This window comes from Hibiscus syriacus, unplaced genomic scaffold, assembly GCF_006381635.1.
Source record: "Hibiscus syriacus cultivar Baekdansim isolate YM2019G1 unplaced genomic scaffold, ASM638163v2 tig00112285_pilon, whole genome shotgun sequence".
Lineage (NCBI taxonomy): Eukaryota > Viridiplantae > Streptophyta > Magnoliopsida > Malvales > Malvaceae > Hibiscus > Hibiscus syriacus.
In genome coordinates, this window is record NW_024063293.1 from 1,285,481 (window position 1) to 1,429,659 (window position 144,179).

General features: G+C 33.2%; 4 protein-coding genes and 3 pseudogenes across 5 annotated transcripts; 3 read left to right on the forward strand and 4 right to left on the reverse strand.

Annotated features, from left to right (window-relative positions):
- LOC120177194 overlaps nucleotides 1–294 on the forward strand; it is a 2,076-nt pseudogene extending 1,782 nt beyond the window's left edge.
- An 11,996-nt stretch (nucleotides 295–12,290) lies between these two features.
- LOC120177239 lies at nucleotides 12,291–13,274 on the forward strand. Its single transcript, XM_039183460.1, has 2 exons — nucleotides 12,291–12,480; nucleotides 12,564–13,274. The coding sequence occupies exons 1-2, from the start codon at nucleotides 12,473–12,475 to the stop codon at nucleotides 13,132–13,134; spliced, it is 579 nt and encodes a 192-aa protein (XP_039039391.1). The 5' UTR covers nucleotides 12,291–12,472; the 3' UTR covers nucleotides 13,135–13,274.
- Nucleotides 13,275–52,399: 39,125 nt separating this feature from the next.
- Nucleotides 52,400–54,268, forward strand: LOC120177136 (protein FAR1-RELATED SEQUENCE 5-like). Its single transcript, XM_039183366.1, has 3 exons — nucleotides 52,400–52,506; nucleotides 53,033–53,692; nucleotides 53,941–54,268. The coding sequence occupies exons 2-3, from the start codon at nucleotides 53,138–53,140 to the stop codon at nucleotides 54,010–54,012; spliced, it is 627 nt and encodes a 208-aa protein (XP_039039297.1). The 5' UTR covers nucleotides 52,400–52,506; nucleotides 53,033–53,137; the 3' UTR covers nucleotides 54,013–54,268.
- Nucleotides 54,269–54,988: 720 nt separating this feature from the next.
- LOC120177257 lies at nucleotides 54,989–56,381 on the reverse strand (annotated as a pseudogene).
- Nucleotides 56,382–73,102: 16,721 nt separating this feature from the next.
- Nucleotides 73,103–75,950, reverse strand: LOC120177227 (glycine oxidase-like). Its single transcript, XM_039183448.1, has 9 exons — nucleotides 75,561–75,950; nucleotides 75,322–75,471; nucleotides 75,010–75,224; nucleotides 74,837–74,907; nucleotides 74,568–74,727; nucleotides 74,193–74,367; nucleotides 73,670–73,828; nucleotides 73,447–73,535; nucleotides 73,103–73,338 (listed from the first exon to the last, which is right to left on the reverse strand). Exons 1-9 carry the CDS (start codon nucleotides 75,919–75,921, stop codon nucleotides 73,243–73,245), a joined length of 1,476 nt encoding a protein of 491 aa, XP_039039379.1. The 5' UTR covers nucleotides 75,922–75,950; the 3' UTR covers nucleotides 73,103–73,242.
- An 18,994-nt stretch (nucleotides 75,951–94,944) lies between these two features.
- On the reverse strand, nucleotides 94,945–99,621 carry LOC120177280 (annotated as a pseudogene).
- Nucleotides 99,622–111,774: 12,153 nt separating this feature from the next.
- LOC120177195 (transcription factor IBH1-like) lies at nucleotides 111,775–127,503 on the reverse strand. Of its 2 annotated transcripts, none has more exons than XM_039183417.1 (2): nucleotides 127,497–127,503; nucleotides 111,775–112,523 (listed from the first exon to the last, which is right to left on the reverse strand). In XM_039183417.1, the coding sequence occupies exon 2, from the start codon at nucleotides 112,517–112,519 to the stop codon at nucleotides 112,013–112,015; it is 507 nt and encodes a 168-aa protein (XP_039039348.1). In that variant the 5' UTR covers nucleotides 112,520–112,523; nucleotides 127,497–127,503; the 3' UTR covers nucleotides 111,775–112,012. The 2 variants fall into 2 exon arrangements, with proteins under 2 accessions (XP_039039348.1, XP_039039347.1); XM_039183416.1 differs by lacking the exon at nucleotides 127,497–127,503 and having other exon boundaries at nucleotides 111,775–111,970; nucleotides 112,006–112,877.
- Nucleotides 127,504–144,179: the final 16,676 nt, after the last annotated feature.

The following is a 144,179-nucleotide window of genomic DNA, read 5'->3' on the forward strand; positions in this document are numbered from 1 at the left end:
TGTGATGATTGCCACTCAATGATCAAGCTCATTGCTAAGATTACTGGAAGAAAAATTGTGGTGAGGGATCGCAAAAGATTCCACCACTTTGAGAACGGGAAATGCTCTTGCGGAGATTACTAGTGATTAAAAATGGGGGGAAAAAGAAAAGAATCTTTTACATAGAGGTCTACGAGCAACTCTATTGCAGTAAAAAAGAAGACCCCGGCATGAAGGTTGAGTAAAGCTACAGTCTAGCCACCATTGTTTGTAACATTCATGTCTCGACTAAATGGCAAAACTTTCGTTGTTATTCCTCTAGTAACTCTTTTGAACAGTGTAAGCCTAATCATGTATACAAGTAATCTGTAAATAAGGCTTATGTTGAAAGTTCTGTTGGAAAGGATGTTTGCTTAGGGTGAAAGTGGAGTAATGCTTGACTTCTACAATGGAAAACGGTCAAAAAATCAAGTAGATGACAATTTCAAATCTCATAATGGTATCAGATATGAATCTGAGGAGTCTGGTTCAATGCATTCGCCAAGCATACTTTCAGTCTTAGATGACAATTTCAAATCTCATAATTGGTAATGTTCTTGATTCAAATCTTGATTGTTCAGTAATCAGTCTTAGATTGCTTTGTAACAAGGATTAAGTAAATAGTACGTAGATAAAACCCTTGAAGGAGGAAGCCAATGGAGATTTGGTGGCCCATGATTACGGTGAGGAGGTATATATCAGGGAAATGAATTGTTACAGAACATGAAGCGAAACAATCTCTCTTTAGGAAGAATACTCTCAGTCCCAGAAACAGGTTAGTCATAAAACCATGTGAAGCCGGCAATTGTCTTCTAGTTTCTTCTCATTGTTGGTTTGCATTGGCTTTAGCATAGATGCAATGTTAAAACCCTTTGATTCCTACTAGAAAATACCAAACAAGGTTCTTTCATGTGTATGACTAAGCAGTGAAATACACTTGTTTAGAACTCTGTGTTCTATTTTTTTACCCCATGCAGATACACTTGGTATATTTGTTTAGAACTCAATTCGAGTATTTGTTCTATTTTTTGGCCCCATGCAGATACTCTTGTTTTTGGATGAATGATTCATTCGCTAATTTAGTTCTTTATAGTTATTCATTTTCTTTAAGCATAAAGTGAAAGAAAAGAAGACCAAAAATAGTAGAAAGGAAGGTGAAGGTATTAAAAAGAAGATAATATGTGTGTGTGTGTGTAACATAGAATTCTTTGTGCTTTCCAATATGGCTTTATCATATCACATCAGATTTCTACAAACCCAATCATTATAACGAAAAAATAATTCATCATGAAAGAGCTTTTGGATCGTACAAGTTTCTCATTGCCCCTTTATTTCATAACTTTTTTCCTTAACAAACTCGAACACTCCACTTTTTATTATTGGACTCGATTTACTCATTTGCATATCCATATGCCTCCAATTTATATCATCATACTTTTGTTAGTTTTATCTTTGAATTATGTAATTTAGATTTTTAAATTTTTATTTATATTATGTGTTATGAAAGTTTAAAATTTAAAATTTTTTCATTTGATTTTTTTAAAAGGTCATATTATTCTAAAAATAATAACATAAATATGGAGTACCCAAGTTTTACAAGACCCGACTTATTGGTACTCGAAAAACTAGGTATCCAACATATTGAATACCAAGCATGTAGGTTTCGGAAAATAAACACCTCTAGTATATATAAACTTTGTTTAGAAAGTCTCTACCTCAATTATACAAAAAGTTTTTTTTAATCAAATTTCCATAAAATCTTTTAAATAGTCGATTCACTTCATCTTGACATTTTCTATTGATCATTAATGCTAACACGCTATTATAAAACTAAATAACATATAAATCCATTTAATTATTTTGTCCTTTTACTTTTACAATCGATCTTTTAATTTTGTCAATCAGACCACTTAACTATTTAATGGTTAATCAAGCCACTTGCCGTTAACAGTTGACAGAAGTGCTGACGTGGTAGTTAAAAATTTGGCATAATTATACATTTAGTCCTCAATACTTATATATTGTATCAATTTGTTCATAATTTTAAGAGCTATTTGGATCATACGTCCCCAATCTATGACCCTTATTTCAAATTAGTCCCTAAACTTTTGAACATTTTAATTTTATCCTTAAACTATGATTATCATTCTAAATTAGTCCTCAAACTTTTGAATATATCATTTTCATCCCCAAACTATATAATCTTCATTCTAAATTAGTCCCTAAACTTTTTAAATATTTCAATTTTATCCCAAATTATATGTATATACTAATCACATCACTTGTTAATAAAATTATTAGGCCAAGTTATATTATTATATGTTTGAAAAAAATAAAATTTAGGTTAAACTATGGTTGAAATGGATTACATATTTGGATGAATTCATGGATTAAATTGGAAGATTCAAAAGTTTAGCGACCAATTTAGAATGAGACTCATAGTTTGAGGATGAAATGTAATGCCTCAATTTTTGGGTTAATAGTTTCGGTCAACTCGAAATCAGATATTAGAGCCTATTAGATTAAATAGAGCCATTTTAGACCAATTATAAAGGGCATTGGGCCTAAGGTAGGCCCGAGAGTTAAGTTTAGTGATAGTTTTAAATTAAATAATAAATGAGAAGGACCTAGATAACAATTTACCCCTAGCTGATTTTAAGGTTATAAACCTCTTCATTCTTCAGAAAATTCCACGCAAAAATCTCCTCTTCATTTTCTCTTCCATTTTCTTCTCTCGTTTCCTTCTCATTAATAAACCAAGGTGAGATTTCAAGCTAGATTGAAGAAACTATGTAATTTTCTTATTCTCTATTCTCTTGGCATCAATTAGAGCATTAACTTCTAGTTTTGGTTAAGTTTTTATAAATGGGTTTATAGAAATCCAGTGTTTTAAGTTATTTTAGGATAATGTTTCAGTTGTAAGGAGTGCATCTAAGCTTTATCCAACACCTAGTTAAGTAAGTAATCCATTTTTATACCTTGATTAGTTAAAGAGGTTGAAGAGAGAGTTCAAGCCAAGGGAAAAGGAAGAGTGAATCCCTAGTTGATTCAAGAAGTGTTCTAGCATCCGAAGAATCCAGGTAACACACTATTAGCTTTTCCATACCAATTGTAGGATCATTAGAAAAAAGTTTAACTTGAAAGTTGAGTATGAGCATATTTATTAGCCTTACATGGTAGATCTTATTTTTTATGTTTTTAGTATATTTCTAAGCCTTATTTGTAACACCCCCAACCCGTACCCGACCCGGATACGAGTATGAGATGTCACATTACCTTTTTAAAGCATTATTCTTAACAAAATAACAAAACATTTGAATTATATTAAGAAAATATGATAATCTACATATATATATATATATATATATAGGTTTATACAAGGTTCACAAAAATACTCAGAGCATACACAACTTAACCTTCTATTACATGCCGACACTGATTTACATAACAAAATGACATACTATTAAGTTGCTTTTGATCTGATAGTTGCAGGAGTAGTATTGTCCAGCTGCTTAACCTCGATCGTCTACTTTATCGAATCCTACGTGTGCAACACTCACACGCTAAGTCATCAACTTAGTGAGGCAATATAATAATAACCATAAAATATAAAGAAATTGCCAAAATTAGATGGGTTGCAATGATAATATGAATGTAATCAATGCAATAACCATAACCATATTCTTACACATAGACTTATCAAATTTCACATTCATAAGTTCACATTATTAAGTTCATTAGCCCATGATACCATACTGAGAACCTAAGGTATGTGAGTATTGTGAGGTTGTGCACTATGTTGTCACCACATCTCGTATAATTGCACCGAAGTGACACATAGAATTGCACCGAAGTGCCGCGTAGAATTGCACCGTAGTGCCATATAATAATGTCCATAAGGACCACATATCATTCCTTAAGAATCATATACATATACTAGGGATCAAGTGTGTGTCTCACAAGACTTCACACATGTTCCAAAGAATATATATATATCCCGAAGGACCGCGTAGACCCTCTACCCTTGGCATGCCAACTATACCTATAGTTCTCATCTACATAACATGGGCTTTCACAATTCATATAATTTGTATCACGTAGACATAATATTTTCATACCTTTATCACATAGACATATCATTTCCTGCATATTCATGTCACATAATGCATATGGTATAAACTCATATCATGTTTCATAATATGGAATGTAATCATGTATCAAAATATTGAATCTAGACTTATCATAAGTCTAGAACTGATTATAATACTATATTCATGCTATGCATATACACTCACCTAGATTTCTTTGTCTTTCCCTCGATCGATCCTACTTGTCGATTGTTCCAGAACTCGATTAGGCTCAATATCTACATAAGCATAATTTTCAAGATGATTATCAGATGACTAAGTCTTGAAATTAACCTCTAATAGCCTAAACAATTTAAGGAATTGATAGTTTTTTTATGGGGGAATCGGTTCCCCCCTGTGGTGGTATCGATTCCCCTCTAGCATTCTGGAAATTCATATTCGTTTGAGGGGGAATCGATTCCCCTTGAATGGGTACCGATTCCCCTAGCCCAAAAATCCCATTTTGAGCTCGAAAATCACCTTATTTCAGCTCAAACCTTCTTATTTTACTCCCTTTAATATTCCTAACTTTAATACACATACTTAAACTCATTTATACTCCATAATCACTTCTTTAAACTCCAAATCTAGTCATTCCTATGTAATTGCAAAAATTATACTAGTTTTGCAACATGTTCAAATTCCTATTCTAACACTTCCTATCCCTTAATTAACTTGATGACAAGTCAAATCTTACTTCCAATTCTTATTATGAACTCTAATCCAAGATTTCACTTTTCTACTTCCTTTCTTTAATTCTTCATATTATTCTCATCTTGAGGTTTTAAAACAAATTAAACTTCCTTTAAGCTTAACTATTGCCTAATGGTCATAAATCAACCATAAATTCATCAAGAAATTCACTAACAAGAGATCTTACCTTAAGCTTGGGTCTCACGTATGAAGAAGAAGAAAGAAGAAGAGAACTCTGGAAGCTTGTTTTGATTTCCTATACTTCCATGTGGTTAATATAATATTAACCCCAAATAATTATATTGCTATAAAAAGACCATTTTGTCCTTCTAATCCTCATTCTTTATAATTTAATCCTACACAAAATAACTCAAATAAGTCATTGAACTTTTCCATCATTCTACTTTAATCACCAAATTCTGAAACTTTACAATTTAATCACTAACTCGGTATGGAGGATGTTACAAATCTCCCCCTTAAGAAAATTCATCCTCGAATTTTTAATAAGAAAAGATATGGGGATATTGATTCCTCATATCCTCCTCACGCTCCCATGTTGCTTCCTCTACTTTGTGATTCTTCCATAAAACTTTAACCAATGGGATAGTATTGTTCCTCAATTGCTTAACCTCATGAGCTAAAATTTGAATCAGTTCTTCCTCATAATTCAAATTCGGTTGTACCTCGATCTCTTATGGGGTTACGATATGGGAGGGATCCGATCGATATCTCCGAAGCATTGAGACATAGAATACATTGTGAATCTTTTCCATTTCTGGTGGTAAAGTCAATTGATATGCTACTGGTCCCACTCTTTTTACAATCTCATATGATCCAATAAACCGAGGACTTAACTTAACTTTCCTTTCCGACCAAACCTCAACACATTCTTCCATGGAGATACCTTTAAAAACACTTTATCCCCAACTTCAAATTCAATCTCCTTTCTTTTAAGGTCAGAATAGGACTTTTGCCGATCAAATGTCACTTTTAAGTTATGTTGAATTTCCTGAACTTTCTCTTTCACATCTTGAATCAAATCTGGACCAAGAACACTTCGATCTTTGAGCTCATACCAGTTTAATGGCATACGACATTTCCTCCCATATAACGCCTCATAAGGTGCCATATTGATACTAGACTGGTAACTATTGTTATAAGCGAACTCTGTCAGTGATAAATATTTCTACCACGATCCTTTAAACTCAATGACACATGCTTGTAACATATCTTCCAATATTTGAATAGTTCTTTCTGATTGTCCGTCTGTTTGGGGATGAAAGGCAGCACTAAAGTTTAAGCGAGTCCTCAACGCTCCATGCAAGGATTTCCAGAATCTTGAAGTTAATCTCGATTAGAAACTATAGAAACAGGCACCCCAAGCAGTCTAATAATTTCTCTAATATACAGTTCCACATATTTTTCTATAGAGAAATCTGTTCTGACAGGAAGGAAATGTGCTGACTTGGTCAATCGATCAACAATTACCCAAATTGAGTCTATTTTGTTTGGAGTCAGGGGTAACCCCGAAACAAAATCCATCATTACATTTTCCCACTTCCACTGTGGAATGGAAAGTGGTTGCAATAATCCAGACGGAACTTGATGTTCGGCTTTGACTTGCTGACATGTTAGCACTTGGACACAAATTCAGTAATGCTTCGCTTCATCCCTGGCCACCAATACCGATCTTTTAAATCCATATACATCTTGGTTACACCCGGGTGCATTGTCAATGGATTGCAATGAGCCTCTGCCAATAAATCTTTCTTCAGCTCTTCATCGTCTGGTATCACAATTCTTTCTTTATAATACAATTTCCCATCAAACTTCACCTCAAAATCCTTAATCTCTTTATTCTTTACTTGCTCTATTTTTTTCAAACATATTTCATCTTGGCTTTGCAATTCTCCTATTCGATCCAACCATGCTGGTTTAAGTTTTAACTCTGCACATAGACCACCATCTCCAGTTAAAGATAATCCTCCATCCATAGCTCGTATGGCTACAAACGTTTTCCTTCTCAAGACCACGTTAGCCTTTCCAGGATGATAGTCAATTATCACATCATAATCTTTTAAGAACTCTACCCATCTACGTTTCCTCAAATTCAACTCTTTTTGAGTCATCAGATACTTCAGGCTCTTATGATCCGTATATAAGTAACAACGCTCCCCATAAAGATAATGACGCCAAATCTTGAGAGCGAATACTACAACAGCCATTTCTAAATCATGAGTGGGGTAATTCTTTTCATGTGGTTTCAACTGTCTCGATGCATACGCTACCACTTTCCCTTCTTACATTAATACACAACCCAAACCATTATGAGATACGTCACTGAATACTACAAAATTCTTGCCAGATTCCGGTTGAACCAAAATAGGAGCTTCTGTCAAAATTTTCTTTAAAGCTTCAAAGCTATCTTGACATTCAGGAGTTCAAACAAACGGTACGTTCTTTCTCATCAACTTCGTTAAGGGTAGCACTATCATCGAAAATTCTTAACGAATCTTCGATAATAACCGGCAAGTCCAAGGAAACTCCGAACTTCAGATACATTCTTTGGAACTTCTCATTCTATTATAGCTTTTATCTTTTGAGGGTCCACCCGAATCCCATTAACAGAGATCACATGCCCTAAGAAAATTACTTCCCTTAGCAGAATTCACATTTGGACAGTTTGGCATAAAGCTTCTTATCTCTAAGAATTTGCAAAACTGTTTGTAAATGTGCGCTATGCTCTTCCATGGACTTCGAGTAAACCAGTATGTCATCAATAAAGACAACAACAAACTGGTCCAAATAGAGCTGAAAAATCCTGTTCATGAGATTCATGAAAGCAGCAGGTGCATTCGTTACTCCGAATGGCATTACGATGAATTCATAATGACCATATCTCATTCTGAAAGTCGTCTTTGGAATGTCCTTCTCCTGAATCTTTACTTGGTGAAAACCCGAACGTAGATCGATCTTCGAAAATACCGAAGCTCCTTTTAACTGATCAAACAAATCATCAATGCGCGGGAAGGGATACTTATTTTTTATTGTCACCTTATTAAGCTGTCGATAATCAATGCAGAGACGCATTGACCCATCTTTCTTCTTAACAAATAACACCGTAGCTCCCCAAGGAGACACACTTGGTCGAATAAATTCCTTCTCTAACAGCTCTTGCAATTGATTCTTTAACTCTTGTAATTCTTTCGGAGCCATCCGATAAGGTGTCATTGCAATTGGACCGGTTCCCGGCATTACTTCAATTTGAAATTCTACCTCTCTATCTGGAGGTAATCCTGGCAACTCAGCAGAGAAAACATCAGAGAATTCCCAAACTATTGGAATCTCATTTAATCCTTTCTCTTTAGTTCTGGCATCTATCACATTAACAAGAAAACCTTGTCATCATTGCAACAGTAGCTTCTTGGCAGACATCACTGATATTACATTTGCAAAAAGATTAAGCCTTTCACTGATCACACTTATTTCTGTTCCTCCTGGACTCTTCAGGGTACCTTTTTCAATCTACAATTAACATCTCCATAGTAACGGAATAACCAATCCATTCCCAAAATTACTTCAAACTCGTCAAAGGGTAATTCCATCAGATTAGCAGGGAATTCAATTCCCTGAATCTTTATGGGACACCCCTTACAGACTTTGTTCACCCGAGCACTATGGCCTAAAGGATTAGTTACTATAATCTCATTACTCGTAGCATCTAAGGGGATCCTCAATTCCTTTACTAACTTACTTATAATGTAAGAATAATTAGAACCCGGATCAATCAGTACCAATACTAATTTATCATACAGCTGAAAAGTACCTGCTATAATATCAGGTTCATCCCGATCTTCACTTGTCTTCAAACTGTATACCCGAGCGGTTGAGCAAACTTCATGTTGCGCAGAGGATTCAGACTGGTTCCTTCCTATGCCTCTTCCTCATCCTCTCTGCGAGGCAGAGCCAACTCTCTCAGATGTTGCAGGCTCACCAAATAAAGTATTAATACAAATAAAGTGTTGATGAATTTTAAGATTTTATATTCAATTTCAAAAAAAATATTCGATCCAATTAATCGAATATCACATATATTACTCAAAGTTTTCAAATGTCAATTTTACTCCTTACTTAAATGAAAAATTGTGTTTCAATCTTAAAAAAGTTTTGGAACAATTTTTACAAAGTATTTCGAACAATAATCAAGAAAAAATGAGTTTTAATTAGGGAGGTACCGATACCCCTCAAACTTTGAATGAAAAAAGGGTACGGATACCCCATAGGGTACCGATACCCCTATGTAAAGAGGTACCGATACATATCCCAAAGGTATCGATACCCATTATGTTGATTTTGGCTCCGAGAAAAACAGAATGCCAAATGGGTACCGATACCCCTAAGAGGTACTGATACCCTTGGTCTTATAACGGTCGAAATATTTGAATTTTATACATGATGTATCGATACCCTTTGAAGGTGTACCGATACCCCTACACTCCCAACAGCTTTTTGAAGTTGAAAAACATACAACAACGACTCTATTGACTTCACCAAGGCTCCCAACGGATAGAACTCATCCAAGGTGTATTTAAACAAGTTCTTGAAGTCATTGATGATGAAGAATTATCAAGAAAAGCTAGAGAAACAAGAGAGAAAACATCAAAAATCAAGTTTGAGCATTTCAAGCCAAATTCCTTTCAATATTCATTTTTCTTTCAAGAACACACTTTGTGCTTAATTGTATTTTTCTTTGAGTGTTATTTCCTTGTTCTAGAATTGTGCAAACAATCTACCTTGTGAGGTTTTTCTGTAAAGTTTGCAAAATTTGTACATTTCTCTTTGGGAGAGAGTGTTCTCAAGAATTTGTGGTATAATTCTTGAGGGAGTTGTAAGGTTACTCTTTGTCCTCAAAAGAAAGACAAATTAGTGAATTTATGTAAAATCCTTAGTGTGGATAGCTAAAGTAGTGGACCTAGAATTTGATTGAGAAAGTCGAACCACTCTAAATTGCTGTGCAAATCCTTTCAATTTTCTGTCAAAGCTTCCACCAAAATTTTTAATTGCCAATTCACCCCCTCTTGGCCGATTCATCCATTCGATTAACTCAACAACTCCCGTCAACTATTAACGACAGGTGGCTTGATTGACAACAATCAAATAGTTAAGTGGTATGGTTGATAAAATTGAAAGATCGATGGTAAAAATAACATGACTAAATAGTTAAGTGGTCAATTATATAGTTTACCCTATTTTTTAATAGTTATATGTATAATTATTTTTAATTAAATTTTATATTTTATAGTATGCGAAAAAGCATAAGAAACCCTTGAACTTTTGAAAAAAATTAATGTGGCCCTCCAACTCAAAAAAAAAACCCCAATGTGACCATTTGACCAACATTTCTCGTCATTTATCATTACAGTGCATATATGGTGGTTCATGATGTTGATATGATGACTCAGAGTGTTGAAGTGGGGGCCCAATATGGCTGATGACATGGCGAAGGACATGATAGATGGGCCAAATTGATTTTTTGTTTTTTTTCTAGAAAAAATTATTATTTTTTAAGTTCAATTGCTTATTTAATTTTTTAAAAAATAAAAATGTTTACATTTTAAAATATAAAAAATACAAAAAAAATAAAAAAACTAAAAATAAAAATTAAATTATTAAAAAATAAATAAATATTTTAAAATACTAAAACTAATATTAAAAAATTAAAAAAAACTAAATTTATATCATAAACTATAAAATGATAACTTATAAATTATTAAATTTTTAAAGAGATATATTATACATAATATATACATGAAACATATATGATCAACACTTATATAAAATATTTTTATTGGTTTAGTCGAGATTTACAAATTATGTATTTAAATATGATTAAAAAATATTTTTTGTATCAATACACATATTTAATCATACTTCAAAAAAAATCTAAGGACTATTCATAAACCCTTGCACATCGTCTAATAAGTTAGTATATAAAGTGTCGCTTAAAAATTATCTGAAATATGATTAGATTTGTGTATTGATGCGAGTAACTTACAATGTTTCCTAGTTATAATTAAATACAAAAATAATAAGTCTCGACTAGTCACGCAAAATTCTTTGTATAAGTGTTGATATATGAAAATATGTTAGATGTATGTATTATGCATAATATATATTTTTAAAAATACTTTGATTTTTAAATAATTTTTTTTATCATTTTATAACTTATGATATTTTTTAAAAATTTTAAATAATATTTTTTAGTATTTTTAAAATATATTTTTAATTTTTAGTAATTTAATATTAATTTTTAGTATTTTTATTTTTAATTTTTTTAATATTTAAATATTTCATATTTTAAATTTTAAAAATATTTTAAAAAAATAAGTAGCCTCTTAACTCTTTTTAAAAAATCAATTTTTTCATCAAACAAGACCAAAAATCTAATTTAACTCATTTATCATATTATACACCACATCATTAGTCATAGTGGAACATCATATCAACACTATAAACCACCACGTTAGCACTGTGAACCACCACATTTGCATTGTAACACTCAACGACTGAAAACGTTAGTCATAAGGTCACATAGGGTATGTTTTCTGAGTTGGGGTCACATGGGTTAAAAAAAATTCGAGGACCACATTAATTTTTCCAAAAAATACAAGGGCTTCTTATGCTTTTTTCCCTTTATAGTATGAACCACTAGATCTGAATATAATGATAAAATATATTACTCAAATAATAAAATTATAAATAATACTAATAATAGAAAAACATACATGTTCATGATTAATTGAAAACATCTAAGTTTGATATAACTCGTGTTAAAGAGTGTAACCAAGTAGGAATCACGATGAATGATGAAGAACAAATAATTTTGGAGAAGAATAAAGATTAAATTGATAAAATTTTAAATATAAATGATTAAATTATTTTAAATTAGTTTTATATTGATAGAATATATAATAGGACTAAATTCATATCAAGTCACTTAACTATTATGTTTAATATTTAACAGTCCACTGGCATATTTGTAACACTATTAAATTAAATGATTAAATCATAATGTTAAAAAAAATGATTCATTTGTAATTTGATTAATAGTTGAGTGACTTAAAATATAGCTTACGGAAGCAATTTAAAACATTTAACAAATATTCACATGGCCCCTTTTTAAAAAAGGATAAAAAAAATACTATGTAACATACTCTCAATAGAAACGATATATTAGAAATATTCCTGATTCATGCATAGCTGCATATATACAAATTCCAGGAAATTGAAGTAATTTGCTTTAGGACAACACTTTTGGGTACCCAAAATTAGGTCTTAATAAACATGAAACAAAAAGCAATAACAGTAGGGGTCTTATTGTCATTCCACTTCATCCTCCAAGACAATGATTCGATCTTTGAAAAAGTTGAAGCGAACTAACATTCTTCAAAGTTTCAAACTTTATTTGGAACAAAGAATTTCCTAAACCAATCCGAAAATAGAAATGCCAAACATTTTCTATATAAAATCTGAACATAAACCCGACAATCCAGTAAGCTGCCCTAACTTTCCTCTTCTGTTCCAGGAAGCAGAGTCATTCAAAAAACACGATCGTAGCTTGCAGGATTTCAATAATGGAAGAGTAAAGTTTTTTTTTCTTAATTAAAAGTTTTGGATTGATTGTTTTAACGTCTCCCACATTGAAAAATTCCGTTTGTTTATCAGATCTGAGCAATACCCAAAGGACTATCACACCGGCAACCTCAGGAGACTGCCTTCATCTTCTTCATCGACGACAAGCGTTCACGTCATCGCCTTGGATGGTCTCGTCAACGTGAATTCTCTCTTCACCATCGCCGTCTTCGTGGGCCTTTCTTTGACCACTCCGGACCAGCACAGTCTCGAGAATCGAGCTCCCTGCGACGCCGGCATTGGCGTGGCGAAAAAGCTCTTGGTATTCGAGGTCGTCTCCTTCAGCTTCTTCCTTTTCTCCTCCCTGGTGGCGCAGGGCTTGAAGCTCGCCATCAATTTGTTGAACAGCAAAGACGTGGATGAAGCTTTCAGGGCCCACATTAACCTCAAGGTTCTGAGGTTCGGGATGATGGGGTCCGCCGTGGGATCCGTCATGGGGTGCTTGTTTTTGATGCTGTCGATGGTGAACGTGATCGAGATACGGCTGGGGATGTTGTCTTGCGGCAGTAAGTCCGCCATCCATGCGGTGGGGGCTTTGGTCATCCTGGTTTCTTCCGCTCTCTTGGTTTACATTTCCACTGCGGTTTATGCTTTCTTGCATTGAATTCTAACCAACTTCAGCTTTGGTAAACAAATATTGTAAATCAAAATCGTGGGTTGCTTATGTTTTGTCGGCCTAAATTGAGATTTCTAAGTACCCAATATACATTTAATTTCAATGATGATAGTTTGTTGTTGCTTCCTAATGATTTGACCAACTTTACCATTACAATCTGGTATTTCTATACTATATAAGATGGCTGTAGAAGCTTACTTGAAATTCCCAGGGACTTGTTTATATTCAAAACCCGTAATTATTTTATAAACTCTTGGGTATTAGAATGAAAGTCTTGTTTGAGGTTGATTAATTGATGAACTCTTAGCTTTGCAGTTGCTGCCTTGTGAATTGTAGTCTATATCACTGTGGTAAGGATTGTGAATAAGGTTGAGCAAAACACGACGCAAAACAAAATATTTTGTAGGGTGAAATCAGTGAAGGGTGATTTTGGCCTTGTGGGTTTAAGAAAAATAGAAAATGATATATCTTGTAAGGAATGCTTTCCTTGCCTTATCAACTACTCCACTTGCAACTTGCAAATTGTAATGTCTTCCTTACTGTATATATGTGTGTGTAAATGTTGACATATCCAAGTGACCCAAATTTTGGATGATATGTGACTGAAAAAGTGAGAAAAAGTTTTTACAACGATTTTCATGTTGGAGATTTATTAAAATAAAAAAAGCCACTTGTTATTTCAATCAAAATTTAAAATTCCATTGAAATCCTATGTCTGACGTGGTCAAAAGATGTTGATCACTCAAACTCATTGCATGAGTTCAAACCAAAACATTTCGTCCATTTGTGATAATTTGCTATACGTAATGTAAGGTTGAGATCTTTGTAGCTTTTGTTTGAAATTGCTCTTTGCAAATTCAGATGCATGTTGTAAAAGTTGGATTGGAAATTAAATGATATATCACGTATGCAAATTCAAAATGATAAATTTAAGTTTTTAATTTAAGTAATGTTTTTTATAAACGTGGCATATGTTAATTAACATATTTTGAACGGTCGTTATCACGCAGGCACTTAAATGATAACGTTGGTAAAGTTTTTAATTTAAATAAATTTTTTTTTTACAAACGTGGCATATGTTAGCATATGTTAATTAACATATGCCACGTTTATAAAAAAAATAAAATTTATTTAAATTAAAAGCTTAAATTTATTTTTTTTAATTAAAAGCTTTTGTTTGTAAATTAACATATCACGTATGCAAATTCAAATGATATATCACGTACGCACTTAAATACTATATTTTGAACGGTCGTTATCACGTAGGCACTTAAATGATAAACGTGGCATATGTTAATTAACATATATTTAAATTGCCTACGTGATAACGACCGTTCAAAATATGTTAATTAACATATGCCACGTTTGTAAAAAAAATAAAATTTATTTAAATTAAAAACTTAATTTTTTTAACTTATACTTTTAAATCTCAAAACTTTAAAAAATTTAATTCCAATCCCCTCTACTCACACCAACTGTTATTGTAACGGGTTATCTAGGTCACCACTACTATAGTCGTCGATCACCCACACACCTATCATCGATCACCCTTGACTGATCGTCATCCCAATTCCTTAACTTTTTTAAAATCTTCCGTATTAAGTAAAAATACAAGAAAACTTGTTTACACTTGATGCCTGTTTTACACTTTATATAAGTTGAACGTTTAAAATTCCCTAAAGAAATAACTTCTGAATCACCTTGGTTTTCACATGTTAATATCTTAATCTCCATGACCATGTGCTATATATTGAGTAGTGATAGTTTCTTCTCCTCTCACCATTGATCTATTTATTCTACACAACTGTAAAACTTCAATCCACATTTTCTCTGGATAACAACAATCAGAGGAAACGCAATCTCTCATCTAATAAATCATACCACATAATGCATTTATCATCAACATTCAAATCTTTGCTAAATATGTTGTTTTTTCTTGGTGGTTCCTTGACGTCGGTAACCCTGCATTTTCACTGAATATTAGAGATTTTAGAGAATTTAAGGAATTGAGGTGATGGTCGGTCAGGATGACAGATGGTGAGTTTGTAAGTGATTGGTAACTGTGGCGATGACTTAGATACTGACAACAGTTCTATATATCTTCTAAAAAACGTAAGTGACAAAACAAGTTTTTACTCTCTGTGTCAAGAAAGAGTATCGTTCCGAAAATTAATAAAAAAGATGTTAATTTAAAAATAATTTTAATTATGATATTTAAGTATCAATATCTTGAGGGTAAATTACAAATTTACTTACTGAACTATACTCTCTCTCTCTCTCTCCTATGTTACTCATTGTATTTTTTATTTTTTTATTTTACTCAATGAACTTTATACATTGAGTTTTTTGTCACTTTACCATTAAATAATTAATTGTGTTACGACGTGAAAACTTATACCGAAATGACATAATTTTGAACCTCTAAAAACTTAATCAAAAGGATGTCATTTTAGTTTAAATAAAAAATTTTTATTTCTTTTCTTTATTTTATCTCTTTTCTTTGTTGCTTCTTTGTTTCTCCTCCTTCCATTTCTCTTCATTTTCTCTCTTGTAAAAGTTGAGGAGAAACATGTAATGGATTAGACTGATGCCAGATCTGACGAAGAAGAAGGAAACGACATGCAAGAAAATCATATAGAGGTGAAAATTCAACATAAAAAATCGAAGCATTGTTAACATTGAGTAACTCATCATATTGATACATATTATCAAGTCAGATCGCTCTTTCTTCCCGCCCATTATTTTTTTAACCTCAACAAACCATCAAAATCTGACCAATTTTCTACGTTTCCGCCATTTGAGTGTAGATTTTCATCAAACGTCTCTTATTGTTGTTATTTTACATCTTTTATGATAAAAAAATCTTCCTTTTCTTAATTTAAAAATATAATAAAAAATAAATATATTATTATGTAGAGAGAATAGTTAGTGAAATGATAAGATTTGTCTCTCTTCCGTGTAAGTGTAGATGGAAGAAAATACCAAATACTGTATCTAATTAAGGAAGCAAAAGAGTGAAAATTAATTTTGGTATTTTTCTCTTTCGTTTTAGTATTTTCATTTTGGATTTTAGAGAGATCACGCACACAATTCATTGCGAATTTTTGGTTCTTGGAACATGTTTATAAGATTTTTATTGGAGTTGCTTGTGGACTTTCATAACCGTTTGATTAATTTGCTGACTCCTTTAAACAGTAGGATTTATGAGTTTAGGGTTTGATATATAATTTTGGATGTAAATTTAAATTCATAATTTCTAAAAATTAATTTTTATTTTATTAAATATAAATATGATGCGACATCTTATGCGGTTGAATTTTAATATTAAAATAAGCTATGTTATAACACTGTTATAAAATTAACAGTGGAGTGAAAAAACCTGGATGTATAAAATTTAGAGAGTGAGATCTTTTAATTTTAATGTAATTGATTATATGGAAAATAAATTATAATTTCTAGAAAGTATTTTCTGGTGTTTGGATAATATTATGTAATTCATTTTCCTCTTTTCGATAATATTTAGTGAAAATATTTTATGAAATTTGTTTCATTGTATTTTTTAGATTTATTTTTGGTTGAATTATTTTTATTACTATAAAATTACTTTTATAAAATTTTGAATATATTATAATATTTTATTTTTATAAGTACATCAAATTAAAATTTAACATTATTCGTTTTTATAAATATAGATAATATGAAAAACCTATTTCAATAGTATTATAAATACATTATTTTGAATTTCTTCAAATTAAAAGCTTGACCCTATTTCAATTGTATTATAAATACATTATAGAAACATTTATTTGAAGTATTTGTCACAGACAGTCTTTAAGTCTACATTTTCTGGAAGAACAAAACAATAACATTTCTAAGGGAATGGTCCTCTAAAATAAATGGTGATTTACAAGAAAACTTAAAGCGAATCAGTATATAAAAAATTACACATGATGAATTAGAGTGACGAGATAGGTGATTTCCATCAAGGTAAAATATTACAAAGATAGAAGACATACACCATAGACCGTAACTAAAAGTTTATCGAAACCTGTTAGATTTTTCACATCTCAGAATTCAAGAAGTTGTCTTCTCTTGAAAAATATTTTTTCTCATTATTAGAAAATATTCTTTTGCTCCCTTAATTTTTATAGTGATAGTCGAAGGCAAGGAAAGTTCGTGATCTCTATTGTTGTGCTACTGTGACTAATCATCAAGTTGTTGTATCCTGGGAAACAGACGACCAAAAGATCTCAGGCACCAATGAGTGGCCGAAAATATGTCTTAAGGAAATTGTGTAGCAGCATACCTCAACTGATTCTAAATTCTAATAACAAGATCAAATACAATAAGAGTATTTTATTTCCTTTTATAATTATGTTTTATTTTAAAGTATTTAATTTCTTCTTTTTAATTTTTCTTAGGTTTCAATTTAGTCTCGGATTGTTACTTCGGTCAACAATCTTAAGACATATTCTTATCTTATACCTTTCTTGATCCGAGATAATTCAAAATTGTGGGAAAACTGAGTAAACAAATTTGTTTCGGGATTTATCCTACAGTCTTAACAAGTTTACTAGAATCTAAAATGGACAAATATGTATAACAGAAATTGTCGTGAAAGTAACTACAATTACTGATTTTGTTTTATAATTTTGAATAAGTCCGATAACAAATTTGAAAATAAACGAGAATTAATTTTTTGTTTATTGGAAACTTTGATTTCATATTTGAAATCAATTGAGATTTTAATTCTGTCGCGTAGCAGAATTATTAGATTTCTATTAATAGAAATCGTGGGAAGTAACAACTCTGTTACTGGTTTGTTTTAGAATTTTAGTTCATGACTAAATTTTGTTGATTGAAAAAATCAAAATCTAATTTGGTTTATTGTTGGAATTATTTCGCGTTAAACAAAATAATTGTTAATATTAGTGATTCACATAATTCGTGATTTGGAACGTTGGTTCCTACTCAAACTTTGAATTAAAATTCAACGATGTTGATGGTTGTAAACCATAACGAGAAACTTGTAAAATTCTATAGATAGAATTTCAAGATATGACAACATAAGATGTTTTGTTTGGTCATGTTGAATTTGATCAAATAACGAATGATTCTCTTATCATTAGAGAGGATCAGGTAAACATTGTTACCACATTAAAATGCGTAAACATTAATCATGACATTTTAATATAGACTATTAAATATGGCATGAATAAAGAATACCATTTGGCATTTATAATTATTTTAAGCTATTATAATAATTATGACTTGTGTTTGGAAACACAATATTATTAATTTTTTTTTTGAGAAATTTTATAGATACAAACAGATTCAGAGTTTAATCAAAGGCTCTTGAATATTGGATTGTCAAAGTTAAAGAATCAATTTCTTTTATTTCTGGTTGTAAATCAGAATCGGGTTGCCTTGATATATCTGTTTCGGAAGATATAACATTGGAAAGAGAAATAATTTTTTGAATTTATTTCACCTTGGAATCTTGCGTTAATTCTAACTTTGAAAAGGAATTAAATCGTTAAATTTATTTTCATATGAATCTTCTATGATTATGTTCGGTAAAAGAAAATAAAACGTCAAATTTATTTTCTTGGAAATCTTAATCGATTTCATCTTATAGAAGAAAATAAATAGTTAAATTTATTTTCATAGAATCTTGTATGATTATGTTTATAAAAGAAAATAAATCGTCAGATTTATTTCTTGAGAATCATGTATAATTCTATCTTGTAAAAAGAAATAAATTGTTGAATTTATTCCTTTAAAGTCTCGAATCAAAGCTTGGAAAACGTGGTTTTCTAAGATGTTATCACATTCTCAAAGCCTTATCTGATATATGTTATGAAGTGTACAATGTTTAAAATGGATAAAGAATTATGGATGATATTGAACCACAAATACGATAGGGAAGATACTAGCACTAAAGTAGTGACCTAGTTATCAAATTCGTAATAATGGCAATAAATATTTTATTTCCTCCAGTGATGATAGAAAACGTATTGCTATGTGTGTTTGCTAAAAGAGAAAAAGCGATGTTATAGAGAAATTTGTTTTCTATTAACATGAAGTTGAAAACCAACTTAATAAATAGATTAAGATGGTAAGAAGTGATCGTGGTGGTGATAAGTTCAACCATTCGGTGAAATTTATTCACAACATGGTATTATCCACGAAGTAACACCACCATATTCTACTCAATAAAATGAATTAGCCTAGAGGAAAAATCAGACTCTGAAAGAAATGATGAATGCTTTGTTAGGAAGTTCTGGATTATCAAAGAACGTATGGGGGAAGCTGTCCTTTCAGCTAATTATATTTTAAATAAGGTACTCCGAAAGGAAAAGGACAAGACAACGTACATATTATGGAAAGGTCGGAAACCTTCCTACAAACGTTTGAAAACGTGGGGGTGTCTTGCTAAGGTAATGACCCCATTACCAAAGCAAATAAAAATAGGTCCTAAAACCTTGGATTGTATTTTCATAGGCTATGCAGAACATAACAATGCATATTGATTTCTTGTATATGAATCAAAGAATCCTAAGATTCACAAGAACACGATAATGGAATCAAAGAATGCATTATTCTTTGAAAATATTTTCCCTTATAAATCTAAAGAGGTTTATTAAGGTCCAATAAAATAAACTTTATAGACTAATAATGAGGATATTATAGATGATCAACAAGAGGCTGAATTGAGATAGAGCCAAGAAGGAGTAAACGAGCAAGGGTTGAAAAATCCTTTAGGCCAAGCTTTCTAACCTTTATGTTGGAGGTTTAACCTCAAACATATAGTGAAGCTATACGATCCTCTGAAGGAACCTTATGAAATGGAGCCATTAAGAGTGAAATAGATTTCATCATGTAAAATCAGACGTGAGAATTAGTGGATATTCATTCGGGGATTAAACCACTAAATTCTAAATGGATTTTTAAATGGAAAATGAAAGCATATAAAACAATTGATAAATACAAGGCTAGATTGGTTAAAAAGATATTATCAAAAAGAAGGCCTTGACTAGTTTGATACATATTCTCGTGTATCAAGGATAACATCCATAACAATGATACTTACTATTACCGCTTTGCAAAATCTAGAAGTACATCAAATGGATGTTAAAACAGTTTTCCCAAATGGGGACTTTGATGAAGAAATTTACATGGAACAACATGGGGTCATGTAGTTTTAAGTCAAGAAAGGAAAGCCTGTAGGTTGGTGAATTCTTTGTATGGACTTAAACAAGTAACAAAATAATGACATAAGAAGTTCGATAGTGTCATGATGACAAACGACTTCAAGATAAATGTGTGTGACAAGTGTGTATATGTCAAAACTACTAACATAGGATATATTATTCTATACTTGTATGTTGATGACATACTCGTTGTTGGGAGTAACAATAAAATGGTAAAACATACCAAATGCATGTTAAATTTGAGTTTTGACATGAATGGCATGGGATTGATTGATACGATTTTGGCATCCAAATTAAAAAGTCATCTGAAGGCCTTATTCTAACACAATCACATTATGTGGACAAGATCCTTGAAAAATTTAACAATGATGATTTTGGTATAACCATAACTCCAATAGTCACTTGTTCACATTTGTCTAAAAATCAAGGTGAAATTGTTCACCAGGTGGAATATGTAATGTCATAGGCAACTTAATGTATCTCATGAGCTGTATGAGACCAGACATCACTTTTAATGTGAATACTCTAAGCAAATACACGAGTAATCCAAGAGAAAATTACTAGAAAGAGATAACAAGTATACTGAGATATCTTAGATATACTCGAGATTATGGTTTACATTATACCAGAGTTCATGTTGTCTTAGAAGGATACTTTGATGCTAGTTGGATATCTTATATTCAAGATACCAAAGGTACTAGTGGATATGTATTCAATTTAGGATGAGGAGTCATGTCTTGGAAATCCTTAAGACAAACGATTATAACTATATCGACAATGGAATATGTGTTTGTAGCTGTAGACAAATCTGGAGAAGAAGCATAATAGCTTCGGAATTTTCTTACTGAATGGCCGAAACATGTGCCCACAGTATGTATATACTGTGATAACCAAGAAAAAATTATTAGGTCACAAAATGTTATGTATAATGGTAAATTGAGACATATGCGTCTCTGACATATTACCATTAGACAATTGATCTAAAATGGAGTTATCTCTATTGATTATGTAAAATCCAAGAATAACATCGTGGATACATTAACCAAAGGGTTAAATTGAGACATGTTTAAGAAAACATCTAAAGGAATAATACTAAAGCCCATAAAATTTAAAGGAGGCGTTGTGTGAATGAAAATCCTACCTTGTTGATTGGAGATCCCAAGATATAGGTTCAAAGGGACAACCTAATTGCATAAACTGTGTACGGTTACTGTGGGGTATCTTATCCTAAGGTTGTTCCTATGATGTAAATAGTGATCAAAATGGTATAGGCTAAGCTAAGCTTTTAATGACCATTGTGTATTGCAGTGAGCCAAGAAACATAAGTCACTTATGTGAGAGTGAAGTAGGGTCACTTTAAGGAGACTATTGGATATAGTTCTTTCAAACTCTTAGAGAACCAAACGGATGTCCATGGCTTTAGGGACATACCCATGAGAACTAAATTCTTGTCAAAGGGTAGTTGTGTGATGTATGTCATCGTTTACACAAACGACAGAACAGTTCAAGGACATCGTGTCTACTGTTTAACCAGTAAAGTAAATATACTGTCACAAGGAAAGGTTTAAAAAAGGACACCCACATATCCTATACAACTATCGATCATAGAGGCTATCACCACATCGTGTCAAAATGTTTTTTTATTAAATCATCATTTTCATTCATGTGGGGGATTGTTGGAAAAATAAAGGGTAAATTACTTTGATGGATTTAATATTTATATTAAAAATTCAAAGTCCTTTTAATTATTGCAAATTAAAAGATATTATTTAATTTGAATATTAGTAGGATAATTACTCTTTGAATATGTCAATTTAAAAAGGTATGTGGTATCTTTTAAATTTTGAATATTAAATATAATTATATACTTTTGTATATTTCAAATTAAGATAATATTTATTTAATTTGAATAATAAAAGAAGTGTATATCCGTTTAATCTTTTAAATTTAAAATATATTATTTTCTGTTTAAATTTAGATATTAAAAGATGTTCTGTTGGAGTAAAACACTCTTGAAAATCCCCTATAAATAATGAGCAAACCTGTTAGGTTTTTCACATCTCATAATTCAAGAATTTTTATTCTCTTGAAAAATATTTTCTCTCATTCTTATAAAATATTATTTTTCTCCCTTAATTTTTTCTGTGATAATTGAAGGCAAGAAAAGTTCGTGATCTCTACTGTTGTGCTACTGTAGATGATCATCAAATTGTTGTATATTGGGAAAAAGATGATCACAAGATCTCGAGCACCAAGGAATGGTTGAAATTTTATCTTCAGGAAATTGTGTAGCGACAGGTCTCAACTGATTCCGATCACAAGATCAAATACAATAAGAGTATTTTATTTCTTTTTATAATTATATTTTTTTAAAAGTATTTGATTTATTCTTTTAAAAATTTTCAGGTTCCAATTTAGTCTCGGATTGTTACTTCAATCAACATATGATTACAAATCAAATTAGAATTAGGCACAAAGGCACATTCCAAAGTTCTCACTCCACCTTATTTATATCTTTAGATCATCCGAAGTTAGTTCATGTGCTTTGAAATTCAACAACTTCATTTTCTACATATCATGACAAATATAAATTTAGTGGAGTAAAAATCATCTACCAAATAAAAATGAGAATATTTTAAGTTTGAAAATAGAAATGTTTTTGTATATTATAGGCAGTTAGTTATTGGCAATGATAATTAGTTGACCTACAAAAAATCAAATAAAATTTTATCATCTTCCAATTTCAAAACAAATGTACTACATTATAAATTAGACATTAGTAATTGGGGGAAACTGATAACATAAAAATTAACTAAAAATATCCTAGCTCCTTTGTTCAAGTTAAACACTTTCTAACTAAAAATCGAAAAACAATTCATTCAACTTCAATTTACCATATGTATTTCAAGAAATACCATTTCAAAGACACTAATAAATTATTTCCATTAAATTACTTAATTTTTCTTTAGTATTTTCAACCTAAATTTGATGAGTTCTACATGTTTTTCAAGGAAAAATTGAAAGTTTTCAATATTTGAATAGCATAAGTTTTCCATCTTTGAATCTGGGTAAATTTTTTAAAACAAACCATAAAATGCTTCCGAACCCATAAAAATGTCATAAAGATTTAAAGGAAAAACCAATAAATCTATATTGAAGAAGATCAAGAACTCATTTTTCAAAAGAAAAAATAATAAATGAAAGTGCTTATCTCTAGTGAAGACGTCAGAGTGATAGAAAAAAGAATCGATAAAAAAAAAGAGCTGATGAAGAGAAGAATCAATAAGAAGTGAAGATTGATGATTAGAGTGATGGTGGTGACTGATAAGTTGTGTATCTTTAGAGAAAATAGTTTGGAGAAACAAGGAGAATCCGTGAGAAGTTTTCAGGAAAATGACTTACCTAAAAAATTTCGGTAAGTCATTTTACTGTGTTTTAGTTCTTTCTTTTATTTGACCGTAATTAATTTTCTCCAGCCAAACACCTGAAAAAGGAAAAATGTTTTTAGGAAAAGCAATTCATACAAACAAACAAACCCTAAAATTAAATATTAAAAAAATAAAAAAAGGCATAACACAAAAATAAGTGCCTGAACTTTGTCTCGAAGTATATTTTAGTGCATAAAGAATGTAACACCCTTAACTCATATCCGACCCGAATACAAGTCTGAGGTGTCACATTGACTTTTCAAAACCTTGACTCTTATAGAAAATCCCGGGAATTTTTAAAATTTTCATTAAAACGAAATACTTTAATTTACATAAGACCATAAAATACAAAATCGATCAGAGTATTCGTAATTAATACTTATTACATGCCAACACTCTATACATAACCAAGTACATGCTTTGTCAATTACTTCTGATCTGATCTCTTAGTAGTATTGATGTCCGTGCTACTTCTATTTCCACTTTTCCTGATTTTTGGTACCTACGTGTAAATCACTTACACGCTAAGTCATAGACTTAGTGAGGCAATAAATGAATATGCAACAATAAACTTATGAATGTTCATACTTACAATTGGATCATGACATTTCAATATGCATGTATCTATCGCACGATAACATATAATGCATATACGAAACTTACCTTCTTGTATCACTTTCACTGTAAATCGGTATTTCAATTGCATAGCCCATGTATATTATTGAGAATAGAGGTATGTGAGTGCATTGAGGTTGTGCACTAATGTTGTCACCACAGCTCGTATCTATTACCTCATGGGGCACCGAACCTTAGTTCAGTATTCGTCCTGTAGGACTCCTACATCCCGAAGGACTACGTCCCGAATGACTATTATACCCTCGACTCTTGGCATGCCAATTACACCTATAATTCTCATATCGTAAACTATGGGCATTATTCTTATATTTCATATGTTCATGTACTCATATCATTTCTCTTGTGATCATGTAGCTCATGTCATTTCTCTTGTGATCATGTAGCTCATGTCACTTCATATCATGTTCTCATATCACATGTCATATCACATATCATATCACATGAACATATATATGTCTTATGCTTGTATCACAACAATTATCATGTATGCATGTTCACAACTATTATATTATAAAAATCAACATAGGGATTAGACTTATCACAAGTCTTATTCCATTATAATATACATATAGTATGCACTTACCTTAGCTTTGCTTTGATTCGATTCTAATCCTTTGATCGTTCCGGAATAAGCTTACTTTTTGTATCTACATAATCACACATGGATCTATATCAGTATTATAACTAATATACTCTAATGGTTCACTCTTTAGACTAAGAGAAAAGTCAATTTCATCTTTTAATGAAGGTATGCATCGATGCACTACTGATTCATCGGTGCATAAAAGGTATTCGATGTAGTATTATTGTTGGGATGCATCGATGCACTCCTTATGCATCGATGCACCGATTGCATTTGATGTTTCACTATTAATGGGATGCATCGATGCACTACTTATGCATCGATGCACGAATTGCATTCGATGTCTTTATTTTAAAAGAGTGCATCGATGCACTACCAATGCATCGATGCACATTCAAACAATTTCTGGGTTTTAACCTTGATGCATCGATGCACTATGAATGTGCATCGATGCACTCTGCCCAGAACCTCTTTTTGGAACCCGAAAATCTATTCAGTTTGGATTAAATCCTTCATTTTTAATCCTCTCTTTCACTCTTAACTCTAGTGCACATCCTTAAACCAATTTATACTCATTTATTTCATCTTTAACCTTCAAATCTTATCCTTCATATGAAATTCAAGAATTACATCAATAATCCAACATGTTTGAATTCCACTTTTAACACTTCATATATCTTAACTAGATTGATGACAAGTCAAATTTAACTTTCAATTCTGGTTATGAACTCTATTCCAAGATTTCATTTAAGAACTTCAAATCTTAAATCTCTCCTAACTCCATCATCCTTTGATGTTAAGATAACTTAAGCTTTCCTGAAGCTTAGTTATCATCTAATAATCAAAACCCAATATTAAATTTAACAAGAAACTCAATAATCAGAAATCTTACCTTTGCTTTGGTTCAAACGCACAAGGAAGAAAGAAGAAGAAGATAACTATGGAAGGCTTTGGTGTTCTCTTCTTTTCATCCCACTTGTACTCATATATATCCTTATCCCTTCTTTAATTAATTTTCCTTGCAAATGACTCTTTTTCCCTTCTATTCCTTCTTCCTTTCAATTCAATCCTACACAATCATTTACATATAAATCTTTATACTATTCATTCATTCTATTTTTAATCACCAAAATCTGAAACTTTCCAATTTAGTCACTAACCCCGGTATTGAGGATGTTACAACTCTCCCCCTTAAGAAAATTCATCCTCGAATTTTCATTATGCAAAGAGGTAGGGGTACTTAATCCTCATGTCATCTTCACGTTCCCATGTTGCTTCCTCTACTTTGTGATTCCTCCACAAGACCTTAACCAATGGAATAGTCTTGTTCCTTAGTTGTTTAACTTCGTGAGCTAATATTTGAACAGGTTCTTCCTCATAAGTTAAATCTGGTCGGACTTCAATTTCTTCAGGAGTCACAATGTGAGATGGATCAGATCGATATTTCCTAAGCATTGAGACATGAAAGACATTGTGTATCTTTTCTATTTCAGGTGGTAAAACTAGCTGATATGCTATTGATAAGGTCCTACCCTCTTAGTAATCTCATAAGGTCCAATGAACCGAGGACTCAACTTTCCTTTACGTCCAAACCTCAATACTTTCTTCCACGGAGACACTTTCAAGAACACTTTATCTCCGACTTGAAATTCAATTTCTTTCCTTTTTAAATCAGCATACGATTTCTGTCTATCAGTTGTAGATTTCTGTCTATCAGCTGCAGCTTTCAGATTATTCTGAATTACTTGAACTTTCTTTTCCGTATTCTTAATCAACTCAGGACCAATAACTTCTCAATCCTTAAGTTCATACCAGTTCAAGGGCGTACGGCATCTTCTTCCATATAGAGCTTCATAGGGAGCCATTTTGATGCTTGACTGATAACTATTGTTGTACGCAAATTCAGCAAGTGGTAAATACCTTTCCCACGATCCTTTGAATTCAATGACACAAGCTCTTAGCATATCCTCCAGAATTTGAATAGTTCGCTTGGATTGACCATTGGTTTGAGGATGAAACGCTGTACTGAAGTTTAACCGAGTTCCCAATGCTCTATGTAATGACTTCCAAAACCGTGATGTGAATCTAGGATCCCGATCAGAAACTATGGAAATAGGTACACCATGCAAACGTATAATCTCTCTAATATACAGTTCAACATACTTATCCATGGAGAAATCAGTTCGTACTGGAATAAAATGGGCTGACTTAGTCAATCTATCCACGATTACCCAGATTGAATCCTTTTTATTCAGAGTTAAAGGCAAACCCGTCACAAAATCCATCGTTATGTTTTCCCATTTCCATTGAGGAATTGAAATTGGTTGTAACAATCCTGACAGAACTTGATGTTCAGCTTTGACTTGTTGACAAGTCAAACACTTTGATACAAATTCCGAAATGTCTTTCTTCATTCCCGGCCACCAATATCGACTCTTAAGATCCATATACATTTTGTTCCCTCCCGGATGCATTGTCAATGGACTACAATGAGCTTCCGTTAATAAATCATTCTTTAATTCATCATCATCCAGAATTACTAATCTTTCTTGATAATACAAGTTCTCATCAGACTTAATCTCATAATCCGTACCCTCTCCATTCTTTATCTGTTGTATCCTCTTTAAACACTTTTCATCTTTAACTTGCAATTCTTTAATTAGATTTAGCCAAACGGGCTTGACTGTCAATTCTGCACAAATTGCACCATCTTCTCTTAATGATAATCTAGCATCAAGAGTTCGCAAAGCTGCAAACGTCTTTCGACTTAAGGCATCAGCTACCACATTTGCCTTTCCAGGATGGAAATCAATCACCACATCATAATCCTTGAGAAATTCAACCCATCTTCTTTGTCTTAAATTCAACTCTTTCTGAGTCATCAAGTATTTTAAGCTCTTATGATCCGTATACAAGTAGCACTTTTCACCATACAAGTAGTGACGCCAGATCTTTAAAGCAAACACTACTGCCGCCATCTCTAGGTCGTGTGTTGGATAATTTTTCTCGTACGGTTTTAGTTGTCTCGAAGCATAGGGTACCACTTTGCCTTCTTGCATTAATAAGCATCCCAAACCACTATGAGACGCATCACTATACACTATAAAGTTCTTTCCAGACTCGGGTTGAACTAACACTGGAGCTTCTGTAAGAATCTTCTTTAACTTTTCAAAACTCTCTTGACATTCTTGAGTCCAAACAAATTTTACTTCCTTTTTCAATAGTTTAGTCATGGGTAATGCTATAATCGAAAAGTTTTTAACAAATCTTCGATAATAACCAGCTAACCCCAGAAAACTTCTATCTTCCGATACATTCTTTGGAACTTTCCACTCCAGAATAGCTTTAATCTTTTGGGGATCCACTCAAACTCCTTCTGCAGAAATTACATGCCCAAGGAATGCCACTTCATTTAACCAGAATTCACACTTACAGAATTTAGCATAAAGCTTCTTGTCTCGTAAAATCTGTAAAACAATCTGTAAGTATGAACTATGCTCTTCTTCTGAATTTGAATATATTAAAATATCATCAATAAACACCACAACAAACTGATCCAAATACGGTTGGAAAAATCTGTTCATTAAATCCATAAAAGCAACTGGTGCATTCGTAACTCCAAACGGCATCCCGATAAATTCATAATGACCATATCTTGTTCTAAACGCCGTTTTCAAAATGTCTTTTTCTTGAATCTTTAATTGATGATAACCCGAACGTAGATCAATTTTTGAGAATACTGAAGCTTCCTTTAATTGATCAAATAAATCATCGATTCGGGGAAGTGGATACTTGTTCTTGATGGTCACTTTATTGAGTTGTCTGTAATCGATACAAAGACGCATTGATCCATCTTTCTTCTTAACAAATAGAACTGGAGCTCCCCAAGGTGATACACTTGGTCTAATAAACCCTTTGTCCAATAACTCCTTTAATTGAATCTTTAATTCTAGTAATTCCTTTGGAGCAATTCTGTATGGTGCCATTGCAATGGGCGTTGTTCCTGGTATTATCTCAATCTGGAATTCTACATCTCTGTCAGGAGGTAAACCTGGCAACTCTGCAGGAAATACATCGAGAAACTCTCTGACTATAGGAATCTCTTCAATCCCTTTCTCCTTGGTTCTAACATCCAGTACATTAGCAATAAACCCTTGACATCCCTGTAGCAGTAACTTCTTTGCAGTCATCACTGAAATCACATTTGCTAATGGATTCCATCTTTCACTAAATACAATAACTTCTATTCCTTCGAAACTTCTCAACGTCACTCTTTTCAATCTACAATCGACATTAGCGTAATAATGATATAACCAATCCATCCCCAGTATCACTTCAAATTCGTCAAAAGGTAATTTCATCAGATTAGCAGGAAATTCAATTCCCTGAATCCGTATGGGACACCCTCGGCTCACCATATTTACCTGAGCACTGTGCCCTAGTGGATTTATCACTATTACTTCATTACTAGTAGTTTCTAAAGGAATGTTCAATTCTCTTACTAACGTACTAGTAATATATGAATATGTAGATCCCGGATCAATCAATACAATAACACCTTTGTCAAACAATAGAAAGGTACCTGTTATAATATCTGGGTCATCACAATCTTCATTGGTCTTGAGGTTGTACACTCGAGCAGTGGAGTGTATCTCCTGTTGAGTAGAGGACTCTGACTGACCTCTTCATCTGCCTCTACCTCTTCCCCTCTGGGCTACAGAAATAGACCTCTCTGGCTGTACAGATTCACTGTTTGACATTGGACAATCTCGAACGAAATGTCTGGCATCCCCACATCTAAAGCAGACTCCAGAAATCATCCGACATATCCCTAAATGATTCTTTCCACAATGTTGGCATTGTCTGGCTTGACTCTGATTAGTTCTCCCAGCTCCAGATCCCACTGACTGAGTTTGTCTACCCCTCACTTGATTTGATCCTTTAGCGGAGGATGCCACTGATTTTGATCTAACCTGGGGTCGAACACTAGCATCTTTGCCCCTTTTTGATGGTGCGGAACTCGAAGAAGCACCCGATCTTTTGACTGTCTGAGCTCTCGAATTTTCAAATCTCTCGTTCTGAGCTCTTTCCAGAGCCTTGGCACGATTAACTACTTCTTGAAATGATGATAAATTCAAGACAATCAACATTTCCTTTAACCGAGGACGTAAACCCTCTACGAACCACTCACAAGCATCCTTTTCAGTAGGAACTAGCTCGGCAGCAAAGCGGCTCAATTTATTGAATTCACACTCGTACTCATATACAGTGTGATTTCATTGCTTCAGATTCATGAACTCTTGCTTCATTTGACGAACAAATTGATCTCCAATGTACTTATAGTTGAATTCTTCTAAAAATAAAGACCAAGTTACTTGGGCGTTAGACATTCTCAATGTAACATTGGTCCACCAGATCCTTGCTTGTCCTCTCAATAATGAAATTATCCCATCCAACTTTTTAGCATCGGAACAATGAAGTCCCGTAAGCATGACTTTCATGTCATTAAGCCAAAGGTCAACAATAACAGGACCTTCATTTCCTCTTTAAACTCTGGAGCTCCCAATCCCTTCAACTCTTTCGTAACATTCATTTTTTGGAGTTGAAGTAACAGGAGGTTGGAAACGCGTCAATACCGCGTCTAACGTTCTAAAGAATATATCTTGATCATTTACAGGCATTCCAGAGGATGTCTGTTCTTCACTCTGCCTGGCCATGGCAGGTGAATTACTGCTTTCAGCGGGTCTATCGTCTCCCGCTTCATTTCTAGATCTACTTTCTCCGGACATCTATAAAAATACAACCATATAGTTCTATTAGCAAAACAACATACTTACTATTCCAGCATATCAGAAGTTTCCACTATTTTGTTGGCATGTATACCTTATAAGATACTCTAGACTTTGGTTTATGCCGAGAATCGACTAAACCGTAGCTCTGATACCATTAAATGTAACACCCTTAACTCATATCCGACCCGAATACAAGTTTGAGGTGTCACATTGACTTTTCAAAACCTTGACTCTTATAGAAAATCCCGGGAATTTTTTAAAACTTTCATTAAAATGAAATACTTTAATTTACATAAGACCATAAAATACAAAATCGATCAGAGTATTCGTAATTAACACTTATTACATTCCAACACTCTATACATAACCAAGTACATACTTTGTCAATTACTTCTGATCTGATCTCTTAGTAGTATTGCTGTCCGTGCTACTTCTATTTCCACTTTTCCTGATTCTTGGTACCTACGTGTAAATCACTTATACGCTAAGTCATAGACTTAGTGAGGCAATAAATGAATATGGAACAATAAACTTATGAATGTTCATACTTACAATTGGATCATGACATTTCAATATGCATGTATCTATCGCACGATAACATATAATGCATATACGAAACTTACCTTCTTGTATCACTTTCACTGTAAATCGGTATTTCAATTGCATAGCCCATATATATTATTGAGAATAGAGGTATGTGAGTGCATTGAGGTTGTACACTAATGCTGTCACCACAGCTCGTATCTATTACCTCATGGGGCACCGAACCTTAGTTCAGTATTCGTCTCGTAGGACTCCTACATCCCGAAGGACTACGTCCCGAAGGACTATTATACCCTCGACTCTTGGCATGCCAATTACACCTATAATTCTCATATCGTATACTATGGGCATTATTCTTATATTTCATATGTTCATGTACTCATATCATTTCTCTTGTGATCATTTAGCTCATGTCACTTCATATCATGTTCTCATATCACATGTCATATCACATATCATATATATGTCTTATGCATGTATCACAACAATTATCATGTATGCATGTTCACAACTATTATATTATAAAAATCAACATAGGGATTAGACTTATCACAAGTCTTATTCCATTATAATATACATATAGTATGCACTTACCTTAGCTTTGCTTTGATTCGATTCTAATCCTTTGATCGTTCCGAAATAAGCTTACTTTTTGTATCTACATAATCACACATGGATCTATATCAGTATTATAACTAATATACTCTAATGGTTCACTCTTTAGACTAAGAGAAAAGTCAATTTCATCTTTTAATGAAGGTATGCATCGAGCACTACTGATTCATCGGTGCATAAAAGGTATTGTAGTATTATTGCTGGGATGCATCGATGCACTCCTTATGCATCGATGCACCGATTGTATTCAATGTTTCACTATTAATGGGATGCATCGATGCACTACTTATGCATCGATGCACGAATTGCATTCGATGTCTTTATTTTAAAAGAGTGCATCGATGCACTACCAATGCATCGGTGCACATTCAAACAATTTCTGGGTTTTAACCTTGATGCATCGATGAACTATGAATGTGCATCGATGCACTCTGCCCAGAACCTCTTTTTGGAACCCGAAAATCCATTCATTTTAGATTAAATCTTTCATGTTTAATCCCCTCTTTCACTCTTAACTCTAGTACACATCCTTAAACCAATTTATACTCATTTATTTCATCTTTAACCTTCAAATCCTATCCTTCAAATGAAATTCAAGAATTACATCAATAATCCAACATGTTTGAATTCCACTTTTAACACTTCATATATCTAAACTAGATTGATGACAAGTCAAATTTAACTTTCAATTCTAGTTATGAACTATATTCCAAGATTTCATTTAAGAACTTCAAATCTTAAATATCTCCTAACTCCATCATCCTTTGATGTTAAGATAACTTAAGCTTTCCTGAAGCTTAGTTATCATCTAATAATCAAAACCCAATATTAAATTTAACAAGAAACTCAATAATCAGAAATCTTACCTTTGCTTTGGTTCAAACGCACAAGGAAGAAAGAAGAAGAAGATAACTATGGAAGGCTTTGGTGTTCTCTTCTTTTCATCCCACTTGTACTCATATATCCTTATCCCTTCTTTAATTAATTTTCCTTGCAAATGACTCTTTTGCCCTTCCATTCCTTCTTCCTTTCAATTTAATCCTACACAATCATTTACATATAAATCTTTATACTATTCATTCATTCTATTTTAATCACCAAAATCTGAAACTTTCCAATTTAGTCACTAACCCGGTATTGAGGATGTTACATTTTTACTGAAAAATGTGCCTAAAGTTCCTACGTTCACTTTTAAGTTTCCGGTTCTAATTGTCGTTGAAAAAAGATAATATCCAATTAAAATGCGACATGTCTAATTTTTTTACTAATAATTTCTTTTAAATTCAAATATAAAATAACAGAAAATAAAAAAATAACATTTAATTTTTTTATTTCTCATTTACTTTTAACCCTAAAGGCAAAAAAACTAAAAAAACTATTGTCAATTCCTCTCATCGCCCTCGCTCTAAAATTGTTCATCTCTTCCTCACCATTTTCACACTCGATTTTCCTCCTTCAGTGTAATGATTTTGTTAGTGTAAGGTTTGTGTCATCTAAAAGGGTTTCGGTTGTCTCAAAGGGTTTATAATATTCCCTATTTTCTTCTTTAGTAGCATATTTCGAACAAACCTTAATTTAGACCCAAAAATTTGACTTTTTTTTTCAAAAAAAAACCCATAAAGGATTTAGGGTTTAAATTACATAGAAAAAAATTAAAGAAGCTCCTAGGATTAAAAAAAACTCATAAACGAGAAACCTTAACTGCAAAAAAGAGAGAACTTTTGAGCCATTTTTTTCAGAGGTAATGTTTACTTATTTACATTGCTTGAGTTGTCAATTTTTTGTCTTTATAACCTAATTCAGAATCTAATGCTTGATTTGGACATGTTAGTGTGGATTCAAGATAGAAAGTTAAAGTGAGTCTTCTGCTGTTGGGGAATATTTTAACCAGGATCTAAGGTACATATATTTTTAGAGAATATAAATATAGATTTATGGTTTGTTCTTTGGATATAAGTGTCGTAGATATTTGTGTTGGTGATTAAATTATTAACAAATTAATGTTGATTATTAAACTATTAATAAAATGTGAATATAACTGATGTGTTGATTACTGTTAATTAGTGTTGATGAATATATGGATATAAGTTCTCTGTTGATTAGTTTAAACTCTTAAACTATAAACATTTGTGTGGACATTATGTGGATATTCATATTGGTGATACAATTTAACTTTAACTTTGGTGATACTAATAAAGTAATAAAACTTTGACTGTTTCATGAAAAACAATATACTTTAATACAATTTAACTTTGTTTTGCTTTTATTTCAGAAAATGAATGTTGTCAGTGGGTCAAATGGTGATAGTAGACGTAATGTTGGCAGTGGTCCTAAAATAGTAGTTAATGAGATCATTTATGAATACTTAAATGATATTGATGGAAATAGTAGTGGGTCATATTGGCTAAATGGAAATAATTTATTATCTGATGATGAGGAGAAGGAGATAGTTGCAATTAAAAGTAAGTTCAGAATAGTCCAAAGGAAAATAAAAAAAAGAATTTTTCAGTATAGAAGACTTAGGAGTTGATGAGGAATAGAGAATTGGTGTTGAAGAGGAGGAGGGTGTTGATGTTGAACAGGAGGAGAATATATGTTTCTGTCGAGGAAAATGAAGAAGCTTTAGTGGAGAGGAAAATGATTATTTCAGATGTTGGTAGTTTTAGACTGAGTTAGATAGTGATGTTGTTTGTGAGAAGAGGGGTAAGGTTTTTTTGATGCTTTAACTATTGAAACTAGCTTCTAGGTGGGAATGATATTTGAAATTTAACAACAATTTAAAGATGCTCTTTATGCTTATGCAATAGCTAATAGTTTTTATTTTAGGTTTGTTTCAAACATAAAAGAGAACCTAGCTTCCAGGTGGACATGATTTTTTCAACATATTCAAAATGACTTGGACTTGGGAGATGGTTCTCAACTCACTTTGATTAGTGATATGCACAAGGTATAATTTTATCGATATAATGTTTTTTCAACCATTTCAAAATTTACAAAGATTCTTGTGCTTAGGTCTAATTCTTATGTTGATTTGTTTTTCTGTGATTGTGAATTGGCTACTTGAAGAGGTTATTGAATGTTTACCAAACGTTAAACACATATTTTATGCTAGGTATATATACGCCAATTGGAAGAAACTGCACAAAGATGGTGGCCTTCAATAGATGTTTTGGTCATGTTGTAAGGCTACAACTCATCATCAAGAATTGGACGGTTGAAAAAGAGTGCATTTGATGACCTAATGGAAAATGACCCACATCATTGGTTCAAAACCCTCTTCTCTACTAGTTTAAGTTTGAACATTTGACAATAATTTTTTAGAGGCTTTTAGTTTGATCATTCTAGAGGTTAGGCTTAAGTCTATCATCTTGATGTTTGAGGACATTAGACATTATGTCATGTTTAGGTTAGTTCAGCACAAGAAAAACACTTAACTAGAAAGGTGGGTTATGCCCTAGGATTGAAAAAAACTAGAAATTCAAAAGGGTAGTAGTGCATATTGTCATGTAATTTAGAATAAGGTTATGTGTATAACCCCCTCAGACCGATGCGGGTGACCTGATCTGATCTGGAGTGTCACATTAGGGCCACCGAAGCGACCTACCGTAAAAATATCAGAATATTAAACTTTTTGTTAAAACGCTTAAATCAAAAACAAGTTATAAATACAAAAGTAAATTATCAATATTCAAAAATAAAACAAATAAATGACTCAGATATAAAAACAAAATACAAGCTACATGCCCCCTAATCACATGCACCGTACTCCGCAAGAAACGTTGGTGAAACTCCCTACTGACGTCTATAATTACACTGGTTCAATTCTCTTAACCTGAAAATGTGAGTAACAGAGTAAGCTTTAGAAAGCTCAGTAACAGAATTGCCAGATGATGCTGAAGAACATATAGATAACAGATAAATTGTTTCCTTATTGCTTCAGACATCTACAGACTTTTGGGCTGAGCTGAGGTCCCACTGATATCTCATGTAGTAACAGACAGTAAGCTTTCAGTTCAGAGGGAACTATTTCAGATGTCTGGGTTTAGGAGATCAGAATAGGTTATCTAGTGTGTTCCTACAAAACTAGTGAAAATGTATGGATCATTTTTAAAACAGTAGCAGTTTAAAACGTATCTTTAAAATCATAGTGAACCCTCCAATTGAACCTGTAAGAGATAGGAATTACCAGTCGGTGCTGGACCTATACAAGGAATTACTAGCAATGACTGAACCTGCCAGAGTCTTCATACTAGATCCCAGAGTACCCCAATTAAAAACATTTTCAGTCAGTAAACATATATATAAGAAATCAGAGCAAAGATTAGAACAAAAATCAAAGAAAACATCCATGTAAACAGAGAACACACTAGAGTTTACATATATTATTCGGAGGTACTAGATAATCTTATCGGGCAGGGAAACACGGATCTTCAGTATACCAATAGAATGCCATAAATTATAATCACTATCGGAATAGTTCATTAGCTGATGGGATCATTAGTTATTTCGAACGTAATTTATCAGGGTCATATAGTATTGGGACATTTTTCGGAGGCACTAAATAATCATAAAGGTATTCAGAATCCTTTTCATTTGAGTTACTTGTGTTTTCATATATAACCAGAGTGATTCTATTATTCAGGAAAATCAGAAGCGTTTTGGGCATTAGATTCTTGGAGGACTCAAATGATTTAAGTTGATAAGGGAGAAACGAAGATTCAAGGCATTTAATATTTGTGTCGACCTAGCAAAATATCGAGTCAACCCGAACTGTATAAGTCTCATCTATGATACCTGTCAAATGGTCAAATCGTTGCACTTCTAGAGTATTCACTTTTTAATACAAACAATTCTTGTTAAATTGATCATCTTTTGACTCATCGCGGAAATGATCTTAGGGAGGGTACATCATGTAAGTTCGTCAACGATTACAGGCTTATCCAAATCACTCACTTAACCCTATGTCATTGAGGGTATTTAGGTCATATAATATAGTCATTATGGTATTCAAGGTTGATTTGTTCATTCAGAGTTGAGGGTATTAGTTATTCCAGGGCTTGGACGTGTTTCGAATCATATTATACTTCAGGGGCATTCCAAATAAACCAGAAGTTAAATCGGTGATTCCAAGATTCCAATGGATCATGATATAAGTTCTTAAATCGTCTTCATTATCATAATCATCCATATTGCTTTTGACTCTTTAAGGGTATTATCGCCATTTCATTCAATATTGTCAGTGGCATTATTTCGGGTAACTTAGGCTTGAAAGTATTACAGTTCCATTAAAGTTCATAGTACTTTGCTCATTTGCTCGCTGGAGGTTAGTTTCACCACTAGAGGAAGTCTTGGTCCTTTTTTACAAGGGTAAATTTTATCACATGGTGTTATTTTTTGTAATTTCATTCCAAATGTTTCCAACATTTAACCTTTAACGAGATTAATCAGAATTTATGTGTTATGAGATTTATTGATTTACTAATTAAATCATTGAACTGAGGTTTATTTCCAATCAGTCTACCTATTTCTTTTTTTTTTGAGTCATCAGAGGATTTTACAGTGTTCCGTCTTTATTCCAAATTTTATTTGAGTCCAATAATTAATTACATCTCATGGACCAATTATATCTATTCATGCATGAACCAATTATATCCATTCATGCATGAACCAATTATATCCATTCATGCATGAACCAATTATCAATGGGTTCCGAAAAGCATACAAAGGGTAGTAGAGTATTACCTCAATTTTCGTGCCATATCGATCGTCCCTTTAAACTTCATTCAATCACTCTCGAACTTGAATTCAACATCCAATATTTCCTCGAATACAAAACAATTAAATTTATGTCAGAAACTAAACTTAATTTAGAAACCATATTGAATCCGAAGGTAAATATTTGAAAACGGCTTACCGGGTTCGAATTTGAAAATGACTTACCGGGTTCGAATTTGAAAACACGGACTTTGGATTTGGACTAAGGATATCAAAAACATAAAATAGGGCTTTTCGAAAATTTTGACTTTTTCGGTCAAAGTCAACAGTCTGACCAGTCAACGGTCAACTCTGACCAAAGTCAATAGCTCGAGTCAAGTCAAAGGGTCGAGTCAAAGAAGTTAGGGTCGGGCAGGCGGGTCAGTTATGTTCAAAACAGGTTGACTGGTTTGGGCCGATCCAGACCGGTTTTAGAAGAATCCAGAGCTGGGGACAAGGCCCACGCGCAGCCGAAGGCACGTGGGGGCGCGAAAAGAGGTCTGGTCGGCAGTCGATTACACCAAATTCAACCAAGGATTCAGCTACATCAAAAACCAATCCAATATCACACTTAATGTAACATCCCAAACTACAGGTTAGTAACTAAATCGTAAATTTTCAGAATTTGGTGATTAAAGTGGAAAAGTTGAAAGGTTCAATGATTTATTTGAAAGTATTTCCTGAAAGTTTTTAGTAATTATCAAAGGAAATAAAGGGAAAATGGTCATTGAACAAATAAAATAATAAAATAATATTTGGGGTTACGTGGAAGATAAATGTGGGAAACAAATGTTTCCAGACATTTCTCTCATCTTCTTCTCCTTCTTCACCGTGAAAGCTCAAGCAAAGGTAAGATTTAGTTGTTGTTGATTATTAGCTAAAATTTAAGTTGGGTTTTGTTCATTAGATGATAACTAAGCTTCAGGAAAGCTTAAGTTATCTTAATATCAAAAGATAAAGGAGTTAGGAGAGATTAAAGATTTTGAATTCTTGAGTGAAATCTTGAAATAGAGTTGATAAGTTGAATTTGAAGTTAAATTCGACTTGTCATAAGCTTAATTAGGAGATATGAAAGTGATAGAATTAAAATTAGAACATGTTGAAAATTTGGTATGATTCTTAATTTTAAGAATCATAATGAGATATGGAAGATAAAGATGGTTTAAATAGATATAAATTAGTTTAAGTATGTATATTTGAGTTAAGAATAGAAAAGTGAATGAAACATGAAGAATTGAAGTGGAAATAGTGAATTTTCGTGCAATGAACAGTGATTTCTGGGCTTGAACGAAAATTCCAGATTGTGCAGAGGGAACAGATACCCCCTAAAGAAAAAAAATAGAATTTTGGTTCATTAAACCGGCTTAAGTTATTAACATCAAGTTTAAGGTTTAGGCTTCTGATAATTATTTTGAAATGTTATATTTATGTAGATATTGAGCCTAAACAAGTACCAGAACAATAAAAGAATTAGGATTGAATCAAAACAAGGCTAAGGTGAGTGCAATTTAATTTGTGCTTATAGAACGAACATTGACTTGCGAAGAGCCAGTGACGGAGTTACTATAGTAAGAAGAAACTCTTAAAATGTTATTGTATGTGACATGAGTTATATGATTATATGTATGTGTAATATATATATATATGCTTACATAAGAACATGAGAAATAAAATAAGTTATGTGATAAGGATATAGAAAATGAAATGAATAACATGAAATGTGTGTATACTTGATTATATGAGTGGATACGTTATTGTAAGTACTAAATGGTTTATGTAAATAAATGAAAAGGTGAGATAAAATAAGTAGTATTTACTTATAAAGTAATATGAAATTATGTGAACATATAGTATTGATAGGGCACATAAGACTACATGTATATCTTTTAATGTAATAAAAGTGATGTATGTGATGTATTGGAAACATATGAGAACAAGAGATGACATGATTTGTATGATGTATGAATTCATGAGTAAAGGCACATGTGAATATAATTTGTATGCATTATATGTCATGTGAACATAAGAGGATAGGGCATGTTGATATGAGATTAAGTGATGAAACATAAATGATATATATGATGATATAAGAATAAGACATGAATCAAATGATATATGTTTATGTGAATCCATGCAAAGTGATACGAGCTATGTGACATATGAATATGAATTCATATGAAAAGTGATATAAAAAGTAAACTATGTGATTATATGCACATGTTATATGTGATCATAAGAGCAATGATATGAGTACATTAATATATGAAGCAAAAGAAAAATGCCCATGTTATATGATACGAGAGCTATAGGTATAGTTGGCATGCCAAGAGTCGAGGGTCTACGCGGTCCTTCGGGACAATATAGTGGTCATTCGGGACAATATAATAGTCCTTCGGGACAAATTTCATATGCCACTCAGTGGGACTTATACGAGCTGTAGTGACAACATTAGTGCACAACCTCAATGTACTCACATACCTTCAGTTCTCAATGTGATTTATGTGTTCCATGATCTGTATAAAAATGTTTAGTATATGTTATATGATAAAAAGAATTAGTGACATGTGTACATGGATTAATAAGAAATAATAACAAATACACTATATGTGATATGTATATTTGGTAATATGAAATATGTTATAGAAATTACATGATGATATGTTTATTCCTTGGTATAGTGATATATGTGTTATATGATGAATATATGGAAAGTAAAAGTGATTAATGATAGTATTTGCAGATGTATGTCGTTTGTTTATATGAAATGGTATATGATTATATTATATGTTTTATATGCCTCACTAAGTCATCGACTTAGCGTGTGATTGTTTCACACGTAGGTTTGGAAAGCGAAAAGAGAAGTAAAGAGGGACGATACATGTCAGTTCTCCTTACCGAAGATCAGATCAGAAATGTAGATCGAATTACATGTAGTTTGTTAGAAAGAATTTAGTTGGCATGTAATAAAAATGATTTGTATTAGATACGCTCTGATCGAGTTTTAGAAATGTTTTAAATGTATATATGTAAATGGTAAATGTATAATGATGAAACCTTGGATTTTTATGAATTTAGATGTATTTTACAACAGTACTGTAGCAGGGGGTATTGGTTCCCTATAGCAGGGGAATCGGTTCCCCTCTGACATTCTGGAAAATTTTAACATTTAGGTATTGTTCACGGTACTATTTATTATTATTCACAGTACTTTTTTACTATTCACGGTACTGTTCATACCGTATTTTACTGTTCATAAATATGTTTTGACTTGAATTTTTATATTGAAACATGATTTAATAGAATATTGTGGTATTTTCTTAAGAAGAGTTCAAATGTTTTGATATTTTGAAAGAATAAAGGTTTTGAAATGTCAATGTGACATCTCGGACTCCTATCCGGATCGAATACGGGTTGGGGTGTTACACTTAAACCATACCAAAACTCATCCACAACTGATCGATAACTTAACCAAATGACGGACCGATGACGGTGCATCAACGGTGAACAAAACCGGTTAGGTTTTGTTCGCACGACACTGGTGAGTGCAGTGGAGTCAATGATGAGGTGAAACAACACTGGACACGGTCGGAATCGGCAAAGAAGAGTGGCGATCGGGGTTTAAAACTGAATCTTCCTTGCGGTGTTTACGGCAAACGGCGTCGGTTTACGATAGGATAAGGTTGGATTTTGTTCATCGTTTAATGGTGAGTCTATTTGTAACGTCGGAGCGACGAACGATGGCCAGATGATAGCAGAATCGAATAACAAAGAGGGTTGGTGGGGGAGATAATTTTGGGGTTTTTTTAGTTTCAACTGCAGAAAATGATCGGGAGTTTATTTTTCAACATTTACAGAAAATGGGTAAATTCAGGACTAGGTCCCTAAATTTCCTATACTTTCTAAAACTATCCATAAGTTTCAGAAACTCGTAATTTGACACCTAATTTGAAGTGTGACAATGTGTCATCAAAACACATTTGTTGTTGATATTAGGGTCTGGTCATGCACTTGTAGAGTATGAGACCTAACAAGTATTTCATACCCTATATTGTATGTGTTATTTGTATAGGGTGAGAAATTAGAAGATTTTATATTTTCTACATACAAAAAACATGTATATGTTAAGTTGTATAGTGTTGTCCTACCTTCCATCCTAAGTAAAATTTTTGGAAAGACGTCAAAATGGACAATCTTGATTCACCATTGAAGAGAAACTTTCCTAGAAGACCAAAACCAAAAACGAAGAAGAGAATAAGGTGAAATGCATACTGGGAACAAGTGGTCTAGGCAAGGAGCAAGAATGACTCGTAGCATTTATGGCTTCTTGTACATAATATGAGAACATGTACAAACAAAAATTCAGGCATGTAAGTTTTTTATTTTACTGTGAAGTTGTTTTTGCACCATATATCATATTGACAATTTTTAATTGATAGATTCACTATGATAGTGCACAAACAAAATTTTCTCAACCTATGAACAACAAGTTTCAATAAAAGCAGCATATAGGACACCGAGATACAATGTCACAACACACAAGTCGAAAAGAAGAATAATTATGCAAGGTTTAAGCATTAATACAAATGAAAAAATAGGACTTCAAATTTTAATTGTAAATTATTTGGCTTACTAAAGCATTTTCTTATGTTTTTGCTTAAGGTTGCTAAAATTTGTTCTATATAATCAACCTGGAAGACCAAGTCAAGTGTTGATTTCTAGACCTCACACAAGATCAAATAAAAAATTCATATGGATGCCTTACGAAATAACTTAAACTGTTAAATGTTTCTGCTACTATTAACTATTGAGTAATTATTATTGCCTTTTCTCGGTTATATTTTGTTAGATATTTAGGTAACAATTATTTTTGTTGTGTTGTTATATTTTTTGTAGGCAACAATGATATTTATGTTATGTTATGCAAACAGGTGCAAACATGCATATTCTAATGTTACTTTGTGTAGGCAACATTTGTTTTTGTTGCAAATGTTGATTTAGATGCCTTTATCCAATTACTTTTAGGTGCCTTTTTCCATTAACAAAAACTATCAAATGAGATACATATCAAACATGAAACATGGTCTACTAGAATATGAGTTGTTCACATATCAAACACAAAATACACAATCAAACATTTTTCTTGGTCTTAACACATCTAACAAATTTATGCTATCTAAAAATCTAATTTATCATAATATACATATTCATAAAGTAAAAAATGCTATATTATAGAATAAAGAGTTGTTCCTCATGCTTGTTGTCTTCACTTTATAAGCTCTAATTTTTTTTTTCTTTTTGATCTTCCACCATTACCCTCAGTCTTTGGATTTGACAAGTTCCTTCAATTCATTGTTTTCAAACTTGATTTTTCTATTAAATCTTCAACTACATAACTAGTGCTATCTTCCTAGTCAAGCCACTGAAAAAACTTCCAACGATTCTAAGGAAAATTCAAGTCAAAATAATGAAAAAAATCTATAGCAATCAGAATATCCATTGAAATTCACTTGAAATATAATCCTAAACCCTTATACAACACTAAACTCTTTAAAACTTAAATTATTTTTCGAAATAATTTAAAAGATTTTTGAAAATTATTGGAAACACCTATTAAACCAACAACCTTAAACTCTTAAAATTAAAAGATTTTGAAATTATTGGCAACCCTTATTAAAATCGAACAACTCTAAAATTTAAAAGAGTTTTGAAATTATTTAATCTTAACATTTGAAAAAAAAATTATTTTTTTTGGAACACCAATAAAATCTTCTTCCTTTGTTTTAAGGCATATTTGACTACAAATAGGGGGCTTTCATTTTGAGATAACAATATATGACCCTCAAACTGTGAGAGAATTTTTAGGATTCACTCGACATCGCTTAAGATCTTCAATTTAGTTGATTCACTTAACCTTAAACCCTAAATTAAAACAGAGAAAAAAATGAAAGAATAAGGAAAGAGAGAAGAGAGGGCGATGAAGGGAAGAAAGTGAGGAGAAAATATTGGACACTAAGTTTTTTTAACCTAAATGAGAATGAAAAAATATTAATGATATTTTTTATTTTTTATTTGAATTTAAAAGAAATTATCATAAAAAACCTAGACACATGTCGTATTTTAATTGGATATCGTCTTTTTTTAATGGTAGTTAGAGCTAAACATTTAAAAGTGTAACAGAGTAAACTTTAAACACCTTTTTGTAACGAAAAACTCTTTTGGTATTAAAGTGTATCTTGAGATAAAATTCAGACACTTATTTTTTATATTAAACCTAAATAAAATAAGAGAGTAAGATTCAATTTAATTTATAATTTATACAGCTTATAACTCGTTGTATTGTTTTTTAACAATTTACCCCTAATAAAATATTTTTTTAATTTACCTTATAGGATCGATTGGTCTTCTAACAACTTTGGTAGGCAAAATTGCCAGGATAATGCAGTTGAGAATCTTTTTTTTCCTAGGATAATCCACTTCCCAAATTATTTCCCCATCTAGGGTGTTTTCTACAGCACAACGCCAAAGACTCCAGGAAATCTCGGCGTCTTCATGCAAAATTAAAGTCTCCGGGATCACGTGTCGTCTTCAGGAAAAAATGAAGACTTTGGGAATACGCGCGTCTTCAGGCAAGGCAGAGGACTTTAGAAATATGCGGCGTCTTCACTTTTGAAGCAACTGCTGCATGCATGCATGGCTTACGTGGGAACATCTACTGATTGCGTGAGAATTAGCATGAGCGGGTGTAATAATAATGATGCCATTATTACACCAATAATGGAGCACCGGGTTGTTATAAAAATAAGGGGGTGTTAGATTTTGGGTGAAAGGTGAAGGAGAAAAAAGTAGAGAAATTTGAGTGAGGCCAAGAGAAAGTGAGAAATACGGGTAGCTTGGTAAGCTTGAGAGTTCATCGAAGGAAGAAAAAATTCGAGTGCTTTGGTAAGCGATTTGATAAATTTAGTGTAAATTTTATTGTTTCTTATTTATTTTTTATTTGAAATATAAATTAATTAGATTATTTATTTTGAATTTACAGATTAAACTGTATTGAGTGGCTTGGTAAGTTTAATTTAAATTTTCGTGTAATTTTTAGTGTAATTTTTGTTTTTAACTTAAATTATAATTATTAAACTATTTATTTTAATTTTACATATTAAGTAGTATTTGCGTAAAACTTGGTAAGTGTAGTGTGTAAGTGTAGTGTAAATTATTACATTATTTTTTTATTGAGTAATATAAATTACCAGACTAATTATTTTTATTTTATATATTAAATCATATTTGAGTACCTTAGTAAGTTTAGTTTAAAATTTATTGTTTTATTTTGTTTTTTTATTGTAAAAATAAATTAATTATTCTATTTATTTTGATTTTATAGATTAAACTATATTCGAGTGGTTTGGTAAGTTAATTTTAAATTTTCGTGTAATTTTTAGTCTAATTTTTTTAATTTTAAATTATAATTATTAGACTATTTATTTTGATTTTACATATTAAGTTGTATTTGAGTAGTTTGATCAGTTTAATTTAAATTATATTTTTATTTTTTATTGAATAATATAAATTATTGAAGTATTTATCTTGATTTTACATATTAAATCGTATTTGAGTGGTTTTGTAAGTTTGGTTTAAATTTTTTTGTTTTGTTTTTATTGTAAATATAAATTAATTAGACTATTTATTTTGATTTAACATATTTTTTGTTTAAATTTTATTTAATTATGATTAATATTATAATTTGAAATATTTAATTTTTTTTATAGATTTGTTGAAGCATGGAAGAAGAAAAATGTTCTTTTGAGACTAGATGTTCGACACATTTCTAGTAATTTGGGAGCACATGTATTATGATCGAATAATTTATTTTATTTGAGAACGATGAATTAATACTAATTACATGGATTAACAAATTGCAGGATGACAAACAACGAGTCCTTCTGACGCCAGACAGAATAGTGATTATCCTGCAAGCGCTCCAACAAATGATTCACAAGAGAAAATTTGCCCAAAAAAATCCAGAGAAAAAAGTCTCTAGGGTTTAATAAAATATTATCAAATCAAACAATGCCAAAATCAGCCCACAAGCCGGACTGTTATAGCCAAAAATCATCTTTATTCGAATTTTGCCAAAAATAGAAAAATCCCGAAAATCACTCTAAATTGAAATTCGAAATAAAATAAGCAATCTCCAAAAAATCCGGCCTAAATCGGATTTAAATTGACTTCCTAATTGACAATCGAAATATTACCATAAATAGTAAAAAATATCTAATTCTAGTGATTCGAAGGGGGAAAACGACAGAATTTCAGGTTGAAAAAAAGGTTGATCTGCCACCTGTAGCCAAAGTTATGGCCAAAAGACTGAAACATACTCAAAACGACCCCCAATGAGGAACATGTCACAATCAATTCCCGCCTTTGCGCTGATATGCCAATTCATGGTATCTCAGCGCCATCAAGGTGCAATCTGATAGCTCAGCATCATCTGTCTCGGATCCCCCTGCATCACCTTCGTAGTCGAGTGAACACTTGTGAGAAACCAGATGAACGTATTGTCCAGAATTTGCAAATGGAGGGCTTTTACGATGTAACATTTGTAAGAGAATATATTTTGGTCCCCGTTTTGATCAATACATTAATTGAACAGTGGAGACGAGAAACTCATACATTTCATCTTCCGTATGATGAATATACGATCAATTTGGAGGATGTGGCTTTACAATTCGGGGATCCTGCAAATGGAATGGCAGTGGTGGAAAAAATGATTAGGACGTGTTTGAAATATGTGGGGCGTACCTTGTTTGTACAATGGAAATTGGTGGATGTCTGATGTTATTACAATCGTGGGTCTGGCACAGACTTCCATGGTTAACACCGATTAGCTGAACTACACTTGACTTTCCTCGAAAGGTAATAATATGATTTAAAATATTTTATCTTAAATTAATTAACGAATATTTTGTATAGAAAAAAATAATTAGTGAATTTTATTTTGATTGGTATATAAATAGAGGCATAAAATAGAAGGAACGGGGTTGGCGCACAATAATGTGAAAGAGTTTAGATTTAATATAGACATCAAATGCAAAGTTGAGGTATATATGTAATTAATTAGCGAATTTTATTTTTATTTAGTTTCTAATATTGTTTATCTATTTAGTAAAATTTTATAATTATTTAATTAATTAATAACTATATAATTTTGTTTTATAGTTTAATTGGAGGTCGTATGATGATGGAGAAATTATGTCGTGTGTGCCGCAACATGTCTGGGAGGGTTGTCAATATTGGTGTGTTGTTACACCATTGATCCATTTCACTTTTGTTGAGTTTCAATTTTCTAATAGAGTGTTGAGACAATTCGACTTCCACCAACCTATTCCACGAATTCCAGAGAATCATGACGCTCTCCACAAATTAGATGGGCGGGGTAGGCACGGTGAGGATTGGGTTGTGAGGCATGCCAACCATATCAAGCGTTGGAACAATAGGACTTCATATTTGCCAACACTCACTCCCATACAAGCGGATGACTTTGACTTCCAGAATTCGGATTACCTAAATTATTATTGGTAACATGGAAAAAATGTATACAATATAAGAAAAAATTTGGTAAAGCCGAGAAACCAAGACAGAGTGGGAGTTCATCTCATCATGGAGCAGAACAAGTGGTACAAGATCATTTCATCAAGTGTTTGGTGATTTTGGTGTTACGGTCTACACTTCTCAGCTTGTTCCTCATCAATCACCCATGTTCTCTCCCATATTTTGAGCAACATATGATTTTGATCAGATGACATCTATGATGTCAAATACGAGTATTTGTCCTCAGGTGAGAGAGCAGAGTGGTAGTGGCCATGTATTTACAACACCAGATCATATGCCCTCGGTGATGAGCAGTTGGTTATGATGAACAACTCTTGAACAACCTATGATGTCAAATACGAGTATTTGTCCTCAGGTGAGAGAGCAGAGTGGTAGTGGCCATGTATTTACAACACCAGATCATATGCCCTCGGTGAATGAGCAGGTTGGTTATGATGAACAAACTCTTGAACCACCACAATGACCACAATGAAATCGACACGCGCCTCATCATTATTATTCAACAACACTCCGACACCGACATGAGTTGTAAACACTTGATATGTTTGAATTAATAAATTTTAAGTTGAATTAATATCCATCATTCAACTATTAATATCCATCATATTAATTCAAATGTTGATATTAATCACATTAATTCAACTATTGATGATATTATTCACATTCATTCAACTATTGATATTAATCATATTCATTAAAATATAGTGTCAATAAATATCCATCATATTAATTCAAATATTGATATTAATCACATTAATTCAACTATTGATATTAACCACATTCATTAAAATATAGCATAAAAACATCCATCATATTAATTCAAAAAAATAGACAAAACTAAACATTCATTGAAATACAAATAGGAAAGAAATTAAATTACTCATTCAAATAGAAATAAGATTACTAGTGAGGCCTATATCGTGGAAGGTTTGGACAATTTCTTTTTGAATGACCTTCACCTCTACATAATCCACATCTCTTATGTTGACATTTCTCTCTAATATGGATATCCATACTGGTATGAATACGAGTAGACTCAGGTGAACCTGTTGGACTTCTACGAAGTAGTGGATTTGGCAACCATTCATCATGATGTTGTTTAAGCCAATATGATTCATTTTGGGATCAGTCTAAACTCATGGTTGTGTATATTTAATATCCTCTTTATGTGAAATCACTCATCAACATAAGTTTATGAATTGATTCTGGTATGCATACATGCAGCGACTGCATGAGTTCACGGATATCTCCAAGCCTGAAAAGACCACAATTACACCATATTTGTCGTAAATTAACTGTAAATGTTTCTCACTCTGCTCCTTCGTTGCGATGTATGCATGTGATGACAACAAAAGTATATCCAATTCGATCGAAGTCATGAAAAAATATTGAGGTTGCCAATCGCTCATTTCTTTCTATTGCTTCTATCATTGTTAGAGCCCAGATTTTACCTTGATTTTTCAGACACTCGATCTTTTTCCCTTTATTAGACCAAACTTTAACCAACCTAAAGTATGTCTCTTTCACCACACTCGCTATTGGGAGATGGCGTGTACCTTTTAGTATTGAATTAATGGCCTCAACAAGGTTTGTTGTCATGTGTCTGTATCGCCGACTACTATCATATGCTTGTGACCACTTTTCCCGCTAGATTTTTTATCCCCACTTCCAAACCTTCTCATCTTTTACCTTCAAATCCTCCAATCTCTTATCAAAATTTGGTTGGCATAGTTCATATCCTGTTTCAAAATATATATTGTGTTAACGTCAATTTATAAACAAACACATAAATGGATACAAATGTTGAAAATAAACTTACTTCTTCAACCAACACCTTCACATATTGGCATATTACATCGGAGTCCAGTAGTCGGTAGTCTTGTTCGATAGAGTTTTGCAAACATATGTGTGGATTATTGTACTTTGTGATGACCCGAGCATCTTGCCTCTGCATTTTGGACACTCTTATTAGCTAATTACACTCGGGCCCATATTTAACATACTTCGCGTACATAGTTTTCTGGTTGGACTCTGCAACCTTTCAATCTACATGGCCTTTTATGCAATACTCTTTAATCGCCAGTGTAGCTTGTGTAGCTTCTCTTTTTTCTCTGTATTGCTTCTCAACTGATAATTCACCAGAGTTTTCGGACGATTCACTCATGTAGCCTGAAGTTAAATGTGGCATCTCCGGGATTTCAGGTGCTCTCATTGCATCATAATCTATCTCGTGCATGTGAGGGGTAGATTGATATGGTGTCGGATATTCATCAATATTGTTATCAGGTTCATCACCATCGAACATATCGTCGTCATCAGCCTAAAGAGGTTCCTCAGTTTCTTCATCTTCACTGAGATCATCAAGTATTTCTTCCCAGAGGTTTTCAGCGTCATACTCTACGACTCCAAATATTCCACCAACATCATTTGCACTTTCCAACATCGCCATGAAGCTGTTTGTCGACCTATATGTCGGGTTATCAAACTGACTTTCGAAAGCCATTTGAGATGAAGTTCCAACCGCATTTCTTGATGACCCAAGCATATCAGATATATTACACACCTAAAAAAATAACTCAATAATTGGAATATTTGTTGAGTCATGTAATTCAATCATAGTTATAATATCATCATCTTCTTGAAGTGGTATTGCAACATACCTGACTAGATTGGGATATACCATAAACTTGTACCTCAAACCATCAACTGTAGCTCGAATTTTCCTTTTTATCCTCTCATTCATTTCTACAAATGTGATGTCCCTTTTAAACATCATATTTATATGTGCTTCAGACTGAAAAATAACCCCGACCTTATTTTCCATAATATGTCCATTGTAATGGACAATCGTAAAAAAATTATTGCTCATTTTCTCTACACATAAAAATATAGATATTCAGAATAAATTACATTTACGATTATAATGAAAATAAATTATTTACAAAATTATAATATATATTATTAAATTTTAAAAAAATGAAAATATATTAATAATATTTTTTATTATAAATGTAAATATATTAACAATATTTTTTTATTATAAATGTAAATATATTAACAATATTTTTTTATAAAAATAATGCTTAAATACTATGATTACATTATAATAATGATTAAATTTATTACTTCATATTTTTTTATAACTACTTATTATTACTTCGAATTTATTACTCCTTAATTCATTATACTTTCCCGTTTAACCACCAACCTACCCGGAATATTAATGGATAAATAATAACTACCAACCACCAACCTACCCGGGTTATTAATGAATAATTAATAACCACCAACCATCAACCTACATGGGTTATTAACGGATAATTAATGGTGTCATTTTTTTTTGTCATTATGATAAATATTATTTTTCTACTACAAATACTAAATCAAATATGTTCGGTTTAAATACTATGATTGCATTATAATAATGATTAAATTTATTACTTCGGATTTTTTATAACTACTTATTATTACTTCAAATTTATTACTCCCTAATTCATTATACTTTTTCGTTCAACCACCAACCACCAACCTACTCGGGTTATTAGTGAATAGTTAATAACCACAAACCACCAACCTACTCGGGTTATTAATGGATAATTAATGGTATCATTATTTTTTGTCATATAATAAATATTATTTTTCATCATTATAATAAATATTATTTTTCTACTACAAATATTAAATCAAATATGTTCATCTAATTATCTTAACATTTCTACTACAAATACTAAATCAATAATGTTAAAATTACAATAATGATATTTTACATAACAATAAATCTTAAAATGATATTTACTAAGTCAATATGTAACTAATAATAAATCGTAAAATACTTTAAATAATATATTTTTACACTTACTTGAGAGTTTCTTTCAACAAGTTGATGTTATAAAAAAAACCTTTTCGAATTTCTTACTCACTTCTTTTTTACCTGCAACAACATATTAAAAGTAATATTTTAATAACCGTTCTGAAATAGAGATATATTATTCGAATACGAATAAAATTTTATTCAAATAATACTTACATGTTAAATATTAAAAGAAAATTTCGTTCAAAATTCTCTACTATTCTTCCAACAAGTTGATGTTATAAAAAACCTTTTCGAAATTCTTACTCACTTCTTTTTTACCTGCAACAACATAGTAAAAATAATATTATAAAAACCTTTCTGAAATAAAGATATTTTATTCGAATACGAATAAAATTTTATTCAAATAATACTTACAAATTTTAGATTAGAAGAAAATTTCGTTCAAAATTTTCTCTACTATTCTTCTCGGATACTTGCTCTTTCAATTCTTCTCCATATTTTGCCTCTTCTATCTTTTCCTCGTCACTACTTTACTCCTCAATTCTCAACAAAAACACATTTTATAACATCCCGAATATTTATTACAATTTTTCGTTTAACAACCAACCACCAACCTACCCAGTTATTAATGAACAATTAATATTCTCATTATTACTTACATGTTTCTCAATCGGAGGCAATCTACCACCATACACTGAAGATGTCGAGTAATCACAGAGTCTTCTGTATGGTTAACTTGCCTAAAGATGTCAAGTGATCCCAAAGCCTTTAACTGAAGATGTCGAGATTTCCTAGAATCTTTAACCTTATACTATAAAAAAACACCCTAGATATAGAAATAATCTCAGAAGTGGATTATCCTGAGAAAAAAATTCACAACCGCGTTATCCTGGCAATTTTGCAATTTTGGTAAGGTTCATTTTCTAATGCTTCCTTTATTCTTTATCCTGACAGGGAACGGCGCCGTTTCGCTTTCGAAGTGATAAGATACTGCTGCTCTCCATCATATTCCATGGTACGCTGCAGAATAACTGTAGGGAAAATCAATCATTTGAATCCTAGGGTTTCTTTTCCTCAAGTGATAAGACGCTGCTCCCCTCCATCATGTTCCATCGTACGCTTCACCAGAGCCGTAACAAATATCAATCTTTTTCAATCCTAGGGTTACTTTTCCCTTTTTCTTCTTCCCAATAAGTAGCGAATCTTCTTAAGACGGTTTCTATTTTTTAATTCCTTTTTTTTTCAATTTTTACAAAATAATCATTTTTTTCTGTTTTCTGTTTGGCTTCCGGGAAACCAAATGGAAAAAAATATTGAAAGGCTAGCTGCTCCAGATAGACTTGGTTTATACAACGGGTCACTCCAATTACTTCATGTAAGACCGTAACTCGACGCTTGATCCTTCACTTCTCTCCACCGTTCGTTTTCTATTTAATTGTTGTTATTCATTCACTTCCATTGTATCTCTGCACTGATGAGAGTTATCTTATGGATTAATTTATGATAGGCTTATAATATTTCATTTCTGGGTGTTCTATTTTAGATAATTCAATGTTTTTTCTGATAATTCATTGGCTGGTAGTTCCTGCTAACTTCCTTTTCCCCTTAGTAGCTCTACTGAACTTATTTCCCAAAAAGTCATGCAGAGTAGAGTGGTCAACACTGAAAAAAAAAGAAGTTGCTTTTTTTATATGGGTTCCAAGACGTTAAAAATGAAGATGGAATTTGCTTCAATTGATATAAGAATGATACCTAATAATTTGTAGTTTAATGCCAAAAAATTGATCATTCTTTGGTAATAAATTTATGTTGTTTGATATAAGGATGATTCATGTTATTTGGATAATTCTTCTTTATCTTCTTATATATCATTTTTCTTTCTACTTTCTTTCCAATTTCAGTTAGATGCAAACTTTATGTGAAAGAAATCGGAAAATGAAGTTGTTTCGGTTTTGCTTGCTGGCAGCCTTTGCATAAATGAACTATTTGGTCAAAGAAAAAGCATAATGGAGAGCAAATATAATCGAGGGATAGATTCAGATGAAAGCATGAAGTGTTCGGAAGTTGAGAACTTTGATGAGCAGGAACTGGTCGATCATGAACTTTCAGACAACATTGATTTGTGCTTGGGAAAAGTCGACAAGATTATAGATGAGTCTACTGAGAGTTTACCTTTGTTAGGCAATGTCGCAGAACCGTATATTGGCATGGAGTTTCAGTCAAGAGATAGCGCAAAGGAATTCTATGTTGCTTATGGGAGACAAGTTGGTTTTACAGTGCGAATCCATCATAATCGACGTTCAAGGATAAACAATACGGTAATAGGTCAAGACTTTGTTTGCTCAAAAGAAGGTTTCCGTGAAAAGAAATATATGTATAGGAAAGACAGGGTTGTACCTCCACCACTAATCACTCGAGAAGGTTGCCCTGCAATGCTGAGGTTGGCTTTAAGGGATGGGGTAAAATGGGTTGTTACCAAATTTGTCAAGGAGCATAATCACTCATTGATGTCACCTGGAAAAGTACCATGGCGAGGTTCTGCAAAAAATTTGATCAGTGAGGTATGCTACGATATTTTTTTAACTATAAATCAAGGTGCATATGAGATTAGGTTTCCAGTTCGTGCTATCATATTCAATATAGATAACATGATGAGAAGTATGGATCAAGATTAGTAAGCTGTCACTCTTTCGGATTTCACACACAACCATCTAGGAATATAACTGTAAGCATGCTCAAGTATGATGCACCTTTGTCATCTTCCTTTTTCTCCTATTGTTTTCCTTCCATAATGTTTTTTTTCTTGTAGGATGAGAAGGATCGGAGAATACAGGAACTAACCCAAGAACCGAACAATGAGAAACAAAAATGTAAACGATGATGTGCTGCTTACCAGGAACAATTACGCACAAGATTGAAATTTGTTGAGGAGCATACCGATCAATTCTCAAGAAGGGTTCAAGACATTGTCGACAACATAAAAGAGCTTGAAGAAGCATAGCTGGGAGATTGAGGTTCTCTTTATTCTATCTTCTCGCGAGGCCTAAAAATGTACGGTACATTGTACGATTCCTTTGTCACCCTTGTTTGGATATATCCGTGATTTTATTGATGAAAAAAGCAGTTAATTTGGATCATTCCTTCTTGGAATTGTAGTGCTAAATGTCAAAAAGAGTGAACATTGGAACTAGTCTCGGATAGCTGAACTGTTGTTACAATTGCAATCTTGAGTCTCTCCATGGTACTTGGACGCAAATGTTCCTTTGTTGGCTATAATTATAGCCAAACTAAGTGCCCACATTAAGGCCTCTTTTTGGCAAACCATTGCAGTCAAAAGAGAATCATAAGAAGCAAGCTGAATGGGCTATAAAGCCCAGCAAACCATTGCAGTTGAAAGAATCATAAGGAGCAAGCTGAAGAGCCTATAAAAAGCTGGCATACAATCTGCCGTCGAGCAAGAATAGCACATTTGCTCGCAGATGTGCCTAAAACTTGTAAATTCATTTAACCCATGAGCGGAAGTACATCTGAGTAGCAATTATGCAATAATGTTGGAAATGTTAAGTAGTTTTGACTGAGCCCAAATAATAATACATGGACAATTTTGTGGTACCAACGAGAAACTTTAGCTTGAACAATTTGACATGCTTTTACACTTGCCTGCTAATGCGTGCACATGGACGTTTTATGGATTCTTGATAGCCAAGTTACCAAAAACTTGTGCATCGATATGATGATTCCATTTACTGCTACTTATCCCATGCATAAGGACTATGCAATCAAGCCTCGACAGAGGAAGTAATAGTAAATAAACATCTAGAAAGCTATTTCGAGAATTACATTAACCATGAATCCACCTATCTCTTTTTCTTTAGGACTGAAGTAGCACGAAGAAATACCTGATCTACCTCATCGAAGTTTGGTGTGTTAACATCTTCCTCGGATGCTGTGGGAACTCTTGAGTTCATCGATATTTGACGCAAGTGATCCTCAAAATCTAGGGTTTCTCCATCACTTTCCCCTGGAAATTTGTAAAAATCACCTAAGAAAACCGGTTGCTCTTCCCTCTCCTCTGTCTCAATGTTAGACTCGGTCTCAAAAATATCAGACTCCTCTGAATCGGAAGCCATAAGCAAATCTGTTTTGGATTCATTTTCAGATAGTTCCTTACTCTCATCCAAAATTTCTTTCAATTTATTTGGCCCTTCAAGTTGCAAGCTTGAAACTTTCCCAGTATCCACATTGGGTTGGTGTTATTTGCAGCTTGAGCACGTAGCAGCTCGACGTCCTGCTCGAGCTTTGGGATATACTTACTAACAGCTCTAAGACCATCCCTGTATTTGGATTTATCCAGAGCCTGTACGGCAGAAATGGAAAGAAAATGATGTGAAGGCAAATGTAAACAATTAAGTATGAATACCAACGGCTGAGAATGAAAGTGAAGATATAAAACATCACAAAGTCTTCTTTATAGGACAAATTAGAAGAGTTTGTCATATGAAGGAAATGCTTGAACTGAGTGTGCCACAGTCCACGGCTCAGCAAACTGAAACCCACAATTTCATTCTTTAGATTTTTAATATTATGGTGAGAAACAGAACTAAGAAAAGATAAGGAGAGAATAAGGACCTTCTTTCTAGAGAGTGACCCGAGGTGATATAATCTCTGTTGGTGGCTTTGAATATTTTTTCCTTCCGTACATAATTATTGTTTTGGCTTCATGAATGTAGAGCACAATCAATCTTGCTAGCTCAGCAGCACTCTCCTTTGACTTCCTCCAGCGAGAATGTCTTAACCACAACCTTCAACGTCTGATGCTTCTTCCAGTGAAGGCGCATGTTCAAAATTACACCCTGGTAAATTCCTCATCTTCCAACCGGCACATAGTTTTTGCACTTGAGGCCCATCTTCAAAAAGATAAAGTGCTCTTCTGGAGTCAATATTTCTGGATCTTGGTTTGTTTCCGATTATTCAGCAGGCTCAATCTTATTTTAAGCTGTTATAAGTCTTTCTTCTTTCTTTCGAGCCTGAATAACAAATGGAGGAAATGCACATGAAAAGAGCTGGGAACAGAAGAATTTACGGGTACTAGCACATATATGACTATAAGCAGCCCTAGCTTCAAAATAACACACTCACAAGGAGAGAGAGCTGCGCTTGAATTACCCTAATCAATATGCAAGTATTTTTTGTAGAAAAACTGAGATTAACCTTTCTAAGTTTGTAAAGAATTTTTGCTTCGGCTGTCATTCTTTCAAAATCTTTCTTCTTCTTCCACCTGAAAATTTTCAACCTCCTTACTACAGCTCGTTTACCCTTTAGTTTCTTCCTCTTCGCCTCAAGGTTAATACTACATGCGTCATTTCCTACAACATTTTATGAAACATTCAGAAATAGGGCTGAATGAATCTAGCCATGCCCCCGAACAGATACCTCTTTAGGCCATAGATTGGAGCAAAAACCTGCTGTGGTCCAAAAACCTTGCATATAACACCAACCAAACTACTTCATAGTTAGTACAGGCAGATTGTTTAAAGATTTGTTATTTTTCAAGTGAAAATTTCAGATTTAGAAATATATGCATGCATATGACACATTCAACACTTTTCCCAATAGGACTAAAATTTAGGGTGCGTTTGGCTCACGGAATGTAAGTTTACCTTTTGAAATAAAATTACAGTAATATAACATTTCTGAGAATGTTGTATTACATGTTTGATTGGAGAAATATAAGATTAATTGGATGCATGTTTTACCAAATTATGCTTGTGATATATGTTTTTTTAACAAGTTAAACTTTAATACTAAATTATAAATATTTGAATGAAAATATATAAAAATATTTTAATTGTTACACTATCCACGTTTTAAGAAAAATACATTTAACATATAATTAATATAATAAGTATATCAAACTTGTATTTTAAAATAATTTTCGTATCATATTTATTTATATAAAACATAATATAACATAAAAAATAATATTAAGATCTCAAGTGGACAAATATATTATTTTTTCATGTGTAAGATCTATTTTTAATAACTTAAAATTAAATATTATTTTAAATAATTACATATTTTACAATAATAATATTTTTACCACATAAAATTACAAAATGATTAATATAAAAATATTAAAAAATATGAAATAATTTTAACTACTCGAATTTATTAATATTTTAATAAATATTATTATTATTAAGTTTGTAATTTTGAGTAAAACACTAAAGACAAAAAATTGAATAAAAACACATGTAGCCAAATTAACTAATTTACCTTAGGAATACAAAATTTAAACAAGTTGATTGATAATGGATAAAATTTACATAAACATTTAATCAAACAAATTGAATAAAAAATTACAAAAGAAACAGTAATAATATAGAGAGCAAGCATTGCTAATTCTCTCAATGAGGTGATATTAGAGAATCCCTTGCAATCTTTTTTTTTTTTACTTAAAAGTTTAGTTTTACATTATCTTAAGCATTCATATTCCACATTAAAAACAGTAGAACAACGTTGCAATTAAGGGTTATTAGTTTTGATCTAAAATTAGAGTCTTGTTGGGGGTAAGTCCGTTGTTTATCGGTTAAGATTTTAACAATATGATACTACTTAATATTTGTATACATATAACTATTTTTTATAAATTAAAATATATTAAATTATAACTTAAAAGCAAAAGGTAAATTAACCTAATAATATATATGGATTTTATCTAAAAAGAAGAAATGCAAGTAGTATGTATCGAAGATATATATTTGTACGAAAACAAACATGAATACATATTGATCAGACAACGACGACACGTGTTTTCAATCGTTAAATGAGTGTATACTTAGAAGATCATATTTAAACACTTGAACAAACTTATATATAAATAATCTGATATGTGAGATTCTCATGATCAAAACTTCTTAGATTTTGAGTTGGGAAAGACGTATCTTGAACTTGATCAAACTCATATCAGTACGACATACAATATTAGCTTTAGATATTTTTAAATGACGATCATTTTCTTTAATTGTCATATTGATATAAGTCTGATCAAATTCAGTACATGTCTCTGACAACTCTAAATCAACAAATTTTGGTTATGATTCTCAAATTTCATATTGTTCATATTTTTTTTTCAAATGTTTAAATATATATTTTTTAAATAAATTCTCACAAGTGATTGAAGATAAAACTTATACGTCTGCACTCGTGCAAATACATGTCATGTTAGTAAACATGTATCCTAAAAAACGTGTTTTATGAAAAGCACAACTTACGTGAAATGTCTTTATCAATAGGGTGCTATTTTCCTTAATAAACATTTTTCTTATTTATATAAACACTTAATAATAGTGTACTATTCCAACAATTAGGTGTTTGTTACATAATTGGGAATAAATAATTTTAAGACTATTAAAATTATTTAGATTTATTTTATGAATATTTTGTTATACAATTCGAGACGAAAAATAAAATAAAATAGAACTTTTATTATTAAAAGAGAATAGATACAATTTACGGCTAAATCATCCGGGTATTGACAGAATATCGAACTTGAAACTGGTTGAGGCTTGCAATTATGCAGTTTCTTTAAGACAGATTTTCAACCACTCCTTGGTGCTCGAGATGTCTTAGTCGTCTGTCTCCCAAAATACCACAACGATATGGTCAACATACAGTAACACAACTTGCGAGACCACGAACTTTAGCTTGCTAGAGAATATCACTAGGAACAAAACTAAGAAGAAGAAAAGATTTTGAGTTGTGATTAACCTAGTAGGTTAGAACATTATTCATAGTGGTTCCACATAGGATAAAATTGGAAATAATATATTCTAAAAAAAGTAAGGTCATTAATGAGTATCCGAATTAATTTGGAAATAATCAATTAATATTGTATCATATCGAATATATTCTTGAATTGAAAGTCATACCATATCAGTATTTTAATTAAAAGGAAAACTTACAATATTTTTTAATTCATAATATTCAAAAAGATATGTTTCATTTAAGGAAAATATTAATTCGTAGTGAATAAAAATATCTATAAACTTGCACTGGGGAAAAATTGAGAAGAAGAAAAGATTTTGAGTTGTGATTAACCTAGTAAGTTAGCATGGTATTCATGGTGGTTTTACATAGGAGAAAATTCGAAATAATATATTCTTAAAAAAGTAAAGTCATTAATGAGTATCCGAATTAATTTGGAAATAATCAATTAATACTATATCATATTGAATATATTCTTGAATTGCAAGTCATACTATATTAGTAATTTAATTAAAAGGAAAACATAATATTCTTTTAATTCAAAATATTCAAAAAGATATGTTTCATTTAAGGAAAATATTTAATTTGTAATTAGGGATGGCAAACGAGTACAATTTCATGGATTCCGCACCCGCTTCAATTGGGGTGGGGATGGGTATAATTTTAGTGGGTAATGGGCGGCTATGGATTTAGAAAGTGGTACCCGTCGCGGGTAGTGGGTGGGTAATGGGTTTGAGACCTTACCCGCCCCGCATCCGCCTTGCATCTGTCCGCCCCACATCTGCCCGCCCCACATCTGCCCGCCCATCTAAATATCCATTAAATTTTAGACCATTATGAATTTAGGTGAAATTTTTGAGACTAATTTATAAATCCTAATTATGTATAAGATATAAATTGTAATTTAACCAAATATTATGGATAAGTTTATGCATAATTTTTTTTTCAAACCTCTCGTTACTGCGCCAATCTTTCAAACCTCTTGTCTCCACTCTCCAGCTTATTCAGGTACGTTTCTTCCATTTTTACTTGAAATTTAATTTTTGTAAGAGCCATTTCCGTAGTTATTTCGTTTTAAGCTCCTCTGCATTTCGTTTTAAGAGTTTAATTTTTATTTCCTCGTACTGATTTTTAATTAATTTTTAGATTCATCTCAATGTTTGTTTTAAGCTTAATTTCTTAATGTTCTGCAAATCAGTATCTTGTCACTGAGCACCCACGTTTTAGGCCAACAGAGTCAGATTGTTTCTTCTCAAACCTTCATTTTTAATGCCACTAAATATAATTAAGTGTTAAGAGATTCAATGTCTTCCTTGTGCTATATTACTTTCCCCTGTTCTTGTCCCCGAAATTAAATTTATATTTTTTTTATTTTTTACTAATTGTAGAGTTGTCATTAGAATAATGGCATAAAAAAATTATATAGAGTCAAGTAAGCATCTTTTTTTTGGGATGTGTCAAGTAAGCTTCTTTAGTTCAGTATAGTAATATCATTTGTTTTTTTGCTTCTAATCTCTACCGAGAATCTTGTTTTAGGCACCTTCTAAACTATATCTTGAAATGAAACACCAAATTTACTGCTTTTCTTACTGTTAACATATAAATATAGGAGTAAATGAATGTTCTACCCACATCTTTCACATTTATTTCTGATCAGTAAATGCATTGAAGAGAAATCTTTGTAATGATATGGTTGTCTTATCGTTTATGGTTAAAAGGCTGCAATTTTTTTTGCTCATTTAAAAAGGGCCTATGTTGTATTCTCCTTTCTGGAGAGCTATTATTTTAGGAGGTCTTAAATCATCTTAGTTAACTGTTCTCAGCTTTTGTTTTGGTTAAATTCGATGATATTTTCTCATGATTTTGATGGAATAGTTTAGTTCAAAGAAAGCAGATGATAGGGAAATATAAATATATAATGTCCTTGAATCATATGAGTGTAATTCAATTGCCCTTTCCTATTTTACTAAAAAACATAGTTTTCTTTCTTTTATAATACAATATAGATTTTCTTGTTGGATAACATAGTTATAATTTCTAAAGCAAACCGAAGATACGAGAAGTTTATTGCCTAACATATTTATTCAAGCGAAACATGGTCTGCAAGCCCCATACTGAGTTGTCACCGATCGTTGGCCTGAGCTTGAAGTATGAAACAGTACACACATATATGATGCATCCCGTATTCCCATATTTGATTGAAATCATCATGCATTTATTGAAGAATCACTGTTATTGAGTAGTGGGTGTGGGGATGGATTTGAGAATGTACCCACGTGGGCGGGTGTGGATTTGAAATTTTTTACCCATCATGGGTGGTGGATTGAAAAATATTAGGCGGGTATGGGGGAGGCGGTATCCGCACCCGACCCGCCCGTTTGCCATCCCTAGTAAAAATATCCATAAACTTCAACAAATGCACCCTAACCCAAATAGGTTTAATGAGCTTTGATTTGTACCCCATGCTTGCACATAAGACACAATTTGAACATAAATCATTCGATATCTAATGCGTTGGTTTGTGTATATAAATAATTTCCTTGCTTAATATCCTACCAATGTGGGATATGGGTTTTATCATTTTCCTTACAAACACAATTCAATGTACCCTACTTTGAGCATCAATTTCTCATTCATTACTCAACCGTTTTGAGTATATTAAATGCCGTTGTAAAGATATCAAGTAATAAAATATGAATCAATAAATTCATTATTCGATTCTCCATCTTTACACTTAAAAAATATGCCTAAAAGTTTTCAATTTATCACATTTTCCAACAAATCTAATAATTATAACAATAATTTATATCATTAATTAATGTTATGAAATGTACTGATTAAGGTTATAGTTTACAACTTTGTATTATAATGAACGGTTTTAGTTTGTTTCACGCTGTTCGTTTGAATGAAATCATATTAGGGTTTATGCAAAGAGAAATATATTTTAATTGAAGAGAATAAGAATAGAATAAAGTGCTACTCGACCTCCATAATGCAATTTAGAAATCTTATATTATATGATGCGAAAAATATCCATAATCTTTTTTAATAATTTGATGTGATTATAACGATATTGTCTATTCAAAATTTTCTTCATTTATCTACAATGCATATATATTTTACAGATATAATTACTCAAACCCAGAACCTAACCTTTTAAAAAGAGTTACCTTCCAAAGTTCAATAATCTCAATTAATCTACTCGGTTATCAATGAACGTGTAAGAATTAATCGAGTGAGGTTAGAAAGATAGTCAAATTTTATCTCAATTAAACTGAGATTTAAAAGCATGGGCGAAAGGAATTTCTTATTGCTCAGGCTCAGCCAACTAGTGATGTAAACATCAACCAATTACAGTATGGTAGTAGAGTGAAAACAAGGTCAGGAACATAGGTTGAATTAAATCTAAGGATCCTTTTGTATCACTGAAAATATTTTTCATAGTGAAAAATATTTTTCTAAAAAACGTTTTTACGATATTTGTAAGATGTGTAAAACACTTCCACTGGTTGTTAACTTTTTTAGAAATTATTTATTATAAATATCAAATATAATTAAAGATAGTATTTATTATAAAAATTTAATACTAATATTTTTAAAATATTAAAATAATTTATTTCATATTGTTTATGTCAATATTATTTCTACAAATTTATAAATAAAAAAATATTAAAATTAATATATTATATTAAAATAAAAGTATTATATTATATTTTAAAAATTATTAAAATATTACTAGACTATTATACTAATATTAAATACATAAATAATATTATTCATTATTAATAATTAACATTTCTTTTATAAAATTAATAAATAATATAAATCTATTTATAATTTATTATATATTATTAAAATAAGAATATAATATTATATATTATAATAATATAATTGAGTATATTATTATTATAATATTAAAAATACAATAGTATACTATTAAAATATTAATAAATATATTTTAAATATTTTAATAATTAATATTTTTAAAATAATATTAAAATATTATATTATTGTTAAATATATAAAATTTTATTATTTTAAGTATTTATGCTTTGAAGTGAAAAGTTCGAAAAATGACTTAAAGAAAAATCAAACCATATGTCATTTCCAGAAAAAACAAAGAGAATTATGTTGACCAAGAAAATATTTTACTTTGACCAACCTGTTTTCCATGAACCAAAAATGAGGAAAAACATTTTTCGAAAAATGTTTTACGTGAAACAAGCCGTCCCTAGTTCAATGCTCCACTAGTTTACATCCCCAAACAACAAAAATGACACTAATAAAACCAAAGTGTTTTTCTAACAAGGGGAAACTTGTTGATTTACTATCTGAAAGATAATAGTAATAAGAATATGGGAAGGCATTCAGTCCATGCTCCAACTCTTCCGTTTCTCTAACTTTGTACAAAACTCTTCCACAAATTGAACAGTTAATGATATTCAAGATTTTTATAAAAAAAGGTGCCCCATGTTTTTTAATGAGAAAAAGACTCAAGGCCAAGATCTACTACATTTTTATGCAAAATATATATACCATTAGGACATCAGAAATAAGCAAATGCGGAACTCGTGTGGTGCAGGCATCACTTAGCCAGCAACTTAAATGACTAATATAGTTACTGAATATAGGAGATAATAACATGAGATTCTTGTGTACTCAGCAATTTCATTATTGTAAACAAAGCTTTCTAGAACCAAAGTATGCTGAGAATCCAAAGTATATGATTATGCTCCATCATTTCACACTTTTTACTTCCCATAAAATGCATCAAGAAAGTTATGAATGAGATACATTCTAACTCCAAAGTTTCAAACCATTATTGCCTAAGAAAAACATTTTTCCTCCATTATTTTTTAGTATAAGAGTAAACCATATTTATAGTCAACACTAACACACAAGAATCGAGACAATACTAAAGGATATGACTTTAACATCACATAATGAAAGGCATGTTAAGATGCACTTCACAAGAAAGGTATACATACGTTAAAGCATAAGTCTAATTTGGGGAGAAAGTTAGCATAAATTTATGAACGGAAAAAGAATGGCATTCACTAAATTAACTCCAGAAATTTAAACTAATGGAACTTGTAAAAGATAATCCACTTTTACAGGGAATAGAAATCCATAATAGGATTACAAGTACAAAGTATGAACTGGAATTAAAGTGCATCTAAATGAGGGTCTTTAACTTGGAATGCCTAAACAATTCAACTCATTTAGGAACTTTTGTTTGTAAGCTATACTATTTGAACCCATATTCCCTTTATTTTTGTGGCTTAAACTAACTGTGAACAGCTTAATTAAGATTAGCATCAAGAAACTGTTTTGGAAGAATACCCTAAACCCTATGTTCCTAAGAAATCCAATATCCCACCAAGTTAAATCAAAATGCAATTTCTGTCAATGTGATCTTTGTATTAGCTCAAAAAAGTCATAATTTCATCACTCCATGCTGTACCGATCTGATGTATTTAGACACTACATAAAAACACTCCCTTTGCTCACTGGACTACCTAAACTATTGTTCAATATAACCAATTATACATCAGCTAGGTTTGCTAAGGAGTTAAAGATCACCACTTAAACATACAAGGCGATGAAAAAGAATTTAGAATCAAATGTACATCCTTCAAACAACTTCGATACCTCAAATTAACAAATCAAAGACCTTCAAAACAAAAAAAAAATCCGATGTATTTCATTTGCTACAGCTCTAGAAATTCTATCTGCCGACCTAATATTTGGTACTTGAGAAAAAGAATCCCAAGTTCATTTCTATCACAGTTCCTGAAACTTGCAATTTAATAAAGCACATCAAAGAAGAATATTAAAAATAACATTAAAACCATAAAATATCTTGCATTTAAATTCCAACGCACCCAAGTAACATGGGGAAGCAACGCACAAAATCAGAAATAAAATTCGTTTATTTCAAAGTAACAAAATTATTCTTACTTCCACAAAAACAACAGAAAAGCGTTAAAATTTCCATCATTAATGTTTTGTTTGTTTATATAAAATTTATGGAATATCCCAGGGCTTCTGTTCGGGATAGAGACGACCATACCTTGGAGCTGAGGAGTGAGGACGACCTGACATCCAAGCCTGGAATGCTTGTTCAAGATACGTCCCCTGGAATTCCTCACCAACACATATTCCTCGTCGTAGGTACGCGGGGCAAGCCTCTCGAGACACTCCTGGGCGATGTTGACCTCGCATTCTGCTGAGCAAGCGTCGATCTCCTCGAGGCGGATAGAGGTTGGGTCGATCAGCCCGCAGTTAGTCAAGGCACGAAGTAAGGTCTGACCTGCTAGGCCCACAACCTCACGTTTATGGTCTTCAGGGTCGGTGGCGGAGAGCTTGGGAGGAGAGTGAGGGGATACGGTGGATTTGGAAGGTTAGTTTTTGGAGAGTCGAAATTGCCATTTTGGGGGAAGAGGTAGAGAAATATTTTGAGGGACCTTCAGTGTGTTTTTTTTAAAGCAATTTGGTTCGGTTAATCGGAGCTTCCGTTTGCTAGGTGGACTCCCTACAGTTTGGTTGCTTTTCCTTCTTACCAAAAAGATATTATATACACAATTCATTACGTATAATAGGTTCAATAAACTGAAGATATTCTTGATCAAAGTAAAAAGAAAACTAAGGGTAAATTACATATATAATCACCAAACTTTTAGAATGCTTGTATTTTAGTTACCCAACTTTTAAATATTACAATACAATCACTAAACTTTTAATTCGTTTTTTAATAAGATTCCTAACCTTAGATAAAATCCCACCAACTATGGGAAGATACAGATAAGGTCAAAGTGAAAATTTTGAAGATCAATTTGTTCTAGGATTTGAAAAATGATACTTTGGGTGCTTGATTATTTGTTTTTTTTTAATTCTTTTTAAGAGTTTTTGCTTCATTGATTTGATTGCGCATAAAGATATATACACAAATATCGTAGGTATATATTTTCAATGCTTCTATGCTTTAAAGAACAAAGATTTGTCTTAACTTTAAGTAGGCTATGCTTAGTTTTTCATTTTTGCTCTATCAATTATATATATATAGAGAGAGAGAGATGTTCAAGCTTAAACTGTCATTGTTGTTTGTATCGCCTTGTTTTCTGCTACTCACTAGGAGTTCCTATTTCTCTCAAGCTTTCATTCCATGGCTATAATTTTGGTGCTAACTGCTTCTTCCTTTTTTTAAAAAAAAAAGTCAATCCTAATTTGTAGTAACATTGAAGAGAAATAGAAACAGAAAGGGATGTAGATACGGTTGAAAAATTGACTGCTGCAAAACGAAGCATTAACATTGATTGGAAAATAATCAATCAGAACGATAACCGTGTCATGGTAACCCACTGTCTTAGAAACGAATTCGTCCTGATGTGTGTAATTGCTACAATGGATGAATGACCCCTCGAGGTTAACACAACTCTCTAAATTTCGTACACCCGAAAGATGGAGTGGACTTGGTGATACTGCTCTTCTCTCAAAACTTAAAGCAAACACTCCAGGTTTTAAAAAAACCAAGGAGTATGTTTCTAAAGCAAAAATTTGGTTAGAGATATTTCTCTTGAAGTGCCATGTGAAATGGAAAAATAAACATCTATTAATAGGCTCAACATAGGGGTAAAATAGTAAAAGATTCAATAGGAGTTACAAAATAATTAATTGTCATAAAAAATATTCTAATGACCATAAATTATATTAAATATTTTGTAACGGCTATAAACAATAAAATAAACTTTGATAAATAATATTCTATCGGGAGGATCTTATCCAAAAGAAACACATATGAACCGAATCGGACTATGTCAAACGGTTTATACCCAATGTGAAATTCTTTGTCTTGCCAACATTCCTCCATTAATACAAAAGATTTTTTTTTTGTAAAAACAAGAAATTTGAAGTTAAAACACAAGAAGAGCAATAACAAGATTAGTTGCTTAAGCACCAATGAAAGTATCTAAAACTAGAACATAGTGATGATGAGTAATTCTTCTCTTAAATAAGTGGATGAATCTTGAAATTTCTAAGATCAGGGTGAACTCATAACACAAAACTCACCCCTTCATCTAGGGTTGTTCATGGACAGTTAAGAGATTTTTCTAACCATAACCTAACCATTAAGAAACAGTTAACCGTTAATGGTTAACTATTATTAACGGTTCGATTACAGGTTAACCTATTACAATTATTTGTCATTTTTTTTTTGATAATTCATACTACAAAAAATGTAGCACTTAACATATACTTACACCGGTGTAAGTGAATAAAACAAAAAAGTGTAGCATATAACACATACTACACTGGTGTAAGTGAATAAAATAAAAAAGTGTAACACTTAACACATACTTACAACGGTGTAAGTAAATAAAATAAAAAAGTGTATCACTTAACAAATACTTACACTGATGTAAGTATATACATCTCCTAATATCTTAGTACCTAACAATAAACATATAATTATATTGGTGTAAGTATGTTTCTATATTTTCAAAGAAATAAAAAATTAAAATAATAAAAATATATATTAAGTTATTTGAATACAAATTTTATTAAAAAAATATAAAAAATATAAATAATAGAAACTTATATTAAGTTATTTATGTAAAAATATAATAAATTAGAAATTTAATTATAAATTTAATTTATTACTGGTTAAATGTTGGTTAACCGTTTACCAAAATTCTTAACCGTTAACCATCATTTTTAGTGGTTTGGTTAACTGAAACCGTTTAGTATTAACGGTTCGGTTAATTAACATGTTAAACATAACGGTTACACTGATTAACCATTATGGTTAACGCTTTCGAGTTTTTTTTTAACACCCCTACCTTCATCCACCAAAGTCCTCAATGTGTCTACAGAGTATATATACGAATGTATATATATATATAACCCTCTTTCCTCATGATTCTAGTAAATGCGCTAAAAAATAGCTCAACATTTTTCATAGAATGTGGCTAATCCTTCTCACTTACGTAGGTTATTTCATCAGACTATGAAATAATTAAGATTTTTTTCAACAGCGTAATCTCAAAATAGGTAAGGTGAATTTATTGAAGTTCATTTATAACTGAACCACCAAAATTTTAGGATAAGAAATCATTAAAAATAAATATTCAACCCCATTAATCGGTGAATTCAATGTGTCTTTCTCACCAGGAACACAAAAACACTTGGATTTGAATTCATTAAGAGTTTTAATAAAACTCATCTTCTCTAACGGTAAGTTCATCTAGTCCTCAGCGACTAAGACTACACACTCAACTCTGGGTTATGAACTTATTATGAATAGATATTCAACCAAAAATCCATAAATTCATTAAGTCTTTCTCACTAAGACCACTCAAAACCTGGACTACGAATTTATTAAGAGTAATTTAGCTCATCTTGCACATGTACATTATTCGTCATAGGGATAGATAGGTAAAAATGTACACTTAAGAGTTTTTCCATGGCTTCGTTTGACCACGTTAAACTTAGATAAATAAGTTGAGTATCCACCATGAATTCCTCAACCAATGGTTAGACCCATCCCCCTTGACAAATCAAGAACCAACTTCTAACTTTAACCTTTGGTAAGTAGATCAACTAGGTTCCTCTCTAACTTTAATATTCATTTTAAGATACCCCACATTTCTAACTTTTTTTAGCATAGAAATAAATCCACAAGTGTCTTGGATAACGTGTAAACAAATTCTCTTACACATTTACTCATTCATACTTGAGTAAAATTTGTTATTGGTTTAACCATAAAACTATACTTTAACATACACAAATCTTGTTTACACATGATTACATTCTCAAAATTTGGAGAAGTTACTAATCATTAAGATTAGTATGCATAATCTCAAACGATTATGGAATTCTTTATATCTGATCAATAGTCATTTAAGACTTTTTTTATTAAAAAAAAATTAGTTTTCCTAATTTTCATAAGAAGTGTTTAGGAATATAAATTATGAGGAGTTTTAGTTTTTCCTAACAACAGGAAAATTATCTTAAGTTTAAAATAAGAGATTTCAGCACAACTCCTGAGATAGATCATTTCTTTCCTTTCCTCTACTTAGGAAAATTACTCAAAGAGATTTAATAGCTACAATCAATCTTTTAGTAGCAGTAGTGTTTATCACTTTTTATTCATAATATTCAATATATTAGCCTTAAAGAGACCATCACATATTTTATTTACTAGGACTAAATTTGGTATTCTACTCTACCAATTTAATATATACTCTTTTAACTTCTGCACTAAGTTTAAAGAGAGTTTAACTTGTCATAGTATTTTATGAAATTGGAATAGTGAGCATAATAATGAACAATGTATCAGGTAAGTTTCTATGAAATAGAGGTGGTGCACTATGCATGCTTAAGTTCATGCTTATCACATTACTTTTACTCACATTACTTTCTAATAAATCTATATATTTTCTCTTTCTTAAGATCTCTTAAATAATCATGCTTGATACTTTTACTCACAATAGTATCTTATTATGTATAAACATTTTGGGCTCACTACTATCTTAGCATTATCCCTATTCTTTTTAATAGTGATTTATCTCATTTCATAATATCTACTACGTTTTAAAGACTAGCTTAAATGCTCATGCAAAGTAATTCATTCTGACCTCGTATGTAGAATTAACAGGCAACAAGTCAAAATAATCTGACCTCGTAAATAGAATTAACATGCAACAAGTCAAAATAATCTAACCTTGTAGGTATAAACATAATCCCCAAATAGATTTATCCATTCTCACCATGCTTGTGATCTTCACGCTTTGCATCATCATCATCATCACTTAATCAGAATGATCTTGCAATCTTTCAAGATGATCACATCATCAAAATATTCTTTTGACTCTTCTAAACTCGAATGAAGATTATACATACTCTACAACATCTTTATCTCTACTCTAAAGATGAAACAGTAATTCATCTCCAGCATTATCTCTACATTACCACAAACTCTACTTTATTCACAATATTTAACTATTAGTATGTTTATTTATCTAATTTCAATGTATTTTTATCTATCTTGCAATTTAATCTACTTGAATTTATTATATTATGTTTATTTTTTATTTTATTATGTAGAAATTACAATAAAAAACATAAAAGATATAATAAGAGAAAATAATGTAACAAAGAAAAGGAAAATAAAAAGAAAATAACAAAAGAAAGTGAAAAACTAACAAAAACCAAAAATAAAAAATAACAAAAAATAATAATATGTAGCGAAGCTACAGTGCAAATCCAGATGTAGAGTATCACTGTAGTTTTTCTCTACTATAGCGTTGAAAGTGGAGATGGGCTGGAATTGAAATTCATCTTCAAAGTGGAGATTTTCTCTACTCTAGCGATGCACTGGAGATGTTCTAAAAATAATTTACTAACAATAATAAATAATTGATAGTAAAGAACTCTTATATTCTCAATCATGTCTCTTCATTCCAGCTTTATCAATTTCGCCTTCATAAATTTTTAACAGTCATGTTACCTTCATAAATTTCTCAAAAGAAAATTTTTTTCTCAGAAAGAAATTATTAGTATAATAAAAATAATTCATAATTATTTTCATCTTGATTTCCAAGAATCATACTAATTTCCTCAATATATGAATAAATAATTACATATCTTTCACATGAATCGTAAATAATATTCTCTCAAACCGCATGGTTAATATATTATTTTGCATTTATAAATGCAAACAACAACGAAAACGTCAAAAACATTTATTCACATAAATTACCATTATAAATTTCATAACTTATGTGCATTCATTCTTCACAATAACATTTAAATTGCTATAATATGCAATAAATATTTGTTCACAACTCACTTGTACATTTTTTTAATTGTTTAACCGTTCAGTTACCAAGTAAACAACCCAGGCTCTATTTATTTTATATATAATAATATTCATTTCTAATCATGCTTTATTATGCATTAATCTCATGAATTTAAAGGTTCGCTTTCAAATATTTGCATGCCATCAATACAAATATAAAGGTATTTAAAATGTCTTTATATTCGAACGTTTACATGCTATCAATTTCACCTTTGATGTTCCATTATGAAACGATGTTCAATACAAACCATTTCAAAAACTAATTTAATGACAAGAAAAACGCATGCATAGAAAAACATGTTCTCTTACCTCAGTAAATTCTCTATAACATTTACTATAAATTCATGTTATAATACTTTGATTAATTCCATAAAAAAATTATTAATCAAATTTAAAATAAATTGTTATGTTACTAAATAAAAACATAAGCATCCGCAATTAATATTAACCCACAATTAACAGTCAATGAAGAATTCATACACTAAATGCTCATAATCGTCCATTCGTAAAGTTTTTCTTTTACGAATTTATTATTCATACGATTTCAACAATTATTAATATATGAATAATGAACAATGAACAGTTATTTAAGAAACATACCATTACTGTTAAAAATTTCATGTTGACTTCGATAACTATCAACCATGGAGAATCGAATTGGGGTAATTTACCATCGTGGGAATTATCATCATATTTCAACAAAAGTTAGAATTCGCTTCTAAATTGTTGAAAAATAGATTGTTGCAAAACGAGACATTAGAATTGGCTGAAAAATATTAAATAAAATAATCAATTAAAATGATAACCGTGTCGTGGTAATCCACTACCTTAGAAGCGAATTCGCTCCAATACGAGTAATCGGTACAATGGACGAATGTCCCCCTTCGAGGTTAACACAACTCTCCAAATTGTGTACACCTAAAAGATAGAGTGGACTTGGTGGTACTGTTCTTCTCTCAAAACTTAAAGCAACACTCCAAACATATTTATAAAAAAATCATGGAGAATGTTTCTAAAGTTAAAATTTGCTTAGAGATATTTCTCTTGAAGTGTCATATGAAATGGAAAAATAAACATTCATTTATACGCTCAACATAGGGGTAAAATGGTAAAATATACAATAGCAATTACAGAATAATTAATTGTCATAAACTATATCAAATATTTTGTAACGGCTATAAACGGTAAAATAAACTATGATAAATAATATTTTACTTGGAGGATCTTATCTAAAAGAAACACTTATGAACTGAATCGGACAACGCCAAACATTTTATATCCAATGTGAAATTCTTTGTATTACAAACAGATACATGTTTTAGTACTTAAATTTTCTATAGGTACATATTCTTGTCTTTGCTGAATATTTCTCACTTTGTTTTTGGATTTTTTTTATCTTAATTGTTTTGACTTTATTTTATTGACAGTAGTAAAGTGTACCCTCCATTTGTAGGTTCCATTGTCTTTGACGAAAGATTGAAAAAGCTCTCTACTTGGTATTTGTGGACTAAATTCCAGCAGGTATCAGCTGATGGATCTGCACTTATACTTCCATAGGGTAAATGTTAGCAAATTTTTAAATTCCATTGCTGTCAATTTTAGTTTTAGTACTTGAGCAACTATGACTCTCATGGAATCAATAATTTTTTTAAACAAGAATAGGGCTTGTATTGAACTATGGAGCATTAAAGTTCCAAGTATGGAAATAGGCTTTGACCTACCCCATTTGATATCCCCACCGAATTGTTCAAGTTCAGTTTTAACCATACTTGAACTTCATTCAATTGGATTTGACTTTTAAGTGTGAAGTTGCTGGGCTCGTTAAAGAAGAAGGTGTGAATTTCATCGTTAAAAAAGAAGAAGAGTTAACAGCAGGTAAGGCACCACGTCGGATAAAACTAACGGGTAGGCAACGTCAGAGATTTTAGTGAAAACGAATTAAAAGTTCAATGATTATATTGTAAGTTTTAAAAATTGGCGACCAAAATGCAAAAGCCCTAAAAGCTCGGTGACTATTTATGTAGTTACCCTAAAATTAATTTTATGTTATGCACTGTATAGAATATACATGATAACTTTTACTCTCCTTTAAAGTGAGTTTTGAAAACTGATAATATATTTTCTAGTTAGAGATTAAAATTTGAATTTCAAAATTAATACATTTCATAAATTAAATTGTAAGAATAAATTTCAAATATATATATATATATAATTATTTATTTATGAAATAAACAAAATTATTTATATACAATATAGAAATGTAAAACTATACTTGGTCTTTATTATACTAAACTGGAGTTTTTATTTCTCAACAGCTTAAATTTCTAAAGTTAACGTTTGGTTTATTTTTGGAAGTTTACATTTGACATTTGCAACGAAAAACGAAAAAAGGGTTCAAAGTCCAGCCAGCAGCTTAACATTTGGTCCAATTAGACAGGGCGTCCTTGATGTTTTCCCGTCTTACTGTTCCATAGGGACACTGAACTAACAGCATCGACCCTTTGCAGCAAACGGTGAATTATCGATATATGTGGGATTCCCCAATACCATATCAACAACCATTTCTGCAGTTCCCAAAGCCTGAAAATTAAACAAATAAACTTATGGCCGATTCATCGATTCGAGTGCAAACAAGCAAGGAAAGACCCACATTGCCTATTCCAAAATGGAACAACACAGGAAATTTACCATAGAGAGCCCTCCTCCTTCATGACCAGTTGCGAGGAACAAGTTCGACAGACCAGGAACAGGTCCTATGACCGGCTTCCCGTCAGGCACTGATATACAAGTAAAGACATTGTTTCGGTAATTTGTTATGTCGATCAAATTGTTCTACATGGATAAGTTTCAAAATAGCTGAGTATCCCGATGGTATGGAATATTCCGTGTGACGAAATACACATGGACTTACTGTAAGGGCGTAGTCCTACTCTCACTTTTCTGTTCTTGATGAAATCTGTGAGGGGCAGTTCTTTTAGTTTGGGAAAGAACTCTCCGGCTCGTTTCCATATATGATGGACGATAGAGTCGTCTACCTCGGTGTTGAACCCAGAAAACTGACGGCTGCTTCCTAGGATGGATTGAATTTACGAAAAAAGCATGTACAACAACAAATTAACATGAGCAACTGGACATGAACACAAAGAACAACTGGAACAAAAGATATCATAATAAAGCTCATTTATGCATTCTATTTTCCAGAAGTGTGGGCATATACCATAGAAGTAAATGGTAATTTCATCTCTCAGATTATGTAAAAATAAGATCTAAACGTTAGAATTGAAAGACTTTCTTAAGATCAGGAAAACAAACAACATTATGAAGTTCAAATTCAATACACTCTTATGCTTCTTTTCCATACCAAAATTATCATTTCACCATGTTTCGATGAACATTTAAAAGCCAAGCATTGAGAATAAAGTGTAACATTATACCTAGAACAAGATTTCCCATTGTGTCAATTGTGGCTGTCATTGAAACAGACAGGGTTTGGCTCTGATTGTTCTGCCCTGAAGTAAACACTGCATTTTGATAGTCGACATAACCAACTTCCATCAAACCATGATTCAGTTGAAGGGGATTAAAATTCTCAATCACAAGAAGATGACCCTGTAGTGGGTATCAAAGACAAGGCAAAGATTACGTATTCTAAAAAAATATTCATGGAAGATGCATCACAGAATAGCATTACCAAAATATCATCATGATATATCAAAGATAGATGAAATATATACAGAATTAAAAATGTGACATAATAGACAGATGAAATATGAAAACTTAAATTATACAAATTCATTATATCTTCTCACCTTACGAGGCATTACAAGGGCATCCAATTTAACATTTGAATCTTTCAACAGGTCATGCATAAGAGACCGACTCCAACAACCAGCTGCAACTATAATGGCCTTACCATACAAGGTGTTATTGGAAGTCTGAACAGCTTCATACTCCCCAATACTAGTAGATCTGAACAACATAAGCTAAAAAAGTTACACTTAGACCCGAATACCGGTACACAAATATGTTTTGTCTCTTCATCTCATCATTAATGTACTGCAGAAGAATAACGACATACCTCACTAAACCTGTAACTGGCTCATGGTAGAACTCTGCATATCTACCTTTCGGTGCAAAGGATCTGTTAACCTATAGATCATGGTAGTCTATGTTATTTACAAATATGCTAACGTCGAAGCAATCATAGCGCTGTGTACTGTTACAAAACTAAAAGAATAATAATAAAGACACCTTTTCAATATATGAAATTGCGCGATGAGCATCCAACTGGCAGTCATCAGGTGCAAAAGCAGCCCCTCCATCAGCACCAACATAAATGAAAGGTTCCTTGGAATGCAGTTCATCACTGGACAAATACTCTGCTCTCAACCCAGCTTCAGACAGCTGACTCACTTTCTTCCTCAACATAACTGAATCCTCAGGAGTTCTACCAACAAGCAAGCTTCCTACAGCTCAAAACACCGTGTATTCCAAGATTTCCAAAGATGTTAAATCAAAATTTCAACTTTTTAAAACAGATAACAAAAGAATGTGACTTAATACCTGTCTTCTTCCAACCCAATACTTGAAGTGAGTCCATGCCTTGGTCCCGAATCGACTCGGCCAACATCTTCCATAGTTGATGACTTCTTTTAGTAAGTTCCCATGTATCACTTGTTGGATTTTTATGTGCCATCCATATGTAGCCCTGTCCTACACCCAATAGAAGTTTAGGAAATGCAAAGTAAAAACCGGGGCCGGTCGGTGTGAGGAAGATAACATTTCTAAAAACATGGGTTTACCTGCACCGGTGGATCCGGAGCAAGGTACGGCCTTATCAACGACTGCAACGGATAGATCCGATTTGGTTAAAAACTGTCGGGCGATTGTTAACCCGATGATTCCAGCACCCACAATCACGACGTCGAGAGAACGGGAAGAAGCCTTCACCGATTCTGAACCCGAAAAACGTACGGATTCGGGTCGGGTTGATCTGGTTCCGTTGACTGAGAGTGAAAGCTTTTTCGTTGGGATTTTGGAGCCGAACAGGCCTGATTGAAACGTGAAGGAACGTAATCCATTTTCATTAACTGAAGCGCCGACATCTGTGGTAAAAAGGTTGGAGGAGCTTCGGGAGTTAACTGCAATTAAAGTTGAAGCCATGGCTTATGCTGATTCTGCTTTGATGGTGATGTTTGAGTCAACTCACCTGTAATCGAGAAAAAGGTTCAAACTGGGCTGTTTTTGTTTTAACGATTTGACCAAACTAACACACTTTAACCGAATATCTTCCTTATTAGTACTGTTTGTTCTATATTTCTCGAAGTGCCTTTCGGTTGAGATAGCGAAAGATACATTCCGGAGACGCGCTTTACCTGATTTTATGCTGAATTGGATGCCACGTGTGAAAGTCGCATCCCCGGGACGCGCTTTACCTTTATTTTGTTGATTCAGTTGCCACGTATGAAAGACGACTTTCATTAAATGTCTTAAATGCCCATCCGATTTTTCCCTAATTACTACTCATCCTCTCCCTATATAAACACCCTCAACCCCCCTTATTCTTCACACCAAAATCAATCTTTTCTTTTTTTATATAACTTAAATTCTCTAAATCTTTTAGTTTTAAATTTCTTATTAGTGATAAGAAATTTATTTTTCAGTTATTATTTTTTAAATAGTTATTATATTTTATATTAATATAATTATATAAATATTATTTTTATTAAAATAATATTTATATAATTATTATTTATTTAAATTTATTAATTAATTATTTTTTGTGCTAATTATTTTTTTTTGTCTACAGTTATAATGGAAAGTGAAATGTTGCTGCGATTGGATGCTGACAATATCTCCAGACATTTTAGCGATATGGTAATATTTTTTTATAATTAATGTTAATATTTATTGTTATGTTTAATTTAAATTTATTATGAATTTATATTAATTTTAATTTTTTATAATGCATATTATTTAGGATACTGATCGTATTTTAGAGACATTTATTAAAAATCCACGTATACCGACATCAGAACGTATTTTGCCATATTTGGCTTACTGCCGGGTTCGGATATATTGTAACAATTATTGGCGGTTGCAAACTCGAACATGTCCTAATTTCTGCATTGATTGAGAGGTGGAGGCCCGAGCCACACACTTTTCACCTTCCATGTGGAGAGGCTACAATTACATTGGAGGATGTCTCTATGCATCTGGGGCTTCCCGTCGACGGAAATATGATGTGTGGTATGGTGGATGGTGATTGGCAGTCAATGTGCATTGATTATCTTGGAGCTTCTCCGCCAGAGTTTAATGGAGGTAGAATAGCTTTATCTTGGTTAAAAGTTAATTTTGAGGTTTTAAATGAAAATGCTTCAGTGCATCAAGCAAAGGCATGTGCTCGGGCATATATTCTACGAATAATTGGAGGAATATTGATGCCCAACAAATCTCGCAACCAGGTGCATTGTATGTAGTTGCGGCATCTGATCGATTTTGATGAAGCTAGAAGATATAGTTGGGGCGCTGCAGTTTTGGCATTTCTCATTAGAGAAATGTGTCAGGCGACGAATTATAAGAAAACTGCTATCGGTGGATGTCTCATGCTTCTGCAATCATGGGCGTGGTTCCGCATGCCTTTCTTATGCCCGATCATGAATGAACCATATGTATTCCCCTTATTGTTGAGGTAATTATCGAACTAAATTTTGATTTAAATATTTTTAATTAAATAGGGTGATATTTAGTTTATATTATATTTCATAGGTGGTCGATGAAAAGAAAGAACCATAGAAGTATACCTACTGGGTTAGAAGAAATTCGTCTACTTATTGATACAAAAAATGGGTCAAAGGTATATTTTTACACATGTTTAAATATTAATATTTTAATTTAAAATGCTAGATATAATTAGAATATTTTATTTATTTGAATTGTATATTTATATTTCAGTTTCAATGGATACCTTATGCGAGCGATGAAGTGAAGGCTTACATCCCACCCCACCTTGGTGGGTCATTAAAGGTTTGGATATCGGTTATACCTCTTATATGTTATGCTATTATTGAGTGGCATCCAGTTGATCGCGTGCTCCGTCAGTATGGTTGTACGCAATATATTCATGGAGCACCTAGGAATTTAGACGACGTGCATAACATAGATAGACGAGGAAAGAAAGATGTTAACTGGGTGGTGAGACACAGATATTGGATTGCGCTTTGGGAGAACTGATATGCACAGTTGGCCCCTCGACAATATTACGCTGAAACTGGTCATATGGTTACGGATAACTATATGGACTGGTTTAATGAAAATGGGAAGTCGTTTCTACTTTCGGTGGAAGCACGAGGGGTTAGCATTCCTAGGCGCCGAGAAAGACGTCAACCGTCTCAATATCATCGTCCCCCGACGCATGGACGGAGAGAATGTGCTACCGATTCTGCATCAGTCCCACCACAACATCCTTATCCACCGATGCCACAATGGTACATGCCCAGCCCTCCACTTCAGATGCCATCTCCTCAGGGGTATATGCCAAGCCCACCAATTCATATGTCATCTCCACAGGGTTACATTCCTAGCCCGCAGAGTTACATTCCTAGCCCGCCATATTACATACCTAGCCCGCAGGGTTTTATACCATATGGAGGTGCATATACGGCTATGTTTAATGATCCAACATATGGTTCATATGCATCTTATTTGGCTGGTGGTGCTTCTCCTCAGACACCTCAATCTCCATCTGGATCACAGACATCGATGCCAATGTTTCCACAGTTTTCACAGTTCCCGGGGAGCGGTGGGATGGTTACTAACACTCCTCCAGGGTCGTTATTTTATACAGGCCCTTCAGCCCCTTCAGTGTCATCTACGCCAAATGAAGAAAATGTCGATGATGATGATAGTGAAGATGAGGAGACTAAAGAACAAGTTCCACGAAGAAATCCTCCGCGAAATAGATAACCACCGCCATGTGGAACTCATTCGAGAAGACGACATCGGTGATCCAGTTGTATTTTAATGTTATTTAAATAGTTATATTTCAGAAATTTATGTAATTTGGTTATGTTATTTAAATGTTTCATGGTTGTTACTGCCAATATTTTTAATGTTATTTTTTTTTTCAAATTTAACATTAAATGTTTAATAAATATTTTTAAAATACAAATTATAGTATTCGAAATTTAAAATTAAAATACAAATAATATTATTCGAAATTTAAATTTAAAATATAAATTATAGTATTCAAAATTTAACATTAAATTCAAGTTAATATTCCAATTGTATTCGAAATTAAAAGTTATATTCCAATTATAGTTCATAGTACTTAAATTGAAATTAAATTTATCCATACATATGATTTTATCATTAACATATATATTAAAATGTATACATTAAAATCAACTTATCACTTCACATTTATTCGTAAAAACATGTCGATGTTCATTCCATACAATTTCAATGTCACAATAAACTTATCACTTCACATTTATTCAATTTATCCATAACATTTTATCTAATTTATTCAAACTTCACATAACGTTTTAATTTAAGTTATGAACTTAAATTTATCTATATGCATAATTTTATCCTTAACTTGCTGAACTTCCAAAAGAAGTTAAATTTTGGTTATAATTTACCTGATTTCACCATCCATCTATAGTTCCCTAGGAACGCGCTTTAAAGTCCCCTAAGAAATAATAGGTATTGACATGAATAGATCCCGGGGGAGATAAGTGACATAATAGGGCAATGATAACATATTCTCTAACAAAATAATGGAAGGCGCGCCCCTGGGAACGCGCCTTCACGGTCCCCTAAGGAATAATAGGTATTGACATAAATAGTTCCCGGGGGACATAAGTGACATAATAGGGCAATGATAACATATTCTCTGACAAAATAATGGAAGGCGCGCCCCCGGGAACGCGCCTTCACGGTCCCCTAAGGAATAATATGTATTGACATGAATAGTTCCCGGGGGACATAAGTGACATAATAGGGCAATGATAACATATTCTCTGACAAAATAATGGAAGGCGCCCCCCCGGGAACGCGCCTTCACAGTCCCCTAAGGAATAATAGGTATTAACATGAATAGTTCCCGGGGGACATAAGTGATATAATAGGGCAATGATAACATATTCTCTGACAAAATAATGGAAGGCGTGCCCCCGGGAACGCGCCTTCACGTGAATAGTACCCCGGTTATAGACACTATTATATGCAATGTATTATAAACTTTCAAAACAAACTTCAGTTCACAAGCTTTGAAATTCTCAAACTCTAAATTTCTCAAAAATCTCAATCCTCTATTCTTTGAAAATGAGTCGTCTTTCTGCTGTTGTTTTTTATGATGGAGAAATTAAACAAGCTGAAGAGGGGGTTGCTTTTGAGTCAGATCATTATATCCCCTTAACCTTGAAGAGAAACATCACTCTTGAGGAGTTAATCACAAAAATTTCGTTAAAGATTCGTGTAGTAGGCCGGAGAAGACTATCTTCACTTCAGTACAGATTTCCTACTGAACTTTTTCCGCTCACATATACATCATTTCAGCTTTCAAACGATGATGATGTTTCTATGATGGTTGATGCTCATATGGGAAGTTCACAATCTCTTATTGAAATGTATGCCACTTTTATTGAGGTTCGTGCTTCTCGTGGTCTCCCATATTTCTCTCACTTTGGCATTGTATATCAAGTTGATAGCCCGACACAACTGATATGTAATGATTTCACATCATTAATGGCGGATCCAACACCAGATGTCATGCCATCAAGTTCAGTAGTAAGGCATTCATCTTCAACTGCTTATGATCTCAACCCACGTGGTTTCACCAATAATCCATATGGCAACATCTCTTCTACTTCAAGGGGCAGACATTCATCTGCCAATGTTTTCAACTTACATATGGAAATGCCAACGAGACGACAGTCTATTCACATCCCACATGATACAATGGCCTCAAGTTCAAGGGGAAGACACACAAGCGGGAACTTATTTGACCTCAATATTGGATTATCGGAGGAACCATCATCTCCACCAGAAGAACCTCTTCGGGAGCCAGGTGCAGATGGTGCTGAAACGGGATTATTCATTGAACCTGACTCACCACAGTTTAACGTACATTCTGATGATGACGAGGATGACGTTTCGATAAATACAACACCAGCCGAACTTCCTGCACATATGTATGGGACTGATTATGATGCAATATATGAGCCTGAATTTTTGGATCTTCCTGATGTTGGAAACTATGGACTTCAATCAACAGTTAATGACGGTGATTTATATATTGGAATGGAGTTCGCATCGAAGGAGGAAGCAATGATGGCAATAATGAGTTACAATATTCGTAACTCAGTTCAGTCCCAAGTTGATCGATCTAACACAGAGAAATATGTTTGCTACTGCGTCCAACGTGACAACGGATGTTAATGGATGGTTCGTGTATCAAAGAGAAAGAGGAAGAACAACTTATGGGAACTAACCAGATACAACGATCCTCATACGTGTTGTGCAAGAAGTATAAACCAGGATCATCTCAACTTGGACTCCAACATTATTTGCCAAGCAATCATGCCCATTGTGAAGCAAAGCTCTCATATAGCTGTTGCAGTGTTGATTTCTGCTATACAGTCACAATATGGGTACACCGTCTCATATAAAAAAGATTGGTTGGCAAAACAGAATGCCATTTGCAAATTTCATGGTGAATGGGATTCATCTTACAACGAGTTGCCCAGTTGGTTTCATGTTGTGCAAAGACTCAATCCCGGGACAATTGTTGAGTTCGAAACTCAACATCATTACGTGAATGATCGAGTGGTTCATGATTGCTGTCAATTCTACCGTGTCTTTTGGACTTACCCTCAGTGTATTAATGCAGTCAAGTACTGTAAACCAGTTGTCCAAATTGATGGTACTTTATTGTATGGGAAATATAAGCAAGTTTTATTATTGGCTGTGGTCCAAGATGGAAACCGCAATATTCTTCCCGCTGCGTTTGCCCTCGTTCAAGGAGAAGACACTGAGTCTTGGGCTTTTTTCCTTAAAAAATTACGTTTACATGTTGTCACCAGGGAACGAGTATGCATTATTTAAGACCGAGGAGCCGGGATAAAAGCAGTAATGGACTCTTTGGGTACAATGTATAGACCTCCACATGTTCAACATCGTTATTGTGTCCGTCATATTGCTGCAAACTATTACGGAAAATACAAGAATAACGATGAACGTCAATTAGTCGTGCGGATGGGTATGTTACTTTTCCCCAATTTTTCTATCATTTTCGTATTACTTATTTATACTTCATATTAACTATTACATATTCCTAATGGCTTAGGTTACGAACTCTTACCTCAAAGGTTTGAGTCGATGCTACAAGAGTTGTTTGGCAAAAATAAGAAGGGGTGCGAGTACATTATGGACATCAGCAAAGAAATGTGGACAAATGTGTATGACGGGGGGTATCGCTATGGTCATATGACAACAAACTTGGCTGAAGCAATAAATTCAACCTTAAAGGGCGCGTCATTTACCAGTCACGACATTGGTCAAAATGACTTATTTTCGTTTGGGTAAACTCTTTGCAAAGCTCGGTGGACAAGCTCTTACTTGGATTCAAAACGATCATATTTACCACCTAAGACTAGTAGCTTATTTACAGAAAAAAGTGGTTGCATCAAATGGGATGTTGGTTACAAATTTTTCTCGCACCCGTGAATTGTTTCGTGTAACCGAAATGCCACGTCCGTTTCAAGGGATTGAAGTTAACTCTTTCAGAGTTAATCTGTATGAGAGGTGGTACGATTGTGGTTTCTTTCAAGCACTCAAATATCCATGCTTTCATGTCATTGCAGCTTGCTCACATTTGCATTTGGACTACAAAAATTATGTTGATCCTGTATACCAACTTTCACAAGTATTCAAGGTATATGAATTTGAGTTTCCGCCAATAGGAAACGAAAGAGACCCAGATGAGATTCAAACTTGGCTTACAATTGTACCAGATTCATTGCTATTGAGGGACTCAGGTCGTCCAAAATCTTCTAGAATACATTGTGATATGGATATTCGGGAGAAGTCAACAGAACAAAAATGATGTGGGCATTATAGAAACATCGGACACAATAGAAAAAAATGTCCAGCTCTATTATCATCACATAACCGTTAACCTTTATGTAACCTAATATTCTATTTAAATGAATGTTTTTGTTTCTAATATTTAAATGTAATTGCATTTTCTATAATTTCTCAATGTATAATAATAATAACAGATTAAATGTGTAATTATACTAATTTTATTAACTTATGCATCAATATTTTGGTTAAATAATAATAACAGATGACTAGATTGATAATATTTAAATAATTAAGTGATAAAATTAATAGATCGATAATCAAAATAAAAAATAATAATATAACAATACGTGTAATATAATAATTTTATACATTTTTCATATAACTACAATAAAATAAAAACTAGTTTTCATCTGTTGTTCTATCTGATTAATGTGGATAATACACTCCACCTTTAACTCACATTAAAAAAATACAATCGATAATTATTAAATTATAACTGAAACAATTTACATAATATATTACTAATTTATAATAACAATAAAAATAAAATTTTTATTATTAAAAAAATACCACGTGGCAACTGAATCAGCAAAACTAGGTAAAGCGCGTCCCCGGGGATGCGCCTTTCACACGTGGCATCCAAATCAACGTAAAACCAGGTAAATCGCGTCCCCAGGGATGCGCCTTTCGCCACCTCAACCGAAAGGGTGCCACTTCGGGAAATATAGAACAAACGGTGCTAAAAAGGGAGATATTCGGTTAAAGGGTGTCAGTTTGGTCAAATCTCTTCCATTGAAGCCCTGTACTTTTCAGTCAGTGTTTTTTTAGAAATTCGTTAATTTTATTAAAATTAAAAAATATCTAAAATTATAATAATTTATAAAAATAACCGTAAACTTAAAATATAATTATGATATTTTTTATTATCATTGAGATAAAAACTAACCATCTAGATCACATAAAAATCAAATAAGGAAAAAGTTAAAAACCTAACCAAAAAAATCGAATAAAATAAAGATATAAATAAATCTGATTGTATCGGTAAACGAACCATAAAAGGAATGAAACTATTGAAAGACCAACGAAAAATAAAAAATTAGAGTCAAGCGACGTGAGTAAATTCTCCATGAACGCAAAACGCATATCCAAACCAAACCAGGGAAGATAATCACGATAACAAATAAGCTCCATTTTGATCAGTCATGACGATGTTAAATCCAACACTGAAAAAAAAGATAAACAGAAACAACAGCAAAAAAACCCGTAAACAACGGCAAAAAACCGTAAGCTACCAAAAGGTATAGATAAATTATAAAGGCAGAAAACATGTCACAAAAAAATAATTATTCTTATTAAAAATTAAAAAAAGTAAAGAAAAAAATAACTGACGGACGACAACCAATATTAAAATCGATGCCGTCAGTTAAATAAAATTAAAGAAAAAAAATTAGATTAATCTATAAAATTGATATAAATTGTAAAGAAAAATAAAGAAAAAAAGATGAGGAGGAAGAAAACTGTTAATTTTTTTATTAAAAAAACTTTTAAGCTGGTTTTTCTCTTCTTTATTATTTCAACAAGAGAAAATAATCTCAGTAACCGAAAATTCCTTATAATATACGATTTTAACCAACTTTTTTACGATTTGCCAAAATGACCAACAAAATCGCAATGCGATCTCTAAATCGCAACGCGATCTCCATTATCGCAATTCAGTTTCCAGATTCGCAATACGATTTTGACCATCGCATTGTGATTTTCGAAATCCGCATTGCGATTTTAGATAATCGCAATGCGAATATGTAAATTGCAATGCGATTTTCGAAATCCGCATTGCGATTTTAGATAATCACAATGCGAATATGTAAATCGCAATGCGAATATGTAAATTGCAACGCGATGACACTTGATCGCAACGCGATTTTGACTATCACAACGCGATTCGGACTATCGCAACGCGATAATACGTGATCGCAACGCGATTCTGACTATCGCAACGAGATTCTAACTATTGCGTTGCGATAATATAAAATTGCAATGCGATTTTCAAAGTGCCATTAGTATCGCAACGCGTATTTTATTTTCAAATTCCAAACATGAATATTTACCCGTAATCGCAACTCTTAACCTAAAACCCTAAATCATAACTCAGTCCCATCTCCATCTCTCACTCTCTACGGTGACATCCGTCCCCATCTCCGACGAAATCCATCCCCATTTCTGACGAAATCCGTCCCCATCTCCGACGAAATCTGTCTATCTCCATCTCTCAGAGCCACCCTCACAATCATTCATGATCAGAAATGGAAAATCAACCAAATTAACCACCGAGGGTTAGTTTTTTTAATTATTTTTATTTTGAAAATTTTGCATTATTATTAGGTTTTTCATATTGAAATTAATGATAAGTTTACTGGTAATTTCAATAATAGATTGCTGCCAATACTGCTACTGTTTAGTCTTTAACCCTGTGAAGTTAGTATTTGTCTTTGTTTTGTCTTTTGGTTGAAGTAATGCAATTCATTCAAGTTTCAATTTTAGACAATGACCATTTGAAACCGAGAATCGCAACGCGAAATGAAAATCGCAACGACAAAATTCACGTTGCGATAGCCATTTCGCATTGCGATAGTCAAATTCGCGTTGCGATAATCATTTTCGTGTTGTGATTTTCATTTTCGTGTTGCGATTTTAAGTTTCAGAAACTATTCTTCTTCTGCAAATTGAAACTTGAATGAATTGCATTACTTCAACCAAAAAACAAAGACAAATACGAAATTCACAGTGTTGCAAAATTAAGTTTGAAGAATAAACCACTACGCTTTATGTTTATTAATGTTTTTGGTATATCTTCACAGTGTAGTTTTTGGTATATCTAACTTGGTATGTTTATTGTTTTTGTAGAACTTTTTTTCGGCTCAATTGACCTTAAGGAATAAAATAAGCCTAGCCACTACAATTGCGTCGAAGCTTTCACCTGTACAAAGATAATTGTTTGAGGATACTTGCTTCAGGCCATGGCTGAAAGTACAACATCCGGGTGGAGATGCTATGTTGACCCATTTGTGGCTTCAGACCATGACACGCGATCTACCCGAGAGTATAGAACTTGGTAATGAAGAGATATGTTTTCATTTTCCACATGCGTATACATGTTTTGTGCGGGAGGAGTTTTGCTTAATCACTGGTCTACGCTTCGGACACGATGATGTAGGTCGATACACTAGTCATATTACCCGCCCATCATGGTTATCCCGAGTTTTTCCTGAGCTGTCAATGAAGAAGCCGAATTTACACGTCGACGACTTGACGAGATTATTTAATAAGAAAGATGGTTTTACTCGGATGGATGACGTCGATGTTGTCCGAGTATGCCTTTTAGTACTTTTGCATGCCGACTTTTTAGGCAGAGAGGTTAGACAACCTATTCCTAAGGACCTAATATTATTGGTAGATGACCTAAATGCATGGAACCTATTTACGTGGGGTTTGTATCTATGGAAAGCTACCTGGAATAAGTTGTCGTCTGCCTTTGATGACCGCAAAAGTTTGCGTGGCGATGGTTCCAAATACACTTTGTCAGGTTTTATTTGGGCCTTTAAGGTAAGAATTTCTATATAATGTTTCCAAAATTATAATTAATTATTTTAACAATGACTAATGTTTGTGTATTATATTGTTTGTAGATTTGGATATTTGAGGCTTTTCCCGACATGCAGACATATGCATTCAAAACTTCAAATGATATTCCTAGGGCTATTTCATGGAAGAGGAAACGGCGGCTGTTGATTTGGGAAGAGTTACTACGGTATACGATAATAAATGATGTAAGTTAACACAAATACTACCATATATAAACAAGTTATTACTAGTACACGTTTAACTTTATTTGAGTTTTTATATTGTTAGGAGGCCAACACTCCATTACAGAGGCTGACACCCACGGAGGCTGAGCTTGCCACTGATTGGTGGCAAGCTAGTAAGCATTTTTTTTATGGCACGGATGATGAGCAGCCTCTACTTTGAGAGCCATCGCCTCACCCAGAGCCATCACCTGATCGACCACACTATACACCTCTACAACGAGAGCCATCACATATTCTGTCACATCATCGAGCCTCTTCTCCACCATCACCTCATGATAGGCGACCGGCAAAAATGCCACGACATTTATCTCCCTGTTCTCCACCTCCACCTCCACGGGATGAGTTAGGGGAGTTACGTGATGAGGTCAATGCCTTGCGTGAGGAGGCCAGTACTTTACGCGATGACAATGGTGAATGGCGTGAGGAGGTATCTACTTTACGTGGTGAGGTAGCGGCTCTACGTGAGATGGTAGCATCGTTGCAGAATGAGGTTCATACTCTACGCAACGAGGTAAGTTTAAGATTTTTCATTTAACTTGATTTACTCGTAATTTCACTTAGATTAACCATTTCACTTGGATTGCTTAGTAAATTCATTCGATTGCTGCCAATACTGCTAAAAAATTCTAAAATAACTTAGTATTTGTCTTTGTTTTGTCTTTTGGTTGAAGTTAGTAAATTCATATTTGTCTTTTGGATTGCTTAGTAAATTCATTCGATAGTAGTTTATTCTTCAAACTTAAATTTGTAACACTGTGAAATTAGTATTTGTCTGTGTCTTTTGGTTGAAGTAATGCAATCCATTCAAGTTTCAATTTGCAGAAGAAGAATAGTCGCAACACGAAAATGATTATCGCAACGCGAATTTAACTATCGCAACGGGATAATCGCAATGCGAAAATGACTATCGTAACGCGGAAATGAATATCGCAACGCGAATTTAGTTTCGCGTTGCGATTTTGGTTTTGCGTTTCGATTTTCTCGTTGCGATAGTCAAATTCGCGTTGTGATAGTCAAATTCGCGTTGCAATAATCATTTTCGTGTTGTGATTTTAAGTTTCGTGTTGCGATTTTAAGTTTCAGAAACTATTCTTCTTCTGCAAATTGAAACTTGAATGGATTGCATTACTTCAACCAAAAGACAGACAAATACTAACTTCACAGTGTTGCAAATTTAAGTTTGAAGAATAAACTACTACCCTTTATGTTGTCCTTGAACATGCACTAAACCTATATGTTGTCCTTTTAAATGTTTATATAAGTGCTTACTTCCGGAATGTTATCTGATGCATTTTGTGAACTATGATAGAATAATGACTTGGGTGAATACCGTGCAAGTTTGAAACATATTTGTCTTTGTTTTCACTATTTAATATCATGTCTGTTTATTTACTGATTTTATGTATTAATTTATTTTTAGTGGCCCGATAAGGTGGATGCTTTATGTCGGATTTTTCTTGCACGATGGGGTTCACGCATCAGACGGCGTACACGTGCCATTAAGTCTCCGTTCACCCCAATAGTGCCATTAAGCTCGACTCACCTGTCATCGTTCAAGAGGCCTCTTCTATCATTCAAGAGGCTCCTATCATCCCTCAAGAATCCCCTCCCACCGTTCAAGAGGCCTCTGTCATCGTTGAAGAGGTCCCTCCCAACATTCTAGAGCCCGATTCACACGTCATATTATATCGACTTATTGAGAAACCCCCTCACATGCCAGACATGATGGATGACTGTTGGCTTTCGTATAAGTTACCGGCCAGTACCATTCCGGCAGATGAAGTGGAGAGGAAAAAACTACCGGAAACAATTCTGGATAATACCCTTTGGGCTAAGACCGCAGTTGATTTTTATCTACATGAGCGGAGCCAGGGGTGTTACGCTGACATATACAAACTCAACGATGATATGCATTTGTTAATTGATCGGTCTTGGTGGGGTGTGTTATTAGGGGTTGAAGACAATGGCTACTTCGATGGGGGGTAAGTCTTATATTTTTCTTCTTATAATTCATTTTGATTAATTTTTTTTAATTTATGTAATTCACTAATATATGTCTTTTTTTAAACAGCATATTGATGCATGGGTGTCACGTCTTCTAATAATAAGGAAAATCAAGAAAAATAAAAAAAATATGCGATATACAATTATGCCAACGTCTTTTCATGTAGTTCACATGAAGAATCAACGACAGGAATCATATGTGTTGGCTAATGGACAAGGTAAACTTTATCCTACATGGTGGGAGGTCGATAAGGTTAGTATTTATTTTTTAAATATTTTAAAGGTGTTTATAAATAAGTGCGCAATTGAATTATTACTTATGATTGTAGGTGTTTATCCCTGTTTTGGAACATACTCATTGGCTTCTCATCGAGCTTTAGCTTCCATCCCTGAAGACAATAGTATATGACAGCATGATAAATTATATATCATTGTCTGATTTGAGAGATATTATTAAGGGATGGAGCTCTCATTTGGCTAAATTCTTGGATGCGATTAATTATTGGACTTATTCTGGAAACAAGAAGCTAAAGAAGTTCAATATTACAGTTATCAGAGACGAGTCCGCGCCACAACAAACGCAAGAAGCCAGAGGGGATTGTGGTCCTCTCGTATGCAAGTGCTTGGAGCGTTTGACGACAGGAAGTACAGAGTTTCTACCTCCCACCGATAGAGATAGAGGTGCAGTAGGCTTGTGGTTTCGGCATTTTATGGCTAGAACGATATATGCGAGACGCTGCCTACCTGCATCCGCGTTATGAAAGTGTCCATAAACAATTGGTAAGTCAAATGCAAGTGTTGTTAAGTACCTAGAATTCAATATAATTTGTTGTTTGTTGGTTTTAGATGTGTAGAAAGTGTTGTTTGAGAAAATGTTTGGTTTCTGCAGGTTAATCCTGAAGTGAGCTGCGTGAAATTGATGTGCATAAACAACTGTCGGGGGTACACTTTTTTTGATTGTAATTGATTCTTAAAAGTCTGACTTGTTTAATTGATGAGAAAAATAATATAATAAGAGTTGATTTGTTTAATTGATGTGTAAATCATTCTTATTTGTTTAATTGATGTGTAAATAATTCTTATTTGTGCTTGTTTAATTGATTGAAATGTAAAAGTTGATTTGTTGATTTCAATCTGCATCATATTCGCGTTGCGATAGTCTAATACACTTTGCGATTTTCTCGTTGCGATAGTCAAATTCCCGTTGCGATAATCAAATTCGCGTTGCGATAGTCAAATTCGCGTTGTGATAGTTAAATTCGCGTTGCGATAGTCATTTTCGCATTGCGATTATCCCGTTGCGATAGTCAAGTTCACGTTGCGATAGTTATATTCGCGTTGCGATAGTCAAATGAATGTGTAATAAGTGATAACAACTAAACAAATCATAGCAATGTTCAAACTCAAGTTACTAATATACATGGGCCTAACTGAAAATGTTAAAAGTTTACACATAATACAACGTTTACATTTAAAAATCACCTAAGTTAATAGTCCCAAAAGGTGAAGCCGGTTGTGATTGGGATTTTGATTTTGATTGCGATTTTGATTGCCTTTTGTTTGACACCATATGAGCTTTGGATTTTGATGATGATCCATATTTTGGTAGAGGAAAAGATGATTGTGATGGCACCGGTGATCCACATGTCAACCTTGTATGACCACTTTCCTTGCACCGACTACATGTCGATCTCTTCTTCTCTTCACCCTTAGACGGTATACGATTGTGACTTTTTGGTCGGCCAGGTAGCCTTCTGTCCATGACTGGTGGCAAAACTATTTTTAAGTCATATGGTATGTCCCACTCAGAAGGATGTGGAATAGGGTAGATAATCTCGGCATAAGTCTATCGATATACTTCTGTAGTGTAGCAATCCATAGCATATGTGCTTGAATCATCTTGGTTTAGATGAAGAGCAACTTTTATAACATGGCCACACGGATAACCAGATGTTTGCCATTTCATACAACTACACGTCTTTGCATTTAGATCGACAAGCCCATTTAAGTTATTATCCAGTACTTCAAACAAAGTGTTTGAACATGGTTCAACTCTCCATGACGTTGACTTCACAAACCGTTTCGTTATCTTTTTTTCAGTCCATGGTGTAACACGATGTTCCAATGTTCCTGTAAATTTAAATAAATAATACTTAGTAAATTATATGATAAGTTACGAATTTAAAGAAATAATACATGCATGGTTTCTTTTCTTGTAGTACCACTGTTGAATAGAGGCTCGAAAAAACTCCATTAACATAGTAATGGGTAATTTCCGGGAATGACGACTTAGAGCGTTGATTGATTCTGCACTATTAGACATCATGAAACCATATCTTGCTCCAAGTTGATGTACTCTTGACCATCTTTCAAACCCGACATCTTCTAGTGTTTGAGCACACTGAGGCAAAACACGTCTTAAACAATTTATATGCTTATTAAAATCCACTTCCCGATAAGCTTTTACAGCCTTCCAGTATGTCCATTTGTGATTTTTTATACCAGCGGACCTTGATTTTAGATTTCTATATAAATGAACACCATAAAGTCCATGAAAAGCATCTGGGAAACACCTTCTAACAACGTTGTCAATTGAGTTTGCCCTATCGGATATGATTGTCAGATTGCTAATAGGACCTATGCAATCCCTAAGATGCCCCATAAACCATGTCCATGAATCAGAGGTTTCAGATTTGCCAACCCCGTAAGCTATTGGCAGTATCCCATTATTAGCATCCATGGCTACTGCTAATAAGTTTACTCCAAGGTATCGACCTTTTAAATGTGCTCCGTCAACTATAATAACTGGGCGCATGCAAGTAATAAACGAACGAATCTACAAAATTATATACACAAGAAATATAATCATTTAAATGTGAAATGCATGTAACTAACAAAAATGAATCAACAAAATTATATTGATTTACTAACCGCAGCACCAATGGCGATAAACAACAACTCAAAGCGTCCATCTCTATCTGTTTTGATATGAGTTACCGACCCAGGATTTTTCAGCTTTAAATTATGACAATAAGCCGGCAGTTGGGCAAACGATGCTTCTGGCGACCCCCTCAACAATTCCAAGGCATAACATTTGGCTCTCCAAGCTTGAGAATATGAGATACTAATCTTGAACCGAGCATTCATGTCAGTCATAATTTTATGTCCCCAATATACCCTGCCATTCAAAAACATTAACTCAGCCAGAAAACCACCCAACACCTTTTTGTTTGCCTGTCTATGGTGAGGAAAAACTTGGGTTATTGAACATGTATGTTATCAATAAAAGTCCTAACTTGAAACATTTCGCAATCTTTTATCCTCTTTGCAATCATACACCACGTACAGTTTTTGTCAATCATACACCTTGTTTCGAAACTATCTTTGCTTGATTTGTTAACTTTTAGTTGATAGCCATCTTCCACACATTTCGTATACAAAGCTATCTTCAAGTCTTCCTTTGTATCAAAACAATCATCTTTCTTGATACGAATAATTTTTGTGTAACAATCAACTGCTATTTTTACCAACTCTTCTTCCGGTATCTGAAGTAATTCTGGCATATTCCAGTTATACTCCCGTGGTATTTTCTTCGGGGACTTTTCTTCGGGGATTTCTTCTTCTTCTTTTTCTTCTTCAGGGTTATATGAATTACAGAATGGATGTTCAACATGTTCATTCACAGTCGTAACTTCCTCCTCATTATCATCAACAACATCTTCCTCGGCAGCGACTATTTCATCATCAAATTTTGGGTATTGACCAATATCAAAATCATTACATGCAGGGTCTGTTTCTTCTTCTGAAACATCATCAAAATCCGAGTATTGACCAAGATCAAAGTCCGGGTATTGACCAAGATCAAATTTCAAATACCGACTAGTACTCACAATTTTTTATGTTGGCTCATCATCGTCTAACTGGTTAATACGAAAACCGGAATTTGGTGCTGAAAGTTGATTGAGATTTAGATTAGGGAAAGGTTGTGGGTTTTGAGATTGTGTTTGGTATTGGAAATGTGGTGAAACAAAATTTGCTTGGTGATGAAATTGTGGTGGAACCATTAAATTTTGAGCACCATAAACTGGGGTTGAAAAACTTAGTTGATTACTACCCGCTACTGACCCAACTTCACTACTTCTAGGTTAACAACATACAATGTAACATCATCTTGCGAAACACTAATGTAAGCAATGAATCGTTCAACATCTTCATTGTCGGTTAACAAATAAACTTTACCTTTTCTCTGATAAGATAGCCTAAATCCACTTAAGAGCTCTAAATTCAATTTATTTGCAACACGTAACATTAGAGTTTCATAAGTTAACTTTTTTAATGACAGTTTTAGTTGAAGATTCATGGGTAAAGGCATATATTATAAAACACCATGAACATTCTCCCATGACCCTCCAAAACACAAATATATCCAAACATGATCAACATTAGATGATTTCATTATTGTAAATTAATTTACTAAACAAACGAGCTGCGAAACTAAAACCTGTTACCGGATGGGGAATGATGTCGTTGGATATAGGAACGTATGTCGCCGGAGAGAGTGATAGATGGAGATGGAATGAGTTACGATTTAGGGATTTAGGTTATGAGTTGATGCTACTGCGTAGTAGTTATATACCCATTTGTGTTGCGAAACTAAAACCTATTGTGAATTTGAAATTCAGTGATGCGTTAGTCAGAATCGCGTTGCGATAGTCAGAATCGCGTTGCGATAGTCAGAATCGCGTTGTGATCACGTATTATCGCGTTGCGATCAAGTGTTATCACGTTGCGATTTACATATTCGCATTGCGATTTACATATTCGTATTGCGATTATCTAAAATCGCAATGCGGATTTCGAAAATCGCGATGCAATGGTCAAAATCGCGTTGCGAATCTGGAAACTGAATTGCGATAATGGAGATCGCGTTGCGATTTAGAGATCGCATTGCGATTTTGTTGGTCATTTTTGGCAAATCGTAAAAAAGTTGGTTAAAATCGTATATTATAAGGAATTTTCGATCACTGAGGTTATTTTCTCTTTCAACAATCTTATATTGTAACTAAAATATAAATGTTACTACATTTTAAGGCTTAAACTTAAAAATTATATATATACTTAAGTTTTACTTTTTTTTTGTTTTAGGTGACTAAATTATTTTTTTTTATCAAAATAAGTCCTTAAATTATTATATATAATATTTTAAGTATTCAACTATATTTTGGTCAAAAAATTCTTAAATTATACTCATTTTTTTCTTTAAGTCCCTAAAATATTTTTTTGGTTAAAAACAAGTACATAATTTTGTGTGACGTATCAACATTTTATTGGTCGAAAAGTAAATTTATAATTAAAAATATTATGACTTAAAATAATTAAATATAATAATATAAGTACCTAGTTTGTCCAAAAACTAAAATAATTAAATAATTACTTGGGGATATTTTGGTGCTTTGATTCGCTGGTATTAAACCCACCAATTTCTTCCCCTTCCTTCAGTCATTATGCTTTGATTCGCTGTTGGGTCGGGTAACCGGAAGCATAGCCCATATATTGGAGCGGGTTAAAGCTCAGGCAACCCCAATATTTATATTTAGAAAGAAGAAAAGTATATTTTAATGTAGGTTAGATCACAATTTTAGTCCCTCATCATGTTCAAATTTATGTTTCAGTCCCTTTAATCTGGTAATTGTTTTTAATCTCATCAACATTCTGATCGAAATAATTCATATATTAACTATTTTGACTAACTAATGACATTATATAAATAAAGTATAAGAACTAAATCCCAAATTTGAGAATAATCGATAAACCAAAACCATAATTTGACCTTTATTTTATTTTCGGACATTATTAATCCACCCAAATACTACATTGTAAAAGGGGGTTATTTGCTGGATAGCTCCCCTCGGGCCTTAGCCTAAATGCATAAAACAAATGATGATGGAGATTTGGTATCAAGAGAATTTGTTGCGCTTGTTATAGGTGTATATATATTATAGGTTGAATCCATTTACGCCCAGCGTAAGTTTTAGTTTTATATTTTTCTAAGATTGTTGGATGAGTGAAAATAAACGGTTGAGATTATTATTCTTTTCCTATGAATATTTTATTATTTCTTACTGATAATCTCAATCGTCTATTTGTATTCATTCAACGATCCTAAAAAAACAAAACTATAAGTTTTACGTGGAAGTGGATTCTAATCCTAAGAAAACAGCATACAATTTTAGAAGTCATGTGGATAACCTGTCATCAACATGCAATTATAATTAAAAGTTAAAAGAAAATTTGTTTCATATAGGTTTCCCTGCCAGGAATCTGGTGTAAAAATCCAAAGCCTCTTGAGGTTTGTATTCCGGGACAGTGTGTCCTGCTCCCTGGATTCATACACACAGAAAATGATTAGAATCAAACCTAGGAGTTTGATAAATTTTACAGTTCACAACATTTCTCTAAAGATGCGTCCTTGAATGATTGATACCTTTATGGTTAAAAAAGGTCAGGTTGTGGTCATAACCTTGTAGATACCTGCAAGTGCATTCCAAAATATATTCAAAGTCAATTCCCAAGTAACAGATTCAGCATTAGATCCGGGGAATGACTGAATTTTACCCTGCAACTTGTCCATTGGATGTCCAAGGCCTCCATTCATCCACTATCTCGTATCCGACCGATCTTGTCCAGGCTTCGGACCCGGTGAATGGAACACACATATCATGATCTCCACTGCCACAAAAGTTGAACACAAACTGTTTATAAGAGAATCCAACGCTCATTTTGCCTTTAAACCCGAAATTCAGTAAAGGAAACCTGTATATGAGTTCTCGATATCCCCTGGAAGTAAGATTCTTGTGATACTTGATCATGCTGCCGGCATCATGGTTATAAAAGATGTTGTCCGTACATAATTCCCATTCACCGATCGCTGCCTCCTATGTGTCGAAGGATCATAAAATCATGCTTCTTTTTTTGGGAAAACAAGGAGAATAATGACTTTGAGAGTGCTTACGTTTTCAGCATGAATTGCCTTCCTAACTGCAGGGTCATTCAGCCATTTTGTTGCTACTTCATCATCATTTTCATAAAATTGCGTAATTTTATCAGTATAATTCCAATAAGATAGTTTGATACGCGTAACGAATAAATAAGAACAAACACATCTGTTGTATGAGTCGGATCTTTACTGAAGAGTAGATGAAACTATAAACTAAACTCCTTAAGAGCAAAGCTACAAATTTCTTGTCAAACAAGCTGCAAATAAACTATCTTCACATGGAATAAGTTAAACTTACAGTGCACTGAACACTTAGGCTATCAAGAAGTTGTGGCCACGATGGAACTATTTCATCTATTACAGGAGCTCTAATTGGCCAGGCACGGCCAAACATCCTTGTCCTTACAGCAAGAGGCCTGTCGGTCTCACCAAGCTTCCGGAAGCTCGAAGGGAGTCCAAAAGTTTCGGGTGTTTCAGGGCTATGATAACAAGGTTCTAGGATGTTGTATATGTTTAATTCCCTTATGTTCTGCAATTAATCAAACGTTTAGAATCAAATCAAAGAAAATGCAAATTCTAACTATCTGAACTTTCCCGGTTAAACAGGCTATTACCCGATCTACTTTTTCCAGTTTGCTCTCACAAGTTTCAGTGAGTGAATTATAGAAATTACCCTTGCACTCATTTTTAGCCTCCTGAAAAAAAATAGATTGAATTAATTATCAGAACTATGACCGGGTATATTCTGGTCAAAAGTATAACATAAAGTTCAAAAACTTTTACTGCAGCAAAATTTCAGAACAAGTAATTAGTAATTACATGTACTGTCACCTTCCATAATGAGCCATTGAAGGGAAAATCTAGCGTCATAAAGGGAACAAGAACTAGCACTAAAATAAGATATATCGATACGAGGACTGCTCGCCTAGTATAGGCCGTCTGAGATCAGACCCATTCCATGAGCAAATGGAACAAGAGCATTGCCATCAAAGTCATCATCTGTGACTCCTTTTCCCACAAGATATCCCTGTGTGACATATACAAATTGCAGCTAGACTGCATGAGTTTCCAGTTTAAACATCAGTCAAAAATAGTTTCCAGAGAAACTCTACCATGAAATTAAGAACAGGCTTTGTGTGAGCATCGATTCCTGCAAAAGAGTCACATTGCACTTTAGATTCATCCTTTCAACTTATTAAAGTTCAAACTAAGATGATTTTAGATATACATGAATTATACATACCTTTCACTAATTCAAAAGAAAGAGTAGGGACATATATTCCAGCATATGACTCTCCCGCAATAAAAAACGGGTTCGAGAGGAACTCGGGGTATAGCTCGAACCACTGTTACACAACAGATACTTGAGACTCAAGTATCACCTCAAATAAAGAACTTGAACAATAATGAGTAAAATTTGTTACATAACCTTGAGCAGAAATGCGTGGGTGTCAATAGCAGTCCGTAGGTCTCCAGTCGTATAGTCGCTTTGATTCTTCGAATACGAAAACCCGACCCCAACAGAAGAATTTAAATATATAATGTTGGATATCTAAATTGAGAAGTAAAAGAAAGAGAAAAACATATCATAAAGACAGAAAAATTTATAAAGATGAAATTATTATACACTAAAAAAGCAAAAGAAAAATAAATATACTTATATAAAAAATAAAATAAATGTAAAAATACAATTGATAGGCAACTAGCACTAAAATTAGTACGGTTGCCTGCGAATCAAAGAAGAAAAAAAAGCTATGTGGTGCTAGAGATAATTACTTGACAATGTCGGATAGCTTTAATACCTACAACGAAACAAGTTATCGTTTATTATTGTCAAATGCAAACTTAATTATCATTCACCACACTACTTATAAATATGATATACACTATCAATATATGGATCCTATACATATGTATGATAATAATCAATACATTAGAAAACAATCAATAAAATAGTAATAGATAGTTTGACATGAATATTGAAAAGTTACTTTTAAAAGTGTAGTAGAAAAGAATTTTTAAAATTATTGTTTAAAAGTACATTTTAAAATTTAACTGTTTAGGATTGTTGTTAAAAAGTGGGTTTGAAAAGATAAAATATTCATTATAGACGTTATCTTGTAAATTAAAAATATAAAATTTAAATTGTATTTACACTTATTAATACTATGATATATAAAATATATCAACTTAAACTATAATAAAAATATAAAAACATTTTAAGATAACTCATTAATAATACTTTTATAAATTAAATATTTTATTAAAAAAATATATTATAAATACTTTCTAACACGTGGATATAAAATTATTACGAAATAATAATTTTATATATTTTTTGACAAAAAAATTAAAAAAAATACATTATTCTTTAATTTTTGAATTTTAGTATATAAATGAATTTTATTTATGTTTAAGTAATTAAAATAAATTATTAAGTAATAAATTATTTTTTAAAGATGTTAATATTAAATTATTAAAATAAAATATAAATGCATAATTGAGTGGAGAGGGTGGAATTATAATTTGCTTCCAAACGTAAAATTAAAAATGAAAAAACTATAAAATTTAGCTTTTATGGTTGTTTCGTCACCAATTCCATTACAATTTTTTTTAGCGATCAAAACGAATTTTTAAACTAAAAGTGTGTTTAGAAAACCACAACAAATGGACCTGGACTAAATTCCAACCCTTTAAATATTACAATACTAACTATACAAATGAACTCAATCGTTCTTTTAAAAAATTTATCCCACAATCTAAATTTATTTACTGAATCCTATTTATTGGAAAAATGTTTACTTTTCAAACACTAATATTAATCAAATCAACCTCCTCTTTTCAGAAGGCTGAAATAGTTTCATCGTGGCCCATAATTGTGGGACCCAATTGGGAATTTTATCCTTGGATATGTAAACACTCATTTTCGCTAGGAGTTATTGTGTTTTTTTTATTATAGTTTGTAAAAATATTTTTGACAAAATATAATATATAATTTTCAGAAAATGATTTTCGAAAATTTATATATTATATAGATTTTGAAAATATTTTTAAAATATATGTAATATATAGTTTTGAAAATATTTTGAAAACGTTTATATATTATATAGTTTTTAATACATTTTGAAAACATATATAGTATATAGTTTTAAAAACATTTTTTTGAAAACTTATATAATATTTTTAAAACGTTTTGAAAACTATGTAATATATAGTTTTGGAAACTTTTTTAAGTATAATATATAGTTTTCTAAAACATATTTTTGAAATATATATATTATATAGTTTATATCATATTATTTATTTTATTATTTTAATTTAATTTCATATATATATTTTTTTCTTTCAGGTCCAAAAACGGGTCCAGAAACGGGTCCAAATCCAGTCTGACGGGCCTGATCCAACCCAGAGGTCAAATTAGGGTTCCAGCATATGTCATAGCGCCACACAACAGTGGACCGTTGGATCAACAAAGAGATCAACGACCAACATAGCGAGGGAATTAGGGTTTGTTTAACCCACAAAGAGCTATCAGCCGCGGCCGATCTTGGACCGTTGGATCTGACCCAATCCAATGGTCAAGATCAAATCAAGGTTACCAGAAGCCTGAACGCTGGTCACCGAGATTTTCGGCTGAGGGGATCGGGATTGACCCATCCCGAAATCCCCGGCCAACCAACCACGATCCCAAGATCGTCGGGACTCCCAACGGCCGGTGGGGGTTATAAAAACCCACGACCAACACAGTACAGAGAGGCTAACAGTGGGGGACCATCATCGGTACCACAACAGATCATCCACAGAAAACCAGAATCATCAAACCACATGACCAACACGGTCAAAAACATCAACCATCACTGAACTCACGAGAGAACCAACAAGCACAGTAACCAAACAAGACTCCATCGAGTCAACAGCACATCAAAAACCCGAAAACAACCCAAAATAACCAAACACAAAACCAACCAAACCCAAGTCATACACACAACAGCCATCACACAAACGAAACCATCAAATCGCAAATACCGAACAGAAAACCAAAAACACTAATAGTAAATCATCAGACAACACAAGCATCAAAGCAACGACCAAGGCCAAAAGACCCAGATCGTCGAAGCATCGAAAAAATGAAAGGTTTTTTTACGAAAAGGTAAAAAGGCCGAAGCTTTTTACCAGATCTACGCCGAGGGGACCCGATTTTGGGCGATTGGGCTCGGATTTGTGTTTAGAGTGGTTAGAGGAGTGTTTGGTGAGGATTTGGGTTGGTCCGGCCGCCGGAGGCGGCAGCCGGAGCGACTGAGAGCGGCGGCCGGAGCTACACCGGTGGGGTAGGGTAGAGAGAACGCAGAGAGAATCTCTGTTCTCTCATTTGAAGAGAGAGGGAGCCCAGGAGCAAATGAGAGGGTTTGGCATTATTTTACTCTCATATGGGCCTTTTATACTACTGATGAAACGACGTAGTTTCAGTTGGGGGGCATTTGTGTATTTTTCTCACGGGTAAACTCGGTCCTCAGCCATCAGGTTTTGTCATATTTGTAATTTGGTCACTAAATTTTATTTTTCAGTATTTTAATTTGGAATTTTAATTTGTTATGCTTATATTTTAGTCCCCAAGTTATATATTTCCGAATCTGGCCCAAGGTTTTATGCAGATTTTATTTTGGTTACTAATTAACATCATTTTTTTATTATTATTTTTGACCCTTTTTATTTATTCAATTTCATCTTTTTATTTTATTTTATTATTCTATTGTTTTGTTATTTATTTATTTAATGTTTTATTATTATTTTATCATCTAACATTTTTTCGACCTTTTCAGTGGTAACTTCAATCGATCAAAGGTAAACAATTCGAATCGGATAGTTTAAATTTTAATTTAAATTTCAAATTCCCGCAACTAAGACAACCGATAAATTAATTGGTACCGAAAGGGCGGTTCAAGGGTGCTAATCTTTCCTTGACCGTAACCGACTCCCGAACTCGACATGTTTCTGGTACAACGCAGATCAGGTAAGATGGTGTCCGACCCACCTAAATTCGTTTTAAAGTGGTCGGTGGCGACTCTAACCCAATCAATTCTAGTTGAAGCCCAATTCCGGGCCCACCTGAAAGACGGTTGCGACAGCTTGGCGACTCTGCTGGGGACCAGGTAAGTGAGTCAGGCCGAAATTAATTTTTGGTTGTCTTTTTATGCGAAATGTTAAATGTTAAATTTTAATTTTAATTTATTTATTCGATTCCAATTATTTATCTTTGATTATTTTTGTTTCAAATAAATAGTTGTACTGATGGTTTTTAATGATTTCAGATTTTTTTTTCAAAATTGTCATCTCTAAGCTCTAAACCCGAGCTCCGAACCGTTTTAAGTGGGGGTGGAAAGTGACGCATTCGTGTGAATTTATTCACCGCATATGCCTAGCAAGTAGCCTTCGGGATTCATATACCTTATGTCTTCGTGTGAATATTCACCGTGCGGGCATAAGGGATGTCCTCTCGAGTTAACTTAGTCCACACAAGCTTGTAATAGGCTTAGGACTAAGGGTCTGGCAAGCCCAAGGGGGCACCGACAAGGAGAACTCGAGTACCTTTTTAGAACCTAAGCCGGGAGAGTGCAGGGAATTAGAGCTCACCCCAAGACCTCATTCCAAACCCTAGGATGCTTTGTTTCCTGCTTTATTTTCTGTTCAAAGCATGCGAACTAGACAAATATGCGGCTAGGATTTGTTTGAAATTAGCATGCGAGATAGAAATCATGTCTGTGTAGGAATATTAAGCATGTTCGGGTAGATTATCATGTGGGGTAGGATTTTTTATTTTTTATTTTGATTACCTCACTAACCCCTTTTATTTTTATTCTATTTCATTTGTTTTCATCATTCGCATCATTTAAAACGAGGTGTTGATCCACCAAAAATGTGTTTGTTAAACATGAATAATCTGCATTAATGGACAAAGGGATATAATACAAAGAGATAAAAAGCTCAGAAGCCCAGCCGTCAAAGAATACTCGAAGGCAAAGGGTCAGGGGCAAGACGAGGAAATGTTACTGACCCGGAGAGTCATTTCGAAAACTGCGAGATCAAGATGGCGAAACCCTAGCTAAGCTGGAGATCATTATTGATAAATTCTAGAAACAAGTCGATAAACTTTGGGTGGAGGGCTCCGATGGCACTTTCGTTTGGAACAAGCTCGACATAGAGTGAAAGCCGACGATGCAGTCCTTCGAGACTTTTTGGGGGCAAACAGCTCTTTATTTGCACATTTTAGCCAAAGGAGCCGGAACGGTTTGATAGGGTATTCAACCGGTGACAGACAAAGGCAGAAGACTAGTTAACCTATCAGAAGCTGTTCGGGGTCTATGTCTTCAAAATATTTTTCTCTTAAGACGTAACACTTTTGCCCCAATAAGATTATTTAATAACAGGTACATTTTTGGATCAATGCCTCGAACATTTCATGCATCATGCATTCAGACATATGTGCATTTGTTATTTTCTTTACATTCGCATTATTTTCTTTTTTTACGTTCACAGTCTCATCAAAAATGAGAACATTTTGATCTATGACATATAAGGAGCTTACCAACAGTTGTTTGACGCACACGTGGTGTCACCATATCCAGAGAAATCCATGAAGCCCGTACCCCAGGTAGTATGATGAACGCTCATTGCAAAAATCATAGCGGAGTCCCAGGGCGCACTATCGAGAATTACTCCACAATCAAGAGAATCATACAAATACGTACAAGAATCGGATCGACTTCAACAACTTGGGGGCATCCAAGTGAGGAAGACCATTTCATCATTTGAGACATTTTTTTGAATTTGTTTTTTCATTTTTTTCTCAAGTTTTGTAAGGACTTTTAAAAAATTTATGTACTTTAAAGATGTTAAACAATGAATCACATTTGCAAACTTGCAACCAGAATATACACTCAAACACCGTACCCTGCTCTTGTAATTAACCAATATAACATTTTCCTTTCATAAGGTGCGGACAACATGGGGCATCCTTTTGCATATGACATTATTACTTTTTATTTAAGACGTTCAGTGATGATAATGATCTTCACAGATGGAATAGTCGAGTAAGTGAATCTAGTTTATGTCAGTTGCTTGAAAATTGAACTCTAAAGATGAAATTTTTTACTTTCAACAAACACCTAGACTATAACAGGTTCTTATTGACAATCTTAAGAAATTAAATCCGTAAAACTGAGCTATTCCACTAAGGCAATTGGTTACAGAGGAACCGAAAGCCCTGGCTTTATGAATAGATTGTATTCAAACCATGACATTGCTCGGACACTTGGCAATTCAGTGTTTGCTCCACTGCTTTTGTCAGGCCGAAGACTTTGTGATGAGATGAACCCTTCAGTTAAACTTGATAAAAGTGATTATAATGTTAAGACGTCCCTCTAAAGTAATTGGTTAAACGCCCCGACTTTATGGATTCAGCTAGCCAGACAATGGAAAATTAAATCAAATTTATCTGAGCAAGAAATTTTCGGTAATGTTGGACTAAGGGAGTTAAGGAACACCTGTTATAGTCGACTACACACGAGCACTCAAGAATTTCATTTTTAGACCGATATTTTCGCACTGCCTTTGTTGGAGGAGCCTACAAAGCTTGAACAAATGGAAGATTTCAGAGGACGAAATAAAATGTCTAGTATTGGTCTTTCTAGTTGCGTCATTATGTCCACCCAAATGAAATGCCAAAGCATATTTCGATATTTAAAAAAATGACATTTTGGGTTACCAAAACCTTAGAAATGAAGTCAACCTAAATCCAACTCATCCATTTGAACATTTGTCAAAGAGCTGTAACTCTGAAAGCATTAAAAGAGTCTTAATTCTTTGATATTCTTTGAACTCGTTACAATTTGCGAACAATATTTACAACATTTTTATTATTTTCCGTCCTAAAACAAGAAAAGGGAGAAAAACATTTTCAAACAGAACAATCTCAGATATGAAAGGTCTGTAAAACCCAAGCTTGAAAAGATGATGGGGCACGATCGATTCCATGGACCAGATTGGCAGAAAAAACATGGGACTCGATCCAAGAAATAAAACATAACTCATTCATGTTGCATGCATCTTAGACATACTTAAGAGCATCACATTTATCATTTTTAGCACACATATTTTTTTTTACAGCTTTTAGAGTCAAATTTCAACTTCAAAACGAAATATACTCGATTCAAAAGCGCATTCGAAAATTGATGGTGGTAGCTCAACTTTACAGCGAAGGGGCGACTGTCTGTCAACAAACAACTTCTCAATTTCAGAGCCAATTTTAACTTCATAGCGAAGGATACTGGACTCCAGACAACGCATGTTCAACTTCACGACGAAGGGACCGCTGGTTGTCAACAAACAACTTCTCAATTTCAGAGCCAATTTCAACTTCACAACGAATGATATTGGACTCCAGACAACACATGTTCAACTTCACGACGAAGGGACCGCTGGTTGTCAACAAACAACTTCTCAATTTCAGAGCCAATTTTAACTTCACAGCGAAATATTGGACTCCAGACAACGCATGTTCAACTTCACGACGAAGAGACCGCTGGTTGGCAACAAACAACTTCTCAATTTCAGAGCCAATTTAAACTTCACAACGAAGGATATTGGACTCCAGACAACGAATGTTCAACTTCACGACGAAGGGACCGCTGGTTGTCAACAAACAACTTCTCAATTTCAGAGCCAATTTAAACTTCACACGAAGGATATTGGACTCCAGACAACGCAAGTTCAACTTCGACGAAGGGACCGCTGGTTGTCAATAAACAACTTCCCAATTTCAGAGCCAATTTCAACTTCACAGCGAAGGATATTGGACTCCAGACAACGCAAGTTCAACTTCACGACGAAGGGACCGATGGTTGTCAATAACCAACTTCTCAATTTCAGAGCCAATTTCAACTTCACAACGAAGGATATTGGACTCCAGACAACGCAAGTTCAACTTCACGACGAAGGGACCGCTGGTTGTCAATAAACAACTTCTCAATTTTCAGAGCCAATTTCACTTCACAACGAAGGATATTGGACTCCAGACAACGCAAGTTCAACTTCACGACGAAGGGACCGCTGGTTGTCAATAAACAACTTCCCAATTTCAGAGCCGATTTCAACTTCACAACAAAGGATATTGGACTCCAGACAACGCATGTTCAACTTCACGACGAAGGGACCGCTGGTTGTCAACAAACAATTTCTCAATTTCAGAGCCAATTTCAACTTCACAACATAGGATATTGGACTCAAGACAACGCAAGTTCAACTTCACGACGAAGGGAACGCTGGTTGTCAATAAACAACTTCCCAACTTCATAGCCAATTTTAACTTCTCAACGAAGGATCTTGGATCCAAGACAACACAAGCTCAACTTCACGACGAAGGGGCGGCTGATTGTCAACAAAATTTCATTCAGAGTCAATTCCAACTTCACAGCGAAAGATATTGGACTCAAGACAACACAAGTTCAACTTCACAACGAAAGGACGACTGGTTGTCAATAAACAATTTCCCGATTCCAGAGCCGATTTCAACTTCATGACGGAGGATATTGGACTCGGAACAATGCTACTTACTTGGATTTCAACCTCACGACGGATGATATCCGGCTGACGAAATTTATCAGTGAACTTTCCTGTGAAGGGAAGTCATCCAAAAATCATATTACTTGGTTCAGACCCGCTCAGAGGAACCACCTGAAGAACTATGATGGCTTAGACCTGTGAAGACAAGCCATTTTTTTAAGACAACATTTGTAGCATAGCTTAAGTCGAGAAGGGCTATCTGCCAAAGACCCCCGAGTTCGATTACACTCAGCTTCGAGGGCATATCATTTACAGCATAACTCAAGGCTAGAAGGGTTATCTGTCACCAAAGACCTTCGAGTTCGACTACGATCAGCTCCAAGGCACATCATTTACAGCATAACTCAAGGCTAGAAGGGTTATCTGTCACCAAAGACCTTTGCGTTCGATTACACTCAGCTTCGAGGGCATATCATTTACAGCATAACTCAAGGCTAGAAGGGTTATCCGTCTCCAAAAGACCTTCGAGTTCGACTACGTTCAGCTCGATGACACATCATTCACACTACTTGCCGGTCGCAGTCGAGGTTTTCAAGTCGAGAAGAAAACATGTGTTTGCCCTAGTGACAAGAAATTGTTTCCCGGCAGTATAACCTAAGTCGAGAAAAGCTATCTGTCAATGAAAACTATTCAGCTCGAGGGCTTGTCAACTAGATGGTGTAATCAAAGAAATATTTTCCAGTCAAATTTTCAAACCAAGGTCTTCAAACGAAGAAAAGACCGAGGCGAGAAGCCACATTCTGATTCAAAATCCCGAACTGCGGCTTCAATTCTATATCATTTCGAGATGGACTCGACTTCGCGACGGAGGAGCCATCCGCAACCCAATTCGACAGGGAGTTATTCCTAATTCAAATCAATTTTCAGCTCCACCGAGCAAAAATTTGTGTCATTTTATCTTTGTCCTATTTTTCGTTCCACGAAAAAGGACAAAGAGGGGCAGCTGTAGACACTCATTTTCGCCTGGAGTTATTGTGTTTTTTTATTATAGTTTGTAAAAATGATTTTGATAAAATATAATATATAATTTTCAGAAAATGATTTTCGAAAATTTATATATTATATAGATTTTGAAAATATATGTAATATATAGTTTTGAAAACATTTTGGAAACGTTTATATATTATATAGTTTTTAAAATATTTTGAAAACATATAGAGTATATAGTTTTAAAAACATTTTTTGTGAAATTATATATATATAGTTTAAAAATTTTTTGAAAACTTATATAATATTTTTAAAACGTTTTGAAAACTATGTAATTATAGTTTTGGAAACTTTTTTAAGTATATATATAGTTTTCTAAAATATTTTTGAATATATATATTATATAGTTTATATCATATTATTTATTTTATTTTATTTTATTTTATTAATTTAATTTAATTTCATATTTTTTTCTTTCAGGTCCAAAAACAGGTCCAGAAACGGGTCCAAATCCAGTCAGACAGGCCTGATCCAGCCCAGAGGTTAAATTAGGGTTCTAGCATATGTCACAGTGCCACACAACAGGGGACCGTTGGATCAACAAAGAGATCAACGGCCAATATAGCGAGGGAATTAGGGTTTGTTTAACCCACAAAGAGCTATCAGCCGCGGTCGATCTTGGACCGTTGGATCTGACCCAATCCAACGGTCAAGATCAAATCAAGGTTACCAGAAGCCTGAACGCCGGTCACCGAGATTTCCGGCCGAGAGGATCGGGACTGATCCATCCCGAAATCCTCGGCCAACCAACCACGATCCCGAGATCGTCGGGACTCCCAACGACCGGTGGGGGTTATAAAAACCTACGACCAACACAGTACAGAGGAGGCTAACAGTGGGGGACCATCATCGGTACCACAACAGATCATCCACAGAAAACCAGAATCATCAAACCACATGACCAACACAGTCAAAAACATCAACCATCACTGAACTCACGAGAGAACCAACAAGCACAGTAACCAAACAAGACTCCATCGAGTCAACAGCACATCAAAAACCCAAAAACAACCCAAAATAACCAAACACAAAACCAACCAAACCCAAGTCATACACACAACAACCATCACACAAACGAAACCATCAAATCGCAAATACCGAACAGAACCAAAAAACTAATAGTAAATCATCAGACAACACAAGCATCAAAGCAACGACCAAGGCCAAAAGACCCAGATCATCGAAGCATCGGAAAAACGAAAGGTTTTTTTACGAAAAGGTAAAAAGGCCGGAGCGACTGAGAGCGGCGGCCAGAGCGACTGAGAGCGGCAGCCGGAGCTACACCGGTGGGGTAGGGTAGAGAGAACGCAGAGAGAATCTTTGTTCTCTCATTTGAAGAGAGAGGAGCCAGGAAAATGAGAGGGTTGGCGTTATTTACTCTCATATGGGCCTTTTATACTGCTGATGAAATGACGTAGTTTCAGTTGGGGGCATTTGTGTATTTTTCTCACGGGTAAACTCGGTCCTCGGCCATCAGGTTTTGTCATATTTGTAATTTGGTCACTAATTTTATTTTCAGTATTTAATTTGGAATTTTAATTTGTTATGCTTATATTTTAGTCCCCAAGTTATATATTTCCGAATTTGGCCCAAGGTTTTATGCAGATTTTATTTTGGTTACTAATTAACATCATTTTTTTATTATTATTTTTGACCCTTTTTATTTATTCAATTTCGTCTTTTTTTTTATTTTATTATTCTATTGTTTTGTTATTTATTTATTTAATGTTTAATTATTATTTTATCATCTAACATTTTTTGACCTTTTCAGTGGTAACTTCAATCGATCAAAGGTAAACAATTCGAATCGGATAGTTTAAATTTTAATTTTCGAATCGGATAGTTTAAATTTTAATTTAAATTTCAAATTCTCGCAACTAAGACAACCGACAAATTAATTGGTACCGAAAGGGCGGTTCAAGGGTGCTAATCCTTCCTTGATCGTAACCGACTCCCGAACTTGACATGTTTCTGGTACAACGCAGATTAGGTAAGATGGTGTCCGACCCACCTAAATTCGTTTTAAAGTGGTCGGTGGCGACTCTAACCCAATCAATTCTAGTCGAAGCCCAATTAAGGGCGGTTCAAGGGTGCTAATCCTTCCTTGATCGTAACCGACTCCCGAACTTGACATGTTTCTGGTACAACGCAGATTAGGTAAGATGGTGTCCGACCCACCTAAATTCGTTTTAAAGTGGTCGGTGGCGACTCTAACCCAATCAATTCTAGTCGAAGCCCAATTCCGGGCCCATCCGAAAGACGGTTGCGACAGGATAATAGGCTCCACCATTCATTAGTCCCTATATTATGTATAAGTTATAAATTTGGTTTTAATATTTTAATTTGATCATTTTTAATTTCTGCAGTTTTTTAAAATTTGAAAAAAATTTAACCATGAACTAATCAATAACCGATAAATTTGTTAAGTTAAAAATATAGTATTAGTACCTGTGTTTCCATATAATTTGTAAATTTAATTCATATTCTTTAATTTGATCATTTTTAATCTGTCAAATTCTTATATTAGTTTATGTACTATGCATAACTTATTGATCTAGTCCTTGAATTCTAATTTGGCTTGTCGGTCCCTATACTTTCAAGTTCTGAAATTTCGATACTAACCTGAATAATAATCGTTAAATTTCTTAAGTCAAACCCTACTATTTATCCCCCATATTATTCATTTAGTTTATATTCTTTGATTTGATCATTCCAAGTCCACGTAATTTATTCATATTATTTATGTATTGTTTGAATTACAACTAGAATTTCAAAATTCGAAAAGTACAAGGGGCTAAAATTGACCAAATTAAAATATAGAGACTACATCAATAACGTAGACATAGTAGAAGAACTAATGATAAAATAAATGATTAAACCGAACCGTGTGGAAAGTCCAGATCAAGAATATGAAAATTTTAAAAATATAAGAATTTAAACTAATATTTTAGATGATATTTAATTTCGTTAAATAATTGTTTTTATTTAAATTAAATTAATAATATTTAGGTATAATGAAATATTTTTGAATATGGGTATGGAATGTTAACCCTAGCTTTTACCTCTCTTTTTTCTAGGTTTTTACGAAGTCATTCTTATCATTTTAATTTTTCACAAATAAATTTTTATTTTGACGATAAACTATTATCAACAATTCGTTAATATGATATAGCACCTTATTTTATCATGTTGTTACATACTCGACACTATCTTGCTTTAAAATTATAGAAATATTTTAAAAATATTAAAAACATATATATTTTATTTAAATTAGTAACCAGTAGTTATTGACACAAATTTTTTTACCAACATAACAACTTCATATTATCTCAAATAAGAGTAAATCAATACTACATTGAAATATAATCAAATAAATCGAGCACTCAGTCTGTTTAGGTGTATAACTCAACCTTGTAAAGGATGGACTGAGAAGTCATCCTTGTCAAGAATATGAACAAGTGAAGATGGAAGTCTGTTGATCCAATTAGAAAGCACATCCTCAACTTGTGTTGGAAGACTTGTAGACATCAAATTTTGTCTGGATCTAAAATAAAGATTTAATTTTGTAATGTCTCAAATTTTTGAGCCAATGTATGTGAGTTAACCCGAAAGATCTATAGACCGATGTGATTATGTAATTGAAATCGTTGTGCCAAATTTGAGTCTAACCAATTTTGAATTAAGATCGAATAACTATAAAAAAAATGAATTTTTAAATTAAAAACAAATGAGAAATGATTAAATGAGTAATAAGGCTATCGATTGAAAATAAAGCTGAAAATTGTTAATTTGACTTATTTCATCCCGTAGAAAAACAAAGAGAAGGCTAAACTTTGTTCATCTCTTGTCTTCTACATTTGCCCATCTCTCACTTTTCTCTTAAGTTTTGATAGAGCCATCAAAGGTGATAACTTTCTTTTTCCATTAGTTTAATTCAAAATTGTGAAGGTAATAACTTTCAAGAAGTAACCCACTTTCACATGTACATACATAAAAAAGTGAAGATTCATCCTTAGAAAAAAAAGGATATAGAAGAAGAAAAAAAGTTAAGTGAGTGATTTTTAGTAGTTGAGACTATAGATGACGTGACAGGAAATTTCATATAATAATTTTTTATGTGAATGATTCAAGAAATAATTTTTTAATATAGTAAGACAAATTAAGTCTCATGTTAGATTTTGAAAAATATTATTTTTCATCTTGAAGACATTTTTATTAACTGTCGATATTTGATTTATTGATCAATTACTCTGGATCAAATATAATAAAAAATCATTATAGGACAATCATCCTAACTCAACTAGTCTATTCACAACGTCAAAATTTGAACTCTATCATTCCTTAAAATATTTAATACTTAAATTCAATGAAAAAAAAAACCACGTGCATATATACGTTTTTCAGGCAATTGCAAAGCAAATATGAAAAGATTTGCAATAACAGCTCTCACTTTTTCCTTGTTTGGATGGAAAGAAAAGAAAATGCACTTTTACTATGATCATTTATTGCAAATATTATTATATTTATATATATCAACCAGGGGATAAGGGAGGGGAAAATGTATTTTTATAGAATTAATTATTACCCTTCGATAGGCTGTGACTTTTGGGATATATATTTAGACATTAATTTTTTATTATTATTTATTACTGTTTGGTTGATTTAAAAAAACATAATATTATTAAAAACAAAGATAATATTACAGTATAAAGTAAAGATTGTAGAGCTTGTGTTTGAAAAATACTCATAAGCTCTCATTTACATTTTTATTTCCATAGGAAAAGATGTCATAGAACGGTTAGATTATGTGAGTACATAGTATTTCCATTCAAGATTTTGAAAGAAATATTATTTATTACATTTAATAAATAAATTATTAATAATTTTCAGTAATTCTTGAATAACTTTAAATAATATTTTAAAAAGTATAATCGCATAGCATGGTTTGATATATACACTATCAAAGGGTAAATCTTTCAGCTTTTGTGTAGAAGATTTTCTCTTTTTTAGTTGACATTAAAAGAATTGACAAAGGGACGCAAATCTAAGAATGGGAAGGAGCATGTGAGAGGATAATGGAATGATTCCATATAAACACTCTCGAAGCAAATTGGAACACAGCACCCTAAGAAAAGTTGGGGGAAAAAAAGGAACATTGGTTATCATGAAACCAATAATAATATGGAAGAAATAAATAAAACAATGAAAGAAGATTCTCTTGAGTTTAATTTAATTTTGTTTTCATGTTTTAAAATCGTTATGTGGGACATAAATTAATTCATATATGGTACGATTAATTAAATTACATTGTCTCACCTTAAATCTTGGTGTACACTACTCCTGCCAGCCAATCTAAGATCTAAAACTTCGTTTTCTCTTTAACAATATTTCCAGAACAGAAAGGAAAATGTTAGAAAATTATAATTTATCAGAAACCCATAAACAAGAAAAAGATACAGAAGGAAATCAAATAGTGGGATTAAACCTCTATATTGTAAAAGAAAATCGTAGTATCCCACACAGATTATGCAAGTTCCTCTCTGATTCATCTCTACAGAAAATACAAATACTTACCATCTTAGACAATTCATCTCTGCATATGAATAGTTTCCCATTTCAACGATCTGTTCCTCTTGATTTATGTATATTTATTCTATATATAACACTGATGTAATAAGAATATATATATATATTACTCAAGAGAGTAGAGATTGGCGATTGTTCTCATCACCTGTACCTGGGTGGTAAGACACTTTATGTAATGCGCAGTTTCATCCAACAAGTTGCATAAATCCATGGCTTCACCACCTGGAACAAGCTCTCTTAGCTCTTCCAATTGAACACCCAGCCCACCACCACGGCTCGTTATTTGGACGACGACGGCCCCCCGATGAGATGCCGTGGTAGTGGTACGGGTCTTATTGAGCGACGATCTTCGGCCGAAAGAGGCTAATCGTCGACGGTGTGAGGGGGTTCGGAGCCTCCAAAGGGTTGCCTTACTCCAAGTTCTCCTGGACCTAACAGAGTAAGCCATGGACGTGTCGGCTGCATCCTTGATTCTTCGGTAACGTTGGAAGATCTCCCTGGGAGAAGAAGACGATGCGATGGGTTTTCGGGCATTGATTTCAGTAAGAGCACGAAGGAACCTTGTGGTGAACCTGGATTTAAGAGAGCTAGGGTTCAAGTTGTGCAAATCCATGTTACTACTATAAAAATAACTAGGGTTTCCTTTGATATGAGTAGATGGATATTAACTAACAAACGTACGGGGGGCTTTCCCCTTTTCGGAAGGGATGGGGAAAGAATTGAGGAGAGATTTTGATATTCTGACACAAGGGGGCCAGTGCTCAGAAATGATCTCCCAAATGATAAAATCTCAAACTTTTCTCTGACACAGTATCTATAAAGACCAACCAGACAAGAAGGAAGACAGAGCTGTCTGTTTGGGGAATGGGAAATTGGAAAATTTTCAAAGGAGGAGAGGGAGGGGGAATCAACCCCTTTGGTTATTAGTATTATTCCAATAACATGGGGTTTTTTTTAACCCAATTTCACTCCTGTATTTGTTATTATATAGAATTGGATTACACGTTTTGGCTTTCGTTCTCAGTTTGGGGGGTTTAGGGAAAAGAGATCAGGGTTGTGGTGGGGCTGAAATAGCCAACCACCATATGAGCGCACATGCTTCCATTCTCCCACTTGGATTGTGGGGCCTATCTGTTACTTTTATTTAGTAATTTATATATTCAATTTAAAATTTTCTTAAACGAAGTTTGAGTTATAAATTTTTTTAAGTTCGAGTTAAATCATTCAACTCTGTATGACATATGAATATATGTTTATATCATATATGATTATAGAAAATTATTTAAATTTAAATCAATTAACATAATAACGTTATAATATATTCATAAATAAATAGAAATAGAAATTTTAACAACTCGAAAAAAATTAAATATAACTTAAGTTATAAAATATGACTCAACAACTCAAAATATTTTAACTCGATTCGAGCGAACTTTTGTGTAAGATAATATTTAGGGTTTTTAATAATATATTTTTAATATTTTAATTTTTATTAAAAATGTAATATATTCCATCAATGTATCAATATTTATCGGCCGGTTGTTATTTATATTTATTTATTCTACGATACTTTTATTTATTTATTCGAATATTTGTTTAATTTTTTCTGTGGTATATGTCGACGCGTATTAATATTATTGGTGCGTTATGATCATTAATTTCTCCCTAAATATCCTCCCATTGTTGGCCATTTCGGACAAATGATATTGATGGGATTTTATTCATGGTGGCAATGACATAGAGAGATAGGACGTGGAATGATGGTTGAGGTTTGGGATGTCGACATTCGGACACCCCCAACAATTATAATTAGGAATAGACGTCAGATTTTATACTAAAATGATGGATTTTTAAATTTAAAAAAAATAACGTATTTTATAAATTTTAAAAATGATAGTTTTTAGTTAAAAATATATAAAAAATTAAGATATACAATAAATTTTTAGATGGACGAATACCCTACTTTTTCTCCTTTAATCCATTCATGCCAATTGTCCAAATCACATAATGTAAGGAAGGGGTTAGTCACATGCTTATCAATTTCTTCAATCTTATCCATTAATCGGTCCTATGAAAATTCCTCCATTTTTGTCCCCATTCAACACCATAAAATGTTTTCATTGGAAAACAGTTTGACCATTCAATTAACAATGTCTTATTTAGTTGCTATTTATTGTAATTTGCAAGTTAGAAAAATAATACCAAAATTATTATTATTTTCTCAAGAGAAGGATAAATGATCAGTTTGAATTTAAATGGGGCACTAATAATGTAACCCCTCATACCGATGCGTGTAACACCCCCAACCCATATCCAACCCGGATACGAGTCCGAAGTGTCACATTGACTTTTCAAACATTTATTCGTATAAAATAGTGAGTAATTTAAAAACTTTGATAACACTTAACTTATTCAAAACGTTTACAAAATATATCAGAGTTCATACAATTTATATCTTTAGAGTACATGCCAACTACACTCTATATACAGTACATATATTTTCTGATCTGACATTTGGTAAGGAGAACTGACCTGTCTTGCTCCGTATTACTCTTTACTCTTCTCGAAACCTACGTGTGAAATAATCAAACGCTAAGTCGAAGACTTAATGAGGCATAAAAACTTATAATGCACTTTATAACATATATCAATATATGCATGTTCTGTTCTATCATGCTATACCAAATTACATGATTTCCTCATATCATGTAAAATTATATCAGATTAATTAACAATAAATACATACATACACATAAATCATCATTAGCAGTTTATCATGTAATCACATACTTTTATGCTTAACCTTTTCAATCAAACACTATACACACACAACATCATATCATTTGTAATACATTTATCATATCACTAACATATATTTGTTTATATCTCTTGATTAGCCCATGTACACCTGTGAGAAGTGTAGATATGTGAGTCTATTGAGGTTGTGCACCACTATGCTGTCATCATAGCTCATATAAATGTCCCGAAGGACCTATCCAGAGGTTATAAAGATCCTCGGTAACTATCCAGAGGTCATAAAGATCCTCGGTAACTGTCCATAGGTCCCGAAGAACCTAGGTAAACTGTCCATATGTTCCTTAGAACATAGATATACTGTCCATATGTCTCGAAAGACATAGGTAAAACTGTCCATATGTTCTGTAGAACATAGGTAAACCCTCGACTCTTGGCATGCCAACTATACCCCTAGCTCTCAAGACATATAACATGGGCATTTTCTTTTATACTTATCATTTCACATAACACATAGTTCAATTACTCATAGAACATTTTCATATGAGTCACATTTACATGTCACATAACATATCATATAGCTTAGATCATTTCTCAGATATTCATATAAACATACATATCATATCTTGTTCACATATGATCATATATGCTTCATATAACACATAGAAACACCTATAACACTTTCTCATAGCTTATATCAATTTTCAGAGTCCTTTCATATTACCTGATGGCATATATCATATAGATATATAATAACTGATATCATATTATCTACCTGATGCTCCATTTCTTTGTATTCCCTTTTTCATATCATCATACATTTAAATATTCTTATATGTCCTATCAATATCCTATAAACTTACTCATATTCTCATATATCATATTTTAATATAATTTGTATAGTAATACTCTATAATTGTATCATATAATGATTTTACCCAAGTACTCCTTTATAAAGTTTATTACATGTTCAATTAGTCTCATGCTATCTTATAAATAATTTCCATTTTTTATATCATTTTTCTTTTCCACTCACATAAACCATCTATTTATTTAGTTCAATTTCTCATGACTTCTACAATACTCTTTAATAAAACTTTGTAGCTCTTCACTATAATACATGAACCATAGTTTCCTTTAATTTATCAATCTTCCCTATATAACTTATGTATCCTTATTTATGCCATCGAATTCATACTATTCTCTTAGAGTCTCCTAACATTTCTCGTATAATCACTTATACCATATCATATAACTTATTCCATGTTCTTCCATTATTACATAATAAAGTCTTACATAAATCATATAGCATATACAAAGCATATCATTATCTTTAGTCATGCATACATACAATCAATGTAATACAGATAATCACATATAATTATAACCACACATAATCATGTCCATGACTTCATGCATATTACTCTAGGAAATAGACTCATCGCAAGTCTTATTTCCATTAAACACTACATGTCACTAGTATGCACTCACCTTGGCCTCACTAGTAAATTCCAATCTCTTATCTTTCCCTTGATCGATCTTACTTGCCAAATGTTCCGGAATTGCTTTATGCGCAGAATCTACATAAATGTATATTTTGAGGCAATCATTAGATACCTACACCTTGTAGTTGGATACTAGCAACTTAAACGAACTTATTAAACCAATATTTACAATTTTCCTTTAGGGGGAATCGGTTCCCTACTAAGGGGGTATCGATTCCCTCATGACATTCTGGAAATTTTTGTTCGTTTGAAGGGGTATCGGTTCCCCTTGCCCATAAATCATATTTTTAACTCGAAAATTACTTCATTTCCTCTCAAACACTTCATATATCATCCCCTTTTCATTCTTAACTCTAGTACACATACTTAAACCAATCTATATTCATTTATTTCATCTTAAACCTCAAAATCCTATCTTCCATATGAGATTCAAGAATCATACCAAATTTTCAATGTGTTCTAATTCCAATTCTAACACTTCATACTTCTTAATTAGATTGATGACAAGTCGAATTCATTCATAAAACTTCAACAACCATACCATATCAAAATTTCATCTTAAAACTCATATTGCAAATTCCTTCATAATTCCTTTATCTTATTGTTTAAATCCCATATAAGCTTTCCTTAAGCTTATTTAATACCCAAAGAATCAAAACTAAGCTTAAAACTCAAGAATTAACCAACTGAAATTAAACTTACCTATTGTAGCTAAGCCCCACGTGAAGAAGAGAAAGCAAGAAGAAGAAAGCTTCCAGATAGCTCTCTTCCCACGTTTTTCACTCTTATAAAAGGGGGGAAATATCTTTTAAAGGAAAAGACCATAATACCCTTAATTTCCTTTAATAATTACTAAATAACCTTCATTATATATATTCTAATAATCATTGAATTATTTCATTCTTCTACTTTAGTCATCAAATTCTGAAACATTTCAATTTAGTCACTAACCCGTTATTGCGGATGTTACAATGCGAGTGACCCGATCCGATCCGGGGACCATCAGAGCGACCCACCATAAAAATCCATGAAAAATTAAAATTTTAGTTAAAACATATAAAATCATAAAATAATTTATAAATACAAAAGTAAAATTTCTTAATATTCAGAAATAAAACAAATTTCAGAATCATGTGTAAAACAAATTACAACCTACATGCCTCCTAATCACATGCACCGTACTCCGCAAGCAACGTTGGTGGAACTACTTTACTGATGTCGAAAGCTACACTGGTTTGATTCTTTCAACCTGAAACAGTGAATCAAAGAGTGAACTTTGGCAAGCTCAGTAATACAATATTACCAATTGATGCTACAGTACATGCAGATAAATGGAAAGCTATAAAATTTCCTTATTGACTCAGACTTATACATGTTTTCAGAATGAACTGCGGTTCCACTGATATTTCTTCGAGTAAAAGACATGAAGATTACAATTCATAGGAAGCATTTAGAGATCCAGGTTCAGGAAATCAGAATAGTGTGTCTAGTGTGTTCCAACCAAAACCAGGGAAAAGATATAAATATTTTAAAATAGTAATTGTTTAAAACATATTTTCAAAACCATAGTGGAACCCTTCAACCGAACACCGTTATGCAGTTCCCCAGAACTGCATCCATAAGGGCTTACCCTAAGCACACAGCAAAGGGAGCCACCCTAAGGGAATACCTTGGGGCCCGAGAGCCTACCCAAGAAAGTTATTCGGGGCCATGGGGCCTACCCAAGAAGGATCTCGAGGCCCCAGAGCCTACCTAAGGGTCATCTTAGAACTGTAAGGATTTACCAACTGGATCAGGGTTGAACCTCTATACTCCATAATTCTACCCATATCCAGTAGAAATCAGTTTTAACAGTAAAACGTAATATCTAAATCGTGATCTATTAAAAATCTCGTAAACGTAACAATGAAATAAACTATATAACTGCCCTCATCCTGTACACCATATGTAGTACCATGATTAACCCAAGGGAGAGCCTTAGGGTACCGAAGAAAGTTTCTCGGGGCCTCAGAGCCTACCCAAGGGTTACCTTAGGTCCGTAAAGATTTACCAGCTTGATCAGAGCTGAACCTTCAGCCTACCTAGATAATGTCCCAAATAAAACAGTTCAAGTATAACCAATGAAAATAGAAAACCATAGTTCATAAACCAGTAAATTCCATGATTCCATAAATCAAGAACAATCATATTTTTCCAGTGAAAATCGTAATCAGAAAACACATACCATGTAACCCCATGGTTCATAAGCCAACAAATCAATAATTTCAGTGAAACATATTTCAAAACATATAAGACAATCATGTAGTACGTGGGGAACACATTAAAGGATCCAAATATTTTTTAGAGGCCCTTGGTAGTTATCAGGAATAGAAAACATGAAACTTATGTAATTTGATTGGATTCCAGGATCGAGGTTCTATTAAAAGGGATCGATTACTAACAGATTTATCAAACATTTAAAGTTGATACTTTAGGACCCCTTTATATTTCAGGTGCATCAGGAAGGTGTTCATGAACCTTTACATCAGAATAAATTCTAGTTTTAAATTTACTGAGAGTGATTCCGTTATTCAGTCCAACAAAGGCATTTTAGACATTACGATTTATAGTGAATTCCTAGCAACTTAATCTAATAAGGGTGAAACGATGATTCATGATAATCAAGATTCATGTCAATTTATTAGGATATCAGGTCAATTTGAATTGAACATCTTCATAACCATCGTAGAACAGATCTTGATGAACTTTACATATTCCGATGGTATTTGTTTTATTTATGAATTGCAATAGTCTCCAAGATGATCAACATACTTGAATTGTAGTACACACCTTTAGGTGAGATACAATACTTTGGTTTTCTCGGTGTTTCTAGAATTGTCCAATAATGTTCACTTATTTCTAGGTCATGAAGATATTTAGATCATTTTCCTACTTGAGGTTACTTCAGTCATCTTGAAGTTCTAAGTATTTTAATCTTTATGGGGTTCAGGGGTATTTTAATCATTTGTATATCAGAGTTATTTTAATATTTCACATCTCAACGATATTTTGGTAAATTATTTTCAATCCAAACCTATGTACCTTTTCTGGTAATTTGACAGATATATCCATTCAGAGTTATTTGAGATTTCAAGATTTTATAATTTTGAATTATCAGGATTTCAAGTCCCATTTGAACTACAATTCCCAACACTACGATATTTTTTAATCATTCGTATGGTGATACTTCTCTATTATTCATTTCTTAACACTGAATGCACTAGTTGAACTGATCAATATCAGGATCATCGTTGAATGGTTCTTAGGGAGACGAACAGGTATTCCAATGATAGTTATTTCATTTCTGTATTGCAATATTTTGAAATGTCGACATGATGATTTCGTGGTTTAAAACCCTTATGGACGTACAACATATAAGTTCATCAAGTTTCTAGACTTATCCAAGTCATTCGCTTAATTCTATGTCCTTGTGAGTACTTAGGTCATTTATTAGTCAAGTTTATCCTGGTCACTTCGGAGTTCCCAGAGTAACTAAGTCGTTTACACAATTCAGATCCATACAATACATCCACTTAGTTCAACTTGGTCATATAATATAGTCATTTACACTTTAATGGTATTTTGGTTATTTGTACCTCATAAGGGTATTTTCATAATTTTATCCCATAATGTTATTTTTGGTAATTTCTTATCCAATTATTCCCTACATTTAACCTCTAACGAGATTAATAAGAATTTATGAGTTATGAGATTGATTGATTTACTGATTAAATCACTGAACTTATATTTATTTCTGATCGGTCTACCAATTTCTTTTACGAGTCGTCTGAGTCTTTTACAATGTTTCATCTTTATTCCAAATTTAATTTGAGTCCAATGATAATTAACTACATCTCATGGACCAATTATATCCATTCATTCATGTACCAATTATCAATGTGTTCCGGAAAGCATACAAAAGGTAGTAGAGTATTACCTCGATTTTTGTGTCATATCGATCGACCATTTAAACTCCATTCGATCACCCTCGAACTTTAATTCAATGTCCAATAATTCCTTGGATACATAGCAAATAATTTTACGTTAGAAACTAAACTTAATTGAAAAACCAACTTGAATATGAAGATAAATCACTAAAAAAATGTCTTATCAGGTGCGAATTTGGAAAAATGGATTTCAGATTCGGAATCAGGACGTCGAAAAAATAAAATATGATCTTTTCGAAAAAGTTAACATTTTGGTCAAAGTCAACGGTAAACGAGTTGACTCGATCAAAGTCAACAAGTTGACTCAATCGAGTTGACTCAATGACTGGTCTGGACCAGGCGGGTCGGGCAGGTCAGATCGACCCGGTTCTGGAAAACTCCTTGGACCAGAACAAGCCCCACGCGCAGGAGGCGGCGTGTGGCGATGGGCTCGGGGTGGTTTGCCGATCACTCCATTAGCATCTAAACATCATTTCATACCAATAACATCGACCAAAACCAAACTGGTAAAAATAAATAACCGAACTATATCAGCCTTACCCAAGTTGACAATGGAGAATTTGATGGCACCAAGGGACCGGAGGGGTTGGATTCTGATTGAAACTGAGTGAGGAACTTATTGGCGATGGTGATGAACCACAACGGTGACGAAATCGACGTGAAATCACGATAAGGTTCACGACGGTGGTGGTTTTATCAAAGTGTTTGAATGTCTATTTACGGCAGCTGAAAGCTTTATACGATGAACAATTTGAGGGGTTTTGTTTGTGGGTGGATGCCAGTCACAATGGTATCGGTGGTGCACAAGACAGTGGTCGAAGGACCACAGTTCGGGGCTGGGAAATTTTTGGGTTTTAATTTCAACTGGAGAAAACGATCGGGGGTTTATTTTTCACTATTAACAGAAAATGGACAAATTTAGGACTAGGACCCTGAATTTCCTGCACTTTCTAAAACTGTCCACAAGTTTCAGAAACTCATAATTTGACCCCTAATTTGGGGTGTTACAATTCTCCCCTCCTTAAAAGAAATTTCGTCCTCAAAATTTACTCAAGTCATAGAAATGTAGAAACTGAGCTTCCATCCAGTCTTAATTCTCTCAGGTATCCTTTACAGGTATATGATTCCTTTAATAGACCTTAACCAGTTGAATAAGCGTCCTCGACAAACACTTCTTTATCAAAATTTCAGAATTTGAACATAATTCTCCTCATAGAACTAAACATACCTCGCTCTCCAATCTACTTGGGTAGCAGATCTTGATCTCAACATTTTACTTAATACGTTCAGTTATGAGCATATCAGCACGTAATATTTAGAGATAACCAAAACTCCAATTCAGATCGGGAATGGAGTTAAAATCATCGAACAAATAATCTTCCAAGTTACTCGTGGGGTAAATTCTAAAATTAAGACGTATGCTGACGTTATTCCCTTTTTACACAGATTGAGTCATAACAGCTAGAATACTTTGGTATAATTATTATAGAATGATTTCTTAGCATTAGAGTTTTGGCTTAGAAAGTACGATCATAATCTAGGGGCATGTACAGAGCAGACATCTTTTAACTGTCGACAGACTGGTCTATCTAGAAAAATTTAACTCAACCTAAACTTTGATACCACTAAATGTAACCCCTTCAGACCGATGTGGGGCGCCCGATCCGATCCGGGGTGTCACATTAGGGCCACCGGAGCGACCCACCGTAAAAATCCTGGAAAAATTAAATTTTTTTGTTAAAACATATAAAATCATAAAATAATTTATAAATTCAAAAGTAAAATTTCCCAATATTCATAAATAAAACAAATTTCAGACTTATATGTAAAATAAATTACAACCTACATGCCCCCTAATCACATACACCGTACTCCGTAAGCAACATCGGTGGAACAACTTTATTGATGTCGAAAGCTACATTGGTTTAATTATTTCAACCTGAAACAGTGAGTCAAAGAGTGAGCTTTGTGAAGCTCAGTAATACAATACTACCAATTGATGCTACAGGACATGTAGATAAATGAAAATCCATAAAAGTTCCTTATTGACTCAGACTTATACAAGTTTTCATAATTAGTTGCGGTTCCAGTAATATTTCTTCGAGTAACATGCATGAAGATTACAGTTTAGAGGAAGCATTCAGAGATCTAGGTTTAGGAAATCAGAATAGTGTGTCTAGTGTGTTCCAACCAAAACTAGTGAAAAGATATAAATCTTTTAAAATGGTAATTGTTTAAAACATATTTTCAAAACCATAGTGGAACCCTCCAACTAAACACCGTTGTGCAATTCCCCAGAACTGCAACCATAAGGGCTTACCCTAAGCACACAACAAAGGGAGCCATCCTAAGAGAATGCCTTGAGGCCCGAGAGCCTACCCAAGAAAGTTACTCGAGGCCACGAGGCCTACCCAAGAAGGATCTTGGGGCCTCAAAGCCTACCTAAGGGTCACCTTAGGGCCGTAAGGATTTTCCTGCTGGATCAGGGCTGAACCTCCATACTCTATAATTCTACCCATATAAATCTAATATAAATCAGTTTTACCAGTAAAACGTAATATTTGGATCGTGATCCAGTAAAAATCTCGTAAACGTAACAATGAAATAAACAATATAATTTCTCTCCACATGTACACCATATGTAGTCCCATGATTAACCCAAGGGAAAGCTGCCTTGGGGCCTGAGAGCCTACCCAAGAAAGTTTCCCAGGGCCTTAGAGCCTATCCAAGAGTCACCTTAGGTCTATAAGGATTTACCAGCTTGATCAGAGTTGAACCTTCAGCCTAACCAAATAATGTCCCAAATAAAATAGTTCAAATATAACCAATGAAAACAGAAAACCATAGTTCATAAACGTGTAAATTCCATGATTCCATAAATCAAGAACAATCATATTTTTCAATGAAAATCATAATCAGAAAACACATACCATGTAGCCATGGTTCATAATTCAGTAAATCAATAATTTCAGTGAAACATATTTCAAAACATATAAGACAGTCATGTAGTACGTGGGGATCACACTAGAGGAAACAAGTATTTTTCAGAAGCATTTGGTTGTTATCAGGAATGGAAAACATGAAACTTATGTAATTTGATCGGATTCCAGGATCGATGTTCTATTAAAAGGGATCGATTACTAACGGATCTATCAAACATTTAAAGTTGATACTTTAGGACCCTTTTATGTTTCAGGTGTATCAGGAAGGTATTCAGGAACCTTTACATCAGAATAAATTATAGTTTTAGATTTACTGAGAGTGATTCCATTATTCAGGACATCAAAGACATTTTAGACATTATGATTTATAGTGAATTCATAGCAACTTAATCTAATAAGGGTGAAACGGTGATTCATGATATTCAAGATTAATGTCAATTTATTAAGATATCAGGTCAATCTTTATAACCATCGTAGAACGGATCTTGAGAAACTCTACGTATTCCGATGGTATTTGTTTTATTTATGAATTGCAACAGTCTCCAAGATGATCAACATACTTGAATTGTACTCCACAATCTTTAGGGGCGATGTAATACTTAGGTTTTCTCGGTGTTTCTAGAATTGTCCAATAATGTTCACATATTTCTAGGTTATGAAGGTATTTAGATCATTTTTCGATTTGAGGTTACTTCAGTCATCTTAAGGTTCCAAGTATTTTAGTATTTTTGAGGTTTAGGGGTATTTCAATCATTTGTATATCAGAGTTATTTTAATATTTCACAGTTCGACAATTTTTCGATAAATTCTTTTCAATCCAAACCTATGTACCTTTTCTGGTAATTTGACAGATATATCTGTTCATAGTTATTTGAGATTTCAAGATTTTATAGTTTTGAATTATCAGGATTTCAAGTCCCATTTGAACTACAATTCCCAATACTACGATACTTTTCAATCATTCGTATTGTGATAATTCATTATTATTCATTTCTTAACACTGAATGCACAAGTTGAATTTATTAATATCAGGATCGTCGTTGAATGGTTCTTAGGGAGCCGAACATGTATTCTAATGGTATTCGTTTCATTTCTGTGTTGCAACGGTATTCTGAAATGTCGACATGATGATTTTGTGGTTTAAAACCCTTATGGTCATACAACATATAAGTTCATCAAGGTTCTAGGCTTATCCAAGTCATTCGCTTAATTCTATGTCATTGTGAGTACTTAGGTCATTTAGTAGTCAAGTTTATCCTGGTCACTTCGGAGTTCCCAGAGTAACTGAGTCATTTACACAATTCGGATACATACAATACATCCACTTAGTTCAACTTGGTCATATAATATATTCATTTACACTTCGAGGGTATTTTGTTCATTTGTACCTCATAAGTGTATTTTCGTATTTTTACCCCATGGTGTTATTTTTGGTAATTTCTTATCCAATTATTCCCAACATTTAACCTCTAACTAAATTAATTAGAATTTACGAGTTTTGAGATTGATTGATTTACTGATTAAATCATTGAAATTAGATTTGTTTCTTATCAGTCTACCAATTTCTTTTACGAGTTGTCTGAGTCTTTTAAAATATTTCGTCTTTATTCCAAATTTAATTTGAGTCCAATGATAATTAACTACATCTCATGGACCAATTATATCCATTCATGCATGTACCAATTATATCCATTCATGCATGTACCAATTATCAATGTGTTCCGGAAAGCATACAAAAGGTAGTAGAGTATTACCTCAGTTTTTGTGTCATATCGATCGACCATTTAAACTCTATTCGATCGCCCTCGAACTTTAATTCAATGCCCAGTAATTCCTTGGATACATAGCAAACAATTTTATGTTAGAAACTGAACTTAGTAGAAAAACCAACTTGAATCCGAAGATAAATCACTAAAAAAAGGCTTATCGGGTGCGAATTTGGAAAAACGGACTTCGGATTCAGGACGTTGAAAACATAAAATAGGATCTTTTTGAAAATTTTGACTTTTTGGTCAAATTCAAAGTCAACGATTAATGACCTGACCAGTCAACGGTAAATGGGTTGACTCGGTCAAAGTCAACGAGTTAATTGAGTGACTAGACTGGACCAGGCATGTCGGGTCAGATCAGACTGGTCGGGCAGGCAGGTCGGGTCGACCCGGTTCTGGAAAACCCCTTGGACCAGAACAAGCCAAAACTGGAGAAGACCAATCACTCTATTAGCATCTAAACATCATTTCAGACCAATAACATTGACCAAAACCAAGCCAAAACTGGTAAAAATAAATAACCAAACTATATCGGCCTTACCAACACCGACGACGAAAAATTTGATGGCACCAAGGGACCAGAGGGGTATGGTTTTGATCGAAACTGAGTGAGGAACTCATTGGCGACGGTGGTGAAGCACGACGGTGGGGAAATCGGCGTAAAATCACGATAAGGTTCATGGCGGCGATGGTTTTTATCGAAGTGTTCAAAGGTCTATTTACGGTAGCCTAAAGCTTTATACGATGAACGGTTTGAGGGGTTTTGTTTGTGGGTGGATGCCGGTCACAAAGGTACCGGCGGTGCACAAGACGGTGGTTGGAGGACCATGGTTTGGGGTAGAGGCGACAGGTGATGGGAAATTTTTGGGTTTTAATTTCAACTGGAGAAGACGATCAGAGGGGTTTATTTTTCACCATTAACAGAAAATGGGCAAATTCAAGACTAGGTCCCTAAATTTCTTGCACTTTCTAAAACTGTCCATAAGTTTCAGAAACTCATAATTTGACCCCTAATTTGGGGTGTTACAAATAAAATATTTTGTACATTGCAGTCAAGATTTTCAGCATGCAATATCTCTGGCTAATATTTGCATACTGTTGGACAACTTTGAAGAATATTGTTGTAAGAACTTAACATATGTACGTTGAAAATATAATGATATTATTATAAAAATAAATCATTTTTATTGACCGGAAAAATAAATAATAAAAATTAGATAAAATTTAATCGTGTCATGAAAGAATCAGTGCTTTAGAAGTAAAACTATATTAATTGATTTAGTTTTCGAAATAGTCGTTATCCCCTAAGATTAACCTGATGCTTTAAAATTTTATACACTCAAAATCTGAAATGAAAACCTAGTGATATTGATCTTCTAATAAAACAAATTAAAAAAACTTTGAGGAAAATAAATAATGGGAAAAACTCTTAAAGAGAATTGTGCTTTGGATTATATAAAATAAGCACAAAAACTCTCTACTTATAGGATAAGAGGAGAGAAAGAGCTAAAACCGAACAGAAATTGTTTATTAAATACAATTAACGATTGTCTTTAATCAAATCTAAATCAATTGATTTAACAGTCAAATCAATCATTGTGTAATTATAGGGAGAGCCCAGACAAATAACAATTTATAAATATTGGAGAAATTATTTCATTTTGATCGGTTTAAAACTAAAAAGACACTCAAACTTTTTTCGGAAAAGATTGTACACATAAATACATGTCGAATTACAAACCATAAACACAAATCGACCGACAACTGCAACACGCGTGTAAGAAATATATCCACCGATACTCAATAAAAAAAGAGAGAAAATAAGAGTATTTAAACCATCATCAAACTTTTTTTCTTTTTCATGTAAGATTCTTTGTGTTCTTAACATTTCTAACAATATATGTGTTGGAATATTGAAGTATATGATTTATAAGGGAGAGAGTTTGAGAAAATGAAGCATTAAGCGAAGTGAGAATTCTATCAATCTGGGAAATTGTTAGGTATGGCTCATAAATATACCAGTAAAGAGAATAGGAGATGGAGCGGAGTGAGCGAAGCGAACATCAACTGTCCTTACAAAGAAAGTCTCGTTGTGGGGTTACAAATTATGTGGGTTGAGGGTGCGGGGGCGTAGCCCCCGCGGTACGGTACAGGGTTGATTTTGTAATTATGTACCAGGGTTTTCTATTATAAATAGAGATGTAACCTAGACCTAAAATATCATTGAATAAAATTCTAGCGCCGCCTAGGCACCGAGGACGTAAGCACATTGCCGAACCTCGTAAAATTCTCGTGTTCTTTCGTTTTCTTTACCCGTTTTCGTCAACAGAAATAAATAGAATGATGGGGTGATATGGAATGTGGACCACTGGGGCATGCATGTGTGAGGAAAGTGACAACTTTCAAGCAATGGCTTGGGTTTGGTTCATGACAACTTGGAACAGATTATGACATCCACGTTTGTCTTCATCTCTCTCTCTTTTTGCTTCTAATAATTATCATCATTCATCTCCATCTCCTTCTATATTAATTAATATATATCGTTAACCTTACTCAATAATATCTCATCTTTATAAAAGCCTTGCCACGTCTACGGTATAGGAAGTGGAGGAGGAGGTGGTCTTGTAGCCCGACGGTGGTTGTAATGGTGGTGGACGGTTTTTATTCTAGAGAGTTTGTTGGTTCACCTCTATAACCCTAGAAATAAAAGAAAAGGTTGGTGGGGGAGTTGGTTAAGTTGTAACTAATAGTAGTTTAATTTTAAATTTTAAAAAAACTCGAAAGCGGAAATATGAAGCAATTTATCCACTTAATTTGATGCCATTCGTTTTGCTCCATTTTTTAAAAGAAAAAATTGCATCGTAAAGAAGTTTCCAATGAGTGACAGAATGATTAGGTTCGCCATCATAATATTATACTATAAAAATATTATAATTTAATAATGCAAATCTTATTTTTAAGTTATTCGAATAAACTAAGAAAATATATTTAGCCAGTTGATCAAGCTACTCATTTCTTTTTACTCTACGTAGGATTAAGATTAAATTTAAAATAATAAAAAAAGTTTATCAAATAAATTAAAATTAATGATTCACATTTTAAATTTGATTCAAGTTTAAATTGTAAAAATTTAAATATAAAAATTACGTTATTTTTTGTTTCACTTTAGTTAAATAATTTGATTATTTTATAATTTGATCTATGATTTCTTTGTTCCTTCCATTTCTCCTTCATTCTAGATTTTTTTTTATCAAATTTGAATCACATTCTCCTTGAGTACAATATACTATATGTATCTCAACTTGTTATTTTATTCAATTTGATCATCCAACTAATACTTTTTATAATTTTTTTCTTCTCATCAATCTTTTGATTTTTTTTCATGCTCTAAAGATCCCTTCTTTAAAAAGATATTACCGTAAATAGATAATAATTTTAGATGATGTTTGATTTATGAAATAACATTATAAATCTTAATCATGCATGTGCAAAAGAATATAAAGAAATAGATCTGCTAAAACAAACGCTACAACTATTAGAGGCATTTTTAAACAAAAACGCAGTAAAAAGTTAGGTCATTTAGCGTCATTTTGGGTAAAGCATCACTAATTGTCTCGATATATAGCAATGTTTGTGAAACTAAAACGCTACAAAAGGTTAGGTCATTTAAAGGTGTTTTGTAGAGAAACGCTGCTAATTATCATGATATGTAACATCATTTTCAGTCAAAACGCTGAAAGGTGTTTGTGAAACAGTGGTGGTTCAAGTGGTAAGCATATTGATATTACTTAAGCAAGGTCTCAAGTTCGAGTCCTTGTGTATGCAGAAAATCTCTGTTGGGAGACTCACCCACCAAAACTAGGTCTGCGACGCGGGTCGGTCCGAATTAGTCAAGGAGTTAGTGGCGTTTTACATCCTAAAATGTTGCTAATCAAAACTGATTTGCAAATATTATTTTCTACTCTTTATTACCCAAATTTAATATATCTTGTAACAATATCCAACAACAACCTTGAAATTTAATTACGACTCAAATTAAGTAAAAAAATACTTAAGAACATAAATAAATCAAAGTTTACAAACATTCAAGTGGAATGTAATGTAGTTCAACATTCAAGTGGAATGTAATGTAGTTCAACATTTAAGTGGAATGTAATGTAGTTTAAAAAAATCATGAACCTAAGAAATCACCTAGGGTGGTGAATTTCGTGCTTGATTCTGTTGCTTAATAGCTTCAAGTTGATTTTGAAGTTCTTCATATTTTTTTCTTGATATGTTGCTTCTCTATACTTCTCACGCTTTTCTCTCTTCAGCTTTGGCTTCATTTGAGCAAATTTTTCATCCACCTGAGTCAATTATTATTTTAATCAATTTACTTTTGATTAAGAAGACTGTTTGTGTGATGACATGTATTGAGATGAGTTGGATCCAAAATATTTGGTTAGGGTAACAAATGATCCATAACAATGAACACGACCATATCTTTCAGGACCGGAAACTTTAACAATAACTTGATTTTCAATCTCATCCAATTTGAAAGAACCATGAGATGAAGTCGTAGCTTCATACTCCTCTCTTTTATCACTTATTTTTTTCCTCATAATCAATTAAGAATTTAGAACGAATTCAAATATTATTTAAAATAAAAATATTATACTATAAATATAAGTATATATAATATAATCCAAATTTTATGTCTAGTAAATATACCATAATTTCTACAGCTCTTGGAGTCATAAGAGAGCCATCTTTTTTGTATGTGTCATTTTGAAAAGCTTTATTCGTTCAACTCTATTATCAGACGTAATTTCATACAATGTAGAATATAAATTAATACTTGCAAAAAAGTAATAAATAATATGAAAAATATTCATTACTATGTGCAACCAACTTAAAATCACTATGTGAATAATCATAATTAAAAAAAGAATACATCATCATGAGCTACACGAGCAAAGCTATTCGATCTAGCTGTGTGAGTAAACTTTTGTTGTTGTATGCTAGCAATACCAACATGCTCTCTGTCCTACAATTTGAAATTTACATGACTTATAAAGTTATTATTATAGTGACATAATATTTTTTTTTCAAAGTGCATCATACCTCTCCTTTCTTTGAACTCCAACCTGAGCATTCTAGGTGAGACATTTTGCAGCTTTTCTTCAAGGTTGAGATTGATCTTAAAATATTTTTTTAAAAAAACTCTTGTGGTCTTTTCATTTCTTTCAACGCTTGCTTCAAATAGTTATATGAGACCTCTAGAGAAAATTTCTCCTACAAATAACATAATTGTTCAAAGTAAATATAAATTATTATTGAATTGTAATGAACTATCTATTACAATGAAATTGTTATCTTAGTACAATCCACAACCTGATTTTTTCTACTATTTGACATCTTACGTCATGACTCATAATTAATCGATAGAAAATTACCATTGCGTACAATCATGTCTATGTAACTAGATCGAACTCGTGCTTTTGTCCCAGTAGGTTGGCCGACATCATTACTCGAAACTTTCACACAGTCCCAAAGAAGAAGTAGATATAATTCCTTTATTATCGTGTGACCTCTAGTCTTGCGCCTTTGACAATTTTCAGCTACATAAGAAATAATTTAGTGTAAGTTCTTAAAATCAAGCAAGTAAAAAAAATCAATCACCATTTAAACAAAGTATCATACATTACCTTCAATTTCTATATTTTTTTCAATTGTATTCAGAACTTCCGAAGATCTAACACCAATCGATTCTTCATTATTTGTTTATTCCTCCTCTTGAGTGTGGAATGTAATGGTTGTGTGTATGCATTCAAGTTCATGCACGTGTGTGTATAAGAGTAAATAGAACGATTAGTAAATAACTGTTAGGGGTGTTAGTTGGTTGTAACTGTGTGTAATCGTATCTATTTGCTGCAGCTATTCACTCTAGCTTGTAGACTGGGTTATATAAATCGATGTACTGTGCTTGGAAAGAAATGAAGAAACGTTTATGTTTACTTTACTTTCTTAGTTTCTCAACATGGTATCTTTCACCATAAGGTCTGGGGATCTTTAGGGTTTTTTTGTTTTCTTTTCGTGATGCCTCAAAATCCATTGGATCTTTCGAACATAGACTCCGGTGATGCAGCAATGGAGTTCTCTTTAAGGAGTGAGCGCACGTTCATTAATAAGAAAGTGAACATTGTGCTTGATGAGTCAAACTTCCTTCTATGGAAGCAAATACTTCTTACAGTTTGTAGTCACCAATTGGAGTGTCTTTTAACTGGGAAGATGAAACCGCCGCCAGAAACTATAGAAGATAGTGAATGTATGGTGATTGTAAATGACGAATATGAGGAATATATTGTGCAGGATAGTGCACTTGCCTCCTGGCTTCTGTCTACGGTCAGTGAACATCTGTTTTCAGTTTGTTGGAGCATAAACAACATCTACCGTTTGGCATACGGTTCTTAAGTTCTTTGTGAATCGGTTCACGACCTCAGTAATGGATCTGAATTATAAGCTGTATTAAACTACTGAGATTAGAGTAAACGGAATGTATATTCAGCAAGAAGTAAGTACAAACTGATTACAAAAGCAGTATTAATATACAGCCCATCTAACTACAATCAGTTAACCATAACTGAATGTCTAACAACCCTCAACAGATTAACAACTCTTAACTGCTTCTTAACAGCTTATACACTCAACCACGTGCACTAACCAACATCTCCAATAAGCTGCTGTCACTTCGAAAGGGGGATGATTGCATACGAGTTTACCTTACTCGTGTCAAAGAAGTATGTGATGCCTTATCGTCGTGTGGGAATTCGGTATCCTCGATGAGGCGTATTACGAGCATTCTGAAGGGTTTACCAGGATAATATCAGTCGTTCATGACTATATTATCAACCAGTGGAGAGACACCATCGTTGGTAGCGGTTTGAAGTATCTTGATTGATATCGAGGCTCGGTTGACAGGCTTTAATGTGCAGTTTGATAGCATGTCGCTAAGTGCCAATCTTGCAAGAATGGAGGTTACTGATTTATCATACAAATCATCAGGGGGTGGAGCTCAGAAGCAGTACAACCACTTGTCTTATTCGGATTGTCGTGGTACAGATCATCGTAATGGAAGTCGCGAACGTGGCCGACCTCGTGTTTAAATGTTAACTATGTGGCAAGACTAGGCATTTCGTTGATAGGTGCTGGCATCATTACGATCATGACTACAACTATGTGTCCTCGAATGGTGGACTGTTTCAAGAGACTGGTGGTGCCCATTTTGCTAGGTATGAAGATCGATCGAAGCTATGGATGTGATTATTGTTCTTCTAATCCCTCATGCTACATTACTGATTCTGGTCGTTCCTCTCAAAATCGTGTGGTGTCATCTGGTCAAGAGCATTGGATTGTAGAATCTGGTGCTACACATCATGTAATACCCAATGTTGACAACATTGTGCATAAGATGGAGTATACGAGACCAGGTAAACTTGCAGTCAGAAATGGTGTTTCGTTAGGTGTAAACATGATGGCAGATTTGTTTTGACTACACCCGTTTCTCGCACTTTGGTTTTAACTGAATTATTTCATGTTCCCAAAAGAACAAGTAATTTGCTTTTTGTGTCAAAGCTTGCTAGGGACGAAAGTGTTTTTCTTGAGTTCCATGCAAACTCTTGTTTTGTTCGTGATGAGTTTACGAGAGATGTTTTGTTACTATGGAATGAGGATCGAGTTTTGTACACCTTTTTTGTGCAGGATGGTGCAAAGCTACACAATGTAGCTGAGGCGAATTCGGTTCAGGCGGCTGCTACCTCGTATGAGCTTTGGCATAGGAGGCTTGGTCACCTGATCTATGAAATGCTTAGCAAAATTTTTAAATCGATTGATGTAAACATTTCTAAAAGCATGAATAATACGTGTGTTGCATGTCATATGGGCAAGAGTCACAAGTTGCCTTTTTCTAATTCTTGAACTATGTATACTGCTCCATTTCAACTAGTTTATACAGATATGTGGGGACCTTCAAACATTAGTTCGAATGGATTTCAGTATTACATTTATTTTGTAGATGCTTCCACGCGTTATTCTTGGGTTTATCTTGTCAAGGACAAGTCTCAGTTTGGGGTTTATATCAAGGTAGTTCAGAGTGATTGGGGTGGAGAGTATAGGAGCCTATCCCCGATTCTACTTCGAGATGGCATTTCACATCGACTAACATGCCCTCACACATCCGAGCATAATGGAGTAGTTTAGCGGAAGCACAAACACTTGATTGAACTTGCTATTGTGCTGCTTGCTCAAGTTTTGTTACCTTTTCGATTTTGGTCCTATGCAATCATCACTGCTATATATTTTATTAACGAGCTGTCGACTCGTGTGTTATAGGGGGTTTCTCCTATGGAGCTTTTGTTTGGTAAGAAGCCAAACTATAAGGAAATGAGAATGTTTGGGTGCCGCTTCTTCCCTCATTTACGTGCTTTTTATGTCTATAAAATGGAGTTTAGATCACAGCCGTGTACCTTTCTAGGGCACAGTCCGTGTCATAAGGGTTACCAATATCTCACGCCAAGTGGGAAGGTTATTGCATCAAGACACGTGACTTTTGACAAGGTTGTTTTTCCCTTTGCAGATTTAAAATTGCAGCAGGCTACGATGCCTTGTCATTGTGCACAACGGTCTAGATCTCTACCTGTGATTGCTAACTTTAGGGCACCATCGGGTAACAGTGGTGTAAGACCATTAGCAGTGACTGATCCGCCTATTGCTCAACACACTTCTCCAGGTTCGGGAACTGTCCCCTAAAATCGAACATAATATTGATTAAAGTGATGCTGAGATGATGTGTAACTCGGGTGGTCGTGTGGCATTTGAAACTCAGTCTGCTCATGTGACAAATTCTTTGTCTCGTGAACAAAGTGTGGGGCCTAGTGATAAGGGTTTGGATGATGATGTGCAACTGTATAGTGCTACTGACAATGTGCAACTGTATAGTGCTACTGGCAATGTGCAACAATGTACTACTGTTGACTTTAATATAAATAGACACACGATGACCACAATAAGTAAAAAATGGTATCTTTAAACCAAAGGTGCATGTGGCTGTTGGTGAAGATATCGAGCCTGGTAGTGTGCATGAGGCGTTAAAGACTGATCAGTGGAAGGAGGCTGTTCATGCAGAGTTCGATGCCCTCAAAAGAAATGGCACTTGGAGATTCTTGTTAAGCCCCTAGAAGGAAGAACATTGGTAGGATGCAAATGTATATTTAAATTGAAGAAAAATTCTGATGGCACAAGGCTCGTTTGGTTGCAAAGGGGTATTCTCAAGTGCCAGGACAAGATTTCAGGGATATGTTTAGCCCTGTGGTCAAGATTCCTACACTGAATGTTGACTTGGCTGTTGCTGTGGAGAAGAACTGGCCATTGAGATAGATCGACGTTAATAATGCCTTTCTTAATGGTGACTTGAAAGAGGACGTGCTTATGGAACAACCTTCAGGTTTTGAAGAATATTTAGATGATGGCACAAAGCTGGTGTGCAAGCTCAAAAAATCGTTATATGGCCTACGTCAGGCTCCTAAAAATTGACATTCTAAGTTGAAGATTCAGTTGGTGAACATGGGTTTCATGGAGTCCAGGGCAGATACTACTTTGTTTATAAGAGAATAAGATGGGTATGTTACATATATATTGGTTTGTGTAGATGATTTAGTGGTTATTGGTTCCTCTAGTGTGGCTATAGAGGACGCAGTGAGGAATCTTCATATGGTTTTCTCTTTAAAAGATATGGGCCAATTAAACTACTTCTTGGGCATTGAGGTTAAACGAACTGGTGCAAGACTGCTTAGTCAATGAAAGTTTATTGTTGAATTACTTGCCAAAGCAGGAATTTTGAATGCCAATCCTACTCCGACACCAATGATTCTAATGCAAAAGCTTGCTTTAGGGTTGAATATGTTGGAAATATGTACTGTAAAACCACACCATTAGCACTGACAGGAAATATAAACAGTAATTTAAAAAGAACAGATTCGTAAACCGTGTCGTGGTAAAACCACTGCCTTAGAAATGAATTCTCCACGATATGTGTAATCGCTATAGTAGACAGACCGTCCCTCGAGGTTGATACGGTCGCTCCGAATTCCGTACACCCAAAATCGGAGTGGACTGCTAATGGTATTGCACTTCTGATAGGAAAGCACACAGAGAGAATATTTAGAAAACACTTGGAGAGTGAATTTTAAATGTTAAGAGTGAGTTGAGAAGCTGAATCTAGCTCTATATTTATAGGTTAGAAATAGGGTTAAAATCGTCCATAAAATATCAGGATTAAAACCCTTTATTGTAACAGCTAAAACGTCTAGATGAACCTGATTATATCCTATAAATATAAGAAATTCCTCAAGAATTTTCTCTAAAAAGATATTATCTGCGTAGACGTGTCAAAGACACGTACTACCACGACCACGACCAGAGCCGAGCCGATTCGAGCCGACGGTGGGCGAGAGTCCCCCTTGTTCTCTTTCACTCAACAAGGAAGTGGGAAATCCAAACCTTAAATACCCATTCCGAATAGTACTTCCAATACTATGTGAGATTGAGCATTACCAACAGGATAAGTTGTTATATGATGCTCGACAATATATGAGTATTATAGGTTCTCTATTGTATGTGTGCCATACACGTCCAAACATAGCCTTCTCTATTAATAGGATTGCTCAGTTCATGCACAGCCCGTGTGAGAGTCATTTGGTGGTAGTAAAAAGATTTTATGTTACCTAATTGGGACCATGGAATATTGTTAGGTGTTTATTGCAGGAGTTTCTTCTGGTCGACGTGTCATAACATTCGTCGATGCTGACTGGGGTGTTATTTCTAGTGATCATAATTCGATTTTAGGCTATTGTGTGTTCATTGGTAGTAATCTTGTAATCTGGAACTCAAGGAAGTAGAAAACCGTTTCCCGGTCCACAATGGAGGTGAAGTGTAGAAGTATTGCCGATGCAACGACTGAGACAGCTTGGGTTTAGGCTTTGCTTGATGATTTGAAGGTAGATCAATACGAGGTTCCTCTAGTATAGTGTGATAACACCAGTACAGTAACGTTAGGTGCGAATCTGGTGTATCACGCTCGTTCCATGCATGTTGATATGGATATTAACTTCGTTAGAGAAAAGGTGACGGCTGATAAGTTACGCGTAAACTATGTTCCAACCTTTCATCAGGTGGTTGATGGCTTGACTAAAACTATATGCTTGAGCTGTCTAGAGACAAATTTCAAGTTGAAACTCCCCAAGAAGACTAGAAGAAATAGGGGGAATGTGGAATGTAATGGTTGTGTGTATGCATGCAGGTTCATGCACATGCGTGTATAAGAGTAAATAGAATGATTAGTAAAGAACTGTTAGGGGTGTTGGTTGTAATTGTGTGTAACCGTTTATAGTTACTGCAACTATTCACTATAGCTTGTAAACTGGGTTATATAAATCGATGTATTGTGCCTAAAAAGAAATGGAGAAAAGTTTATGTTTACTCTACTTTCTTAGTTTCTCAACATTGAAGGGGTCTAACAATCCACAGATCACTTAATTTCCTCTTAGGTATAATATATGCAATAAACAAACAATAATATTATGAATTAGTTACAATAATACCATAAGTGGATATATAAGTTAATCAAGTTATATAAATTATAATATTATAAATTAATAAATCAAGATATAAAATCTTACTAAATTATTACGTCGTATCAATTTTCATAAATATATTCATCCATGTAATCTTGAACCCATTGGAATTGTAAACTAGTACTAGTGATAGTTTCATCTAAATTTTGTGCGACAAAAGACAATGTTATCTCTATTTCCATCCCCAATATCTATAAAGTCTCTAGGGTATTACGGAGTACAACATATCAACTATCATCCATTGAATCGTTGCAATAAAAAACTTGTTTGACTTGAGAAAAAATACATATGGATTGTCCATCAATAATTGACTAGTGTGAATTAATCGAGATAAGTTCACCATTGTAAAACCTAATTAATATCTTTTAATGCCTCGAGTACTATTTACATCAACTCAATCACATCGAAATAACAAAACATTTCATTTTCCATAATAATCCAACTCAATAATATCCGTAAAGATTCCATTAATATTCTAATTCTCCCTCCACAAAATGATTATCTCTAGCTCTAGCATAATTTTTAGTTGAAGAATTAACAACTGTTGTATAATTTTATGTCCTCCTTAATTTTCAAAAGATTTCGTGTGGAACCTGAACCTATTAATGAGAAAAACATTATATCTTTTAACAATTCTATTTGGACCTTGAGATAACAATTTAACCTCTTCACTAACTTCTCTTGCACTCCAAACCTATTACACATGAAAGTTGAATTAGTTAGCATTTATATCAATATACTAAAACAAGAAGAGTTATACATTATTTATGTGCCGTGCAAGGATTTAGTTACTTAACGTCTACCCTAATCATTCATGAAATGTTTCTATGAATAACTAATGAATCTCTTGCTGATGTAATCTTCAGAAGCGTGAACAAGATTTCAAGACTTCTTTAAACTCATTATAAAGTAGATTATATGGTTAAAGAATGAGAAATATAAAAAAAATTAAGTGAATACAATAAGATTATTATTGTAAAACTTACGTGTATAAGGGATCTAGTGAATCGTGGGAAAAGAACATATCGGTGTGCTTGTACCCAAGACTTATCATCTAACTGTGCAATTTCAACTTTGTTGAGTGATCCACCATAACTTCCAAACAATTAAGTCTCAGCTAAGTTATTCGTATTTGACACTTCATTTCTTTTTTGTGTACATCTTCCAAAAATATAGAGCAAAAAGTCATTAACTCTTCTGCCAAATACATTTCAACAATTGATCCTTTTGGATAACGCTTATTACGACAGTAAGACTTTAAATTGTACAAAAACATAGACACAAAACACATCATTAGATTAATAGTTTTAATTAAAAGATATATTTAATAGAGATTGAATACATGTAAGTCAATTAACACAATTATATAGGATATATCCACCGATAGAAAACTGGTCCACCAACTTTAACTTCGTGAGGGAGATGAATCAGCAAATACACCATAATTTTAAAGAATAAAGGTGGAAATATCTTCTCTGGATTGCATAAAGTCAAGGTGGCTATATCTTGCAGTTTCTCAAGTTCTTCAACCATAAGAACTTCCCCATAAATTACTTTCATTATATTGTAAAGTTCAATTATACAATATGCTTTTTCCCTTTTCCCTTTTTTTCTTTTTTCTTTTATTTTTTTAATGAAAAACAACAAACTAACAAAAAAATTGAAACTAAATTAAAACAATGTAAAAAGAACCCGAAAATGATGAATCTTCGTGAACTAGCTCTATTGGTGGTACCTTGATGAAGTAGGCATGCAAGGAGAGGCAAATTCACTTTATTCTTTCCAAGAATCATCCCAAATCTGATACCAATTGACAGAGATGTGGCAGCAGATGAATAATTGTTGTTCTTGTTGAGGAATCAAACCTAGTAGCTATAAACTCGATGAAGAAATCAGAAGGATTTGAATCGAAGAAGAAGATGATGAAGTTGTGAAATATGGATAATGTGGGGATTAGGGTTGCTAAAAAATCAAGAATAAAGATTAAGAAAATAAATACTAAGATACTAAAGATAAATAAAGACAAGGAAGATGAACATAAAATAAAGAATTGATAAAGATATAATAACTTAGACAAACTAGGATTCGTGGTTGAATCATGGAGATAGTGGCATGGATGATATTGATAATGAAGATGGATATGATGTAAATAGATGGTAATTGTCCTATCGAACCCTCCTAGTTGTAATAAAAAGGAAAACTCAATAAATGACTCTAACCAGCCCTTATAATCACAATGAAGAGGCAAACCAGAGTGTGAAGATCTCTCTTACAAAGAACTTGAAAAGAACTTAATGAAAAGAAGCTTTAAGGCACAAGTAATCAACACTTACAAAGATAAACTCTCAATGCATTGTATTAAAAAAAAGATGTGTTTACAAAGTTGAATAAAACCCCTTTTATATAGAATAAGAGTTTTAAAAGCCCTAAATAACTATTAAATAAAATAATAATAATAAACTAAAAATAATGTTTTAACTCGATCTTAAATCCTAATAAAATAGTAATCTAATCCTAAAAAATAAAACACCATCCTATATTCAATTATATTACATATAATCAATAAAAATATTAAAAATTTCGTAATATTTACAAAATATCATATTAATACCGTATATGAATTTGTCTATGCGTTGTCTTCACTAAAATGAGTGTATCTTGAGTTCCTGATATCGGATTGCCGCGATTCAAGAACTGTTGGAAAACGAAGAGAAATCCGGTCATAACTCTAGACATGTCGACCAAATAACATCAGGATCTCATTCAAAAAATCATCGCAAGTCTGTTGCTATTATTTTTTTCTTTTTCAAGGCTTGGTCGTATGGATAAATGGAAGCGTTAGTCCATATTCCTTTGATGTGAGCATTGTGATGCATGTATCATGTACTATATGCATGTATTATCTCACTCGTTATCTCATCTAGAATGTTAAGTGAAGGTTTAGTAGTCTATTATTTATGATAATTTATTAAGTTGCTCTATTATAGTCAATAGAACTTAAGGGTGTTTTAGTTATTTATGTCTCTAAAGAGGTCTATATGTGTTTCTTGATTTTACGACGATTATTGTATATTTTTTTCATTGCCTGTAATACTTGCTAATTCGATACTTGACTCAGGTTCATTATTACGTAGTGACACTCTAGTCACTCTTATCACACTTCTCTTCATTACCCCTTAAATTGGAGGGATGACTTATATGTTCTCTGTTCACTGACGTTTCTGGAATACATGACTTCGTTATTACGTAATCTGAATTACTTATTGTACCACTTGTTGATACATCATTCAAAATGATCCTCATTCTTAAATATTTGATACATGATCGATTGAAGATACATAGAAGTATTACATTTGGTATGGTTACTTCTATTGTAACCCATTCTTATGAGTGTTTTTAGGCCCCCTTTACTATTTATATCCCTCACGGACTATGTTCCACTATTAAGGATTATCCTTAACTCTTACGAATCTTAACAAAGTCAAATCTAACCATCCAAAATGGGTAGTATGGATACTCTACTTGCAGTATCGATACCTTAAGGTCAAGTATTTACCCTCATGAGTATTGATGCCAAAATTGCTTATGTTTGATAAAAATTGGCCAGTATCGATATTAGGTACCCTCAATATCGATATTGTAGGGGCAATATCGATATTCTCTTCCTCAGTATCGATACTCCCTACTAGGAATGCCCAAATTTTGTCCCAATTCATCCAGTATCAATCCTCGAACCTAGAAATACCTTTTTTAAGCTCAATAAACATCCAAAAAGCACCCCAAAGGTCTTAGTTTGCTTTTTAACCATGTGTTAAAGTTTTAGGAAGTTATTTAAGGTCATAAAGTTTCATAAAAACACGCTTCATATAAAAAAACGTCATCTAATCATGAATTTAAGCATAAACCTTAAAATGATCAAATACTCAAATCTTAACAAAAAATCATGCTTATGAAAGCCTTAACACAAATGATTATAAATACACTACCTTAAAGTTAGAAACCCGAATAAAGCTCCTTTAGCTAATCAACACTCTCCTCTAGGACTTGGATGATAAAACCCACTACTTTCTCTAGCAAAATAAGAAACACAAAGCTTGAATTTTTAAGACAAGGTTGTTGGAGGATTATGATCGAATTTGAAGCTTAAAAGAAGTATGAAATGGCTCAAAGGACTCACCTTTGGCTATGGCACTTGGAGAAGATGAAGGAGAAGGAAATGGGAATGATGAAATGAAAAGAAGAAGATGAAATGAGAAATAAAATCTCTCATCTTTTTAAAAAGGTGAATTACTCATTTGGTCATTCATTATCTTTTTACTATTTAAAACCCCCTTTTATGGTTGATTAGGCCCAATTCTAACCTAATTAACCCCAACTTTGTCCAACGACTTTAATTATAAACTCTACAAGGTTCAAATACCTATTGGGTAAGCCTAAAACTACTAGCTCAAAATTTGGAATATTACAACTCTCCACTCATTGAAAGGAATTTCGCCCTAAAAATTTACTTGGATCGAATAATGAGCTATCATTAGGTCACTTGTTAGAGTATGCTCAAAGACCAATCATATCATGATTGTAATAATAATTTTATTTACCGATTTTATTGAATAAAGGCATTGCCGCTATTATTTTCATTTATATATATGTGTTTAACATAATCTGGAAGATAATAAAGTCCATATAATGACATAATTGTTATTATTAAAAGATCCCTAGTCAAGCATTATTATGGGCATGAACAATAATAATACGCTTAAGACTAACATGTTATTGATTGATGACAATGAGTTGTCATTGACATAGAGATGTCAGAATTGATACATGATTATATTGTTAGAGAACAATGTCTTGGATTGACCGACCATGAGCATATGTCTTGGATTATTATGTGACAGTCATAACATTGCTCATGGTGATGACTATATGTATGATCATCAGACTTGAGATCAATACTATCCCAACATATATTGTTGTATGTTTTGATGCAGCTAAACAAGCTCTGTAACTGGTTGCTCTATAAAGACTGTTATTGAATATATCTCAATATATGTAGTGGGTGTGTATGATTAAGATAGAATTTGTCCTTCCTACATAATAGGAAATATATCACAGGCCACTTGATTGAGTAAGACTAGAAATGCATGGCCATGCTCGAATAAGTTGATATGAGATATCATAAACTATCCGTTAATTAAAGTCTACTCTAGATATCAAGAAACAATAGATGGGCTATACAAGTGTGACTATTCCAAGACTTGTGCCTATTCTAGATATAAAGGACATAAGGATGTAATACATAAAAGAGTAATCACCAAGATGATATGTCGAATCATATTTTCTTGTAACTTAGGTGACAATGATATATTGCTAGATGTCACTCATTGTATGTAATATTAGAATTGTTCTAATAATTACTGCTAACGTTTCAAGAACCTACAAGGTCACACCCTAGGATTGAAACGAGCAAAGATGTATAATTTGTTGTACGTTACTAAAATATATGTTTTAATAATCCCGAATATTTAATTTCAATTAATTAATTAAATGTAGATTTAATTAATTTGAAATAATAAAATCCCCAATATGATTAGGGTAACTTGGATATAAGAGGATTATTAAATTCTAATTAATTAAATATAGATTTAATTAATTTGAAATAATAAAACCCTAATATGATTAGGGTAACTTGGCTATAAAAAGGTGTGTTAGGTCTAGCAGCCATTTTTGTAACAAACACACAAACCCTTCAGCAATTTTCTCTCGAAATAGTTTTGGGGAAAACAAATATTGCTCTCAATCTAGTGAACTGAGTAGAGGCCGAGACGTGATTTCGTGGAGGCTTTCGATTCGAATCGATCTACACCACCATATTCACTGTTGTTCTTGCTGTTTTTCAAGGAACTCACTGTAAGTATTCGCATCTCTTCCTCCCGATTTTGGTTTTTCGTACTTGGATCGCTGGTGAGACCGTCAAGTTTTGTTTCCGCTGCGCCATGGGGTGCGCCGACGGTCCCAACATCACTCACTTAGAAGCCTTAAAGCACTTAAAAGCTTATCAAGTCTGATTCTTGAGGAAGAAGTCCCTGCCTCATGATATACAAGTTGGAATCTCATTCATGTTGTCTGGTAATCAATGTACAGTAGTTTCATAAAGACAAATTTACTCTGTGATCCAAACTGCTATCGATGACCCCTTTCACTAGCTAACACCTACTAAGTAGAGTTAACATACTACATAATTTTATAAATCTCAATTACTTGTTGAACTTAGATAACTGCTCATACGATATGACGAGATCTTATGAACACTCACCATATACGATCTCGATGTTGACTATTAAAGACTTGATGACAATTCTTGACTTCCTAAACATCGATCTATACGCTTCTTCTGCGCAACTCTGATTCAATATTCAACCATATTACTTAACTATTTCTCATTTACCTTATAGTTTACATACACACTAATCACCAGATCTTGAATCTAAGGTTCTCACAACTGAAACTGGTCACTTACCTAGCAAAACTAGCAACATCTGTCTCTTCAAGAGAACACACCTCACAAAGAAGAGATCTCTCACCCCCGTACTCTAACTTAAGGATTCTATGACTCTACGTCTTGCACCCACGATCACTTACCACCACTGAGCTATTCGATAATGGCTAACACTAGTCAATCAATACTTAAAGTACTTGATCTCCTTTAGTCTCAAGCATTAAAATCTACGGTATTACACAATGATGCATATAGTTATATGTTATATATAGCTTGCACTCATATACCAACACGAAGATCTCACAAATTAGGCTTCATTCACCTAGCTAAATCACTTATTGTTCATGCATGAATACATCATGGTGAAGTCAGAGGGTTCGATATAGCTTGAGACTTACACTACTCTATCTTACCTATAGTACACTTAGTACTTAGAGAGAGATCTAGAACTATTGCATTAGAAACATACACCCGACTAACTTACTCCTCGTGAGTACTTGGGGCATCTATGTTGTAACACCCTGGATATTAGATTAATAGTTTTGGGTAACCTGATTGGGCCTTAAGAGTAAGCTAAGAGACCAATTGAATGTTTGGGGGTTAGATTGGGCTTCCCATGAATTGGGCTTGAGCCATCTAGACTTAAAAGAGGTGTCTTTAGACTTTGACCAATAATGGAGGGTCCAAAGTGTTAGTTTTCCCCTAAATATTTCCAAAGGGTGAATTGGTTTAATGTGGTGATGTAATTTTCTTGCTCACTCTTCTTTTTCCCTCAATTCTAGTTTTCTTTGTCCCCTACTTCATCTTCTTCACCCTCATAGCATTTCCCCTTCCAAACTTTTTGAAATGGTGAGAACTTATAGATTTCCAAGCACATTCTAGATTTTCTAAGATAAAAAATGAAATCTCAACCTTCCAAGCTTTCATTCAAGCTTCCTATTATGAGTTTTGGCCATAGGAATACTTAGGTAAGGGCTTAAGGTGGGTTTTAGGTTTTGGGTTTCCTGATCCTAATATGTTTTTAGAGGTTTGAAAACATACTTCTAATCTTTTTTAAGCCTCTAGATGAGTTAGTAACTCATTTACCTTGACCTTGATTGGTGAGAGAGGTTAGAGAAGGCTCCAAGGCTAAAGAAAATAAGAAATTGA

Excerpts from the sequence above, each read along its gene's own strand:
- LOC120177136 (XM_039183366.1), top strand. The coding sequence starts at position 53,138 with ATGGAGAGCAAATATAATCGAGGGATAGATTCAGATGAAAGCATGAAG. Across the intron at positions 53,693-53,940 it reads CAAAAAATTTGATCAGTGAG|GATGAGAAGGATCGGAGAAT; the intron begins GTATGCTACGAT and ends TTTTTCTTGTAG.
- LOC120177227 (XM_039183448.1), bottom strand. The coding sequence starts at position 75,921 with ATGGCTTCAACTTTAATTGCAGTTAACTCCCGAAGCTCCTCCAACCTT. Across the intron at positions 74,368-74,567 it reads CCCTTGTAATGCCTCGTAAG|GGTCATCTTCTTGTGATTGA; the intron begins GTGAGAAGATAT and ends TACCCACTACAG. Across the intron at positions 73,339-73,446 it reads AAGGAGGAGGGCTCTCTATG|GCTTTGGGAACTGCAGAAAT; the intron begins GTAAATTTCCTG and ends TTTAATTTTCAG.
- LOC120177195 (XM_039183417.1), bottom strand. The coding sequence starts at position 112,519 with ATGGATTTGCACAACTTGAACCCTAGCTCTCTTAAATCCAGGTTCACC.